The sequence below is a fragment of the Castor canadensis genome, chromosome 13 (genome assembly GCF_047511655.1).
Source record: "Castor canadensis chromosome 13, mCasCan1.hap1v2, whole genome shotgun sequence".
Lineage (NCBI taxonomy): Eukaryota > Metazoa > Chordata > Mammalia > Rodentia > Castoridae > Castor > Castor canadensis.
The window spans coordinates 28521853-28666031 of record NC_133398.1 but is presented as its reverse complement, the minus strand read 5'-3'; the positions used below and the strand labels follow the sequence as shown (position 1 = coordinate 28666031).

The 144179-nt window shown below is 38.9% G+C and overlaps 1 pseudogene; it reads right to left on the bottom strand.

Moving 5' to 3' along the window:
- Nucleotides 1–106120: 106120 nt before the first annotated feature.
- LOC109701788 (large ribosomal subunit protein eL42-like) lies at nt 106121–106493 on the bottom strand (annotated as a pseudogene).
- Between the last annotated feature and the right edge of the window lie 37686 nt (nt 106494–144179).

Genomic DNA, 144179 nt, shown 5'->3' with positions numbered 1-144179 from the left:
CCATATTTTTAGTAACCAATTGTGTTGTCACTGTCACACAACAGCATGGCTACAGTCTGGTCCTACAAAGCCCCACATAACTTTGTCCATGGTTGGATTTAAGTACACAAGGATCATGACCTCAGAACAGCTTCATCATTTCCTGTTCTCAGTCTCCCAAATTTGGAGCACTTTAGTTCCCATCAGAAGTTGCACACTAAGGACCTTCTGGCCACATTCAGCTCTTTGACACATGGTTTGAACTGAAGAATGTGAGTTTTTTTGTTTTGTTGTGTTGTGTTCATTTGGATTTTTTGGAGACAGAGTCTCAATATGTAGCCCAGGCTAGCCTTAAACTTGCAGTTCTCCTGCCCCAGCCTCCCAAATACTGGGGCTGCTAGGTGCACCACATCACCCAGTGAACGTGGCTATTTTATGCAAAAGAGTTGACAAGACTAGAAATGTCACATAAAATTACAAGGATTATTCTCACATAGTAACAAATGACTGGTGCTAACAAGTTGACCCTCCAATCAAACATGCACTTTCCACTGTCCTCTCTAGTTCCTGTTTTTCTTAAATACTCTGCCTTGCTCATGTGTCTGACCTCTGTGGGCTTCTGAGTTGGTAGGCCCTGGGCCTAGAAGTTCCTGGGGGGCTGGAGGCGCTGATGGAAGATGGGGTACAATAGCACATCCTACACTGAGAACATGTCTCTGATCATGTGAGTGTCCTTGACAGAGAATTAACATAAATCTTGATGTTGAACCTAGTTGAGAATCTTTTTTACGATATAACCAAATTTTCATTTCTGCATTGGTAATAAGACTCTCATCTTTCCTTAAAGATTGTACAGACCCTTGAGTTGCTATTATTGCTAGTTTGAACTTGATTTTTGTAGGTACACATTTATGATTGGACCTGAATGCAACTTGAGTCACAAAGCAATAAAAGTCATTACTACCTCTAACAAGAGCAACAGCACTTCCTCAGAAATCTCATCCTGCACCAATATCAACAGCCTCATAAAATTAGTAGGGAAAAGTCAAAGAGGTCAAAAACAACCCTCTCTTCTGAAAACTAAAAATGAGACCAAACCCATAAGAGCCCTAAGTTTGATCCAAGCTACTTTGTTTATTGAACTGAACCCTGGAAATAAACACAAGAAGCAAGATGAAAAACAGCACTCCACTAGGGGAGCACAATAAGACAAAGCTGGAGAGGCAATATATTAGGAAAACATATGGGCAGCTGGGGAGACAAAAGCATTCCTAAATGAATCTTCAGTGTGTGGGCAAGAGAGAGTTTTCAATGACCTAAGATTCAATGAGATAATGGCAATTATCTCTTCTGCAAGCAATTTGTCACCCTATATTTCTGAGAAATGACCAGTGTGTCATATAAAATATAATATAATATAAGCTAAATTTATGGTTTTGCGTTCTTCATTTTCTTAAACGCATGCAAAGGCAAACAGATGTGAGACTGAGATTTCAAGGAAACTGTAGAGTCAGAGTAATTTGATTCTAAAAACAGATAACTTGACAAGGACAAGAAGTCATATTTAAATCAACCATCAGTCTATCAGGACATAATTTCTAAATGTATTAATAGATAACCTTTTCATATCACCCTCCCAATCATCATATATATAAATTATAATGTATACTATATAAGCTACATTATTTGAATTTTAATATTATAAATACCTCAAGCTTATTTTTCTTCAGTCCAAGAACTTGTGCTTTTTTTTTCTTTTTTTGGTGGTACTGGGCTTGAACTCATGCTTGCTAAGCAGGCACTCTACCACTTGAGCCACTCTACTAGCCATTTTCTGCATTGGGTATTTTCCAGATAGGGACTCAAAAACTATGGCTCAGGTGGCTTTGAACCACAATCCTCCTGATCTCTACCTCTTACATAGCTAGGATTACAAGCATGAGCCACCAGTGCCCCACAAGCATTTGTGTTTTAAATATCAAAGGAAACTCCACATTTCAAAAATGTGGAGGTATTTATAATCCATACATATTAGAAGGTGAAAGATTAAACAGTGGAAATAATATCATTGGACTATACAGTCTCAAAAGTATGCAGTTAGATGTTCTCTTTTGTAGCATATTTTGGCAGGAAACTTTGCAGAAGGATACATGATACTTGAATAAATCTTTTTTGATGGGAAAATTTTAACATGGTATAAAACTCAAATCTTCAAACTTTGAATGGGTTTTTGTAAAAATGAGAACAAAATTTAAATACATACAAGTAATACATGTTCATAGTCACATCACATGTTTAGACTCTCACAAAAGTATAAAAATACAAGACTATAAAAAGGCACAAAGAAGAGAGTGAGACTCAACAGAAGGCCCCTTCCCAGAGATGACTTCTGTTAATAAGTCTGGTATACATTCTTTCAGAATTATTATCTATGAATAAATATATGCATATTTGGACATATCCTCATTTTAAAAACAAATTCATGCATTATAAGCTTTGGGTAAACTATTATTTTCACTAGATAATACAGCAGATATTTTTCCATGTAAACAAAACATACATTTTTAGCATTATTTTAATGGATATATAATATTTCATTGTACATATGTATCACAATATGAAAGTAAACATCTACAGATAAACATTTCATTTTTATCTCTATTTTAAAGTCATAAAATACAGCCATGATCATCTTTATACTATCTTTGCAAATGTGCTCAAAGATTTCTTAGAATATTTTTGAAAAATGGGATTGATAAGGAATTGAATAGACAAACTTTACATTTTTATACCTATAGCTAAGTTGTTCTCCATAAAAGTTGGCACACATGTGTACTCTGATGAATGAGGTATGAGAATGCTATGGTTTGCCTGGCGCCAAGGCTCATTCTATAATCCTAGCTACTTGGGAGGCTGAGATCAGGAGGATCATGGTTCAAGGCCAATCCCAGTAAATAGTGCACAAGACCCCATTTCCAAAATAACAAGAGCAGAATGGACTGGAGGTGTGGCTCAAGCTACAGAGTTCTTGCGTAGCAAGCACTGAGTTAAAACTCCAGTATGGAAAGAAGGAAGGAAGGGACAGACTGAAGATGGTGGGGAGAAACAAAGGGGATTATCATGGAGTAAAGTTCACTTCCTTTCTTTTGGTATACAGTTCTATGCATCTTAACACGTGTATGGGTTTGTGTTATTTCCACCAAAACCAGGATGCCAAACAGTTTCAACTCCCAGAAAACTCCTTTGTGCTAGCTTCCTTTATGATTGTACTCCCACACACCTGAAACCCTGCAAACCTGATGTATTCTCTGCCCTCATCATTTTGTCTTTTCACCAATGATATATAAATGGAATCACATAGTATGAAAACTTTGATGTCAATTTCTCCCACTCAACATTACGCTTTTGAGGTTTATTCACACTGTTGTATGTATGGATAGTTCTAGGTTTGTTTTTGTGTTCATTATATAAATGTACCACAGTTTATTCATTCATACATTGAAGGAAATTTTTTCCAAGTTTTTGGCAGTTATGGGTAGAGCTGCTATAAACATTCACATACAAACTTTGTGTGTGTGTGTATGTGTGTGTGTGTGTGTGTGTGCTAAAGTTTTTATTTTTCTAGTATAATTACTGGGTCATTTGGCAAGCACATGTTTAACTTTACAAGAAACTGCCTACATGTTTTCCAAGTGGTTGTACCATTTGTATTCTTACTAGCTCTGCTGAGAACTCCAACTGCTGCCCATCCTTCTGAGCACTTGACACATTCATTTTAGCCATTCTAGTAGATGTACAGATATGGGTATGTCTAGGTTTTCATCCATCTACCAATATTCTCCAGTCTTTAAACTATGTCCCATCTAATTTATTATTGTTTGGCTTTATATTTCCTTTGATTACTAGTAAGATTGAACATCTTTTCATTTGCTCTGACTTTTTAAAATCCAACATTTATCCTTTTGTTATTTATTTGTTGAAGCTGTTGTTAACCCAAGTGCATTAATTCTTCACTATTACATATGTTGCAAATAGTTTTCCCAAACTGTCATTTTTTTATTAATCTATAAATCTTTTCCTTGAGGGTTTCTGGCTTTGATGTTCACAGATTCCATCTACATGTCAAGATTATAGAAATATTCAACCAAATTCTTTGAGCACTTGCATAAATGATTAAACAGTTTATTACTAGCTGCCTTCACCCCAGCCCCAGGGAAGAGACTCAGAAATGAGGTGACCATTAGGATAGTCAGCTACACTCACTGAGAAGGAAAACTTTTTCAAATCATGATTCCTTCTCAGCCGGGATTATTTTATCCACCATGTCAAAATATTATGTAAAATGGTCTGCAGAGATGTAAAGTAAAAATGCCAAGATATATCATGGGCAGGGAGAGTGTGATGATGCTTTGTGGGAAGGCTGAAGAGAGACTGCTAAGAATTCCATTGCTTTCCCCAAAGAGGAAGACAATGGCCTTTCCAAAAAGCAAGAGTTAATTACTAGAGTTCCTGATTTAGGCACCCAAAGGACAGTTTTAGTGAATAAATGGTACTAAAGCTGACATAAGCAGTAGCTACCCCAAACGTGACCTTCAGCATAAAGTAGAGGAAGGGGCTCTGTGACTGGAATCAGTGGGGACAAAGCAGGGAAATAAACTATGAAAGAGCAAACAGCAAGGGAAAAAAGCACAGTAAAAAAAACACTGGTTTCAGGCACCAGTGGCCTACGCCTGTAATTCTAGCTGCTGAGGAGGCAAAGATCAGGAAGACTGTGTTGAAGTCCCGTCCCAGGCAAGTGGGTCGAGGAACCCTGTCTTGAAAATACCCAATATGAAGAAGGGCTGGTGGAGTGACTCAAGTGGTAGGTAGAGCACCTGTAACAAGTGTGAAGCCCTGACTTCAAACCCCAACACCACCAAAAAAGAGAGACAGAGAGAACAACACTGTGAGTGAGAAAGGTATCTGTAAGAATGTTCTACAAAACAAATGAAAACTTCTATTACAGAAGAGGAAGGAAAAAGAACTTGAAGGCCTTTACTATTAACCCAGGTATCACTGACTACTTCAGCAACTGTTTAGAGAGAGATTAGAGCTATACCTGTAGCAAGACAAAAATTGTAGTTAGCTGCAATTATAACTCTTTTGTAAAATCAATTAATGGGTTGTCTAAATGTTTTAAATAAATTATTCCCAAGTTTATCCCAGTTTTAACGATTCTAGATGCTCATTAGTTATGTCAAAATTCCAAACTCCTGTTATATGCAGAATAGGAATGACAAACATATCTTCTTACAGGTTCTACCTGCACACCTGCCTACCAGGTAGAATGGAAATGGGGGATTCCATGATGGACCCTGAAAATAGTGTTACCTTTGTATAAATTTTATCATCAGCATCATTGTCTTTAAAATGGTTGCTTAATTCAGGTTTTAGTATCATCATGATCAAATAGTGAAATATTTGTAAAGTGTCAAAAATTATGAAAACACACCAAAATAAGCAAAATGATTGGAAAAAAATGATCAGGTTAATTACAGCCCACAATACAGTTCTTTACATAAACTTGAAGACAGAATCTCTGCATGCCCATAATTGTCTGATGATAGAAACAACTACTTTAGGCATTTTTTAGTACACATTTGTGCTCTACACCATGCTAGATCGTGCACATGCTTTGAAGGAGCTCACAGCACAGAGAGAGAAAGAGCACAGAATTAGAATATTGCATGACACAATCTACCATGAAGGCCTGCTCCAAGTGTTAAGGAAGCACACATGAATAACTTGCCCAAAAGTTCTGAGAAAATTTCAAAAAGAAGCTGACAATTGAGCTGAGGATTTCCTCAAACGTAGAAGAGCTTTCCAGGAAGGACGTGAAAAGGCATACAAGTGCAGGAAGTTGAGCTGTTAAAACAAGGTGGGCAGGCATAGTCACTTTGCATGACTGAAGCTCCGGAAAGTTGCTCAGAGGGAAGTGGTGACAAAAGAGGTAGCAGGGCTGTCCAAGATCAGCTCAGGAAGAGCCCAGCCAAGGAGCCATGCCGGATGGCTTGAATTCACTGTATCTCCTCCATTTCTCTCTTAGCCTGAAATGTGCTTATAATTACAGAGGCCCTTGTCTTCTTTTGCCAAGTGAATGAAACATCCTTGCTCTAGAAGCAGTGAAGTGGTTAAGTATGAACACTCTGAAACCCAATCCCAGCCTTGACCTTTGAGTTGCTGAATGATCCTGAAAGGTTACTTACCATCTCTGTGCCTAGGATTTCTCATTTATAAATGAGGATAAGAATAGAACTTGGCCCATAGGTTTATAGTAAGGATATACAAAAGTACTTGGGATATAGCTGATGAGTAGTCAGCAGTCAGTAAATATTAGACCTTTGCTAGATAATATCAGAATATTCTGAAATTAATAATATGCTTTTAAAAGTTTCTTTTTCATCTTGTGCTTTCTCAGTGGCTCTCTAATTTGGCCACATACGATTTTCATTTTCTTTTTCTCAGTTCTGCCCACCCTCTGAGGACAACATCCTTCCTTAAAAATTATTTCTGAAACAGGGACACATGTTGCTGTTGTCGAGCTGGTCTTGTGTGATCTCCATCCATCCTGGCCACTAATTAGAAATGAGTGAGCAGTTCACAGCCAGTTCAACTGTGCACCTAAGCACACAGCCCGGGCAGTAGATCTTAGCCCAGGGCTCTCAGATGGTGACAGCCTGGGGTGGACTTTTGATTCTAGAAAACAGAACACCAGGATATTGCACCCCCACTGGAGGCATTCCATTTAACTTTCTGAAACAACAATCTGCCATCTCCGTGGGGAGTAAAAATAATAAAAATGTGTCAGTTATAAAGTCTGGGAGAGAAATCAGAGACCAGGCAGGGAATAAGTAGAGAGCAGCAAGAGCACTTTCAAGTTTCTTCCAAACTAACCACAAATGGGTGTGGTTAGTTGCCAATTTGGCAAACGGTTTCATGGTCAAATTAATGATTTAGAATGAATCCAACAAAGGTATGTTGGCTCAAGGACAATGAAATACCCATTAAAGAGATGTCTCTTGTGCATTATAGACAAAGTCCAAACGTTGACTATCATGCAAAAGCTAACACTTCTTCAATTTCACAGTGTCTGGTCATTTCATCCAGAAACATCATTTTTTTTTCTTTTATTCATATTTGCACACAATGTTTGGGTCATTTCTCCCCCCTTCCCCCTGCCTCCTCCCTTACCTACCTTGCCCCCTCCCTCTACCCCTCACCCCCTCGCTACCAGGCAGAAACTATTTTGCCCTTATCTCTGATTTTGTTGAAGAGAGAGTATAAGCAATAATGGGAAGGACCAAGGGTTTTTGCTAGTTGAGATAAGGATAGCTATACAGGGAGTTTACTCACATTGATTTCCTGTACATGTGTGTTACCTTCTAAATTAATTCTTCTCAAACTAACCTTTTCTCTAGTTCCTGGTCCCCTTCTTCTATTGGCCTCTGTCACTTTAAAGTTTCTGCATTTGTTCCTTTGCATTGAGGACATCAAATGCTATCTTGTTTTTTTTTGGGTTTCTTGCCTATCCTCATACCTCCCTTGTATGCTCTCACCTCATCATGTGATCAAAGTCCAATCCCCTTGTTGTGTTTGCCCTTGATCTAAAGTCCGCATATGAGGGAGAACATACGATTTTTAGTCTTCTGGGCCAGGCTAACTTCACTCAGAATGATGTTCTCCAATTCCATCCATTTACCTGCAAATGATAAGATTTCATTCTTCTTCATGGCTGAGTAAAATTCCATTGTGTATAAATACGACATTTTCTTGATCCATTCATCAGTAGTGGAGCATCTTGGCTGTTTCCATAACTTGGTTATTGTGAATAGTGCTGCAATAAACATGGGTGTGCAGGTGCCTTTGGAGTAACCTGTGTCGCATTCTTTCGGGTATATCCCCAGGAGTGAGATTGCTGGATCATATGGCAGATCTATGTTTAGATTTTTAAGAAGCCTCCAAATTTTTTTCCAGAAGAGACCACTCGTAGAGTGGGAGAAAATATTTGCCAGAAACATCATTTTTAAAAAGATGATCCTCCATGTCCCCACAAAATCTTCTGTAAAATTCCACGTTATTCATTGACAATATTGGAATTGATTTTGACAGTTATTTGTGTCACCCATTGCCCTGAGATTAATATACTCAGGAAACAAGAGAGAACAGAGATTACAGGCTCAGTTGTCTCCATTACCCAAGAGTCTCTTCAGTTCTCTGCAACCTGTATTATGGTTCACTATTCTCTTCTTGAAACACCCTTTACTTGGTTTCTAAGATGCCACATTTCCTGGTTTTCTAACTAATTTTACCATGCATTTTGAGGGCTTCTCTTCATCTTCTTCATGTTCTAAATACATGTGATCCTCAGGGTTTCTTCTTGGTTTTGTTTTTATTCTGTTCAACCAAATCTCTAACTCTCAAATCCTCTTTCAAAGCCCAGGTTTCCTATGTGAATTATCAATACGTATGTCCAAAAGACTGTTGGTATCAGTTGAATATCCCACAAACACTCCAAACTCAAAATAGGAGCTAATAGAATTCCATCATCCTATCATCGAATCTTCTTATATCCCATTTAAGAATGAATGATACTAACCAGGTACTCAAGACAGGAATCTTATTCTCCCCCTTAACTCCTTTCTCTCCTTCCCCCCAGTAGTTAATTACCAAGTCCAACCAATCTAACTCTTTAGATCTTCTAACTTTGTCATTTCTTTCTACCCCATCACCTTTACCTTAACCCACTTCATCATCATCTCTCATTTAGATTAGTCTAACAGGCTTTGAACCGCCACTTACCCCCATACCTCCTTTATACTAAATTCTCTACGTTTTTTATAAAAAGCAAATCTGATCTATTACTCCTTACTTAAAATAGTTCAATTACTCTTCCACGTCCTGTAGGGTAAAGTCCATACCTCTGTAGAGGTTTACAAGGCCTTTCATATCCCTCTCTCCAGGTTCATACCTTCTTATCTTCTCTCATGATCTGCATTTGACTCTACCAAATTAACCGTACTTCTGTAAACTGGCTAAGTTCTTTCTTACTTTCTTCCATGTGTACAACTCTTTTCACCATGCTGTTTCCATCCTCCTGCTAATCCCAACTCATCTCCCAAGAATTAGATTTCTTTTAGAAAACCTATCCTCACCCCCACCGTTGAATTAGATATTAATCCTGTGTCCTACCCAGACTCAGGATTATTTATCCTTTCTACATAGCACTTTCCCAATGGCACAATGATAGTTATCTATTTTAAAACATGTCTGCATATTGACACTTGTCCAATGTAAAGGTAGAATCTGATTCCCCTACCCTTGAATATGAGTGGGTAGCCACTCCCCTTGGAATAGAATGGAAAGTGGTGCTGTGTGACTTCTGAAAACAACTTCAGAGGAGACCACGAAACTTCTGATGATTTCTCTTGTGATACTCGTTCTTGGAACCCACTCATCATTCAGTGGAAAGACTACTGACAAGCCATATTTAGGTATTGTGTCCACAGCCCCAGCTAAGGTCTCAGCTGATAGTCAGCATCAACCTCCAGACAGGCTAGTGAGCAAACCTTCAGGTGACCGTTCACATCCTTTGTACTTCCCCAGAAGACATGGGGCAGATATGAGCTGGTGCTCTTAACTCTACCCAAATTAAAGATTTGTGAGCAGAATAAGTTATTATTTTTGTTTTCAGTCATAAGTTTGGATAGATTTTTACATAGCAATACTTACCAGGAGCACTTGTCTCTTTTCTCAATGTACTCTTGAAAGTAAGCACAATGGCTGGCTAACTACTGCATCTCCGGCACCTGTCATACAATAGATTCTCTGTGTGTATTAAATGAGTCTGAAAGAACTTAGTATAGTTCCAGATTTTGAAAAGCAAGTTCAGTTGGCTCACACTTGTAATCCTAGCTACTTGGGAGGCAAAAGTCAGGAGGATCAAGACTTTGAGGTTAGCCCAGGCAAATAGTTCATGAGCCCCTATCTCAAAATACCCAACACAAAAAAGGCTGGCAGAGTGGCTCAAGTGGTAGAACACTTGCCTAGCAAGCATGAATCCCTGAGTTCAAACCCCATTATTGTCAAAACAAAAAATCAAGTTCAGAGGAAGAATGAGCTTCACTGAAAGATAGAGGCCTTCTTGAGCTTTGGGGAAGGAATCTGAGGAAAACAGGTACTGATATGGGACATAAGTTCCATGTCTAACAGTGGGCTTTGCTTCCTGCACTATTTGATGTTCACTTGATCAAAGGTTTATCGTGGTGTCCTTAGCAGTTGCCCAGAACCAGTAAAACCACATCTTCCTTAAACTTGTAGATTTAGAACATACAGCTATGAGGAATAATTTGTAATATTCCCATTTTACAACTTACTCTAGGGACACCCTAAAAAACTGCACAAAATTTAAGAATTATAGATTGCAAATCAATTTTTTTCTTTCTTGAGTTAATTAATGACTATTGCCTGTAAACTCCCTTCCAAGAACACTACCCGTCACCTTCTGTGGTTCCTAAAATCTTAGCTTCCATTCTTTCCCATGGGCATAACATGGTTATCTGTGTATGTGAACAGGTAGCAGATTTAGAGTTTATCACTTTTGGTGTTAGAAAAAGTACACTCTCCAAGCACTAATTACTCATGCTGTCTTCATCTCACACCCATGAGCACCTTCTCTGGGGAGAATCACAATGTCTGGTTTTCAATCAGGCAAAGCCCAATCCAAATAGTCATGAATCTATTGGTTATTGAGTGCTTTGGGGGTATCTGTGCTTCTTGTCCATACCCAAAAATGGCTAGAAAAGGAATCCTGAAGTTTGAGGTTTGTCTGAAGGTCTGGGCAGAAAGAAGAAGAAATGTTGCTAATTAGAAGCTCTGGTAGAATGGTTCAAGTGGTAGAGCTCCTGCCTAGCAAGCATGAAGCCCTGAGTTCAAACCTCAGTGCTGACAAAAAACAAATGTTGCTAATTAGAATTCACAAGGATAGTTGTTCAGTGAGTCAGTACATTGCAGGAAAGGGAGATACCTATCCTTCCACTGAGAAATATCTTTGGCAGAATTCTGTCATTATTTATGACTCAGATTCCAGGACTCACTAAGGAGGAATAGAGACAGGATATTTGCAGATGGAAGAAACAACACTGCTTCATAGTCAAATGTTCAGCTCTTAAGTACCAATCAATATATAATTTGATTGTGATAGTAGTGTTAATGCTTTTTGTGAAGAGAGTTCCCATTTAGAGAAAAAAAGGTATATATATATATATAAAGGTATATATATATATATATATATATATATATATATACCTTTGTTGTGTATGTATGTATATATATACATACATACATACATACATACACAAACTACATAATGACTTTTCAGTCAATAAGAGGCACTATACATGAGATTATCAAAGAGCTGAAATTCTCCTATTGCCTACTATTGTCTTGTGCCATTGTAACATCATAGCACAAGACATTACTCGTGTGTTTGTGGTGATGCTGCCATAGAAAAACCTACTTCACTATCAGTGGTATGAAGGCATAAAACATATAGCATGAGCATGTGATAACCATATAATATATGACAAAGGTAGTAAATGACTGTTAGTGATTTGTGTGTTTACTATTCTACATTCTGTGCCATTGTTTTAGAGTTATTTCCTGTACTTATAAAAAAGTTTACTGTAAACCTGTAAGCCATGGTTTGTATGCTGTGCTCCACCTGTGACAGCAGTCTCCTGCATCTCATATTTACCTTCTCTTGATTGCCCCAGAGGTCATGATGATGATTGATTGTGTAAGAACACTCTATGACGTTCAACTTGAGAAATAAAAATGAATAAGGCAAAGTTCTTGCTCTCAGGAAGTTTGAAGAACATCTGAGGCGAGATCTTAGGATGATCTTAGAAGAAAGCACATAACATCTTTGCTTATTTGGTATTTCAGTAAACCACAGAATGTATAGATTTCATAATCTTTAACAGACGTATTGTAGGTACACAGAAAAAGTATTTCTTTAATCACATCAGGCAAATAATAGGATCTTTTGGCGTGGATATTATTATCCTGCACAGTACTGCTATTGTGGTTAAATGCTAAGCAAGAAGCAGTATACCTTCTTCAATGAATTCTCATAAGGATAAGGAAAAAAATAAAACAGAGAAGTGGAATTCCTTTGCTAGAAGTGTAAGTAAAGAAGGATTCCAGACACCTTCTAATTTGATCTGCCCCTTCACACACAGTAACCCCTAGGAAAGTTTTGCAAATGTCCTGGGGTTGCACATGGCACTATTTGGAATCTATATGCCAAAATTCTGTCTTCACTTCTCAGGCTTTCAGTGGACCAGCCTGCAATCACAAGGCACATTTGCCCTTCTAGGCTATAAGCTCCTTTTGTGCATAGTCTGGACTTATTCAACCTTCTATCTCCAATTCTGATCACAAGGATTGACCCAAAGAGTCAATGTGACAAGAATGGACATGGAGTGAATGAACAAATGTACCTGCAAACAAATAGATTTCCCAGGGAGAAGCTACTTTGAGAATAGTGGGAGCAGGAATTCACATGCTGATTGACTCTTCACTATCTCCTCTCTTGAAACATACATGGATGAAAATGCATATGTATGCAAGCATGTACACACACCCACACACACAAAACATACATCTTATCCTTATTCTGGGAAGAGCAATAGCTCTAGTATAGAAAGCCCTGCTAATCTCTCCCTGTCCTTGATATTTTCCTACAATGTTTACTTATTATTTAACTCCCAAGGAAACTGGCCTTATTCCATTCTCCCTTCTATTTTAGTTTTTTCTTCTTTTCCCCTGTGCTCAAAGTAGACAGTGGGTGCACATTGGTCCTTCCCCTATTCTTCATGTCATAGGATTCCTGGACGCTCATCAACTTGATCTGATGCCACTGGATCTGCTCCAGCTTGCTAAGTCTTTCCTAAAGTCAGACTCATGGTTTTGTAAACTGTACTTCTTGGGGTGTGACCATTAGAAAGTACGGTGAGATGTGTGTTTCCATCTGATAAGGATACTATTCTAGTATTCAGCAACTGTTTTACAGAGTGGACTTATAGGTGAAATTAAAATGTCCTGTATTCTTTTCATGAACTGACAAGAAGCCAATTCACCCTCATCTAATCATGTGCATTTTAAAAAATACAGGCTTACAATTTTACATTTGTCCTCACCAAAATCATTTACTTTGGTTGCTATATTTTTTTCTTCTTTAAAAAAATGTTGATCTTGATATACATTATACTTAATTATTTCAAAATGTTGTGCAAATACATGTACAGATTTTATTCACATTATGGATAAAACTGTGGTCCATCAACCACTTGTATAGCAACAAATCTGACACATTACCATTCAGCTGAACTTTCTCCATCTTGTCCCAAAGAAAGCAATTACTCTGACTGAAATCAAGATCCACTGATTTAAGAAATTTCCTTTTCCTCAGTGTCAATCCTATCATAAAAGGAAATAAGGTTAGTTCAGCATGGCTTACTGTTAGTAAACCCACACTGTTTTCTTTATTATGTGCTTACAAACCATCTGCTCATCATTGGATGCCAAAGATTGAACAACAAGTACCAGTTTTGTGAATTTACTTTATACTATTACACAAGTTAGATTTTTGCATACAAAACTGAATTTCTTTTTTTTTTTATTAATAATGCGTAACCACTTTGGGGTAACTTTTTAACTGCCATGCACTCACAAATAAAAATACATTTTTATGGCTTTCCAGGGTTCTGATTATATCACAACTTAACAATCGAGAAAATATGGAGATGTCACCCATAAGTGACCCCTGAGGTCACATTATATCCTTCACTGTGCTTAGTTGTGTTTCCCTTGGGCCTATCACTATTAACACTGGTGATAAGAGCAAGTGCAGAGCCCAAACTATTAGATGTACTCAGTGATTTTTACAAATGACTTAATAATTGGGAAGAAAAGAAATGTACCTGCTCTGGTTTGAATACATTCTCCAAAATCCATGTGCTGGAAACATAGGCCCCAGTGCAATAGTGTTGGGAGGGGGGATGCTCTTTAGAAATAATTAGGTCACAAGTGCTCTATCTTTATAGACCGATTAATGCCATTATCCAGGGAGTGAGCAGGCTCCTGATAAAAGGATAGGTTTAGCCTGGTTTCCTCCTTCTGTCTACATGCACTCACTTGCCATTCTTGTTCTTCTCCCATGTTAAGACACAGCACAAAGACCCTCACCAATTTGGGGTTCCCACCTTCCAGAACTGTGAAACAAATAAACCATTGTTGATCAATTACCCAGTCTATGGTATTCTGTCATAGTATCAGGAAATGAACTAAGACAGTCACATGTTAGAAAGAAAATAACTATACCAAGATTGCACCAGCCAAATGGTAACTATTCTAGTCTAGCATAGATGCAAATAAGCTCTACCAGGAAGATGGAGAAGGCCTGATAAGGCCTGTATTTCACCCCATTCTTACCAATGTGTACTGTACTCCATAGTTCATGGAATACAACAAAATAAGCCCAAACCCCTTAAAGAAAAAGCAAACAATAACATCCAAGGAAAATTAAGGTGAAATCCAGTTCTTGTACCAATCATTTTTATATTTAATGTGTTCCAGCTCTTGAAGACAAGAATGGAAAGAGTGATGGAGACAGATAAATCATGTTCCACCTGGAGCAGCTTCATGTAAACGGCAGTTGAGTTTGCATGTGTGTCCAAACTGTTTCATAAGCATTGTTTTTTTTCTTTTGTGTGCCTTGTGTTTCAGACATTTTAGGTTCCCTTATGTAGGTAGCTGACATTCCCCAGTGAGGGTCCTTAGAGTTTCTCTGATTTATATGTGCCCAACTGTACTTCCCATACACTTCTTGTCTACTGTCTTTTAGGAAAATCCTAGTTGAACCCTATGGAATGAGTTTTCCTCTTTGGTTCAGATTACATTTATAAAAACTGTTAGAAAACCACAGCAATGCCTCTCTCCTGGGCAGAATATCATAAAGTAATCTCAGCACCGTCAAACTCACTATTGTAGTCTCACAGGAAGCAACTGCAGTTACCCCTTAATGTCTTAAGCAATCAAGGGTAAATATCAACAAAAAGAAAAAACTCAAGTTTCTTCAATCAGGAAATATATTTTGAGAAGCATTAGGAAAATGCAAGGTATCTGACATAGTCAATTTTGTGCAGCTAGAATATTTAGGAATTGGAGCTGTGTTTTCTGTTTTTGCTTGCTGGCTTACTTTTGTTTTAAATTCCTTAACTAAAAAGTCACTGTGTTACTATTTGATACAACCTTTATGTTATTGTAAAAAAAAAAAAATGCAAAGCTAAGGGGTCAGAGAATAGAGGCTAAAGGTAAGAGGCAGGGTTAACCATAAAGGAGTGGGTGAGAGAATTGACCTGCATCTTCATTTGGGTAGTTAAGTAACTAACTCTCTGTGTTTCTCAAAGTCCATGAACCTTATACTAAAAGAGTGAATTTTTCTATAATACATTTTAAACTAAATAAACAAACACACAAAGTAAAATCATATGTTGCAACGTAGTGTGGGAGGAAGATTACCATATTGGAATTCAGGTGACCTAAGTGCTACTTCTGCCTGCTCCATTCCCTTCCTGGCACTGAAGGCAAAAGTTAACTTTGTTTTTATTCTTATTATTGAAATCTTTGTAAAATTACTTTAGGATATGTACCTGCCTTAGGAAGTAGAACATGCAGGGGGAAAATGTCAGCTGACCCCAGTCTTTCAATGTCTTTGAGACTTCAGTAGAATATTCCAAGACACAGAATTATCTGCCAGCCCAACAGTACAGCACTTCCCAGCTAAATACTCTCCCTTTTCTATCCTCCCCTGATGTTGCACCTCCCCAATTCATCATATTTTAATAGCTTTTACTAAAGCCTTAATGCATTTACTTGTTCATACATTTCATTATGAGCAAAGTTAGCAATTATGTTCTTAGATGCACTTAATGAGTTCAATAGTCAGCCTCTCGAGAGAGCAGCATCATATGGTTCTGTGATTGGATTCAGTAACGCAGAGATGTTTACAGTGAGTTGTCCTCCTGTACATATCCTTGCCAGTGCTCAGCACAGCTCCTGTGGAGTAGGTGTCTCCAGAAGTAAATTGAGAGAAGTCCTCCAACTGTAGCAGTCATACATTATCAATTATCACGTTTTGAAGTGCTCCTTGTTACAAAAAAAGTATTTCATATTATCCTTTTCCAGATTTGTTGATGATTTTTATCCTCAGCATTTGTATATGATTAGTACTAGAGTATTTTTACATCTCATTTCCAGTTCTTTTTCTCTTTCATTGTTGTTTTCTATCTTTAAAGTTGGTGTCCCAGGGGTGGAGATGTAGCTCAGTGGTAGAATGCTTACCTGGCATGCACAAGGCCCTGAGTTCAACATCCAGCTCCACCAAAAAAGAAAAAAACAAAACAACAAAAAAAACTTGCCTAGCAAGCATGAGGCCCTGAGTTCAAACTTCAGTACCATCAAAAAAAAAAAATCTCCTTTTAAAAGAAAAAGGGGAAAAAAAAAAAAAGAAAAGCAGAACAAAAAATAAATAAATAAATAAATAAAGTTGGTGTCCCTGACTATCTGATTGTTCTTTGTCTTACTATCTTTTCTTATGTGATTATAGTTATCAAGTGAAAACTTGGACCAGCAGAACAGTGTGGTGGCATGTCTAAGCATTTCAAATATATAGAGAGATTGAAGGACTTACCACATTTTGTTGGTTTTGGGTGATACCCAAGTTTCGGGGCTCCTGGCGGAGATTGTGGACATTACAAGATCAGGGGAAAGGGCTTCCAATCACAAGTTAGTTACCCTTGGCTCTTCCCCCATCTTCCTTCACCTTCTACTGATGTCATCTCTTGCCAACTCCCTCACTTTTCTGCCATACTTTCAATCCCCACTCTCCTTTTCCCCTGAAGACAATTTCTCTCTTTTTATCCTGGACCACAGATGCTGGCCTAAGGAGTTCAGTCATAGAAAATACTAAGAAATATTGGGTGGATGGAAAAGGAAGGAGGGAAGGAAGAAAAGAAAGAGAGGAGAGGGAAAGTGGAAAGAAGGAAAAGAAATAATGGAGTAGTTCTTTTTGGTATCACATGGATAGAGTACTTGCAAATCAGAAATGACTATGCTATGAAGCATTTAAATTCCCAGTTCTCTGGGTAGAAGAGTGAGCCCAAAGAAGTAAATTCTCCCTTACTCTGTTCCTCAAGGTTTCCACTATCCACTCAACTAGTAAGCATTTGATGATTAACAATACTTCATTTTCTGCCAACAACAGAAACGAATTCTCCCTTGGTCCTCTGGGAAGTTGATGAGGCACCAGGTGCCTTTTACTGACAGATCCGCCCTACCCCCATGCACGTGGCCCAGAGTGCAACCCTCATACATCTGGTTGCTTGAGTCATTGTGACCCTCAGGAACAGGTACCTGATTTCCTGTTCTTTCCATTAGAAAGTCCACCAGATCACTCCAAAGAGGACCATGTCCTTCTCCTTGCCTCCCTGGAGGCTGAAACCCTTGGAAATCATACTGACAAAGAAAGCAGTATCATGTTCTATAAGACAGAAACACAATGTTTTAAAAAGTCACTCATTTTTTTAGTAGAAACAAAACTCCATGGTGAACTATGTTGATCATAGTTTTATTAACCAAGATTTTTTTTCTTAGCTGCTACTATTTATTCCAAAGTGTGATACCAGTACTTTATCATGTTTATACAAGTGAATGTCTTTTGGCTTTACTTCTTATGGGAATAAGACCCATAAAATGAATTCAAGAGGGTATGTGGGCAGGTATTATTAGCTGCTGGTAGTGCCTTAGTGGCTTTGGTTGCTGGAGCTCTACATTATGGTCTTAACATGAACTATTGTTCCTTCTCTGGGTACAACTCAATTGGAACAGATTGTATCTGGCTTTGCCTCCTAGAAAACTTCAAGCTTTATCCAGTTGAAGTGGTGAAAAGTCAATTGCCCTTGGCAAAAGCTTAGTAGACTCTTATAAGGATAGAGAAACTCTTTCCTGCCGTATCTTTAGCCAGAGAGTGTAGTGGCATGGGAGGTATGCAGTGACATACCTAAGTGGCATACAGAGTGGCAGTCTGGGGCTGGAACAGTTCTGACAATCTGGAGATTATAAAGGGTGATTAATGATAGTTTAGCCAAAGACTTAGATAGACTAAAAAGCCCATACAACAGGTGCTACCGGCCCTGTGAGCCAACACAGTTTAATGTGATGAGTTCTGTTTCTACCCCAAAAAGGATGCTTTTTAAAAGTGTGTTTCTGTCCTAAAGCTTGTTATTGTATTTAGTTCATCAATTTGTAGACAGGTTATCTCTTTCTTGGACAGTATGCTTTTTAGGAGATTTCACACTCCAGGTAGATAAGAAAAAGGACCTTGTTCTCTTTTTAATTAGGCGCTCAGTATGATATTGTGGAATCTCGGTTGCCCAATTAATAAATTTGCTGATAAATGAAAAAGCATTCCAAGGTCATACATGTCAGTTAAGAATCTAGGAGGATGGCTTATATTCTCTCTTCAACAAAATCAGAGATAAGGGCAAAATAGTTTCTGCCTGGTGGCAAGGGGGCGGGGGGTTGGTAAGGGAGGAGGCAGAGGGAAGGGGGGAGAAATGACCCAAACATTGTATGCACATATGAATAAAAAAAAAGGTCACATAGCACTGGGAAAATAAAATAGCCAATAAAGTCACATACAGCTATATGTGGGTTGAGCTTTGCTTTTTGCTTCTGTAACCTGCTTGCAAGGGTATACAAGGTGAGACCCCTTTGTTCTCAGGGCTCAGCCTTTAGACACGAGTCTGACAGTCTGTGCCAGCACAATAAAATGTTGCTTCCTGCTAAAAAATAAAAAAATAAAAAAAAAGAATCTAGGAGGACCTGTGATTCCAGGTATAAAGTTGAAGACGGTAATGAGTCAATAAGTATTATGTGCATTTGTTATGACAAAAACCAAGTATATTGTCCAATAGCCAATTATGACAGTGACAGTGTGCTATAAAACATAAGAAACCAAAACTTAAAATTTTTCAGCAAAATTAGATTATTTTCACAACTATTATTATTATTATTTTGAGACAAGTGCTTACTATCAAACTGACCTAGAATTCCTGATCCACCTCCCTCAGGCTCCCTGGTGATGGGATTATAAATACATCACCACACCCAGCTTCAATTAAGTAACTTTAAGATAGCAAAATGTGTTCTCTGCAGGTTGATCTCTTGCTGATCGAATTCTTAAATAAATAAATTACAATAAGTAAAAGCATATTTTCTAAAACTGAAAAGCGATTTCAGGTGGTATAAAAGATGCTTATTCAAGAATTTGTGTCAACTGTCAACCCACTGGTATATGGAATGCCCAGAGAATAATCTGCTCGTTTTGATTGAAAGATTCCATTGAAGAGATGAGAATTGCTTAAAATTGCATCTTCTATCTGTATCTACTGCAGATCAGTAGTTGAGAGCCAGGCACTCAGCCTGCACCTGCCCTGCTATTAGAACAAGAATTCTTGGCCAGATTCAGGTCCCTTAGTGCCAGCTAACCATGTTATCTGTTCTAGTCCCACTAGGCTGCAGAGATGTGGAGACAGAAAACTGGGCAGAGGGCCATCAGCAAGATCCTACATGCCCCAGTGCTCAGTGCCAAGGATCACTGGACTAAATTATAAGGGAAATTCAGGAAGTTATTTAAACACGTAAATGTAGCTTCAGTTCCCCAAACAGCTCAGACTTTCTCTTTTTCCTTCTTTTTTAATGGACAATTTCAAGAAATCAAAAAGAATGTTACAAACATAATTGAAGCTTCCTTCAGTGTTTTTTCTTTCTTCTCCCTAAATGTGGTATTAATTAGTCCTAGTTTTTTTTATACTTTTCCAACAATCGAAAATATCTACAGTCAACAACTAGTGTGGTTTTGTATGTTTTCAATCTTATTTAAGTGGTATCATACTGGCATTGTGAATTTGTAACTTACTCTTCTTGTACAAATTGTTTTTGAAATGTTAACAATGTAATTTGTATTTATCCATTTTTATTGCTTTCTAGTATTCCACTGAATGAATGAATCAGTTATCAATTCTTCTCATGGGGGATATTTTCATTCTTTTCTCTCTTAGGCTGACATCATTGCTGCTGTGAAAATGTTTTTGCCAGGTCCCATTTTTGCATATGTACAAGAGATTCTCTGAAACATGTGCCCAGCATGTATTTGCTCCATAATATGGTATTTACAAACTGAGCTGATTTATATTAATATCACTGGTACAGGAGACTTTCTGTTGCTCATCATTCTTTTTCCCCTTTTATTTTTTTGCAGTGCTGGGGTTTGAACTCAGAGCCTCCACCTTGAGCCACTCCACCAGCCCTTTTCTGTGATGGGCTTTTTTGAGCTAGGGGCTCGTGAACTATTTGCCTGGCCTGGCTTCAAACCACAATCTTCCTGATCTCTGCCTCCTGAGTAGCTAGGATTACAGGCATACGCCACCAGCACCCAGCTATTGTTCAGCATTCTTGACAACACTTGATTTTATTGGCCTTTTTAATTTTCCAATCAGATACATGTGAAACAGTGTCTCTTTGTTGTTTTAATTAGTATTTCCCTGATCACCATTCAGGTCGAGCATGTTTTCAGTACCCATTAGCCATTCAATGTCTTCCTCTGGGAAAGCCAAGTCATAGCTGGCTCATCTTATATTGTATTATTACAGTGCATCTTTCACCTTTGTTTTACTGTTTTATAGTAGCTACATGTTCTGAATACTGATTCTTTGTCTCTCCTTGGACTGTAAATGCCTTTCCAGTCTGTGCCTTGTCTTTTCACTCCTGTTTTCTATTTTCTAACATACGGAAATTTTGTTTGAATGCTAGCGTGTTTGTAACATAGTCAGGTTCACCTATTTTTTTCTTCATTGTTTGAACTTTATGTGGCCTACTTAAGAAATGCTTCTCAGGCTTTGGATGTAGCTCAATGGTAGAGAATTTGCCGAGCATGTGTGAGGCCCTGGGTTTTATCTCCAGTACTTCAAAAACAAAACAAAACAATAAACCATTTGCTAGGGTATGGTGTTCATGCCTATAATCCCAGTACTCCAGGGGGTAAGGCAGAAGGACTGTGAATTCCAGAACAGCCTGGACTATATGTTGTGATATTGTCTCAAAACAAGAACAACAACAAAAAAACCCAACTTCACTAGAACAAATTCATAAAGACATATAGGAGAACAGCTAAAATTTTTAAGTTTTTCTTTTTATATTTATGTCTCTCATTCAAATAGAATTTATTAATTTTTGTATTGTATTTCTAAAGTGTTTAAGCAATTGTTCCATGCATTCTTAATTCAACAGTCTATCATCTCCCAAGAAACTATCAAATAGTAAGTTCCCACAAATGCATGGACCCATTCTATTCTCTATTTGCCTATTCCAGCAACAATGCTGCATTGTCTTAGCAATGTTATGACTTGATATCTAGTAGGGAAAACCCTTGCTATCTTGGAGGACACCCACTTTACTCTTGAGAAAGTATTTTATTCGTGAGCCACTGAGCTTCTACATAAATTTTAAAGTAAGCTTATTCACACACACACACACACACACACACACACACAAAACACCAGTACTGACAGTTGATTCAGGTTGCATGAAGATTTGAGAATTGATAACTTTATTAAAAAGATAGTCCTTTCATCTATGAACATAATGCCATCCATCCATTTATTTAAATTCTTTCTTAATGATTTTCAATGAAGTTTTATGTTTTCCTCCATTAAGACCTTCCATGTCTTACTTAAGATTTATTCTACATTATAAATGTTTTTTTGGTACTACTCTAAGTGCTACCTTTTGTCAGATTAATGTTTGTCATTTGCTGTTGGTGATAGCAATAAAATCGATTATTGAATTTTGTACTTATTTTCATCTGCCCTCTCCTAAAAGTGTTACAGATTGTCTTTAAGTTCTCTAAAAATTTTCTGCTACACAATAACATTTTTATCTTAGGCCTTTTTTATCTTGCTGTGCTGACTAGGACTTGATGAATTGTTTAATAGAAAAGTCAGTAGCCAGAAATTTGTTCCGTTCATGACTATAAAGAGAGCACTTGAGAATTTTGGAATGATCTGTTACTATGTATCACGAGTACTGCTTCCCCTAAATGTTTTAGAATGTATGGAGGGTTTGTTCCAGCACAATGGCGGCTCTAGTCATCTCTGAAATCACTATACATCAGCTTTTATTTCCATTTTCCAGCATGCCTATTGCTGGACTTCCCCACACAAAGAACAAATGAAAAATTATACATCTTATTAATTTTAGAAACAGCTGGTCAATTTCATATTATCCACAAATGCCACACTAAACAGTCTGGATGCACATATAGTCATAAAATTCAGCAGTATGAAGTAGAGAAGTTCAAAAACAAAGTGAAAACCCAACTCAAACTATTTTGCATTCAAGTTCTAAATTGATTCCCTTTGGGGTCCTTAAAATTTGTTTGAAAAAAAAAAAGAGTTCATTGTTAGTATGTGGAGATTGTTTATTAGTGGATGTAAGGCTGGAGACATGGCTCAAGTGATAAAAGAGTGTCAGCCTAGAAGCCCTGAGTTCAAACCCCAGGACAGCCAAGAAGAAGAAAGGAGAAGAAGTAATCAGGGTTAGGAACTGGGATGGGAAGAGAGCAGAGAAGTTCTTAAATGTTAGTGCCTCAAACCAATAAAATCTCAAGTCAATTCTTATCACAGTAATTACCCTGTTCAAGAAAACCACTGTAGTGAGAAGGACCAATGGCACCTTCTAGAATATGCCACCTAAAAACTATCTTTTCTTTTCTTTTTCTGCTTTTTTGCCTCCCTATAGCAAGAAGCAAAGAGTAGCAGTTTTAAAATCCATCCCACTACATCCTCTTCAAAGATTAGGTTAAAAATTTAATGCATTTTTAAAACTCTGAACCTTAATAAAGGATGTCAAATGTGCTGCACTTTAAACACCTTTCATGAAAGTTAGAAAATTAAAGTACAAAATTTATCAAATCAACAAGTTTTTACTTAATCAACATGAGTCACTGCAGTTTTCTTTATAGACTTCCCTATTATGTATCGTGTTGAGTCTTTAGAAAAAAGTGATACTAAACATCACCCACTGACACCTGCCAACAAGAAAAAAAATTAGTTGTTAGTAATTTTTCTGCAAACAAGAAAAAAATTACATGAGAGAGAAAACAATTCATTTTACAGATTTTTCAGGTTCTCTTCTGCTAAATCAACAATTCAGGAAGCAGGTTCCACGAGTTGTGGAACCTGAAAAGAGGCCTCTAAACGCGCTTAAATTCTGTTCCTTTGTACAGTGCAGGTGGCTTGCTCAAGTACAACTGGCAGGCAAAGGCCACTACTGCTACCCCGCCCGCCAGGACTGGCACGCACTGCGCGCTCTCGCCGCTTTAAGTGGCCGAGGCCTCGGGCCCGCCCACCGGAAGGCGGGGCGGCGCGGTGTCTACCGGGAGTTGTAGTTTCAGGCCCAAGGGCTTCTGATTAGTTTCCTCCTGCTGGCCATTGCCCCTCTTCAGCCAATGGACTCTGAAACTGCTGAGGATTGAGCATCAGCGCTCTAGGGTACAAACCGAGAGGTGTCTTCTGAATCTGCGGATTGGGATGCAGCTGATGATGTTTAGAAGAGTTAGAGGACCCGCAGGCGGCGCGCGTGCGCAGATGTCGGGCACGGGAATCGCTGCTCCGCCCGCGCCTCTCCTGCACAGGGGACAGTGTTTGAGATACTGTGACTTACTGGCCGTGGTTGTCACCGCGGGGAGGCGGGAGATAATGAGGGCTTTTATTCCTGCCCTATCTTGCCTGCCGGAACCCTCCACTTCCTATATTTTCCCAATTTGCAAAGTTGCAGCTTTCCCCACCCTCACCCCGGACTCTCCGTGGGAAGTCTTTCCCTGCTGTGTTGTGAAATCTGCTAGAGCTTCTCAGCCAAGGCCTTTTAGCCCGCCTGGAATTCAAGCTGCCCCCTTCTTGCCAAATCCAGGTCATGCGAGGCAGCAAAAGGTTTTGAGGCACAGGCACTACAAAGTAGGGGCCCTGCCAATTCTCTAAATCTATCATTTCCTTGCTCTCTTCTTCCCTGCAAAATATGGAACCAGCCGGGTTGATTAGATGATAGATAATGTGATTGATTGATCGATTGACTGGTAATATGTCCTTAGTTTGCAGAGAGCTTTCACAGCTTCCTTTGCTCTTGGAAATGGCATCATTATACAAAAACGAGTGGGAATGCATGACTGTAGTCAGTGACAGAACCCCGGGATTGAGAGCACAGGAGTTCTAACTCTGCTGCTTTTTCCACCACTTCACAGATGTCTCAGAAAGAACGCAAGAGGCGACCAGCTGCTCCTGGTGCTAGCTTCTTTTCTGAATGGTCCGCCTCACCACAGCCACCCTTGATTAGTGAGCAGTTGCCCTTCAGTGAGTGACCCCTTCTGCAAGCACAAAGGATTTTGCCTAGGAGAATGTGTAAGATTGAGCAAATACATTGTATTGTGCTCTGTAAAGATATTCATCAGATCTTAGCTTAGGGTGTAACCCTGCCTGAAGAAACTAGGTTATACTGTAAAGCACGTTTTTTTTTCCCAAAAAGGTAGGATCACACTTTGCTGTGTGCTTGCCTGCTTGTCTGCCTTTCTTGAGTGACTGCAGCACTGTTTTGTTCTCCCTTGTATGGGCAGTGCTAACATAAATGTCAAATAGGTATAAAAATGATGACATGCAAGAATTCTGTCTCTGCCTTTCAGGGTTGCAACCACTGTCTGTTGGGAGAGATAGAGGTGAAAGTACAGGTACAGGGTTATACAAAGCTTGGGAACAAGAAGCGCCTACCTGCCTGAAGAGGTCTCAGAAAACTGCATGGAGAAGTAGTATCTGCCATGAGGGAGTCTGCTAAGTTTTGGAATTGTGCCTCATTGCATTAACAGATAAGTTACTACACTAACTTATCTGAGAGGGAAAGGGGCTGATTATTTAACAGCTGTCCAGAATGGGCACACAAATACTTCCCTCTTTCAGGTGGTCATCTGCACAAGTTGCACTGTGCAGAGACACTGGCTTTCTTCAAACATCTGTGGAATGCTCTTTTTGGAAATGCCTTTTGAGCATACAACACATTCTTTTGAACCTCTTCAGCACTGGAACATCTCATTCCTTCAGGGATTTGATATTTGGGAACAGCCAAAAGTCATTTTGATGAAGGTTTGGAGGACAATGAAAATGATCATGCTGCAGAATTATTCCTTCTGAAGTGTGGGAGGTTTTTGTTAACCAAAGGCAGGAGCTCTCATCTTGAAGTGTGGAAGTTTTGAGTGTGCTTTCTTGAGGGGTCATTTCTTTAGTTTTTATTAGATTCCCCAAGGATTCCATGATTCAAAAAAAGAAGATTAATAATAATCACTTGTGAAATCATTTCTCCTGTGGCTTGTAGACTCGTTGCAGTGGAATGTGTCAGGAGAGCAGAGGGCAGTTCTGTAATTTGATGTGTGGTTTTAGTGGCTTCCAGAGCTCCCAAAGCCTGGTAGGGCCTTGCAAACTAGAGAATACAACTGGGAAAGTGGTATCTGTGCTTCTGTCTTGCTCTGTGACTGAAATTCCAACAGAGGAATTTCAGAAGTATTTTTGAAAAATCGCAGCATCCCTGGACTATGATCTGGGCAATGCACCCTTCCCAGATGACTCTATCAAATGGCAGTCTTAAGTTGGTTGAGTATTATTGCTAGTGAAATCAGCCTCCTAATATTGGAACTAGGAATCTGGAGACATTCAACAATCCAAATCCAAGAGGGCTTTAGAGGAAGAGGGAATATAAATGTAGAAGAAGGAGCCTGAGAAGGGGCAAGAGAGTCTTGCAGTATCTACCAGGCACGGGAACCACCATCTCAGGCAGGTAGCACTGGACGTGGGCAGGAAGGATTCTGCATTAGAGTAAAGGTTCTGGGGCTAGGGGTGTGACTCAATGGGAGAATGCTTGCTTAGCAAGCAGGAGCCTTGGGTTCAAAACACAGCAACACTAAAAAACAAAACAAAATAAAAAAACACCAACCCCTCCACCAAAAAGAAAAAAGAAGAAGAAGAAAGAAAACAGTGAAGTGGAGGATTCAATCTCCAAGATTAACCCAGGGCCAATTAGAGTAAACAGAATTCAGGCAAGAGAACTATTTATCTGGGACTGACACCCAGTCAGCAGGACTCCCATTCTAGGAACTAGGATACAGAGTGACTTGAGACTAGTCCAGAAACCATGTTATCAGCATTGGTCCCAGAGCCTTCATTAAAGACTGTGACTCCAGTCACTGGGCAGGAGACCCTGGAGCGATCTGAACCCAGGGAATAGCTGAGGAGCCAGCCAGTAAGAGTTACACCAACTGTAGGTTCATTCTTCCCTCCTTAAGGGTTAAACAATTTTTCTAGTGATAGACAACATTCATTACCATATATGTGCTGTTGCTAAACATGGTGAATTTTGAAAATTGCATTTAGCATGTGCTTTTGAAATGGGACAACTTAGGAAATATTGATCAGTGGTTACTGAGTTATAGTTAGATATGAGCAGTTAGTACTGATGTGCAATTGTGTGTAGGGAAACTGTAGATAATAGTTATATAGTGTATATTTCATAAAGCTAGAAGAAAGAATTATGGAAGTTTTCATTGTAAAGAAATGATAAATATTTGAGATAAATATATTTAGCCTGATTTAAACATTATGTGATCTATACATGTATGGGAACAGAATATACTACCTCATTAATATGTACAATTTTATGTTTTATGTATCAATTTGAAAAAAATGTAGATTATTTACATTTGTGTGTCTTCTACTTTTGTTTTACCTATATTCATCTGTCTGTCTACTTTCTTTATTGGATATTTTCCTGAAGATAAGACAAATGTCAATACATTTTTTTAGCCTTTTTCAATATGAGCCATTGTATTTTGGGCATAAAAGCATTCATGATATGATACAATATTTTTAAAAATCTGTGAAAAATAGAGTATACCACCAGACATTTCATGTCCAAATCTGCTGGAATGAACCTGTAATGAGTATTAAACGTTTCATTTTTCAGGGCTACTCAAATAAAATGCCTATCTGCCCTTTCTCTTCCTTTTCCTTTTCTTCCTTTCTGTTCCCTTCCCCCTTCCTAGTCTGTTGGGGAAGGAGAGAGAAAAAAAGTACAGAATGATGTTCTCAAATCTTAAGGAGCTTGCAAACTTGAGATAAAGATGTCCCACTTAAGGCAATAAATGACTAAGTGTTTAGTCAGGTGCTAGAAAATGAAAGTCCAAAAAGAAAAGGAGGTGAAGTCAATGGAGGTAGAGTGGGAAGGGTTAGTTTCATGGAAAGAAGGGAATTTCCACTCCTCTGAAAGACAAAAGCAAAGAGCTTCTCCCCACCGCAAGGGAAGAGGTGACAAGCCTGGCTGGCAAACTTGCCCGTCTTTTCTTTCTGTATCCTTTATGGTCCTCAGATTACTCAGTACTCTTTATGCTCCATGGTGAGCAATGGCCAAGCAGACTTTGTACAGTGAAATCCATAGTTTTGCAGGGTAATCAAACATTGAGAAGGGCTTTCAGAAAACCTGTTTGGCTACAGATCAAGCCACACTGTCCAGGTCAGCTTTATCTATAAGTGGAGCTGATATTTTGATCTTCTCCATTGGTCTGCCTCCTGGAATTGTTTCTCAGTTTCAAACTCAGAGAAAGCAGGGGTGTTACTTTTTGGCTTCCCCATCCCTCAACAAAGGACAGAAGGCCTTGATATAGGTCATTCTAGAAGGAGGCTCTGGGTTTCATGGTCACTACTAAATGAAAATCTCAGGTCTCTTTTTCATAGAATCTTTAAGCTATGTAGCAGCCCCTATTGACATGGAGGCCTTAAAAACAGTTGAGTCTCCTAACCTTAAAAAACTCTGAATATCCAAGACCCACCATTGAAAGGAGAAAAGGGTGGCTAGAGGACACATTTGGCATTCTAGTTTGTTCTGTGGGTACTCAGGTCCAGGCACTGAAGTTAGAGACACAAGAAAAGCTGCTTCTGAAACTGGAGTTTTCAACCCAAGGCCCAAACTCCTGGACTTCCACATGTCAGATCTAGTCACTTGCTCTTCTGTGCCAAATAGAGGGATATGATGAAGGGCAGAGAAGGAGATTTATTATACAGCCTGGGACATGCCATGGGAAGAGGCAAAGTAAGCATTCAACCCATCTTCAGCCATCTTTGGGGTACAGATGTGAGCTTTAGCTTTAAATGGGCAAAGACTTAGGACAAAGAACAAAAGCTGTGCATAGAAACAGTCCCAGTCACAGATGAGGCCTGGTTATCTCAGTCCTTATTCTTGGACAGTTCTGGAGAAGTTGTTACAGCTGTCAGCACTCGAAGGGAGCAATCTGATTCTCAAGACATGATTTCTCCTGCTTTAGGGAACAGCCCCATCATTACAGGTAATTATCCTCATTTGGAGGGGTGGCCTGTCCTGCAGTCAGTTCTGTCCTTCCTTGATTCCAAGGTGGCTTCAGGAGGGAATAGCTCAGAGCAAAAGACAACAGGTACAAGATGGAGATAGAAATGCCAAGTGTTCTTCCTGCTCTTAGTTAGTTCATGGGCCCAAGTAAGGAGTCAGTGCTTTTCAGCAAAAGCAGTTTAAGCACCTCTTAAATGTCCACAACTCCCGGATTGGATGTGTGTGGGCTTGCTGTTCCTGGCTCAAGCTGTTTTCTCTTTCTGGAAATCCTTCTTTTCATTATTTTCACAAACAAAATCCAAGAAGAGGGACAGACTCCCTGAAGAATGCTGTTTCTTCTTACTCAAATACCTTTGTCTTTTGTCTAACAAGGTCCTACACATCGCTTAAGACTCCCAGGCACTTGGTCCACTGAGGATCTTTCTCCAACATTCCTGCCACATCCTCTAGTGCTCAGTTGTTTACCTGTTCCTTGGAGTGTTCATGGCATCTCAGCATTCCATTCTTTCAGCTCAGGGCTTATAAACTCTCCACCATGTAGCCTCCGTCTTCCAGCACATCTCTACTCTTGCTTCTTATTCCAACCATGTTATATAACATCCTCAAATACTCTTCTTTCCACTTCTTAGAATGGTCTGGAAAGCTAATTTATCCTTAAACACTATTGTGTTACAGGATATTGTCTGTTGTCCCCATTTCAGAAGCCCCCCTGATTCCAGAAAGAATTCATTGTCCCTTCACCCTCCCCCTTGTGACTTCACTATTTTTTAACTTACCTATCATGGCACCTAACACACTATTTTAATTTTTTTGTTTGTACAAACTTTCTCTTCAACTTGACCATAGGTTCTTTTACTACAGGGACATTTTTTCTTTTCACCCTTGAGATTGAGAGCCCAGTAAGTGTTGATTTAATTAATTAATGATGTGGTTTGTTTACAAATGTGTCCCTCCCACTTCATTATTACATCTTTGAGATTAGGAATATTAACCCATTTATATCTTACTCCTAATAGATAGTGCAGTGTCTAGCATACAATAGAAACTAAATAAATATTTCTCACTGAAGGAATAAATGGATGAAAAAATAAAAGTCCTTTGTAATATCTGCAATCTAATAAATTCTTTCTCTCCTTTGAAAGCTCAAGCACCCGTCTTGTGTTTCTGCTGGGGCACTGTCTCTGACTTGTGCTTATCTTATTATTTAATTCCCCTACTTGAAAATTAGCTCTTTGAGGGCAAGAGTTGGTCTTCATTCCCTTAGCTTCATTGCCTTTATGTCCCACTGAGGGTCCCTCAAAGTGCTGGGCACAACTTTGAGTGAGTGCTGAAAGTTGAACTTTGCTGAAAAAGATGAAAGTATCCATCATTAAGAGCTCCTGTTCCAGTAATGACAGGTCCAAGTATGTGAGCTACGCATATTTAATCCCTTAACACACCACTTTGCCTCCCGTATGCTTAATGTTGCCAACTCCCAGAAGATAGGGAGGCAGAGTTGAAAAGATCATAATAAAGGCTACAAAATCTACCACAGGTGATGAGCCCAAGATACTCAAGAGCAGCAGAAAGAAGAAAATCAAATCATCCCAGAACTGAAAGAGCAGCTCAGCGAATCCTGCTTTAGGAATTGAAAAACATGTCTTTGTCCATAAAAGATCAAGGTAAATGGGTACATTTCAACTTGCAAATGTGATGGTCTTTCTGATTCGCCCTAAGCTAAATATAGAAGAGCAATCTATGTTTGCTTTTTGGCGTGGGCAATTATGCACTCCACTTCCTTCCTCTTTTTACTTTTTCTACCCCCTCCCCACCCCAACATTGGGCACATCTTTATGTGCTCAGTACTCATTCTTCTAAATGCTATTGATTCTCATTATTTTTCATAACACTTGTGACAACTCTGACATAGACTACTATCTTCACTTAAAATGTGACAAAACCACAGCTCAGATTCAAGAAGTTGTCTAATGCCCCACAGCCAGTGCCTGTTGGAATCATATTTGACCCAAGTCTTACAAGATGACTTAAATCCAAGCCTATTTTTTGTCGTTTAATTCCTACATTATAATGCCCACTACACAGATCAATAGTTCTCTCACACAGCAAATCAGCGGATTTGCTGATTATCCTTAGCAAAGGATAATATTAGAACAAGGTCTTCTATGTCAGGAAAAAGGGAGAGGATCAGCAATGGCTTACCAGGAAAAAGGTCATTTGAATTGAGCTCTGAAAGAAAAATGGGAGTTTGTGGACCAAGACAGAAACCTCATTTGGTCAGAAGTACAGCAAGTATAAAGGACTGGGGGATGGGAAGGAGGAGCCTAACACATTCAAGGAACTATAAGTATTTGTTTGAGTAAAAATCTTAGTTATTCTGTGTATTAGTCATCTTTCCATTACTGTAACAAAATACTGAGATAAATCAACTTAATAAGGGAAAAAGCTTTTTTTTTTTTTTGGCTTATAGTTTCAGAGGTTTCAGTTCATGCTCACTTGATCTTATTGCTTTGGGCTTGTTGAGCAAGCCTGTTTATTTCACAGCTGCCAGGAAGCAAAAGAGAAAAATGAAGAGGAAGGGCCAGGGTCCCAATATTCCCTTCAAGGGAATGTTCTTAGTGACCTAACTTACTTCCACCAACTCCCCTGAAGGCTGCACCACTTCCTAGTAATACCATGTGCCCTGTTGTTTCATTGAACTCAGATAGCTGTAGAAGTACAGTAAGATCTATTGGGGGACTGGAAAATTCAAAATAAGTATCCTCTTATTATACATTTTTAAAAAGGAATTATCATTTATCACTTATACAGGATATCTTTATAAATTATGTTATTATATCAGTCTTGAAGTCTGAGTCAATTTAAAAAGAAATGACTTCACTAGTCATTCCAAACACCCAAATTCTATTAAGATCTAAGGTAGATAGTGATCTATTATACTATTTTTCCTAATTTTCTATAAGTTCTAAATCCCCCATAATTAATTTCTTTTTAATTTTTAACAACATTTGTTTTTAGAGAAGCTTTAGATTTATAGAAAAATCAAGCAGCAAGTACAAAAAACTCTCATAAACCCCTTCCTCCACACATGCACAAGCTCCCTGTCTCTCAACACCCAGCACTATAATAGGTTTCTTTTTTAATCTGGTCTTTTAATTGGATATAGGTTACACATGCTTTATCTATTTAACAAATATATCTTATTTCACAATTTGCCTGGCAATTTACTAGGTCTTAGGGTTCTAATGGCAAGCAAAATAGACATGGTTCCTACCCTTGTGTTGTTTATAGTATAGTGATAGATCCAGCAAGAAATAATTTCACACACACCACACACACAAACTAGTTATGAACTGTGGGAGGAAAGTAGGAGTATGTAAAATAGGATTACTATCTTAGTGTAGGTGGTCAGGAAAGACTTTCCCAAGGAAAATCAATAAACTGAGATCTGAAGGGTTAATTGGGATTAACTAAATAAAGATGACAGGAGAAATAGTGTGTGCAAAGGCTTGGGGTAAGAAGGAGCCTAACATAGTTTAGGAGCTCCAAGACAGAAGACAAGGACAGAAAGATGATACTTAAGCATCAGGTGGAGGTTGGTGCCTGTGTATGTTGTAGGCTGAGTTGAAGTTGTTTTTCTTTGTCCACAGTGATGGGTCACAGTGGATGGATGGGTTTTACATAAGAGGTGACTTAAATAGATTTTGCTATAAAACAATTGCCCTGACTAAATAGTAAATACAAGATAAGAGTAGAATTGGGGAGACTTGTTAAGACAATATTGGAATAGACACAAAGAGGATGGTAGTGTAATAAAGTGAGGATAGTACAGAGGCAGAGAAATAAATGGATGCCATAAATACTTATGAGCAGGAATAACAAGATTTGATGTTTGCTTCAAAAGGAGGAGAGTGTTGAACTCTAGGCTTGCAAAATTGAATAGATTATGGTCCATGTACTGAGATAGAAGTAGGGGTGATGGAAGATCAGGAATTTACAAGGGCCTTATAGCTGTTTTTCTATTTCAAATAATAACTACCCTGTGCTAGGTACCATGCTAGGTAATTCACACTCAGTATCATAGAAGCTGTCTTCTCTGATACAACAGGGATTGGAAACAGGTAGATTCCCATACTACCAACTCAGTGAACTTCAAAAGATTGTAATTAGTGTCCTCTGTTAAAATTTCAAGTGCACATTGTTTATTACCAAACCCATTGACATATGAACACCTGAAGCTCTAAGTATAATTTCTAACTCCCCTCTCAATTTTTTTTTTATGACTTGCTTGGCAACTCCTACAGGGATTTTCTTCTCTCTATACTTTACCTACTCCATAGTAGCAGGTTTAACAGGTTTAGCTAGGCATCTTCCCTCTCCTTCTTCTTGGACAGTTTAAACGCCTCTTGATTAAGTCAGGTGGTCACTGGACAAATGTGCTCTCAAATTGATGGAAGTTCACCTTTTTTTGATCCATTACCCCAAATCCTCGATCTATTGACTAAGTCATTAGTATTCATCACAGCTTCATTGACCTTCCTAATTTGTTGCAATAATTTGTCCACTATTATAGGAATCAGTCCCCTAATTCTCACCCTTCACTTCAGAACCCTTATCAGAACAGATCATGACATTATTTCCATCCTCTCATTGTAGACTGATCCCTCTATTTTTCTGATCTTCTTTTGCTATTGTTTCTGTTTAATATAAATCAAGAGGAATCTGGGTTTTTTCATATATGATGCCCAATTTAATCCCACACCTCCCTCATTCCTTTCCCCAGGTGCGGCATATAGTAGTGATCTAAATATTTGTTGAATTGAATGAACGAATGAATGAATGAACTGTGTAGCCAGGAAAGCAAAGAGTGCCTAATTTATTGATTTTTTTAAAGAAAAATTTTTTTTAAAAGTTTGTATAAATGCATCTGTCTGTAAACTATTAGTAGTAATTTTAACTATAACAGTGTAATTAATTCTGCATAAACGACAATACTATTAAATCTGTTCTTGACATCCCAAAAGAATTTTAAATTAAAATAACATTATACCAAAACACTACATAAAAGTAACAATTAAAAATGAAAAATTAAAATTAAAATTGCTTATTATCTCACGGTGCCTCTGAAACAATAATCCAGTGTATATTGAGCACAGCTAAATGACTATTTTTGTAATAATTCACTGTCTGTTCTAGAGTTGCTTTGGACAGCATGTTTTAGACTACGTAGAACTGTATTATTGTATTGTGCATTTTGGTAGTACTTTGTATTGCAAAGTGCACAACAATCATATTCATTAGTGTTTCTATAAAACCACCCTCTGAGGTAGATCAGCACTGCTAAAGCCAAGCATAAAAGTGAGTGTGCACTTATAAGGAAAATGCTGATAGGATCCAAATGAAATGTCAATGAACAATATTGCACAATATTCAAAATGGTGTTTTCTCCAGATGCATTTCAGCAGAGCTATCAAAACTTCCTTCCAAATCATTTGAATTGCCAACTTAGAAATGAACCCTAATTTTCAAGGAAGTAAGTCATCATTATAGGAGATCTTACTCTCAACGTTAGGGTTTATGCTGCTCTTAAAAAGTTGCATACACAGAAGTCTAAGTTTATGAAAGCAATGTTTAAATCAGTATTTCATATATGATAATTTGCTTGCATTACCAACTAGGAAAAATTTCTAAAAGTCAGATTAAAGTAAAAGTTTAGACTTTCTTATGACAGAAAACCAGATTCACTGATTTAAGTGGATTTGGGATGGCCTCAAATTGCCCAGAATTGATCTTTAAGATCAAATTTTAGTCAGTCAAACCTTTTCACCTCTCATCACCTATAGACAGATGTGCACAGTCTAAGAACCTGTTCTAATGGAAGAGGGACCCCCAGTCCATAAAACTGAAAGAAAGACAGAGGCACACAGGAATAACCAAAATGAAATTCTTATCAGTTAGGGATTGCATTTCACTGCAAGGAACAGAAACCCAGCTACCAAGGCTTAATCAAATGTGGGCTTCGTTCTCCTATGGAGCTTCAGTGGTGGCACTTGGATTAATATGGAGGCTCCATGATGCCACCAACCACTCACATTCTCTTCCTGTGTTACAGGCTAAACTGTGTCCCCCTCTTCCAAATTCATGTTGAAGTCCCAACCCCTAGTACCTCTGAAGGTGACTTCCAAAGGTGATTGTATTTAGAGGTCTTTAAGAAGGTAATTAAGTTCAAATGAGGGTGATAGGGTAGGCCCTTAGAAAAAGAGGAAGGAAACTTGGGGTGGAGAGGTGAAAGCTCATGAAGAGGAAAAACCACGTAAGGACACAGCAAGAAGGCAGACATCTGTATGCCAAAAGAAGAGGCCTCTGAAGGAATCAAATCTATCAACATATTGATCTTGAACTTTTGGTCACCAGAACTGTGAGAAAATAAATTTCTGTGGTTTACTACCCACTCAGATGGTATTTGTTATTGGAGCCCTAGCAAAATATACCTTGTCTTTTGCTTCAACAGACTCCACATGTGCCCTCGGTTTCATGGTTCAGGATAGGTCTCTTTTTCCACCCTTGTTTCAGAGAAAATGAAGACAAATGTCACACAGGTTATCAGGAAAGGAACATATTTTTCAGTACACAGCAGAAGTCCATGTAGAGCTGAATTAGAGTCCCCCACACAACAGCACAGGAGATGGGGAATAGTGTGTTTCTTTTTCTTTTTTCCTTTTTTTAAATTAGGCATCTTGCCATCCCAAACAAAACTCAAATTCCAGTAATAAGGAAGAAGGGAAGAATGGATATTGTGTAGACAGCTAACAATATCTACTATATCAGTTGTTTTAAATGAGAGTTATGGAGATACATGAAGGTATGTTCCAAGAAATAATATGCCAGCTGGTGTCTAGAGCAATGACAAGAAGAAAAGCTGGAAAGGTAGTGGAGGTTGGTAGACGTAGTGTGGGCTGGCAGGGCTTCAGGTTCGTTGCTTCCATTTTCCTACTGATTGACTTTAGGAAATCCACTTCACAGCCATCACAGCCTCTATTTACTTCCCTGGAAAATAGGGATAATCAGACTTTACTGTGTTCTGTCTCAAAGTTGTTATAAGAGTTCCAGGTGGAATTAGATATAAAGTACCTTGTATAATAGTGATGACAGTGTAAACTTTATGTAGAATACATTTAAAGTTTTCCTAAACATGCACAAGGAGCTACATTTGAGAATATTCATTCCAGCATTATTCATAATTTCTAAAAATTTTTTTAAAATACTCAAATACCTCTCAGCAGAAGAATAGATAAGTTTTGGTTCTTTTACATAGTGTGAAATGCTTTATATTAAGTGAATAAAATTGACAAAGTTAGGCAGAAGGTGCTAAAGTATTTATTTATGATGCTGCTCATTTTGTTTTGCTCTAGGATTGAAATATTCCACAAATTAGGCAAAGAGGGAGGGGGAGGGAGAAGGATGAGCAGAGTGAGGAGGGGGAGGAGTGGGAGAAAGAAGAGGAGGGAAGAAGAAGAAGTAGAAGAAGAAGAAGAAGAAGAAGAAGAAGAAGAAGAAGAAGAAGAAGAAGAAGAAGGAGAAGTTGTTGAAGAAGAAGAAGAAGCATCTTTGTGCAGTGTTTTCTCAGTATTTGGTCTACAGACCACCCACATCAATCAACATCAATCAATGTTAAAATGAGGATTCCTGGGGCCCCTCCTAGGCCTGGGTCTAGAAACAAGGCTGTCAGGCAATTCCTAGAGGACTATTCACACAGGGTGTGGCAGAGAAAAGTTTAGGGGAAAGAGAAAATGATAAAACCTCTGGGCTAGAGAGATGACTCCTGAAGCTTGAGCTGAACTCACACCTTTCAGAGGTGAGGGTGGCACACATGAGCTATCGCCACTTAACACAGATATTGAAGGGAATCCATTCATGGGCAGCATCTATTAGTTAGGATTAAACTAGGAGAAATGGAGAACCTCAAAGATCAGTGGCTTAAACAATTAAGCCTTGTGTGTCCCCTTCCTGTGACATAAGTTTAGGGGTAGTCAAGTGCTACCTCCAGCAGTGACCCAAGGAAACGCAAGGGAATATTTGATACCTGCCTAGAAGAATTGATCTTCAGGGCTAAAACAATCAGCTACACAAAAGTTACATATGTCATCCTGTCTAGTTCTAAGAAAAAAAGACTGTAAAGGCTGCCAAAGCATACTACCAGGATCCAGCTCAAACCAGTGGAGTGATCAAGAGTTACCTTTGGGTTCTTAGCATGTCATTTTAATCTTGCTGTAATTGCAGATTCCCACTCTTCATAGGCTTTTCTTTGGTGGTTATGGGTAACTGCATGTGCAAGATGATTTTTGCTATATAATAAGGGAGATGTCAATCACAGGAGAGGGCATACCTGAGAGGAAATTCATACGAGAAGAAGGAGGGATTTAAACAAAGTCCCCTTACACAATACAAAGGCTGAAACTTGCAGAGGGCAGAGATTGGTCTCTCTGAGAGTGTAATCCTCCATGTCTTAATGAACATTGCTATTGCTTTACTGCATTTCTACCTTGCTTGAGCTCTTCTCTTGCCAGAGATTCAAAGATCGAGAGAGATCTCCAAAAAGAAGTTCCACAACACTATGATATAAATGTCCCCACCAAAACTCATGCTAAAATGTCATCCTCATTGTGGGGTACTATGAGTGTAGGAAGTCAATTGAAGTGTGGTATGGAGAGGTGAGACTATTGGGAGGTGACTGAGGTTAAATGAGGCTATCAGAGTGTGTCCAGTCACCAGTGAGACTAATTTTATAAGAGGAGAGACTTCAGCTAGGATGCTTAGTCTGTCCCTTCAGGTGATGCTCAGTGCTGCCTTAGGATTCTGTAGAGAGTCCCCACCAGTAAGAGAGACTTCTCTGGGTGCCGCCATCCAATCTTGCCCTCCCAGTCTTCTGAACCATAAGCCAAATAAACCTTTTTTTCTTTATAAGTTACTTAGTCTTTGGTATTCAGTTATAGCAACAGAAATCAGACTAAGACACCAGGCTTATATCACATTATTGTCACACCCGCCTTGTGATCTAAAATGACTATTCAGCATTAGCCATCATGACGTTATTGCAACCAAGAAGAAGGAGAGAAACAAAAGACTTATCTTCTCTGTATAAGGACACTTTCCAAAAGTTTCACAAGCCACTTTTGCTTACATCCGAAGTCACATGAATGTAGATAGCTAGGAGGAACATGGTTTGTCTTTATTCTAGAGCACCAGGTACCCAGCTAAAAGGGGTCCTATCATTATGGAGAAAGGGGTAGAATTAGGAGGCAGGTAGTAGCTTTGTCACACAGGCCAGGGGATTAAGAACCTATAAACACTCAGCTGAAAAGACCTGAGAACTGCTGTGAAGACACAGGATCAGAGTGGTGCCAGCCAGGGGATTTTGGGGGAGCACAGTTGCTAGATTCTTGGTTCTCAAAGTATGGCCCATGGGCAGGCAACATCATCATCACCTGGAAGCTGGTAGAAATGCCAAATCAGGCACAAACTCAGCCCTGTTAAACCAGAAGCCACATTTTTTATTGGTGGCGGTACTGGGGCTCAGAAGCTGCATTTTAACAAGAATCCCCAACATAGCCCAGAAGATTCTAGAGAAGAGAAAGGTTAAAAATTGATGAGGTTTGTAGCACAGACTGGAGGTGTGGGAGTGTTGATGGGAGAGTGTGGGCTGGGCACCTGTGTGTAGGTGAGCTCCCAGTGGAAGCAGGTGCAGAGGCAGGCCAGAGAGCTAAGTGTTCAGAAGAAATTGCCAGCAAAGAAGAACAAGGAATAGGAGGAAGGTACTGGAGACACTTGGAAAGAACATGACCTTGAAAACACACTTTAAAAGAGTGTCAGTGAAATATAGATTCAACTACCCTGTATTGTGGACCAAGCAGCCTTTAATTCTTGCAACACCCTGGAGTACTAGGAACTACGGTTCCTGTTTCGGTTAATGAAACTGAATTTCAGAATTGTCGACTTGTCAAGATCACATGCTAAATGCTGACATAGCTCATAACACTTTGTACAGATGCCTAGTTTCCAAAACACTATTCTATGCATTATCTAACTTAATCCTCACAATTATTCTATGAAGTAGACAGAAAGTAACTATTACTTTTAATCTTACATGTAAGGAATTCCAGGACTTTTGATTCTTAGTCCATTATCTTTTTATTCTTTCTCTCATTTTTGTTTCCTGACTTCCTGGCACATGATGATAATGAAGAAAGGAAAGGAGTATTGGGTCCACTAGACACAAATTTAGCTATGTTTTTGAGAGGCCAGTCCCAGGACAGGCATATAATAGACCCTCCAATGATAACTGATATTATTGTTATAATTTCAGCTATTGGTTTTATTCAAGAAAATAATAATTTACCAGAGTAAGGGAACAAATGTCAAATATGGAGTCGGAATTTGAAGAAATTATGTCAGAAGTGGGGAAGGAACTCCTCATGGACTTTAGAGTCAGGAAGCTTTCTCTATTCCCAGCTCTACAACTTAATAGAGTGGTGACACTCAGCAAAATGCTCAACGCCCTCTGGCTTCCATCTTCAAGGACAATATTATGACATTAAATGAGATGAAGTATGAGATGCTCACCCGATAAATGGTCAATAACTATAGGTGTTATCAAATCTGGTATAGATGGAAGAATGACTTGATAGAAGTCCAGCAGCAGGTTCAGGAATAAAAATAACCTACGTTAACTACCTTGAGTATTTATCAGTTTATAGACTGTATTGATATCAACTTTAAACATAAGAATAATAATTTCTCTTCCTCCAGCCCATAGTCTTTATACACTGATTACAATTAACTTGCCTTTTGATGATGTTACATTCATGACTGATGTTTCCAAGTTATGGACTATTAAATTCTTATATTTCTCATAAATGTATTTGATGACTCTAAACCTTGCAAATAAGTACAAAACAAATAGTCATCACTCTTTAATGTTTATGAAGTGAAAGAGATCAAAGGAAAAACTCCAATGAATTCTTACTGTCTCCTTTAGAATCTTTGACACAATTTGTGAAAGTGACAGATGATCTGCTTCCTAGGACCTTTTGTTCTACCCTCCAAAATCTATATTTTCCTTTAGTGTATTGATTTCTTGTTATAGAACAGGAATGGCTATTAAATATCTTTATTTGGGAGCTTGGGAGTACCAACTCGTGAAAGGAAAAATATTAGCACCTAAAGGAGAGATGAGGGGGTGAGGAGGGGGCCCAAGAGAAGGTAATCTATATCTGGAAAATGAGTTACAATTTGACAGAAGGACCGAGAGACTTGCCAGAGGAGGAAAAGAGAGAGCAAATGAGAAAAGCATCCAATCACGGGTAAACAAACCCTTTGATGGATGAGGAAGATGCTCTAATAGATGAGAAAGCACTTTCCCCGGTGGCCAGCTGGCTCCTCTCATCTCTCTTTTTGGCTTGTAACACAGTGGAAAGATTCAGGATAGCAAATTATGGAATATATGATAGTGAACAAGCTGGCAAAAGCTAATAACAAATTGAAATGTTCTTTTTTGTTTTGATGAAAGAACAATGATCTCTCTTTTGGGGTGGGGTTGGATTTTCACTGCCAAAATGTAGAAGGAAGTTGAGTGGACTGATGATGAATAATGTCCCAAACACCATTTTTCTCAGCAATGCAAATATTTCTATAATCTCAAAGTATATACTCACCTGTATTGTCTCAAATTATCTTATAAATAACCATGTGATGGGTGTCATTATCCTCATTTTGTACTTGAGAAAATTGGGGCTTAGAGAAGTTCACTTGCAACAGCATCCAAATGTTTTACCATACTACCTTTCACTGGTCCTTCCAGTAAATGTTAACCTACCACCACTGCTCCCAAAAAAGGGTGTGGCGGTACAAAACATTGCCATACTACAGGGACCATAATAGTTGCTAGTGAGAATGCAGATTTGTTTGTATTTGAGTCCTGGCTATACAATTTGCTAGCAGTGGCACCTTCTTTGGAAATCAGTATGGGCATCTTTAAAATAGGGTAATAATAGTACATAAAGCATGGTAATGAGAATTAAAGTGCTATGTATGTAAAGTGTTTAGAATAATTCCTGGTACACAGAAAAGCTATATAACAGTTAGATAAACTGAATTTTTAAAAATTGCCTACTTTTGGCTCAGTGACTCATGCCTGAAATCCCAGCTACTCAGGAGGTAGAGATTAGGAGGATTGTGGCTACAAGCCATCCTGGGCAAAAAGTTAGTGAGATCCATCTCAACAACAAAAGCTGGGCATTAGTGGTGCATGTCTGTAATCACAGTTATGTGGGAGGTGTAAGTAGGAGGATCTCCATCCAGGCCAGCCCCAGCCAAAAATATGAGACACTATCCAAAAAATGACTAAAGCAAAAAAAAAAGGCTAGGGGACTGGCTTGAGTGGCAGATTGCTTCCTAGCAAGTGTGAAGCCCTGAGTTCAAACCTCAGTACTGCCAAAAAATGCCTACTTTTAAAAGTACTGGAGGATGCAAGGTTCTGAAGATGTCAGCTAGAGTTATCCTGACTCTTCAGATTTGCATGGATTATAGAAAACCTAATAGCCTCCCCTAGTATTCTTTGAATTCCAAAAAGTGTCTTGTATTTCTTGGTTATTTCAGGCTCCCAACATCAGCTTTTTTAGAATTATTCTGTTTGGGGATTGTTTTGCTGATCACCATAGTGTATCACAGATGTTTAATTCAAATTACCCACATAAAACTTACCAAAACATTCATTCACATGTATACAGCCTTTACTGAACTTTTGGAGAAAAGGTGGGCAGTTGGGCTACAACCACCTAACATTGATTTAAAAATTCAGAATGAGTCATCCCTGTCATGTATAAGGACTTTGCTGGTGTCTGCATCTTAGGATCTGGCCTCCTGTTGGGTTCCTTAATCCTTTCCCTCACTTTCTTTCCTTACTGTCTCAGTCCATTTGAGATACTGTAACAAAACACACCTTAGCCTGATTAAGTTATAAACAATAGAAATTTATTGCTAACAGTTCTGGAGGCTGGGAAGTCCAAGATCAAGGCACATGCAGGTGTCTGATGAGAATTCTCTGCTTCCCAGATGGTGTTTTCTTCTATACATTCCTACATTGTAGAAGGGGTGAGTGAGTTTCCTCAGGTCAATTTATAAAGCCACTAATCTTTCTGAAGGGCAGAACCCTCATATTCTAATCCTCTTCCCAAAGCCTCCCCTTTTCATACTACTGCATTAAGGATAAGAATCTGGGGACACATTCAGGCCATAGCACCTATTATCTCTCCTCCTAAAGCTTTCACACTCAGATGGCCTGCGAGTCCAAATTCTTTTTATTCCATAATGCAAAATCTTAAATAAAAATCCTTTTAGGGAGATATCCCCAGCCTGGAATTGTTTTTAAGAGTTTAACTAAACTCTTAAAGGCCACCACTTTAGCCATATATAGACCTTGCTGAAAATTTAAAATGATACTTTTTAAGGACTTCAGTAAGTCATTGACCAAAGATTAAACACATTCTCCCTCTGTGTTTGTATGGGGGTAGGGCCCAGGGAGGGGAAGGTCATTAAATGTATATCATTTCAATTAGTTCTCACAACAATGTTCCAAGGTAGGTCTGATTCTTCCTATATTTTATAACTGGAAAACTGAGGCTCAGAGAAGTTAAGCAGTGTGTCCAAAGTCATCGAGTTGGGAAAGGACAGTCAAGGCCACAGACCACATCAGTCTGACTCCGAGCCCCTCACAGTTTTCATTACAGTACATTAACCCATAAGTTGCACTTGGCCTTGGTAATCAGAAGAGTCAGGAGTGGTGGCAGCAATTGTAGAAGTCAAATGCAGTTCCTCCCTGCACAGGCATGCTCCTAGCTGCCGTCTAATCAGAAGAGTCCATATTCATACGTAGTGAGACATGAGCCCGGCCTTCCGGGAGGGATGTGACCAGGAGAGAACCCCTTCCTCTTTATTCTCTACTCTGGATTTCTTGTCATGCAACCCAAAGTCTCTCTGACACCTTGAACCCAAATTTCACTGCCGATTTATCCTGGGTCTGCAGCCAACAGAAACCCCTAAAACAAAGGTCTTCCTTGAGCTCTGGGGTCAGTCCCAGGTGAATGTTTGCTTCACCACTTCCAGTGACAACCTGGACAATGTATCTCTCTTGTTTTCCTTGTTTGCACTAAAAAAAAAAAAAAAAAAAAAAGACAATGTTATTTACCTCATGAAACTGTTAGAAGAATTAAATGAATTAATGCATGTGATATACGAGCATTGTAAAGTTTGATGTTAGCTGTAATGATAATAATTATTATAAGTGCCTATCTTTTCTCTCACCTTCAGACAAATCTGATCTCTCCACCACCCCGTCCCCACAAATGGCTTGTCTATGTCCAGCCTTCACTTTTTTCTCATGTGACAATCTGCTCATGAGTTTTAAAACATCTATTCATATTAAAATGAATACATAAGACCCCTATCCCTACCAGTCACAAATTTTCTTTTCGTCATGAATAATACATCCACGCCAACTGACTGCATTTTACTCTGTGTTGAGGGCAATGACAGTAAAAAAATATAGGGAGTGTGTAGCCTCGAGTATGCTAATCTTTTGGGGAAGTAACTTACATACTTTAAACGTTAACGTCTTCAATTAGTTATGCAACCTTTCAAAGAAACCTAGAGTACCTCAAAGTATCCACTCATGAAACACACCCCAACTTTGGTGACGATTCTCCTTGGAAGCATTCTCAGCAGGCCCTGTGTGCAATGGAGGACACATGATAACGTTAGGGTTTGTTACCTAACTTTAATGCTGAGGGATTGGGGACCATTGGACTAACTCCCAAGTTTTCAGCTGAAGAAACTGATCCTGGAGAGACTGATCTGCCCAGTCTGTGGCAGAGCCTCGACCAACCCCGCGTTTCCTGCTTTCGCTCTTTCGGGGTTCCTGCTGGGCTTAATTCCAGAGGCAGGTAGACAGAAGGCCTGACCTGGACTCTAAACCGTCGTTGTGGCTGAGCCTCAAAACCTCTCATACCGTTAAAAGCGCTTCTGCGACTGCGGTTTCCCAGGCCGAGGACATGCCCCACCCCGCCCCCGGCATGCCCGACAGTAACCCCGAGTCTCCGCTGTCTTCAACGTAGCCATGGAGGAGCAGGAAAAAAACCAAAAAACGCGGAGTGCGCTCCTTCTCTCTCGAAACCCGCTCTCCGGGCGGACACAGGAACGTTAAGTTCGCGCCCACGTGACTTCTTCGTTGGCGTGGGCCCCCTTTCGGGGGGGAGGGGAAGAGGGCACGTGGGGAGACGGGACAGGCCACCAGCTGTGGGGGAAGGGGGAGTTGTGGAGACCACAGATAGGGAGGGGGAATTAAGAGGTACTAGGGTGTCAGAGGTAGGCTGACAGCTGAGGGGTCCTGGATTGTACCGCCGGGCTTGCAGTTGGGCCCAGGTCCGTCAGAACCCAGAAATTAGGGCACGTCCGCAAAGCCCACACCCTTCATTGCGGAGCGGAACCGAAACCTACAGAAAATAAACGCTCGGGACGCCCAGCTGTGGGAGACAGCCGGCGGCGCGCGTGCGCACGGGGCTCCGACTCTGACCTTGAGTTACCCCGCGCCGCGAGCCCGCGAACTAGGTGAAAGGTAACTAGCAGGCACTGCTCCGGCGGCCGCCCTGGCGCGCGTGCGCGGGCTGCTGGTTTTCCCCGAGTCTGCACTTCAGCCAACTGTGGGTGGGGCCTGGACCCAAGCGGAAGGCCGCCGGGTGCCAGCAGCATCTAGCAGATTTGGAGAACTCTTGTCACCCAATCCTCTCTCGCTGGGAAAATAAGGACCTGGAAAGGGGAGGGGGGAGGCGGGGGGGTAAGGAAACCACTTATTAAGCACCATTTGTGTACCTAGCATGGTGCTTGCTGGGCTTATCACTTATGTTCTTTGAAACAACTCTTTGAAAGAGATGTGATCTCTCATTTACAAAAGAAGAAACTGAGGCTCAGCGAGTTCATGTAACCTGCCCAAGGTCATCCAAGCAGGAAAGGACAGTTCTACTTAATGGTCCCTGATTCAAGGTGGGGTTTCACACTAAACTGACACATTTAGTGCATTTCCCAAGCACTCTCCTAGGCATTGCCCACCCATCCTTACCTGAAATCCATGAGGTGGGTGCTGTTATCATTTGGATCGTTAGCTTATTGAGCGCAAGGACGGGGTGCTGAACTTATAAACTGAAGGGACACATTTGTAACCCCATTACTCCCAAGGGAAGCTGATCTGTGTCTGGCAATGGGTGAAGTGATTGCTTGTTTGTGACTTTTCCCACAGGAGAGCTCTTTGTTTTGGTTCAGCAAACACCCTTAGCACCCAGTTTGGGGTGTGCACAGAGCTGGAAGACAGCATGGAGGCAGCTTATACTGCTTTAACAGTATATGAGACACATATTTCTCAGTTCTGGAGGCTGCAAGTCCAAGATCAAGGTGGTGGCTGATTGGTTTCTGCAATGTCTCCCTTCCTAACCCGCAAATGGTCATCTTCTTATATGGCAGTAGGGCAGGGGTGGGAGTTACTTTTTCTTGTGTCTCTTCTTTAAGTCCATGACAGTTGGAGACATCTGGGAGTTTTTATGCACGGTGACAGCTATTTATTCCCCCTCCCATTAGGGTTTCCTGTGAAGCTAGGAGTACTTCGCCAAAGGAGAGCAAGAACCCAATCACACTCTCCTCTCTTCTGTCTACTCCCTTGGTGCCCCAGCTATCCCTCAAAATCACAAAGATCAGGAAACAGAAGCAGCTCTCACTTTCTCACAGGGAGGCCTTAGAAACAGAGGCAATCACCCAAAAGAAAATGCAGGGGAAACAGAAAAAGCAGCAGAGAAGCAGGTCAGCCTCTTTCCACCCTCATCTCTTTCCAAGAATTCCCCTCCCTTGAGTGTCTCGTCAGGGAATTGGAATGTCACTGTCTTGTGCCCCACGACTCTGTTGCTGCTCAGGATGATTAAAACAAAGGCTGCAATTGGGCCGTCTTTGCCCTAAAGTAACCCTGTCTTACAGCCTCCCTGAGGTGACCAGGGAAGAACATGTGCTGCCTGAGGCTGTCAAGATGCCTCTGCCAGCTGACTGCCAGGTGGTGTTGGCAAAAAGAAGGCTGCTTGGGGACTTAAATCACTACCCTGTTGAGAGTCTTGTGTGCTGAGAGCCTTGGCCACACAGGGCCCTGTGCTAGACACTTGCATTTGAATTCCCACGTGATCCTCCACAGCCCTATGCAGCAAGTGGTGTGAGCCCCGTTTTCCAGAGGATAAAACCAAGGCTTTGGGGAAGTAGATGATTCCCAACATTACACAACTAGTAAAAGGCCTAGCTGAGACTCACCTCCTTTCATTGTTTTATGTTGCTCTATGCCCAACACCCCAGTGGGGTAAGTTGTTAAAGCTGGTTGGAAGAACTGTCCATAGGTTTTTCCCTTTGTTCCTTAATTGTCTAGGAAAATTTCAACAAAAAAAAATAATAAGTGAAATTCCATGCCTTACAGATGGTTAAATTATGTGTGACTTTATAGGGGAATGAAGGAAAAAGGTAGAGAATGAGATTGGATGAAGTTCTGGAATTGTGCCTGGCTTACAGTATAACTTTAAAAAAAACCCCAAATGATTGAATAGAGAGAGTAGTATCAAAATATAAGAATGGAAGAATTTTGATATGAGATGTAAATATGTTAGGAAAACCATTTCTCAGCCTTAAGCTCTCATATAAAGTTTATAGTCCTACTAGAATTTGAAATCCTTTTGAACTATGGGTGAAAGTCTTACTGGCCCCAAAAGATCATTGGTAAATATACAGAAAGTGGGCGGTACAAAGGCCTGAGCCACATTCCTTCCCGATGAATTGCTTCTGGTGAGGCTTCTAGTGTGATTTGTGCTGCTGGCTTCTGTCATTAGGCAAAGTCCTTTCATTCAATAGCTGGAAGTACTTTTTATGAGGCTCAGGGTAGAGTAGTACATAAAGTATGGTCCTTGCTCATGTTGTAGAGTCATGTAGTCTCTGATCAGAAGATTCCCAAATTCTTTGTGTCCCACATGAAAGCATCCAGACAGGACATGTGGATGGAGTAAGGGAGGTATTAGAGTTTACTAAAGATGGGGGGAAAGTTACAAATAGCCATGATGGATCAGGGATAAGGTTGAAGCAGAGAGAGAAGGTTCTTCCTGTTTCCAGGTGCTTTTAAAACGTGTGCTAACCTATGAGATGGGGGGAAAAACTGGGTAGTTCTTGATCATCAATAATCAATAATTGGGAAAGGGCATGGGTGGTCCCTGGGCTAGAGTGGTGGTTTGAGTTGTCCCCAGGCTAGGGTATGAATAATCTTCACATATTTACAATTAAAAAGAAGGTTCAGAGAAAGAGAAGACTGTTCAACCTGAAATGTTTTAATAGTCCTGAACTTTTCCTATCTTACCCTGCCTCACTCCCATTTGGCACAACAAAAGATTTGAAGTTAAGGTCCTGGGTTTGAGTCCCTGCTCTTCCTGGAGTCTGTGTTTCAGCATACTGTTTAACCTAAGTGGTCCTCAGTTTCCTCAAATATAAAATGAACCCAAAATTACTTCATGAGGTAATTTTAAGCATAGCTAGCCAAGTTAATAATATGTAGTGGGTAAAAAAGGAGAGATTGATAAGTAGACATGCTTTTAATTTCACTTAATTTCAAAAGCATGTGTTGTCCAGCAAAAAAGGAGTTCTGGACCTCAGAAGGATTCTAGCAGGGAGGATTCCCGGGAGGCATGGAGTATAGGATAGAGTTGTACTGCCTGGGAACAGTGGAGGAGCTCGGTGAATGCCTCTTGGGTCTTGAACCTGACTTTTGGGCCTGTTTACCTTTTTTCTACTGAGATATGGATACGTCCCTTGGCTCTGAAGACTGCAGGAAGAAGGAGCATACCAGAGCAGCTGAATCCAGTGGAAACTCCGTGGCCTCACCATGCTCACCGTGCCACCATCTTGCTCAAGTATGTCTGGATTCCCAGCAGCCAGCATTTACCAAGCCTCTGTTGGATGCCAGCCTTAAAAGTTCAGACTGTGCCTGATAGAAATGTAGAATTTAGAAAGATAGAATGATCTGAGGACTTAAGTGCACAGGGATCTAGACCACTGGAGAATGAGAAATTTCCAGTGCCTTTGGGTGGGACGCAAAAGATGGAGCTTTTTTCCCAGGACAAAACAAACAAGCAAACATGGGTTCATACCTTTTGCCAAACAAAAAGACAGAGTAGAATCCCACTTTGGTCACACTAAACATTTTCTTTGTTTATTCAGACTTTAGAGAACCAGAAAGAGAGAAAACACTCAGAGATGTCTCTGGATCATCTTGCAAGACCAGTGAAGGGTAAGACTTTACTGCCTAGGGTTTGACTTGTTTACCAGCTCTGTGGTCTTGGTTAATTACCTCCTCTTGTCTGTAAAATAAGGACTCTCATACTTCACTCAGTGAGGACTAGACAAAATGATGAAGTACATAAAGATGCCAGGGACATAATAAGCTCCAGAGAAATGGCAGCTTCTTCCTTCTCCTTCCCCACTCTGAGTGCCAGATCAGAAGTTAATGCTCAACTCAGCTGAGCTCATTCATTTGCATTTAGCCACACACACAGCCTTTTAAAAAATTATAGGACTAAGAAAGGTGTCAGACCTCCCAATTCCTCAGAAATATCTGCTTTTCTCTTTCTTATCCACAGAAAAACTTGTGCAAGTGTTGGCCCCTTGGGATAAAAACAACTCTGTTAATTAAGCATAACCCCATTCTGTCTGAAGACTGTAATTACCCTTCCATGTAGATGTCTTGCCTGGAGACTTTCCCTGCTCCCAGGGGTAACCTGTCAGAGTTCGGTCTCCTTAGGGTAGAGATGCAGAAGCCCCGGCATCTTAAAACCTGTCCACAGAGGATAACTCTGGTCCCCTGGGAGAGTTGTAAATAATTAGTGTGAGCTCTATTTCTTTTAAGTTTTGTGACAATTGCAAGGAAAACATAGAGGAAAGCTAAGCCTCTAAGGTATTTCCCAAATAACCCAAAATGCCGGTGTCAAGGAAGCATCCAAGTCTATCCCAATCTGCTCTGTCCCTCTTCACATTTGAATTCTCTGTAGTGAGTATACAGAAAAAAAATTTAATTCCTAAAGAGTTTTTCTTTTTTTCTCAATCTTTCCTAGGAAAGATTGTTGGGGCTACTATAAAAAGGAGACAATATGTTTGAATCCAAGTGAAACCTGAATTAATAGTTTTATGTTCCCTTGGATAAACAGGAGATGGTGTTGTAAGAACCCAGAAGGTAAGCCAATGATTAGGACCTCAGCCCCATTTCTGCCTTTGCAGCCTTTGCTAAATCATTTCCTTTCCCATCTCTGAAAGCTGAGAGATTTGGATTAAACAATCATTAGCTTCTCTTTTTAATTATCAATCACCTCTGATAGTGATTTGTAGTGATGCTACCTGTCTTCAAAGAAAGGAAAGTTTTAAACTAGAAGTCAGCAGGGTGCTGGTGGTTAACTCCTGCAATCCTAGCTACTTGGGAAGCTAAGATCTGGATGACTGAGATTTGCGGCCAGCCTGGGCAGTAAGTTTGCAAGACCCCATCTCAACCAATAGCTGGGTACAGTGACATTCACAGAAGGATCACAGTTACAGGCCAGTGAGACCCCATCTTGACAGAAAAGAGCTGGACATGGTGGTGCACCTGTCATCCCAGCTATGGAGGGAAGCCTAATGTAAGAGGATTGCAGTTCAGACCAGCCTGGGCAAAAAGTGAGACTCTTGTCTCCCAAAATAACAAGAACAAAAAGAGCTGGAGGCATGACTTAAGCAGTAGAGTGCCTGCCTAGCAAGTGCAAAGTCCTGAGTTCAAACCCCTGTACCTCCAAAAAATAAGTGAACAAAAAAAAAAGAAAAACCTAGAAGTTAATATTTCAGAAACTTCAATAACATATGTAAAACACTGAACTATACTGAAATTTGAACACAAACATTAATCATAACCAAATACCAAAATCTAATTCAGGAAAATATGAACTTGAAAACAATGAGAATATTATTTAGTTCTTTTGCCAATAGTTAAATTCATTTAACTTTTTTACTAAATTCACTTTATTTTTCTGTGTGTTGAATATATTTTTGAAAGGAAGCAAAAACATTTTATTTAAGTTGCTATTGTGCCAACTTTTATTAGTTAAGGAAAATGAAAAATTTCTTTGTATACCTTTCTTCACATGTTTGTATATTAGATAAGGAATGAGGACCTTTGAAGTTAATAGCTAGGAAGAACAATGAGTACATTCATGAATGAAATTTTTGACAAGAATGCAATTAGGAAATGTGGGATTGGCATAGTGGATGCTGTTATTGCTCTGCTCAGATTTTCTGTAAACCAGGCACCTGTTTATCCAGAAGATGCTTTGAGTATTCAATGCTAATGACTGACAATGGCTCCCTTTTCCAAAAATTACCCTCCAAGAATGGGAGCTGACTTCCTAAGGAGGTTATGGTCCCCGCACCCCTAGACTAAAACCAAAAGCTGACTGATATAAGGTTAAAATACTTGGCACTTCTCCTTAGAGTGGAAAAATGTGGCAGAGTGATTTATGCTTCAGTGCTGCCTTTGGTCAGGCTGTGACTAGACTTGAACTGAATCAACACCATTGCTTAACTCCTTGCCCTGCCCTATCCTGCTTCCCTTATTCTTTGCAGGATCCATTGGTAAGCACTTCTTCAATAAATGCACCCAAATCCCTGCTTCTAGGAAACTTGACCTAAGAAAAGAACATGTTATTGGGTTGCCAGTAATGAACACTATTTCATTCATTTATTCAATCAATCAGTCAGGATTTGCTGACTTACTTCCTTTGATTCAGACTCTGTTTCAGAGACTTTCCTACTGAGATTGCTTGCTATGTTGTGCTGTTGAACTGTGCTACTAGGCAGCTGTGAATATCTCTTTGCCCATGTGTCTCTAATTGCTCCCTTATTTCTTGATGTGAATTTATTTAGATGTGGTCAAAGAAAATTAATAATTTTAAAACATAATAATGTGTTATTATACTGTCTTCTCCACCATTTGTATCATTACAGTCCCACCAGCAATAGAAATGAGTATTAATTGGTCTTTCCAGTACTGAGTCCAGTAGTCTATTGGCAGTTTGGAGGTTTATTATTCTCAAATTTCCACTGCTCATTAGTTTCCCAGAATGTTCCTGAAGTGTAGAATTTGGTAATTGGTTGAGACAGGACTAGGGAACTGTCAAGACTGGTCTGAGGAGGTCACTTAGCACCTTGTGAGTCTGGTTGGGGGCCCAGAGTCTACAGTCAGAGCTCAGACCCAGGCCTTGCTGGCGTCATCCTGCAGCGTAGCCACTTCTCAACACTCTCTCCACTCCCCCCCCCCCCCCCCCCCCCGTACATTACTGAGCAGCAGTAAGTGTTGGCCCTGTCATTGTGGGTTTTTCACATTGGGGTAAGCTTATGGTTTGCTTTATTTCAGCAATGATTCCATAATGTAGAGTCAACTTTATTTCTGTGACAGAATTTATTTTCTAAGTCTTATAAGTATTTTAGTCTAATGTTTATAGACTTATCAAGGGTCTTAAGGGGTTACTTTTCCATTTCTCAGTTATTCTTGAAGGTATTTTCTAGAGGACGTTATATGCACCATGATATTTGATAATTCGGAATTTCTAAATTCTGGTCACATATTCCTCACAGATGTTAAAAGTTTTCTGTTATTCCAAATGAAATGGAATTCAATACTTGAATGCTTTCAGCATGCACAGAGAGTGTGTTAGTGCTTCGATGTTCCCCATTCTATATCTATTTCTACCCCATGTAACCCTTTTGGTGAGACTTCTAAGTAGCCTGATAGTTGCACAATCCTACAACCTGGTGCTGGTGCTAGCACATGTTCTGCCCCTCACTAGCTGACTTTCCTCAGGCAACTCTCCTCTCTAGGTTTCAAGTTCTTCATCTTTAAAAGAGAAGTTTATTCTCAAACAGCAATTCCCAACCTGGGATCCTAGAATGTCATTGGAATCCTATGAAGTAGTATGAGTACACACAAGCTAAAATATTTCTAATGTTTTAGAAACCCTAATGGAAATTTATGTTTATCTATATTAGGCTTGACAGGCTGATAAAAGGGGTTCTTTCGTTGTTTGGGCTGTGATAATTCAGGAATGCTTCACAATTCTATGAGATATGTATTGCTGTTAACCACTAATTGACAGATAGAAAACTGAGGTACAGTGAGTTAAAAAATTTGCTCCAGGGTGTGCAGCTACTTGGTAGTACAAAGAAGGCTCAAACTCAGGTAATCTGACTCAAAAGTCAATAGCCACAGTATCTACAGCTAATTCTTGTTGTTTTGTTTTGTTTTTTGTTTTGAAACAGGGTCTCACATACAGCTCAGGCTGGCCTCAAACTCCTGATTCTCCCACTTCAGCCTCCTTAATGGTGAGATTATAGGCATGTACTGGCCCTACTGCTAATTCTAATTCCCTAAAACTAATTGGAATTTCTGGTAGTAGTATGTCTCTAATGAAAATGAGAAAGTGAAATGTTAGTAATTAATAATTAACTGTGCTTTATTGGTAGGCAAAAGTCTTCCCAGATCCTCCAGGCTACAGAAAGAAAGAACTTTCACAGGTTATGAAGGAAAATATTTGACCAACACTGGGTCACCCAAATTCCCTCTGAATTCTAATGTTCTGTGAGACTGAGGAAGAAATATGGACATTTAGAAAAAAAAAACTCCATGAAACATTGTACAGAGTGGTGCATTTATATTTCAAGAGTAATCAAAACACTATTCCTTTGTTAAATGGTGCAAACAAGTTTAATTTTAAAAACCGATAATCAAATGAGATTCTATGGACTTGATTATTAAGAAATTTTAAAGTCAAATGCAAGGGGGCCTTAGAAATGCAATTTCATGGTTGATACTTAACACATTAATATTTTGCTGGAAAATAATCCCATAGAGCTCTTACATAACACCTATCAAAACATCTGAACTGCTTTATAAACATTCTCTTCATTCCTTGTAACAATCTGCATGTTTGGTGTAGATTTATCCTGATCACCAGGTTAAATATGGTTAATGTGGAGTATTTAATAGCAAGAAAAAATAAGGACAAGGGCTCTCTTATTTACCTCTCTATCAGCCATTTCTAGTAGAGTGCTGGCACATGGTAGAAGCACAGTAAACATTTGGTGAGTAGATGAAAAATTCCTAAGGAGCTAGTGGACCCTGGCAAAAATCACTATTCAGCAGCCCTGTGTCTATAAGGTAACTTAAATAAGGTACCGGCTGCCAGCGCAATTCATCTTAAATGACCACACGTGGTCCTTCAATTCAATTGCTGCTAAGATTTTTTTTTTTTAACTTCATGTCTATGGGAACCACAATCTTATTGTTTTCCAATTTCACTCCATCTTTTCATCAACTCTGCTGATCCTTGGCTGGCTCAGAGTTTGTATTGTATTTTGTACATCTATAATGACTTAGATTGTTATCCGGACATTCTTGGTGAAATAGGGAGGCCCAGATTTGAAGCTGTGTTATGAATTAATGCCTTTAAACTGTCTTTTATCTAGAGGTAGGTGAATGACTCCTAATAACCCCAACAGATTGGAACACTGGAACCGCCCCGCCCTCCCCATTGTGTAGTGGGGAAGTGGTTTGCTGAGCAGGCCTACACAAAAAAGGTCAAGATTGCATTGTACATTATATGGGTGAGTCATTTCTCTTGCTCCTTACTCAAGAATTTTATCTTAAACAAATGATGGAACACATGGGCCAGACACTGCTGGGCTTCTCAGATGAATAGGATACAGTTCCAGCAATCATATGACTGGATCTGCATGAGGCAGTGGGAGGATAAATTTAAAAGAAAAGAAAAAAATGCTTACAATTAACTATGATTCAAGGCAGAATGTGGTCAGAGCACTCAGATTTCCCACCAGAAGGGGAAAAAAATATTTCTCGTTAGAAGATCAAGAGTTGTCATGAGAGGGGTCATGTGGACTGGGATTCTCACTTTCTATAAGTATTTGCTGAGTTCAAATGCTTGCCAGATTCTGTGCCAGGCACTGGGGATCCAGACATGAAAGTAGCACATTTGTGTTCTGGGAAAAGCTCTTGGCCTAGCCAGAGAAGAAAAACATAAAAAGAAAATCTTAACCCACCCCAGCAAATACTCTTTTAGGTTAAAGAATAAAACGTCCCTGGAGCACAGAGGATAGAAGAACGAACTCTGCCTGGGGACCCTGTGAAGATTCCTCAAAAAAAGAAAAAAAAGGGTAAATCAGAGTTTGCAAGAGAACTCACATTTAATTACCCAGAGTGAAGTAGGCTCTGTGCCTGGGGTCTTACATGCATTGTCTCCTTGATTCTCACAATAACCCTGTGGAACGTGTATTATTTTTCCCGGTTTACAGATGGGAAACTGCAGCTCAGGGGTTCAATAACTGGAAAGTTGCCTAAAGTCATAAAGCTATAAAGGAAGAAGAAATGGGAATTGAACTCCAGGTTCTAGTGGCTACCCCCAGTAGCTGAAAAGGAAAGGGAAGAAAGATAGAAGAAAAAAAGAATTTGGAGACTAGGGGATATAGGCCCTTGCTAGAGCTCAGTCTTAGGACCTGGTTTCAATCTCCAGCAGAGAGAGAGAGAGAGAGAGAGAGAGAGAGAGAGAGAGAGACAAAGAGAGACAAAGAGAGACAGAGAGACAGAGAGAAGTAAGGGAGGGAGGGAAGGAAGAGGATTTGTTCTAACAGCTAGTCACAGATCAGGAATCAGAACAGCCAAGCTCAGTTTACAGAATAATAACAGTGCTATGATTTAGACATGGCTTTTGTGTCCCACCAAAATGTTCATGCTTTGGAGACTTGCTCCCCAAGTGGTCCAAATGAAAGGTGGTAGAACCTTTAAGAGGTGGGGTCTATTTTTTGTGCAACCCCTTGAATTCTCAGGAGAAGGTTGTAATAAAAGAAACAATCCTAGTCTCTTACTATCTCTCTGATCCTAGTTCAAAATATAATCACTTGCCTACTACCACACGCACTCCCACCATTGCTATCTGCACCATGAAGTGACACAGTCACGGGGCAGCCCTCACCAAACCTGTTATGACATTTGGTCTTTCAATGTCCAGAACTGTGAATTCTCAAATCTCTTTTCACATAAGTGTCTTGTGTCAAGTATTTCATTATGGTGATGAAAAGCTGATTAATACGCAACATAGAAAATTTTTCTAGCTTGTACATTGCCTTACATTACATGTAATATATATATATATGTGTATATACCATTATACATAATACATAAAGCATTGCACATACACTTTTAAAATGTTGCATATGTGCTATATATACCATTATATACCAATCTCCTTGAGATTGGAGGTTTGATTTTTTCCAAAATTTTATCATTAGAAGCAACTAACACCATTAAAGCAGAAAAGGTGGGGGGATAAGAAATAATGGGGATAAGGATGGTGGTTATATTAGATGTAGTGATAAACAAAGACCTCCCCCTGATGAGGTAGATGGGCATTTAAAGTAATTGGGTTTTACTGCAAGTGTGAAAGCAGCCAGAATATCTTAAAAATACAAATAAGAAAAAAATTTTAATAACTCCAAAAACTTAAATGGGGCCTAACTACTTGTAATATTTTGCTTTAAAAATATATGTGGTAAATTAATATGTTTTTAATGTTTTTCTAACTTGTAATCATACTATACAGTTGTTTGTATCCTACTTTTGTAACTTTTTATTTTAACATAATTTCAGGTGTTTCCTATAGAAAAATGATAAGCACAGTACAAAGAACTCTCATATAACCTTAACTCAATGCATTTTGCCTAATCTCTCATACCATTCTATTTACCTATCATATATACAGGTAAATATATATAGGCATGTTACTTTGAACTCCTCCATAGTAAATTGGAGACATCAATCTGTATTTCCTAAGAAATAGTCACAATCTATATTCAAATTTCACCAGTTGGGCTGGCCAAATGGCTGAAGTATAGAGTGCCTGCCTAGCAAGTGGAAGGCCCTGAGTCCAAACCCTAGTACCACCAAAAAAAAAAAAAAAAAAAACCCACCAAGTTTCACCAGTTGTCCCATCAATTGTTTTTTCTTGTTCTAAGATCAAATCTTAGGATCACTTGTTGCATTTGATTCTCACATCTTTTTAATCTCCTTTTATTTCAAATAGTTCCTTACCTGTGTTTTGTGTTTCTTGACCTTGACATTTTTTGAAGAGTACAGCCAGTTATTTTGTATCATGTCCCTTGATTTGCACTTGTCTGCTTGTGTTTAGGTTTTGCCTTTTTGGCAGGATACCACCAAAGTAATGTTGTATCCGTTTCAATATATCTCATCAGGAGAAAAAAAATGACATTTTAAGCTTCATTAATTTTAAATTTGTTAACTTTGATCTGTTGGTTATAGTGAAGTATTCTAGTTTTCTCAACTCTAATATCACTTTGATTTGTATGAGCAGATACTTTGAAACTATATAAATATCCTGTTCTTCATTTAATCTTTACCTGCTGGTTTTACATCCATTAATGATTTTCCATTTTCATCATTCTGTCAATACATATTAGTTGGCATCCTAATGAAAGAGCACTCCTCCTTTCTTATTTTTATTTATTACTTAATAATTCATTTATTGATATCAGTATGACCCCATAGATCTTAATTTTATTTAATAGCTTACAATCCATTACTATCATTATGTACTTTGATTTTTTGCATAAAATATCCCATATTTGAGCAGTGGGGCTCTCCAAGTTGTCTTCAGATTTCTTTCAGTATATGGTCCCTCTGTCTTTTAAGAAATTCCTTACTTTCCAGTCTAGGTTGATTTAGATTCATCTTGTGCTTGCCTGACTTACCTCCAGAATCAGCTATTTCCCTATAAACCTTGGTTTCTTTTATTGGAGAATGGGATTTAGAATCCCAGTTCCGGGTAATAGGTACAAAACCAAGGGAAAACCCAAATAAACCTTCTAGCTTCACTTTTTTTTTGGTTACTTTTTGTTGTTTAAAAAATCACTAATTTTGGAAGTCACTAATTTTTGAGCAATATATTATTGGTCTCCCACTAGCTTTGCTGTAGATGACACTTTGGACATGGGGGTTATGGTAATGGTTGCCTATGTTACTTCTTAGGCATGAATAAAAATGTGATCACATCTGTACTTATAGGTTGGCATTTACTGGACTTTATGTCTTATATGACCCTAACAGGTGACTTTTTGACTTGGGCTTTGGTTTTTTGTTTGTTTGCTTTTGTAGTACTGGGGCTTGAACTCAAGGCCTACACCTTTAGCCATTACATCAGCCCTTTTTTGTGTTGGGTTTTTACAAGATAGGGTCTCACAAACTATTTGCCCAGGCTGGCTTCGAGCCGTGATCCTCCTTTTTCTGCCTCCTGAGTAGCTAGGATTACAGGTGTGAGCCACTGGCGCCTGACTTGACTTGGGCTTTTAATAATGGTACCTGAAAGTGAGCCCATATTTATGACCACAGAATCCACAATGCTCAAATCCCCAAAGCTCTGAAAACTGAAAATTGTTTTATTTTTATTTGGCAGCAAGGTTTGCCATGAATGACAAAAAATTATTCATTGTCTTTATTTATCTCACTGGGAATGAATATGCGTACATTTCACTGCAGAAGCAGCAATGTGCTTGATTATGGGATGTTGTTCCAGAAGTCACCAGAACACTATATAATATATACTATATACTGGATATTTCCTTTTGAAAATCTAAATCTAATTTGGACCCAAGAGTTCAGATAAGGGATTTCAGAGTTGCAAATGAATTTATCCATTTACTGAATATACTGGGTTGAATAACCTCCTTTATTTGGAAATAAAGTCTGTGCAGATATAATTAGTTAAATTAAAATGAGGTCATATTGGATTAGAGTGATCCATGAATATGCAAAGACACACAGAAGAAAGCCATATGTGATGATGGAATCAGAAATTGGAGTGATGCAGCTGCAAGCCAAGGAACATCCACGTCTGCCAGCAGCCACCACATGCTAGGAAAAAGGTATTGCAGAAGGGAGGGGTCCCTTCAGTGCCTTCAGAAGGAACTAGCTGAAGGACACCTTGATTTCAGACTTCTGCACTCCTGAACTGTGAGTGGACAAATGTCTGGTGTTTTAAGCTACCTGGATTTATGGTAATTTGTTAGAATGGTCCTAGGAAAATAATCCCTTGGACCAGAACCAATTTAGTCATAGAAATAACAATAAGACTATCTTAAAGTCTTAAAAGTTTTATTAATTCAACAGAATAACTCAATTGGTGAAGGAATAATTGCAGAATTAAAGCTTACATAGAGATAATATGCCAAAGTATTAGAAGTTTACTAAAAGAACTCTTCCACATTGTTCATAAGTTATATACTCATGGTTTGTTGTGTGGATTTTTAGTGTACAGATGCTCTTCATTGATCAAACATATCATAAGTCAAAAATTCATTTCCTTAACTTTAATAATAAATGGAAAGTTTCCAAAGATTAGTAAATTTATTTGAGAATAACAGAGCATTGCAACAGGAATACATATGACACAGTAAACTATGAGCTTATCAAGGATGTTGAGGCAAGGAGATGTTTTTAAAAGGCAAAGTGAGGAGGATTGCATAAGTTGTTTTGAATTAATTGTCCTTGGCTACAAGTATCAATAACATTAGTGTCCTCAAGTTTGGACAGGCAGTTGGGCAAACATCTTTGCAGAAGTATTTTCTATGTAACTTTGTGATGGCCTTTGTGCAATGTTATTGTACTGGCAGTCTTTCGTGATAGTTCTTTTATCAGGCACATATATATGAGATCCCCTTTTTCATAACCTCCAAGCTTGCTTCTCTTTCTTTCTCTTCTTCCTTCCTTCCTTCCTTCCTTCCGCCACTTGGACAGCCCTGGAGACAGGTTCTTGTGAACTATTCTCCTGGGGCTGGCCTTGAACCGTGACACTTCTGATCTCAGCCTCCCAATTAGTTAGGATTACAGACATAAGACAGGAGTGTCCAGCTGCCTTATTTAGTTTTATTACAGCTTGATGTAAGTAACTCCATTTTGGAGTCTTAATGGACCTTAGTGGCTTCAAACATCATAAACCGGTTTTATCTTACAGCTCTAGTGGTCAGCAGTTTGGAATGGGCCTCAAAGCTGAAATCAAGCAGTCAAGAGGGCTTTCCTTTCTGGAGGGAAAGAGGGGAGAACCTGATTCTTTTGTCTTTTCTACCTTCTAGAGACTTCTTGGCTTGGGGTTCCTTCCTCTATCTCCAAAGCACATCACACCAACCTCTACTTCTGTTATCATGTCTATCAATCTACCTTTCACCTTCAGGCCACCCTCTAATAAAGACCCTTGAGATTTCTTTGGGATCCCCTTTGATAATCCAAGATAATCTTCTTAAATCAGCATCCTTAATATAGTCACATCTGAATGGTCCCTTTTGCCATGTAAGGCAACATTTGCAGGTATTGGGGATTGGTATGTGGACATCTCTGGAGGGTCATTATTCTGTCTACTACATGATAAAGTTAGAAATATCTCATGCCCTCTGCTAACTCACTTTGCCCCCACAAAATAAGCCCTTCCTCAGGGGCCCCTTATGCTCCTGGCAACCTCACCTTCAGTCAGTTTCTATCTCTCATCATCTCTAATTTATCAGAAATAGTCTGTTGAATACAGAAACAAAAACAGCATACCAATCAAATCTTTGCCAGTTTTATTAAAATTCTCTTCAAGTTTCCCTTGACTTCATATTTGATGGAATGGAGAAGGATCCTTGGCACTCTGAAACAACACATAATAACAACTTTTATTTGTCAAAACTTTCTAATTTACAACTGATGCTCACAAAAACCTAATTAAATACATAGGGCAAGAGTTTTATTCCTATTTTACAGCTAAGGGAACCGAAGTTCTGGAACATTAAGTCTCTTGGTCAAAGTTATATTGTTAGCAATCCATTCTTTTAAATCATAGACCGAAGAAAAAAAGGAGAAATCCTCCTGGAAGTGTCAAATTACAGAATTATAAAATATATAAATTTAGGCTAGAGATCTGGCTGAAGGAGTAGCATGTCTGCTTTGCAAGCATGAAGCCCTGAGTTCAAACCCAAGTCCCACCAAAACATAAAGCAAAATAAAAATATATAAATTATAAATTATGTATATTAATAATAAACTATAAGATAGACTTGTTAACATTTTACATGTAACACAGTTAGGGCAACCTTAAGGCAATTGAGAAAATGGAGAAATGTGACCTCAGGGGACTTTTGTATAACCTAATTTGTCCTTCCTCCTTCTAGACCCCTGATCTTCCTCTAGCCCTAGCATCTTGCCTTACTGAGACTCCTAGAATAACTCTGTCAAATAGTAATGTGTGAATCGCATATGTAATTTTAATTTTTCTAGTCCCAAATCTTAAAAAGTGACAAGAAAATGTAAATTCATTTTGATAATATATTTTATGTAACCTAATACATAAAAAATCAATTTGATGCATAATCAACATTAAAAATTGCTAACAAAATATTTCCATATTCAATTCATTCTGTCTTCATTCAAAATCCAGTGTATATTTTATTACTTATGGCACATGTCAATTTGAACTAGCTGCATTTCCAGTGTTCAATAGCCACATGTATCTAACACTACCATATTGGTTATTGCAAGTCAAGAACCCAAAATATCCCAGTTGTACCTCTTTCTCTATTTCTGTCTGAATTTACTCATCTTCCCAGTTAAAACTCTAGCTTCTTTTTTTTTTTGTCAGAAGACAACTATTGGTGGTTCTAACGAAAGTGTTTGTTCAATAAATGTGTGTGATTATAATCTCTTTTCATAAATGTATCTATGTTCTTGCCCACTTAGTTTCTCTCCCTTTCTTGGCGAGGCCAGCTCCCTGAACTTCGAGATGCAGGATCTGTACAATGGGTAGACATAAATAATAAGAAGCAGAGAAAATTTTAACAAGATATCTAGTTAAATTACACAGAAGCTGGAGTAGAGTGGAAAAGAGGACCCTGAAGACATTATGCTAAGCATAAGAAGCCAGTTTCAAAAGGACGAATATTACATGGTTCCATTTATATAAGGCATCAAAAGCAGTAAAACTCATAGAAGCAGAGAGAAGAAAGGCAGTTGTGGGGGCTTGGGGAGGGACTAATGGGGAGTTGCTATTCAGTATATGCAAAGTTTTGGTTATACAAGGTGAAAAACCGCAGAGATCTTCTGTACAATGTTGTGCTTTAAGTTACTAATAATACAGTATACCTGTAAATATTTAAGAGGGTAGATGTCATGTTACAAGTTTTTTTTTTGGTTGTTTGGGTTTTTTGTTTGTTGTTTTTGAGAGGGCTGGAGGTGTAGTTCAGTAGTAGAACACTTTTAGCATGGGCAAAGACCTGGGATCACCAGAACTATCAAAAAAAGAAGGAAGGAAGGAAGTAGGGGAAGAAGGGAAGAAGGAGGAGGAGGAGAAGAGTAGTAACTGAAAAGGTGGAGAAGGAGGAGGAAGAGATGCGGAATGGAGATGAGGATTAGGAAGAGAAGGAGCAGGAAGAAGGAGCAGCACTCCTAGGGCTAAAAGAGCAGGTTGGGAGCTTGGCAAGTGAGACTCTCCAGAGAGGTTTCAAGATATAAAAAAACTGGAAAGTGGAAAGAGTTTTGAGCTGTGCAATATGGGCTTGAAATTAGATTCCTTTCAATATTCAAGTCAATAGAGATTCAAATTAAAAACTGAGTTCATTTTGAACAACTTTGAAGGGACTGGACTCTTATTTCTTCTTTAAATGTGACTGTGAATAGAATGAGCTGCATGAATGTCAGGGATTTATTAAGCTGCACATACGTATTATCTAGAATTAGTATAGTGTACTGTGAGGGGAAAAAAAGTGCAGACTCTAAGTCAAGCAGTGTAGGTTATAAATGTCTCTGCCATTACTCGATCTGTGACTTTGGGAAAGTGTTTGGGACTCTGTCTTCAACTATAAGCTGGGGGTCATGGAACCTACCACATGAGGCTATTAGGACTACTTACTATAGTGATACTACATATATGTTAGATTCTGACACATAATTGCCATATAACAATCATGATTCATTTTAGAATGAATTCACATCAGGGAACCTATTAGTGTTGCAAGATTCCAAACTTCAGAGCTCATGCTGCTTAGGGAAATGGGCTATATTAAAAGTGCTTTCCAAATCTGGAAGAAAGAGATGGCTCAAATGCTCTAAATTCTACAATCTCAATCTAAAGTTCAAACACCTAAATTTTTTAAATTTAAAAGTTCCCAATGCAAATTAAAATTCCAATCAGTTACTATTTATTCACCCAATAGATTGACAAAGGATGGAAAAACTAGTAACCTATGATAGCCAAGAGTGTAGAAAAATACTATCTTTATAGACTGCGGAAGGCAGTGAAAAATAGCACAGCTTGAGTAAGGTAATTTGATAAAATCTATCAAAATTTTAAATGTTTATATCCTCTTAATAACAAGTTAATTTCTAGTAATTGATCTTATATATGTAGTACCACAAGTTGAAATGATATATGTATATGGATATTTGTTGCAGCATTATTTGTAATATCAAAAGCTCATAAACAACATAGATACCAGTCAAAATGAAACTGGCCAAGTAATATATGTCATGTCCAGACAATGAATTCTTGCAACATTTAATAAGAGAGAGGCAATTCTGTGTACAGAGATGGGAAGGTCTTCAAAATATATTAATCAAAGAAAATCAAGGTGCTGTGCACCTTGATTAAGTGACTATTTGTTGAGGAGCAGGCAATACCTATGTTTGTGTTTCAAAATGCATATGTAACCTCTTAAAAGATACAACAGAAATAGGAAAACTGGGAAGATGGGAAATGAGGGTAGAGTGTGGAGTACATATTGTAATTTTCACTCACTGTACTTTGTACCCTTTGTATGATTACCTATTCAAAAATTATAGGGTAATATTGTTTAAAAAGAAAACACAATGTAGAACAACATATAATTTGCAGTTAGAGGTCTAGATTCCAGCTGCTGTTTGTTCTCTGGATGATCTCAAGAAGTGACTTTTCCTTGCTGAGTCTCTGCTTCTTTTGGGAAATGGAGGTATGATGTAATAATGAGGGGAGGACAAGCAGTGGAAAACCCAGCTGCCCCCAGATCATGGCATTACTTGGACTGGAACCTATGTCTCATGTTTTGGGTTGTCAGAAAGGGAATCAAAAGTTTAAAAGCAACACAAAATATTGCATTAGTTTCATACTTTGGTAGATATTAAAATCAAATGGGGAGCTTTTTGAAAAATTCTGTCCCCCACCCATTCACATTAATGAGTCTGCCATATTACTGCTTCTTCAGGTGATCTGAACATCTATGCAGGTCTCAGACCACCAGTACAGTGGAAGGAGCCTTACACATCAGGGAACACAGGTTCATAAGCAGTTCTTGACCAAGTTGTGTGACCTTTGGCAAGTTAATTTATCTTTCTGGGCTTTAATACCCTCATCAGTGTAAGCAGCAGATTAAGTGCATATAGCCCATTACCTAATGTAATCTCTGAAAAGCCTTATGGTTAGAATGTCCTGGAATCCTCATTCCTGTCAGATAGCACCACCCATGAAGAAACTCTCCAGAACATTTAGAAGGGAGGCTACAGCACAGTGCACTGGTGATATAAATCAGAGTGCACACTAAGATTCAGGCCTAAGGGAAGTGCAGGGTACCTGGAGATGCTGCTTTGACAAACAGCAACAACTATGAGCACTTTCTGGTGCTTGATGGAGCTTGCATTTCAGTTCACCTGAACCTAATTGTGTCTAGAATTCTTAACAGCTGAGAAGTCTTAAATTCAATGGATCAATCTCCCCTAGTTTTTGTGGGGGGGGTGTGGGGGGGTGTGCACACACACTGTGGATTGAACCCAGGGCCCCCCCACATGCTAGGCAAATGCTCCACCATTTGAGCTATGCCCCAGCCTTTTTGTTTGTATTTAGTTTCTGAGACTGGGTCTCACCACTACTTTTGCCCAAGCTGGCCTCAAACTCATGATTCTCCTATTTCTGCCCACTAAGTAGCTAGGATTATAGTCTACACCACCACATCTGACTTCTCCTGCCTATTCTTGGTTAACGATCTAATTTTAAAAATTCTGGCTCTGAAACTGAATAGGTTGAGAATACTTTGCCATTGACTCATTTTTTCACTTAATATTTAATATTTTTTTCTTTTTGGTGGGACTGGGGTTTGAATTCAGGGTTTCACACTTGCAAAGCAGGCACTCTATCACTCGAGCCACACCTCCAACCCTAATATCTTACTGTGTATTGAGCCCTTACAATTTGCCAGCTACACGTGTTCATGCCCACAAGGTGTGAATTCTTCTGTACTCATCAAGAAGTAAGGTAATGCTCTCACAAGTATGTGACCCTGGGTTCTCTTTAGGGGAACCATTCTTTCGGGCTATTAAAAAACAACAACAAAAACATGGCGGGGGTTGCAGTGGGGAAGATTAAAGAGAAGCCTGCACATTCTGCAATTAAACCCAGGATTTCAAACAATGTCTTTGAACCGTCTTCCCACCTCTTAGGTCTTCTTCCCTTTGCATTTGGCCTGAGTATATGAGCACTCAACTTCTCCACATGGCTTCAAGCAGAGGTACTTACATCACCTATACAACTTGCACCTGTGAGGAACAATCTTCCTCTATCCCCAACAGCTCCTAGAAATAAAGCTCTGGATTGGTGAAGTGACTACCCTTGAACCAGTCATAGTGGCCAAGGAGATGGACTAATCTGATTGGCCAGGTTGAGCTAAGCCTCACTCAAACAATGTGGAAACTGGAACCATAGAACTGGATTCATTGGCTGAATGAAGAGGAGAAGATAAATGAAGAAGGGTCACTTTGATAAGGAGAAAGCAATCAGGCTGAATCCCCAGTTGGAGTCAGGGTTGGGTAGGAATTAAAAGGTAGCAGTCTGGGTCTGGAAATTAATCTCAGAGCTGAATGAAGAGATCATTGGGGTTCTAAAATAGTTTTCAGCACAGAATTTTAAATTCAGTAGTCTTCCTGAGCATCTGAAGTAGGGCCCAGAGCAAAGCTGTGGACTATTATGGATACTAAAGGGATGCTGGAGCATTGTTTCTCAAACTTGGCAAATACTATCTCCTCTTTTGCCTCAGAACCTGAATCCTGACCACTGTTTGCCATCACCTAAATCACTGATGACGTCTCAAAAATTTCTCAATTTAGAAGATCTGAAGGAAATGATAGTTCAGTCTGTAAAGTGGTTATTACTATGTAAGTGATTTGGGTAGCAGAGGGTAGGACAGTGGGATTTTCAGAGCAAAATGTATGCCCCAGGCTGCCCTGGCAAGGAATCTAAGAACATTGAGAGAAAAAGGGAAGATTAAAAAATTTTAAAGTCCCCTGGGTGGTTCTGCTACACCTACTTAAGAAGACATTACTCCCTCTCCCCATGCTACAATTGAGAATCAATATTATTCTAAATACAGAATATTAACCCTGAAGGTCATCCAGTGCACCATCACTGATCTACTCAATGTAATCAGCAACAAGGGGCCACTCACAGAAGCTCTTAAAACTCAGTACTTCAAAATGTCACATGGGGACTCTTGCAAACCTAGCGTTAATTTCCAGAGCATTATGCCTACACTCTCACCTAGTGAGTCCACCTCTGAGCATTAACTGTAAAAGAAATGGAAAAAAGCCATACAGAAAAGACTTTAAAGACAAACTTTTTATTTAAGCTATTAAGTATAATAATAAAAATGAAATAGACTAAATTTGCAGAAGAGAAATGATGAGAGCTGTTCTGTGTATATCAACTCATCTAACCCACTTAATTCTCACAACAAACCAGTGAAGTTGATATTTTAATTTTATATATTTATTGTTTTACAACTAGGAATTCAAGGCACATTGTAGCAAATATACATTGCAGTTTTATGCAGTGATTAAATGTAATAATTATGAGGAGTTTTTAATAACATAAAAATTATTTATTTTGGCGGTACTGGGATTTGAACTCAGGACCTTTTGCACTTGCTAGGCAGGTGCTCTACCACTTAAGCCACTCTACCAGCCCTTAATAACATAAAAATTATTAATAGCATATTAATTGGAAAAATATATAAATGACAAATCAGTTATTTTAAATGCATTAAAAATAACTTAAAACATATTAAAATGACACGAAAAGCAGTCTTAGGATGATGGATTACCTTTGTTCTCTGTCTATAATGAGCATGATTGATTTTTAATATTAGTAAAAATTAAATTGTTTAAAAGTTACCTTCACATACATTATAAGACATTACAGCAGATATCCCTGAGTGAATAGAATTGTGAGTTTGTTCTTTGTAGTTTTTTACTTTTCAGTAATAAAGATTCATTGCTTTTGAGAAAAGGAAAAATGATAAAAGAAATATAAAAGAAAAAAGAAATGCCACTTTGGATCATATAAATTTAATAATTCATTGAAAGCATTTTGATTTCTATCCCTACTCCATTGCAGCCCAGTTCTTTGCAACTTAAAATAATAAGCCATTATCAGGTTTTGCCTCATAGAAAGTCATCCCTTGCAGCATCATAAGCTACAAACAACAGGAAGTCACATTCACTGAGTTGTGCATTTGCAAAATGCATGAAGTCAGGAGTCAGTGTGAGCAATGTTCCTCTGAGAGAGAATAAAGCACACAACCCATCTGCAAGAATGCTTCACCAGTGCATCATAAATGTGGGCTGATGTAGCTGAGGACAAAAGAAATCTTTTGGTCATTTGAAAGAGAACAGTATTCAACTTTTAGAAGCCAACATAGAGGGCTCGAAAATTCCAGAAATAATTTTCCATAAGATATCCCCATTCCCAGACAGTGAGGTCTGATTTCTGTGACACAGGAAAGAGGGCAGTTCTTGGAATCACACAGTACTGTCATTTATACAACCAAAAACCAAATAGATGCAGAAGCAGAAAGAGAAAGAAAAGGGAAACAGGAGGAGGAGAAAAAGGAGGAGAAGAAAGAGGGTAGGAAGGGAGGGAGGAAGGGAGCTAGAGAGAGAGGAAATAAGAAAGGAAGGAAAGGAAGGGAGAGAGAGGGAAGGAGAGAGGAATGGAGGGGAGAGAGGGGAGGGAAGGGAGATCTTCTACTTCTTCCCTTCTCTATATGACCACCTTAACCCCAGCCAGGCATCTCTCACCCGGATTATTGACATGCCCACATTGCTTGTCTCGACACTTGCATCTTCTCTCTAATCCTTTCTTTACCAAAAAGCCAAAGTGATTATTTTAAACTATAAACAAGAGCATTTCTCCTGCTTGAAACTTTTGAAGAATGTCCCCCTCTATGGCAAATAAAAACATATATTCTTCTTCATAGTCTAGGAAATCCCTCAGGGTTAGAACTACCTTCTCCCCACCCTCACCTTGGCTACCTTGGCCTCACCAGCTTCCCAGCAGCTACATTGGAGTCCTATTAACTTCATGAGTATTGCAAGCTTTTTCCATCTTCAGAGTCTTCCAACAAGCTGTGTGCTATGCCTGGAATTCTGCCTTCTCTTCTCATGGTTTCAGCTGAATGTCAGCTCCTCCGAAAGACCTATCTGATCATTCCTTTCTAAGCAACTTCATCCTCCCAATCTCCCAACCCTACCCTTAACATTCACTAACATTGTACCTGATTATTTCCTATACAGCATAATTTATGACTGCATTTCTGTCCAGAGTATAAGTCTCACATCTGGCTTATTCACCATTTTATTATTTTCCAAGTGTTCAAAAAACCTCGCTGAATGAATGAATGAACTAAATTTCATTGCTTATTCCTTATGTGCCCTTGCATAAGTTACTTAACCTCTCTAGGACTCAGTTTCTTCACCTGTATATTAAGAATACTAGTTACCCATCTATGGATAAGGACTTATAAAATGTCTAGTCCAGGAGCTAGCATGCATTCCTGACACCATAGCTCTCATGATGAAGCACTTATGAACTGGACAGTTAAACTCCCATTCAGGACTTGTTAACTGATAGGCAGAGCTTGCTCTAATTGGTGATGTTGTCAAAAGCACACTGCCAGAACCATAATGGATGCTTGATAAATTTCTGATCAATGAACTAAGTACCAGTTAAAAACTATTCAACTCTAACCTTAAAAAAATCCACATGTACATACATTGTTTACAATTTTTAATTGAATAAAATTTAAATTTAAATTGGTAGGAGAGTAGATAAATAAGTCTGGCACGTCCATTCAGTGGGACTGCATCCCTACATAGATTAGTATATAAAGACTATTAGTTTGAAAGACTAATGAAGACTAGAGATGAAATTGCCAAGGCATATAGAAAAGAGAAACATTGACACTTCTTGTGATTTGTGAGTGTCCTCCAGAGATTTACATGCTAGAAGCTTGTTTGCCATGGTGGTGCTAAGGTAGTGAAATCTTCAAGAGGTGGATCCTAGTGAAGATATTGAGGACAGGTCATGGGGACCACTCTCAGAAGAGATTAATACTGGTGTCAAGGAGTGGATTAGTTCTCACAAGAAACACCTGAATGTATTCCAAAAGAATATAAATCAACAGCTGAATGAAATAAGGAAGAAGATACAAAATATGAAAGAGGTATTCAATAAAGATATAGCAATCCTGAAAAAATTAAAATTAACTTAGGAATTGAAAACTTCAATAAGTCAAACAAACACAATAGAAACCTTTAGCTAATACACTGGGATCAAGCTGAAGACAGAATATAAGGGCTTGAAGACAAGATACATAAATTAGAACATTCAGACAATGAAAATGAAAGAAAACATGAACAAAACATGCAGACCTCTGGGACATATTAAAAGACAAATTATGACTCATGGGCATAGAAGAAGAGGTACAAACTATGGGCATAAAAAATGTATTCAATAAAACAATTGTAAATTTCCCACAGTTTGGGAAAGAGATTATCAAGGTACTGTAGGCTTTAATATAGTCTCTTCCAAATAGATGAAACTAGAGAAGAACCTCTCCACAACATGTTAGCATTAAAACACATTATTCAGAAAAAAATGGAAGAATATTGAAAGCTGCAAGGGAAGTGCCAACTCACAAATACAACTCGTGAGAACAGATGGATTTACTGCTGAACTCTAACAACAATGCTCGTTAAAGCAGAAGGGAAGGAAGACTACCAAACTCATTCTATGAACAGATCACCTTGGTACCAAAACCAGATAAGGACACAACCAAAAAAAAAAAAAATAGCCAGGTACAGGCACTCACGCTGGTAATTTCAGTTACTTGGGAAGATTGCAGTTGGAGGCTGGCCCAGGCAAAGCACTAGTGAGAGCCCATCTCAACAAAAAAGCTGAACAAGATGCATAAATAGGAGGTTCACAGTTCAGGCCAGCCAGAGCAAAAAATGTGAGTCCATACTTGCAAAATAACTAAATCAAAAAGGGTTAGGGCCTAGCTCAAGTGGTAGAGGCTTGCCTAGGAAGTTGAAAGCCCTGAGTTCAAACCTCAGTACTACAAAAAAAATTATGGTCCAATTTCTTTGATAAACATAGACACATAAACTCTCAATAAAATATTTGAAAAATGAATTCAATAGCACATTGAAAATATACACCATGATCAAATTGGTTTCATTGTAAGAATGAAATGATGGTTCAATATACGTAAATCAATAAACATAATATAGCACATAAACAGACTAAAGGGAAAATATCACATGATCACCCCAATAGAAACAGAAAAGACCTTTGACAAAATTTACCATCACTTCATGATAAAAGCCCCCAAAGAAAGCAGGAATAGAAGGAACATCCCTCAACATAATAAAGGCTATATATGACAAACCTATAGCCAACATCATACTAAATGGGGAAAAAGTGAAAGCATTTCCTCTGAAATCAGGAATGAGACAAGGGTGTCCACTCTCTCTACTCTTATTCAATTTAGTGCCTGAATTCTTAAACAGAGCAATAAAGCAAGAAAAGGAAATAAAAAGGATACAATAAGAAAGGAAGAAGTCAAATGATCCCTAGCATAGCAGATATGATCCTATACTTAAAAACCTTAAAGACTCCACCAAAAAAACCTCTTAGATATGATAAACACTTTCAGCAAAGTAGCAGGATACAAAAATCAGTAGCTTTTCTATATACAGATAATGAACAGGGTAGGAAATCAGGAAAACAATTTCATTCATAATACTCAAAAAATGCTAGGAATAAACTTAACTAAGGAAGTGAAAAAACTGAAACTAGATCCATGTATATCACCCTATACCAAGATTAACTCAAAATGGATCAAGGATCTTAATATCAGACCACAAACTCTAAAGTTGATACAGGAAAGAATAGGAAATACTCTGGAATTAGTAGGTATAGGTAAGAACTTTCTCAATGAAACCCCAGCAGCACAGCAACTAAGAGATAGCATAGATAAATGGGACCTCATAAAGCTAAAAAGCTTCCGTTCATCAAAAGAAATGGTCTCTAAACTGAAGAGAACACCCACACAGTGGGAGAAAATATTTGCCAACTATACATCAGACAAAGGACTGATAACCAGAATATATAGGGAACTTAAAAAACTAAATTCTCCCAAAACTAATGAACCAATAAAGAAATGGGCAAGTGAACTAAACAGAACTTTCTCAAAAGAAGAAATTCAAATGGCCAAAAAACACATGAAAAAATGCTCACCATCTCTAGCAATAAAGGAAATGCAAATTAAAACCACGCTAAGATTCCACCTCACCCCTGTTAGAATAGCCATCATCAGCAACACCACCAACAACAGGTGTTGGTGAGGATGCGGGGGAAAAAGGAACCCTCTTACACTGTTGGTGGGAATGTAAACTAGTACAACCACTCTGGAAAAAAATTTGGAGGCTACTTAAAAAGCTAGACATCGATCTACCATTTGATCCAGCAATACCACTCTTGGGGATATACCCAAAAGACTGTTACTCCAGAGGCACCTGCACATCCATGTTTATTGTGGCACTATTCACAATAGCCAAGTTATGGAAACAGCCAAGATGTCCCAGCACTGACGAATGGATTAAGAAAATGTGGTATCTATACACAATGGAATTTTATGCAGCCATGAAGAAGAACGAAATGTTATCATTCGCTGGTAAATGGATGGAATTGGAGAACATTCTGAGTGAGGTTAGCCTGGCCCAAAAGACCAAAAATCGTATGTTCTCCCTCATATGTGGACATTAGATCAAGGGGATTGGACTATGAGCACATGATAAAAGTGAGAGCACACAAGGAAGGGGTGAAGATAGGTAAGACACCTAAAAAACTAGCTAGCATTTGTTGCCCTTAACGCAGAGAAACTAAAACAGAAACCTTAAAGCAACTGAGGCCAATAGGAAAAGGGGAACAGGTACTAGAGAAAAGGTGAGATCAAAAAGAATTAACCTAGAAGGTAACACCCACGCACAGGAAATCAATGTGAGTCAATGCCCTGTATAGCTATCCTTATCTCAACCAGCAAAAACCCTTGTTCCTTCCTATTATTGCTTATACTCTCTCTACAACAAAATTAGAAATAAGGGCAAAATAGTTTCTGCTGGGTATTGGGGGGGGAAGGGAGGGGGCGGAGTGGGTGGTAAGGGAGGGGGTGGGGGCAGGGGGGAGAAATGAACCAAGCCTTGTATGCACATATGAATAATAAAAGAAAAATGAAGAAAAAAAAAAGAATATGTGGTATCTATACACAATGGAATTTTATGCAGCCATGAAGAAGAACGAAATGTTATCATTCGCTGGTAAATGGATGGAATTGGAGAACATCATTCTGAGTGAGGTTAGCCTGGCCCAAAAGACCAAAAATCATACGTTCTCCCTCATATGTGGACATTAGATCAAAGGCAAACACAACAATGGGATTGGACTTTGAGCACATGATAAAAGCAAGAGCACACAAGGGAGGGGTGAGGATAGGCAAGACACCTAAAAAACTAGCTAACATTTGTTGCCCTTAATGCAGAGAAACTAAAACAGATACCTTAAAAGCAACTGAGGCCAATAGGAGAAGGGGACCAGGAACTAGAGAAAAGGTTAGATCAAAAAGAATTAACCTAGAAGGTAACACCCACGCACAGGAAATCAATGTGAGTCAATGCCCTGTATAGCTATCCTTATCTCAACCAGCAAAAACCCTTGTTCCTTCCTATTATTGCTTATACTCTCTCTACAACAAAATTAGAAATAAGGGCAAAATAGTTTCTGCTGGGTATTGGGGGGGGAAGGGAGGGGGCGGAGTGGGTGGTAAGGGAGGGGGTGGGGGCGGGGGGAGAAATGAACCAAGCCTTGTATGCACATATGAATAATAAAAGAAAAATGAAGAAAAAAAAAAGAATATGTGGTATCTATACACAATGGAATTTTATGCAGCCATGAAGAAGAACGAAATGTTATCATTCGCTGGTAAATGGATGGAATTGGAGAACATCATTCTGAGTGAGGTTAGCCTGGCCCAAAAGACCAAAAATCATACGTTCTCCCTCATATGTGGACATTAGATCAAAGGCAAACACAACAATGGGATTGGACTTTGAGCACATGATAAAAGCAAGAGCACACAAGGGAGGGGTGAGGATAGGCAAGACACCTAAAAAACTAGCTAACATTTGTTGCCCTTAATGCAGAGAAACTAAAACAGATACCTTAAAAGCAACTGAGGCCAATAGGAGAAGGGGACCAGGAACTAGAGAAAAGGTTAGATCAAAAAGAATTAACCTAGAAGGTAACACCCACGCACAGGAAATCAATGTGAGTCAATGCCCTGTATAGCTATCCTTATCTCAACCAGCAAAAACCCTTGTTCCTTCCTATTATTGCTTATACTCTCTCTACAACAAAATTAGAAATAAGGGCAAAATAGTTTCTGCTGGGTATTGAGGGGGTGGGGGGAGAGGGAGGGGGCAGAGTGGGTGGTAAGGGAGGGGTTGGGGGCAGGGGGGAGAAATGATCCAAGCCTTGTATGCACATATGAATAATACAATTTTTAAAAAAAGGAAGTGAAAGACTTCTATGATGAAAACCACAAAATATTGAAGAAATTGAAGAAGACACTAGAAGATGGAAAGACCTTTCATGTTTATAGATTGGCAGAATTAGTATTGTAAAAACTGGCTATACTACTAAAAGCAATCTACAAATTCAGCAAAATCCCCACCAATATTCCAATGTTATTCTTCACAGAAATAGAAAAAAATCAATCCAAAAATTCACATAGAAACATAGAAGACCCTGAATAGAAAAAGTAAGCTTGATCAAAAAGAGTAATACTGGAGGAATCACACACTGACTTCAAATTATACTATAGGGCTATAGTAACAAAGACAGCATGGTATTGGCACAAAAAAAAGACATGTAGATCGATGTTATAGAATGGAAGTCCCAGAAATAAACCTACACAGCTACAACCATCTGATTTTTTACACACGTTATCTTGGAGAAGAGACCATTTGTTGCCTCTTCAACAAATGGTGTTGGGAAAACTGCATATCCTCATGTAGAAGAGTGAAACTAGATACTGATCTCACTCTTTACAAAAATCAATTCAAAATGGGTTGAAGATCTAAATGGAAGACCTGAAACTTTGGAACTACTACAGGAAAACATAGGAAAAATATAGGTGCAAGCAATGACTTTCTGAATAACACTCCAATAGCTCAAGAAATACCAGCAAGAATTGATAAATGGGATTACATCAAATTAAAAATCATCTCTGCATCAAAGAAAATAATTGCTGGAATATAGAGGAAGCCTACAGAAGTATTTGTGTGTGGGGGGGGAGGAATCTTTGGACAAGAGATTAATATCCAGAATATGTAAAAACTAAAAATATAAATACCAAAAGAACAAATGATCCAATTAATAAATGGGCAAATGAATTGAAGAGACAGTTCTCAAAAGAAGTACAAATAGCTAATAAATACATGAAGAAAAGTTCAGAATCCGTAGTTACAAAGTAAAAGTAAGTCAAAATGACATTAAGATTTCATCCCACCCCAGTTAGAATGCTTATTATCAAGGACACAAGCATCAAATTCTGTGAGGATTTGGGAAGAAGAGGAGCCTTTATACAATTTTGGTAAGAATGCAAATTAGTCCAGCCACTATAGAAATCAGTAAGTTGTTCCTCTGTAAACAAAAATACTGTATGATCCTGCTATACCACTCCTGGGCATATATCCAGGGGAATCAAAGTCAGCATACAATAGAAATACTTGCACACCAGTGTTTATTATGGTACTATCGACAATAGTCATGTTATGGAATCAGCCTGGATGCCCATCAATGGATGAATGAATAAGGAAAATGTAAGACATGTATTCGACCATGAAGAAAAATGAAATCATCTAATTTGTAGGATAATAAATAGAACTGAGGATCATTATGTTAAAGGTAACAGGCCAGATTCATAAGGTAAATATCATATTTTCGCTCATATTCAGAAAAATGACTCAAATGCAAAAAGATGACCGTTTTAGTGGAGAGCAAGCAGGAAAGGGGAAGGGGAAAGGAGGAAAGGGTGATGTGGGGCAAATATAGTCAAAGTACATTGTTGGAATATACAAAGAATAATAAAATCCCCTAAAACTTTTTTTTAAAGGGGGGACAATGGGGATAAGAGAGAAATGATGGTGAATATGATCAATGTACATTATATGCATATATGGAAATATCACAATGAAACTCCCTTATATAATTGATATATGCTAACAAGAAAATGAAAACCAGGTGCCAGTGGCTCACACCTGTAAACCCAGCCACTTAAGAGGCAGAGATCAGGAGGATCATAGTTCAAAGCCAGCCTAGGCAAATAGTTCATACCTGTCTCAAAAAAATCCATCACAAACAAGGGCTGGTAGAGTGGCTCAAGAAGCAGGCCCTGAATTCAAACACCAGTAACAGAGAAAAAAAAAAGAGAGAGAAAGAAAGAAAATTAAAAACAAAACAGAATGAACTATAACCAGTAGAGCAACTTGGTATGGAGGGAAAGGATTTGAGTTAGGTTTGGGATATGTTAAGTTTGTAGTACATGTGGGAAAACCTGGTAGCTATTGGATATCTAGATTTAGGGATCAAGAGAGAGGTATGGACCAGAAAATAGGTTTGGGAATGATGGAAGGGACCAGAGTGCTGAAGAGAATGATATGGAGAGATCAGAACTCTCATGTATACATAGAAATTTGAACCTCAATATTCTCTCTCTCTCTCTCTCTCTCTCCCTCTCCCTTTCTCTCCCTCCTCCTTCCTCCCTACTTATCCTCCTCTCCTTTCCTTTGAGTACCAGCTCCTTAGATGCTCCAGTGCTCCTTAGATGCCAAGAGAGTCAAACTCTCCATGCTATAGAAAGTACCACAGTTGATTCTGCAGGGCCTCTATAAATTCCTCTTCTTGCTCTCGAACCAGTCATTATGAAGTCTTATAGAAGACTTACAGCTATTACTTCCACCTTTCCTCTTCATCTTTAGCACCCCAGTTTTCCAGTTGACAAAAAGTACTTACAAATATTGACACAAAAATGAGAACTGGGAGGATCAGTGTTACAAGACTAAAAATCGTAATTTATCCAGGAAAGCAAAACACACATTCTAAAAATTCTTGGACAGGGCAGCAAAACTGATGTTTAATGGTAATGTTAGATCAATGATGGCCCCACTACTCTGTCATCTCAGGTAAATTTTTTTTAAAAAATTGGCCTAATTTCACTCTTGGAGATTTTAACTTTGCTCTAAAAGTGAAATGGTTTAACCTTGTCAATGATGGCTTTCCATGAGATTTTATAGCTCATAAAAATAATATGACCTTACATTTAGAAGAAGGCATTTTATTTCAGTGAAATTCAAATTGCTTTAATAACTTACTCAGTTTTGTGTCTCAAAACTGTCTTCAATGACAAAAAGAAGGCATAGTAGTCATGTTTAATTTTGTTGGACATAGACAGAGTTATTAATTGGTAGTCTAAGGTTACATATCAAGACAGTATAAAATTAATATCTGAAAATTCAAACCAGATGCTGAACACCTAGTTCTGTACTTTGCCAACTAGACCTGACTACCTTTCACTCTCCTGGGGTTCTTATGCAACTGCCATCCCATTAAAGCAATTTTACAAGAGCCCCTTGATTAGAAAGAATGGGAAAAGATCTTTTAAGCATGTCAAAGTAAGAAAAGTCATCTAAACCACTTGTGATTAGGAAACCACTGTCCAGAGAAGTTAAGTGACTTGCCCAAAGTCATACAGATAAGAAGCAGAGATATATATTAACCCAGAACTTCTAATCATTTTGCAAAAATTGTGGCTCTTGCTATTTTATAAAAAATAATGATAATGCTTAATATTTACTAATATGTATTAAACTGTCAAACACTGTTCTAAGCATTTCCATGCATTAATTTATTTATTCCTATAATTATGCTTATTTTATCAATGAGTACACTGAGTGTTAGAGAGGATAAATAATTTGCTTAAAGCTACAAAGGAGCCAGAATTTGAATCCCAGTCTATATGATTAAGTCCAAGTTCTTTGTCACTATGCAATGCTACCCACAAAGTCACAGAATTTCAGGATCTGAAGGACTCTTACTGCTCATGCTTCTCAATTCCCTCAATGTCTTTGACACATAAAAATCCAGCCTTTTCTCAAATAACAAGTGACAGAAAAATACATGATATATGGAAATGTCACAACAACCCCCCTGTATAGCTACCACATATTAACAAAATTATTTTTTTAATGAAAGCAAACCAGTGGCAGATGGGAGGACATAAGGAAAGGGTGATGGAGGTCAAATATGATAGCTGTATTTTGTGATTCATGTATGAAAATAGAGCAATGAAACTTGTTGAAATTGTTCTAAGGTGGGGGATGAGGGAGAAAGATGGAGGGGGTGAATCTAATTAAGATATATTGTAAGTATATATGTAAATATCACAATACATCCCCTATGCAACTATTATATGCTAATAAAATTGTTTTTTAAAACTAGTGACAGAAAATTTAGTAAGACAACTCATCTTGTTTTAGGGAACCTGAAACTCACATCCCCGAGTCTTCTACTTGCTGCTATATGTTCTGGATAACAATGGAGCCTTGTCCCCAACATAGTCCCAAAGGACTATATGAAAAGCAGGGAGGAAAAGTTGGCAACTGAAAGGACAGTCAATTCCATTGATGTGGTCAATATGCAAACAGATGTAACCTGTCTAGTTTTATTTCTCCCCAGTTTCTGGAAGATAGTAACCTAACAATATTCAAACACATGCCAATGTGTAAGGATAACTCTGAAATTCTCAGGGCCCAGAAGTAAATATCAACCAGTTCACAAACTTAGCAGAAATGATTAAAAGACATATGGCAACTCTTGCTTCTGAGTGTCTGTCACAGTTTTCCAGTCACTTCCTGAGAAGAGGATGTAGTTACAGTCTTCAAAATCTCCAAAATTCACCAATTAATGGTGGGGTTTTTTTGTTTTGTTTTGTTTTGTTTTTGTGAAAGGTATTTGGCTTACTTTGAAAGTTAACTAAAATCTGCTGATGGGAATAAGAAAACTCTGATAGCTGATAAGCACAAGATCCAAACTAATCCCCCCACATTTTATTCTCCTCTTTTGTCTCAGCCTTTCTTTAGAGCCATCAGTGTGCCTACAATGGGTTAGCACAATGTTCTGAGTGTGTATAAGTGAGTAATAGTTCACAGCAGGACCAATAGTGCTAGGTTTGGGAATTAGTCTTTTTACAGGTTTGAGGGACTTTGAAAAGTTTTGTCTAGAATAGAGTAATTCCTAGTGTGTTAAAGCAAAGTGGAGCCTTAGTAGTAACAGAGTTTTTCTAAAACAGAGTTTTAGAAATTCTGGAGATGATTGTAAAACATTACAAATGTAATTAATGCAATAGAACTGTGTATGTATATATATGTATAACTTATTATATATACAATTTATTATTTATATATAAAACCACTAATTACAAATGAAATATATAAAAAAACCATTGTATTGTATACTTTAAATTGGTGAATTATACAGAACAAGAATTATATACTATTGGACTTTTATCACATGATGAGACGAGAGCACACAAGGGAGGTATGAGGATAGGCAAGAAATCAAAAAAAACCAAGATAACATTTGGTGTCCTCAATGCAAAGGAACTAATGCAGAAACTTTAAAGTGACAGAGGCCAATAGGAGAAGGGGACCAGGAACTAGAGAAAAGGTTAGTTCGAGAAAAATTAATTTAGAAGGTAACACACATGTACAGGAAAGCAATGTGAGTAAACTCCTTGTATAGCTATCTTTATCTCAACTAGCAAAAACCCTTGGTCCTTCCTATTATCGCTTATACTCTCTCTTCAACAAAATCAGAGATAAGGGCAAAATAGTTTCTGCCTGGTAGTGAGGGGGTGGGGGGGAAAGGGAGGGGGCAGGGGAAAGGGAGGAAACGGGGAAGGAGGGGGAAATGACCCAAACATTGTATGCACATATGAATAAAAGAAATTAAAAAAAGAATTATGTACTAATAAATCTACTTAAATATATATATATATATATATATATATATACATATACATATATATATATATGAAACCTTGAAAATTATTTAGTCCCAAAGCTTCATTTTATAATTGAGGAAATACAGGCCCATAGGGGAAAATGGACTCCACAAAGGTTGTACACATTTTTCCTATTAAAAAGTACTTCATTTTATTTTCATATTATATATACTTTAAGAAGAAAAATATTTCATTTCTTATTTTGCACAGAGACTTATAGAAATTCAATGCATCTTAATAACTCTTATTGAACAAAGTTATAAAATCTAACTTTATTAAAATTTTCTTGATGCTCAGACTGCTATAAGATGTCTTATCAGAAAACAGCTGAATAACTTCTTTTTAATAATGAGCTGTGTGAAGATTTTGAAGTCCAAGACCGAGGAGAGAAATCACACTTCCCTAGGAAGAAAGGAAAACATGCCCATCTACACCCTAACTTGTCCACTCCTTTTGGGGCCTTCACTAAGGAACCCTAAAGTCTTCAGCCTTCAGTCATTTGGCTGATAAAAATCACTAAACCCCAAATGGTGTTGAGTAACCAGGGGCAATCATACCTCATCAACAACCACATCTCTATTTCAGAGCTTATGGACCAAGTGAAGAGTTCAAATTTTCCTCAGTAATTCAGATTAAAAATAAACGTTGCTGTAAGATTAATAAAATGGAAAGTTTGGAGGGTTTTGTTTGTTTGTTTGTTTTGTTTGTTTTTTGTTTGGTTTGGTTTTTGGTACTAGAGATTGAACCTAGAGCCGTGAGCATAATAGGCAAGTGCTGTATCCTTGAGCTGCACCCAAACCCTAAGTTGGAAAGTTGAACTAAAATTCCTGAATTATTTGATTAGCCCCCAAACTCCCAAGAATGCTAGCTCAGTCTACTTAAGTGTAGATGTCAGTTGAGAGCGGCATCATTATTATTAAAAATTATGAAAGTGCCAATGTTTGGAAATCAGTTCTTAAAAAAATAGTTACAGTGTTACCTTCGTAAGTCTGAGTCACTCCATGACCCAGTCTCTCCTGGTAGCTGCATTCAATGATCCAATATAAATATGGCAGAATGAAAGTATACATTTCCACCCTCTTCTCAAACCCAAATAAATGACATTAAAGGAATAAAAAAGACTTGGAAAACCACAAGAATAAAGACAGTAGAATAAGATAAACAAAGGATGATGAAGAGGATCAAAACTCTAAAACATAAAAAATAAATAAAAAATTTTCCTTGGTGACTTAGAAAACTAGCGAAGTTTCAAACAAGTTTCTCAAGAGGGTATATAGATAACCTGTGAGATGATTTTTTTCCCCTCAGAAAGACTCAGGGCTTGGAAGTAGCTACCCATCAACAGGGGAGCTTGATGTCTGGGGTGCATCCATGGTAATGATAACAACATAACCCTTAGCGACTTTACCAGTAAATCCAGTAAGTTTTCTTGTTCCTAACCTTTTACACATGGCCCCGGTTTTTGTTTGTTTGTTTATTTGGTTTTTGGCATGTTTAGAATCGTCATTAGATCTAGTGATGCAAAGTTTCACAGTGTGTCTTCACTGGACCTCTTTTCATTCATTGTATTGGCTTGTTCTTCAGTTCTGGACATTTTTCTCCTGTTGCATCTTTCATATTTTCCTCCAATCCATTTTCTCTGTTTACTCATCCCGGATGTCAGACTTCCTATGCTGATTCCCAAATTTTCTTATCATTCTTCTATTTTCCACTTTTTTGTCTTTTTTCTACTCTTCTCTTAAAAAAATTTGTTTTCAATTTTATCTTTCATGTTTTTTTTATATTGAATTTCCAATTCCACTTAACACTAGGCCTAATGTTGCTATCTCTAGGAGATTTGGGCTCTTAGGAACTTGACCACATTTGCTTCCTATGCTACTAAATGAGGTTATTTTGTGTGCCTGGGGCACTGAATTCTCTTATACCAGCCTGCCTAGACTGCGTGTGCAAGTAATGGGATTCATAATCAGCACCTGTGTTCCTTGTGAGAATCTGAAACTTTGGTAATTATGGCTGATTATACAGCATCTTACTCCATTTTCTGTTGCTATAACAAAATACATCAGACTAGGTAACTCATAAACAATAGAGGTTTATTTGGCTCATGGTTCTGCAGGCTGGGAAGTTCAAGAGTAATCTGGTGAGGGCTTCTTGCTACAATGTAGCAGAGGGCATCACATGGCAAGTCAAAGCAAGTATGCTAGCTCAGATCTCTCTCTTTTTATAAGAAGAAGAGAGCCACTAACGTCATCATAGGAAGCCCACACTCATGACCCAATCTGATCTTATTTATCTCCCAAAGACTCACCTCCAAATATCTTTAACGTATAAATTGGGGGATTAAGTTGACAACACCTAAACTTTTGGAAAACACAGTCTCACCATAGCACACAGACAGAGAGTGCTTGAATGACCACTCTGAGACTTACGTGGGTTTACCTAAGCCAAAATCCTGCACATTTTCCCAAATTCACTGAGGGTCAAAGCATATTTGGTGTGACAACCTCCATTCTACCCAGACGGAATTGTTTGGAACCCTGTGTTGGACTCTTCCAAACTTTACCTATTATGGACTTCTTTGCCATCTTAAACAATAACCATAATCACAACTGTCTTTGAGTACTCAGTCCTTTGAGAGAATCACAGTCCTTTGAGAGTCATGGGAATACCCCCGGACTCAACTACCATGTTTTATTTTTTATTCTTTTCTGTGATTTCCTGTTTTCATCAAAATACATGTATAAAACCCTTAGGTACTTATAATCTTTGTTATCTTCACTGGTTGTACCTCTTTTTTAAAAAACAAAGAGCTTTCATTTAAGGCATGCAATCTATTTTCCTTGGAAATTTTAAATTCTAAACATTGTAGGTTTGGCTCCATATGTTGTCTTATTTTCCTTATATTTGGTTTTGATTTCTCTTTTTAATGTTGGAGTCTTCCTTAACATTTGTTGATGCTTGATTGTTTATTCATGGTTAATGATGGGGAACTGAAAAGCTAATAGAAGCTGTGTTTGCATAGGTAGGGCTTGCTGATGGTGAGTTTGACCATTGGGCAGGCTGGGTTTTTTTTCATAAAGAATGTCAGTATAGTTAACACTCTGAATTCATGCATTCTACATCCCAGGAATCAACCAGCAACTGAAGATTGAAAATATTTGGGAAAAAATTGGATCTTTACTGAATATCTTTCTTGTCATTATTCCCTCAACAAAACTGTACAATGCATAGCATTTATACTGTGTAGACATAATATGTGATCTAGACATAACTTAAATATGTGTTGAGCATTTGTAGATTTTAGTATCTGCTCCATGTATACTGTACCCTAAAAAAATAAGAACCCTTTTTCTTTTCTTTTCACAGTTTAAAAATTTTAATGGTATTATTACAACATATTCAGGTATATTCCATAGTCACACTTATATTCATATTTTTAATCATAAATGTCACTATTTTAACAACTGCAAAATATTCCATCAATTACACAAAGCGCAGTTAGCCTATTAATAAACAACTAGGTTTTTTTTTGCTTATGTCAATAAACATTTTAGGACAGTGTTGCATATGTTCAGTTGAACACTTACAAATATTTTTGATATATTTCCCAGAGTTTAAAATACACAAGAAGTTCATATTCCTTAACAGAGAATTTTTAATTGTTAGCATATTTATTTGAATTTAGAAATCAGGTTTAAAAATCTTTTGTGTATTGTTTATTTTATATTTTGTAATTGCTATCTATTATCTTCCCCTTGAAGTCATTTTGTATTCTATTCTATTTTGTGTCTTCCTTAGATTTTATGTCTTTATTCTTTTTTTTTTCCATTTTTCTTTTATTATTCATATGTGCATACAAGGCTTGGTTCATTTCTCCCCCCTGCCCCCACCCCCTCCCTTACCACCCACTCCGCCCCCTCCCTTTCCTCCCCCCTCAATACCCAGCAGAAACTATTTTGCACTTATTTCTAATTTTGTTGTAGAGAGAGTATAAGCAATAATAGGAAGGAACAAGGGTTTTTGCTGGTTGAGATAAGGATAGCTATACAGGGCATTGACTCACATTGATTTCCTGTGCGTGGGTATTACCTTCTAGGTTAATTCTTTTTGATCTAACCTTTTCTCTAGTACCTGTTCCCCTTTTCCTATTGGCCTCAGTTGCTTTAAGGTATCTGCTTTACTTTCTCTGCGTTAAGGGCAACAAACGCTAGCTAGTTTTTTAGGTGTCTTACCTATCCTCACCCCTCCCTTGTGTGCTCTCGCTTTTATCATGTGCTCATAGTCCAATCCCCTTGTTGTGTTTGCCCTTGATCTAATGTCCACATATGAGGGAGAACATACGATTTTTGGTTTTTTGAGCCAGGCTAACCTCACTCAGAATGATGTTCTCCAATTCCATCCATTTACCAGCGAATGATAACATTTCGTTCTTCTTCATGGCTGCATAAAATTCCATTGTGTATAGATACCACATTTTCTTAATCCATTCGTCAGTGCTGGGGCGTCTTGGCTGTTTCCATAACTTGGCTATTGTGAATAGTGCTGCAATAAACATGGGTGTGCAGGTGCCTCTGGAGTAACAGTCTTTTGGGTATATCCCCAAGAGTGGTATTGCTGGATCAAATGGTAGATCGATGTCCAGCTTTTTAAGTAGCCTCCAAATTTTTTTCCAGAGTGGTTGTACCAGTCTACGTTCCCACCAACAGTGTAAGAGGGTTCCTTTTTCCCCGCATCCTCGCCAACACCTGTTGGTGGTGGTGTGCTGATGATGGCTATTCTAACAGGGGTGAGGTGGAATCTTAGCGTGGTTTTAATTTGCATTTCCTTTATTGCTAGAGATGGTGAGCATTTTTTCATGTGTTTTCTGGCCACTTGAATTTCTTCTTTTGAGAAAGTTCTGTTTAGTTCACATGCCCATTTCTTTATTGGTTCATTAGTTTTGGGAGAATTTAGTTTTTTAAGTTCCCTATATATTCTGGTTATCAGTCCTTTGTCTGATGTATAGTTGGCAAATATTTTCTCCCACTCTGTGGGTGTTCTCTTCAGTTTAGAGACCATTTCTTTTGATGAACAGAAGCTTTTTAGTTTTATGAGGTCCCATTTATCTATGCCATCTCTTAGTTGCTGTGCTGCTGGGGTTTCATTGAGAAAGTTCTTACCTATACCTACTAACTCCAGAGTATTTCCTACTCTTTCTTGTATCAACTTAAGAGTTTGGGGTCTGATATTAAGATCCTTGATCCATTTTGAGTTAATCTTGGTATAGGGTGATATACATGGATCTAGTTTCAGTTTTTTGCAGACTGCTAACCAGTTTTCCCAGCAGTTTTTGTTGAAGAGGCTGCTATTTCTCCATCGTATATTTTTAGCTCCTTTGTCAAAGATAAGTTGCTTATAGTTGTGTGGCTTCATATCTGGATCCTCTATTCTGTTCCACTGGTCTTCATGTCTGTTTTTGTGCCAGTACCATGCTGTTTTTATTGTTATTGCTTTGTAATATAGTTTGAAGTCAGGTATTGTGATACCTCCTGCATTGTTCTTTTGACTGAGTATTGCCTTAGCTATTCGTGGCCTCTTGTGTTTCCATATAAATTTAACAGTAGATTTTTCAATCTCTTTAATGAATGTCATTGGAATTTTGATGGGAATTGCATTAAACATGTAGATTACTTTGAGGAGTAACGACATTTTTACTATGTTGATTCTACCAATCCATGAGCATGGGAGATCTCTCCACTTTCTATAGTCTTCCTCAATCTCTTTCTTCAGAAGTGTATAGTTTTCCTTGTAGTGGTCTTTCACATCTTTTGTTAGGTTTACACCTAGGTATTTGATTTTGTTTGAGGCTATTGTAAATGGAATTGTTTTCATACATTCTTTTTCCGTTTGCTCATTGTTAGTGTCTAGAAATGCTAATGATTTTTCTATGTTGATTTTATATCCTGCTACCTTGCTATAGCTATTGATGATGTCTAGAAGCTTCTGAGTAGAGTTTTTTGGGTCTTTAAGGTATAGGATCATGTCGTCTGCAAATTGGGATATTTTGACAGTTTCTTTACCTATTTGTATTCCTTTTATTCCTTCTTCTTGCCTAATTGCTCTGGCTAGGAATTCCAGTACTGTGTTGAATAGGAGTGGAGATAGTGGGCATCCTTGTCTGGTTCCTGATTTTAGAGGGAATGGTTTTAATTTTTCTCCGTTAACTGTAATGCTGGCTGTAGGTTTGTCATATATAGCTTTTATAATGTTGAGGAACTTTCCTTCTATTCCTAGTTTTCTTAGAGCTTTTATCATGAAATGATGTTGGATCTTATCAAAGGCTTTTTCTGCATCTATTGAGATGATCAAGTGGTTTTTGTCTTTGCTTCTGTTAATGTGGTTTATTATGTTTATTGATTTTCGTATGTTGAACCACCCCTGCATCCCTGGGATGAAGCCTACTAGGTCGTGGTGAATAATCTTTTTGATGTGTTGTTGAATTCGGTTTGCCATTATTTTGTTGAGGATATTTGCGTCAATGTTCATTAAGGAGATTGGCCTATAGTTCTCCTTTTTGGAGGTGTCTTTGCCTGGTTTTGGGATAAGTGTAATACTGGCTTCTTAAAAGGTGTTTGGCAGTTTTCCTTGCCTTTCTATTTCGTGGAACAGTTTAAGGAGGGTTGGTATCAGTTCTTCTTTAAAGGTCTGATAGAATTCAGCAGAGAATCCATCAGGTCCTGGACTTTTCTTTTTGGGGAGACTCTTGATTGCTGCTTCAATTTCATTTTGTGTTATAGATCTATTCAGGTGATTAATATCCTCTTGGTTCAGTTTTGGATGATCATATGTATCTAGAAATCTGTCCATTTCTTTTAGATTTTCAAATTTATTTGACTATAGGTTCTCAAAGTAGTCTCTGATGATTTCCTGGACTTCCATGGTGTTTGTTGTTATCTCCCCTTTTGCATTCCTGATTCTACTAATTTGGGTTTTTTCTCTCCTCATTTTAGTCAGGTTTGCCAGGGGTCTATTGATCTTGTTTATTTTTTCAAAGAACCAACTTTTTGTTTCATTAATTCTTTGTATGTTTTTTTTGGTTTCTATTTTGTTGATTTCAGCTCTTATTTTTATTATTTCTCTCCTTCTATTTGTCTTGGGATTTGCTTGTTCTTGTTTTTCTAGGAGTTTGAGATGTATCATTAGGTCATTGATTTGGGATCTTTCAATCTTTTTAATATATGCACTCATGGCTATAAACTTTCCTCTCAAGACTGCCTTAGCTGTGTCCCATAGGTTCTGGTAGGTTGTGTTGTCATTTTCATTGACATCTAGGAACTTTTTAATTTCCTCTTTTATTGCATCGATGATCCACTCTTCATTAAGTAATGAGTTATTTAGTTTCCAGCTGTTTGCATGTGTTTTGTCTTTACTTTTGTTGTTGAGTTCTACTTTTACTGCATTGTGGTCAGATAGTATGCATGGTATTATTTCTATTTTCTTATATTTGCTGAGGCTTGCTTTGTGCCCTAGGACATGATCTATTTTGGAGAAGGTTCCATGGGCTGCTGAGAAGAATGTATATTGTGTAGAGGTTGGATGAAATGTTCTGTAGACATCTACTAGGTCCACTTGATCTATTGCATATTTTAGATCTTGGATTTCTTTATTGAGTTTTTGTTTGGATGACCTATCTATTGATGATAATGGAGTGTTAAAGTCTCCCACAACCACTGTGTTGGCGTTTATATATGCTTTTAGGTCTTTCAGGGTATGTTTGATGAAATTGGGTGCATTGACATTGGGTGCGTACAGATTGATGATTATTATTTCCTTTTGGTCTATTTCCCCTTTTATTAGTATGGAATGTCCTTCTTTATCTCGTTTGATCAATGTAGGTTTGAAGTCTACTTTGTCAGAGATAAGTATTGCTACTCCTGCTTGTTTTCGGGGGCCATTGGCTTGGTAAATCTTCTTCCAGCCTTTCATCCTAAGCATATGCTTATTTCTGTCGGTGAGATGAGTCTCCTGTAAGCAACAAATTGTTGGATCTTCTTTTTTAATCCATTTTGTCAAACGGTGTCTTTTGATGGGTGAATTAAGTCCATTAACATTAAGTGTTAGTACTGATAGGTATGTGGTGATTCCTGCCATTTAGTTATCTTAGTTGTTTGAAGGTTTGATTGTGTGTACCTAACTTGATGTTACTCTCTACTGTCTTGCTTTTTCTTATCCTGTGGTTTGGTGCTGCCTGCCTTTTCATGGTTAAGTTGGGTGTCACTTTCTGTGTGCAGGATCCCTTGCAGAATCTTTTGTAATGGTGGCTTTGTGGTCACATATTGTTTTAGTTTCTGCTTATCATGGAAGACTTTTATTGCTCCATCTATTTTGAATGATAGCTTTGCTGGGTAGAGTATCCTGGGGTTGAAGTTATTTTCATTCAGTGCCCGGAAGATCTCACCCCACGCTCTTCTTGCTTTTAATGTTTCTGTTGAGAAGTCTGCTGTGATTTTGATGGGTTTACCTTTGTATGTTACTTGTTTTTTCTCTCTTGCAGCCTTCAATATTCTTTCCTTAGTTTCTGAACTTGTTGTTTTAATGATGATATGTCGTGGAGTAGTTCTATTTTGATCTGGTCTGTTTGGTGTCCTGGAGGCCTCTTGCATCTGTATGGGAATATCTTTCTCTAGATTTGGGAAATTTTCCGTTATTATTTTGTTGAATATATTACGCATTCCCTTCGCTTGCACCTCTTCTCCTTCTTCGATGCCCATGATTCTCAAGTTTGGTCTTTTGATGGAGTCGGTGAGTTCTTGCATTTTCTTTTCACAGGTCTTGAGTTGTTTAATTAGTAGTTCTTCAGTTTTTCCTTTAATTACCATTTCATCTTCAAGTTCTGAGATTCTGTCTTCTGTTTGTTCTATTCTGCTGGATTGGCCTTCCGTTTTGTTTTGCAGTTCTGTTTCGTTCTTTTTTCTGAGGTTTTCCATATCCTGGCTGTTTTCTTCTTTATTGTTGTCTATTTTTGTCCTGAGTTCATTTATCCATTTATTCATTGTGTTCTCTCTTTCATTTTGGTGTTTATACAGTGCTTCTATGGTTTCCTTTATTTCTTCTTTTGCTTTTTCAAATTCTCTATTTTTATTGTCTTGGAATTTCTTGAGTGTCTCCTGTACATTTTGGTTGACCCTATCCAGTATCATCTCTATAAAATTCTCATTGAGTACTTGTAGTATGTCTTCTTTTAAATTATTCTTGTAGGCTTCATTGGGTCCTTTGGCATAGTTTATCTTCATTTTGTTGGAGTCTGGCTCTGAGTTTCTGTTCTCTTCATTCCCCTCTGGTTCCTGTACTAATTTTTTGCTGTGGGGAAACTGGTTTCCTTGTTTTTTCTGTCTTCCTGTCATTGTCCTTGGTGTTGTTACTGTCCCTGTACTGTGTGTAATTAAGTATTTTCTAGCTTGTAATAATAACAATGGTAATATTGAGAATGGAAGAGTGAGCTGAGATGGAAAGCAAGAAGTTAAAGAAAAGGGGAAAACAAATATACAGACAAGAGGGAGAAAGCAGAACAAGGTATCAGACAAGAGAGTTTCAAAGGTATAAACAGGGAGTGTTAGTGTACTAATCGACAGTAAGCTGAACAGACAATAGAGTGACAGAGAGAGGATTGAAAATCAAAGATAAAAAAAATAAAAAATAAGTATATGAAAGTAATATCTATTTATAAAAATGAATTAAAATAAAATGGAAAATAGAAAATTAAAAAAAACAAAAAAAACAAAAAAACTTCCAAGTTTATATGCAATGCAATTTCAGTCTTAATAATTTGGATGTCCGTCTCAATCTCCAGTCCTGGAGTTGGTGCCTCAGATGTTGTTCTGTAGTTGTCTCATCAAAGGGGATGCATAAAGTAGAACAAAACTACACTCACACACACACAGAAGAAAAAGAAAAAAAGCCCCACCAAGTGTCCCCAGTTCAAATGCAATACAGTTTCAGTAAGTTTTTCAGCTTGCAGGTGTAATTCGGTTGTTCTCTCATCAAAGGTAGGGAGAAAAAGAAAAAAAAAGCGTCTGGAGGCAGTTCTGAGAGTGGTATCTGCAACTGTGGCTTGTCTGCCTGCTGCTCTCAGCCTGTAGCTGGAGGCGTTATTTATGCAGATCTCTGGGGTGAGCTTAGCACTCACCTGGTCCCACAGGCTTTGTTTGCTCAGAGTTCTCCTGTGCGGGGGAGGGGGGCCTCTGCTACAGGCTTTTCCCTTTCCAAGCACTGGGAAAGGCGACACTGCCCCGCGTTGTCAGGCCTGCGTGTTTATTTACAGTTCACGTGGGAAGTGGGTCTTCCCTCCTCTCACAAGCGTCCCGCTCCTGGTTGCTGGCGCGCCCCGCTCCCGCCAGAGCCTCTCCGCCCGCCCGGCTCGTTTATTTACAGTCCCGGGAAGGATTCCCTTCCCCCAATCTTCAGCGCTCAGGGCGCCCTACCCTCTTTCCAGTGTGTCTTAACTGTTCTTATTGCTTAGTACTCAGTTTCTCTTTTTTTCCCGGGTGGAGGTCAGTCTGTCCAGGGGGCTATGCTGCTCTGGCCCAGGCTTGTCTGTGGGGGAACCGCGGTACTGTGAAGCTCACCTGGTTCGCGTCTTCCCAAGCCGTATGGGCGCCGGCCACTGGCGGCCCGGGGGCCTCCTCGGTTCTCCGTTTAACGTGAAGTGGAGATTCTCTGCGCCGGCTGGAGATGTGGAGGAGTCAAAGTTATGCCTTTTCTCGGTGATTATGCCTGCAAAGTGTGTCTCCAGCGTCTCTCCAAGATTTCACTATAGGAGGGTCGCTTTCTGCTTCCTACCTCTAGCCGCCATCTTGGAATTCCTCTGTTCTCTGATTTTGTAAAGAAAAAAAAAGACATTCTTGTTTGTTTAAGATAGCCACATAACATTTCCTTGTTATGACATTTCCTTCTATATATGTATTATAACCCGAATTGGTTATCTCTATTTTTCTTCTTTCTAAGGTAGAAAGGACTAAGGTAGAAAGAAGAAGAGGACCATAATAAGTCCTTTTCTTACAGTGATTTCAACAGGCTTAAAAATTCTTTATTCGTTCTTATACTGAAAGTACATCAACCATATTCACCTTCTTAACTTCCTTCTTTTACCCTCCCTCTCTCATATGTGACTGTCCCTTAGTGTGACCTGTTTTTCATAATATTGCTATATTTGTATTAGGTCTATACTCCACATATGATAGAAAACATGTAGTTTTTGGCTTTCTGAACCTGGCTAACTTCACTTAAGATAATGTTCTCCAATTCCATCCATTTACCTGCAAATGACAAAAATCTTATTCTTCTTTGTGGGGAATAAAATTCCACTGAATATAAATACCACATTTTCTTAATCCATTCATCAGTAGTGGGGCATCTTGGCAGTTTCAATAGCTTAGCTGTTGTGAGAAATGCTACAATAAACATGGGTGTGCAGGTATATTTATTGTAACCTGATTTACATTCCTTTGAATGTACTAGGAGTGGAATTGCAGGATCATAAGACATTTCCGTTTTCAGTTATTTTTGAGGAACCTCCATTCTGTTTTCCATAGTGGGTGTACTAATTTACATTGCCATCAGTAGTGTATGTGGGTTCCTTTTCTCTACATCCTCACCAACATTTGTTGTTTGTGTTCTTGATGTTAGTCATTCTAACAGGAGTGAGGTGGGATCCTAACATGGTCTTGAGTGACATAAGAACCCTTTTTCTTATTTACACAAGTAACATAGAATCATAGTAGAAAATTGCACATAACACTCCCCATTTGAGTTTTACTCATCCATAGTAATAATGACATGTGGTCTGAAGGTAAATGGATACAACTGGAGGACATCAAGCTAAGTGAAGTAAGCCAGGTTCAGAAAGACAAAGACCACATGTTTTTTCTCATACGTGGAAGATAGATCCAAAAGATAGACATATACACAAAAATAAACATGGTCCTATACAAACTTATATATAGAATATGTTTGTAATAGTGGAACTACTCTATGGAACATGGGGGAAAAAGGAAAGGGAAAAAAATGATAGAGCATCAGTAATATCATGAAACAACATATGTGAAGGTAGTTGCTAAAATTATATCTCATTTGTATTTGCATTCTTTATAATGAATATGTTTCTGCAGGTTAATTAATCACTCATTTTTCCTTTTTCACTTGATTGTTCTGGCCCATTTTTCTGCTAGGATGGATCAATTTGCTTCATTTCCTTGTAACAGTTCTTTGTATACTAAATATTCTAACTTTTGGTCTGACGCATACATTGTGAATTTTCTCCAGTTTATCATTTAACTTTTTTATATGTCTATGGATCTTTTGGACATTTAGAAGATACAGACTTTTGCCAGTCAAATCTGTGTATATTTATGATTTCTGCCTGTGGGGATATTCTTTTAAAAGGCCTTCACTCTCCCCAGCTCTGCCAAAATGTTTACCAGTGTTTACTTTCAGTACTTTTATCCTTTTGTTTGCTCATATTTAGATCTTTAATCCATCTGAATTTATTTTGATATATGTTGTGTGTATTAAGTTTCCCCCAAGAAATAGACCTAAATAGGGTACATGTGGGGCAGGGAGAGAGAGAGATTTAAGGAATTGGCTTGTGCAATTTGGAGGCTGACTAACAAATGAAAACCAGACAGGCTGGAGACCCAGGGAAGAACTGATGCTATAGCTTGAGCCCAAAGACAGTTTGGAGGCAGATCTCAGGGCACTTCAGTCTTTTTTACTTTTAAGGCTTTCAATTGATTGACTGATCAAATGAGGCCCACCCACATTATAGAGGATAATCTGCTTTACTCAAAGTCTATTGATATAAATGTTAATCTCATCTGAAAAAAAAACCTTCCCAAAGACATCTTGACTGTTGTTTGACCAAATGTCCAGTGGCTTAGCCAAGGTGACACATAAAATAAGCCATCACAGTGTGAATTAGGGATTTAAGTTTATCTTTTCTCTACCCTCTTCCTGCAAGTGGGACTCATAAAGCTGATTCCCTTGTATTCTCTTCTGTTCTTCTGAGGAGGCTAAAAGCCAGTATTCAGCCAACTGCCTTCTCTCCTTAGCTCAATCTTTCCGTGTCTACTTCCTGCAGGTGTCTTTCATCTGAGTTTCCCAGGAACTCAGATGGCAAATGGCAAAGAGTCAATGAGATCTAGTCCCTAAAGGTTGAGAGCTTGACCACTAGCAGAGAAAAGCCATGCTTTATCTTGATTCTTGGGAGGATTTTCACATGTGACAGCTTCCCTTTATAGACCATGGAGACATGGCTACAAATGCATGAAATTTCTACTTATCTCCACACTCTACAAGCCTATTTACCCAGTGTTTCTGCAGAATCCAAGAGCTCTGGAACTTTCCAGCCAGGGCTTTGCTAGGACATGGAATCCACAATGAAGCCACAAAATTCTGCCCAAACATATGATATTATTATTATTAATAAGCATTAACCATTAAGTACTTTGAGAGCTTCACAAATGGGCCAGAGTGTTATATGATAAGGATTAAAAACACATAAGTATTTTGTACTTGCCTTATGATGAAAAAAGAAAACTTTATATGCCAGTATTAATAAATTCAGATGCCCCTTTAAAGACAATTAATTAAGTCTGGTTTTTCTTGACATTTGATGATTACACTGAAGATATCTTGGTCTGTCTACTCCAGGGCCCAATCTTTTGTAACCTGAGTCTGGCAGAATCTGCATGTGAGACCAGCCCTAGTCCTGAGGGTTAAGGGTCATCCCTGTATTTTGAACGGTAATGAATGCCAGCTCCCATCACATGGGGACAAGAATGGACTTGTAAGCATTTGTAGCAGGCCAAGCTGCCCATCTTTCAATCAGGCATCTCAGTCAAACTGCAACAAACACTGCCTGATCTAGCTACTGAGAACTGAATAATTGGCATGGACATAAATGCCTGCTGACTTGCATTTGGTGCCCCCATTTGAATTTTAATTCTTTCATTAGACCACAGAGCATCCATTTTAAAAGGTCAGGCTCCATGGTAATTCGACTCTTCTTACAGCACCAGGGAGGCCGGATTATTCTTTCGGCCTCCCTGATCTAATTGCAGTTAAGTAAGGTGGTATGTACTGGGGCAATTACAAGAAAAGGGATAAGAAGAGTAAGATTTGATTCCCTTTTCACAAAGTGCAAATAACAGCTCTAAAAATGCTTCTTGCCGTCCAAACAGCATGGATGTGTTTTCTTGGAGACTATAGGAGGGAAGCCTTGAAAATTAGGACTTTTGGTGTGTGGTTCCCAGTGAACGAAGGCACTAACAGCCCAAGGAGGCTCTGTAAGGTTATGGCAGTGTAGTTTGTGTGTGCAGGAGAGAGTTCTGCTGCTGTTTCAATGCATTTATAAGTCCTTATTGAGACAGCAGGTGACCAGAGGGGAAAGGACTTTTCAATGTGTGGAGAAAAAAATTCTTTAGGAAGCTGGATCAGGCTACATGGAAATGTAATTCTCAGCAGGCTGAGACTCAGTAACAAAGAGACAGAATAATGGTGTTTTATACAAGGCATTCATTTGTTCATTCATTTTTATTCATTTATTCTTTTACTGAGTGCCTCTGTTAAGTGGCAGGTTCTAGGTGGGATCTGGTCTCTATCCTTCATGAACTGAAATTGTTTATATGGGACGGTTGTGAGTGTAGAGCACACAGAACAGAGAAGTTAGACAAGAAAATGGGTTATTGGTATAGTGTGATAATTACTAAGATGACAGGAGGTACAAGTAACAACATTCAGATAGGGAAGAATTTATCAGGAATGGTGTAGGGAAAGAATAGAAAAGAAAGAAACACTTGACAGAGGACAGGAAGCTTTAGCTGAGTCTTAAACAATAAGGGGGAGTTTTTCAAGAAGACCAAGCAGTAGGCAGTAAAGAAAGAAGAGCATTCTGAGACAAGTAACTGTACAAGTAACAACATTCAGATAGGGAAGAATTTATCAGGAATGGTGTAGGGAAAGAATAGAAAAGAAAGAAACACTTGACAGAGGACAGGAAGCTTTAGCTGAGTCTTAAACAATAAGGGGGAGTTTTTCAAGAAGACCAAGCAGTAGGCAGTAAAGAAAGAAGAGCATTCTGAGACAAGTAACTGTACAACAGTAAGTAGGCATAAAACAGCATGGTGTATCATTATACGATAAGTTGATGTGGCTAAACATTGGGAGCATGGAGAAGAAGATGGCAAAAATGAGACCAGAGAGGTAGTCAGAGGCCACATCTACAGGGCCTTCAATAGACTTCTGAGGCAATGTGTCCAAAAAATTGTATCCTGGAATTTAGGCTCACTGGGCACAAACTGGGGCTACATACATCTGTTCTTTCCTCAATGTCTATGGATCAAGGAGCTCCCCAAGATCAGAGGTATGGTATATCCATTTCTTGACTAGTTAACATGCTGATAAGTGTGGGCAGGCCCAAGCCCAGGCCCAGGCCCAGGTATAAAGTTCTGTAGCAGTCACCTGGGATCTGCTTCAATGTCATTATCCACCTTCGCACTGATACCCATTGGTATCATATTGGTATCCAGCCTATCTTTCCATATTTTGCCATCAACAATGTAAAAATAGATGTCTTACTGTCATTGGGATATTCTTTGCTTGCTCCACATATCTGCTCAGTCTAATGGACTTAATCAAAAAAAGAAATTAGATTACTCTGGCATGACCTGTTTTACTAAGACGCTACTGGCTTAGAGGGATTGTTGCTGAATTTGTAAGCACTCATAGCCATTAGTGAAATAATCCTTTATGGGATTTTGCCTAGGACTGGTGCTAAGCTCATGAATCCATGAGCCTTGTCTTAGTCCTCCAATAGTATTCCTATTTTTCATGGGTCCCTCACATTATAACAGTAGTTCTGTGATCTCACTAGCAGATCTCCCAATAGCTTGTAGAGTAACTTTCTTAAGCCAAGAGACATGAACTCTTTTAAAACAACTCTTACTCCATTCCTCTCCACTCAGGAGCTTTTGATCCTTGTAGTCACTTTGTTTCAGTCTTTCTTTTGGTCAGAATATTCTCATCCTTGACACAGAAGAAATAGCAAAATTGGACTTGTCCATTTTTCTTTCTCATTCTTTCTTTTGTTCTGTCTCTTGAACAGTTGTTAAGTGTTCTTGGTGAATGTAAATCTTTTTCAAACCTTAACTTGCTAAATATTGTCTCAATATTTACCATTCCCCAACATCCAAAGTGCACAGGACAAGCACTTCCAAAGATACAGTTGATGTCCCAGAAACCACACATTTGAAGTTGGTCTGAGTCATACTGGGAATTTAATTCTTCGGGAATTTTCTTAGAGATAATACATCATGAGGAAATCTGTAGGGGCACAAGAGTCTTGCAAATCAACCTTGATCAGAGAGAGTCCTTGAACTCATTCACTTCCGCAAAATTTCATTTTGATATGTCTCTTTTGCATTACATGAGTTAAAAGATAGATTTGGGGTTGAGAAGACAAATTATTTGTATGGACCTTGGTCTCTTACTTTATAAAATGAAGAATTCTGTTGAAATAACTTATAAGGTTCTTTCCAGCTGGAAAGTTCTATAGCTGAAGAAAACTGAAGAGAAGAATTAAAATTCATGGACCAGACATTCTATTAGAATCATAATATATGTGGCCTCATTTAATGCAGTCAACAGTCTTATGAGCTGACCCCATTTGGAAGATTTGGAAGAAGTTAGTAGATATTACATACTTTATTCAAGGTCACAGACCTATTAATCATAAGGGGAAGAGTAGGAATTATTAATTCATGTACATTATTGACTCTCAAATGGGGGCAATTTGGTCCCACAGTAGACATTTGGCAATGTCAGGAGACATTTTTAGTTGTCACACCTGGAAGACTGCTACTGTTATCAACTAGGTATGAGCCAGGGATACTGCTAAATATCTTACAATGCACAGGGCAGCCCCCTACAACTAGAAATTATCTGATCCAAAATGTCAACACTGTTCAGTCTGATAGTAGACCTAAGAGATATGCAGATTTCTATCAAAGGATCCCACCAGTCACAAACAACAACAACAAAACCCCCATATATCCCCAAAAAGGAAGTGGCTGTTGCCTGTCTGAAAAATTTGGATGTGTTTCCTAATATGCTAACATTTATGGACAGAATACAGTATTTTCAAAAGATTTCCTCACAAATCTTTGAATAAAACTGATGGCTCTAGAAGATATGCCATGTTTATCCTAGGACTTCGCATATCCACTGACTTGCCACTCATAAGCCATGAGTGTGGGAGTCCTACCTTGAAAGCATGGCATTAGCTGATAAAGGGGTAAGGCTAAATCTATAGTAACTTGCCAGAACTGCACAGAAACAAAAGGTCAGGTCCAAAGATGACACAGCACTCAACACTAATTGAAAAATAATTTCTTCAGAAAATAAATCAGGTTGGTGGGGGCAGGGGGAAAAAAAAGAAAAGAAATCAGCCCAGCCCTGTACATCAGCCTCCTGATGTACAGCCCAGTGTTCTTTCCAGGCTCCTCTCAGCTTTGTGGCAGACCCTTCTCTGTTACATACCCAACAACCACTTTCAAACACCTACTTCCTTGAGAGAGTGCCTTGACTTTGTTCAGGTATTAGGCAGATGACAAAGTTTCAGGGAAGGCAGGACTTCCCCTTCTCCAGGAGGTGAATCATCCAAGCTAGTCATATTGATCTTATTCTAATTCATCAGTGGCCAGTTTCAGAGAGGATCTATAACATAGCAATGGCCTTGAGACCTGAAAACGTGAGAGCCTTTATGAAAAGGAGCCCCCTTTTGCTGCCCAACTTTCCACTGTGAAACTGGTTTTTAGAGGCTGTTATGCCTAAAGCTATCAAGGATCACCATTTTTTCATCCTGAGGTCAAAAATCCAACACACTGTGGACATGAAAAAGAAAGGTAGAAAAGCTTGGGCTTATGATAATATGGAGCTACTTTAACCAGACTTGGAACCTTTCATCTTCTTGATAAATGAAACCACAAACATCTATAAGATTTAAAGTACTTCTAATTGAGATTTTTATTATTTGTATTCAAACACATTCTAAACTGGTACAGCCTGGCTGCCACCTGGTAATGGAGTGACATCGAGGATATCTTTTTGCTCCATTTAATCTTTAAAATCAGTTTAGAAGTTACACATCTTCCCCAAATGAGAAACAATTCTTCACATGTCAGGGGCCTTAGAGCAAATTAAGTATGGGATATAAACTAGACTACATGAACTACAAGGTTGTACAAACAATGAGCTTCTCTAACACCAAGATGGTATTCCAACCTCTACTCGCTTTGCAACCTTGGGATACTTCAGCTTTCATTTTCTCGCTGATAAAATTGAGATAATTTGTACAATAAATGAAATGAAGTATGAAATGCTTAGCAGAGTGCCTTGCACTCGACCACATTGAACTTTCCAGAATCCAGTATTGTTTTGTGTTCACATGGCTTTTTTTAAACGTCTTTTTCCCAGAGTGTCTGCTCTATCTCCACCTAATGAAATCCTCCTCTTGTTGATGGACACTCAGAGTTTTAGTGTCCTATCCTCTGGGAAGCTTTCCACATCCCTCCAGAGAGAGTTTGAGGTTCCTCCCTCTATGCACTAGCATTTTGCATGTAAGTCTCCTGAAATACCTGTCTTCCTGTGAATTATGTTAAATTGGACTTGAAATCCCCATTACATGTCCTGTGGCAGTCCAAAGCTCTCCCTTGTATGTTTTCCAAGAGGCTCACAACATTCCTAGGGTCATTACATCTTATTTCCACACACCTGTGGTCTCCAAGTTGACCCAAGTGTACAACAAGACCACTTCCAAAAAGTCCCTCTTCCCACAGGCACAAATATATAAACCCATTCATGGAATGATTTGTGAGTATTTAAAATTTTACTGAAGGTTGAGAAACTTGGGAGAAAGGGAGTTAAAGTGGGTTGCCTCACTTAAGAATGAGTAGATAAACTCAATATTAAACATGTTGCCTTATAGATTTAAAATATCATTTGGCCAACACACCCCAGGAGACTCTCCACTGGCCCTTATCCCCACAGAGTCCTTCACAGCCTTCTGAGCTTCTCTCACCCCTTCCCTTTCTTTTTCTTCTCCTTATCTCCTACAGAACACTTTGCCTAGCATCTTTCACTGCCTTGGCTCCTGCTCTCTGGACTCATATTCTACCCATCTAGATTCTCAAGGCATGTCTACAAAAGTGCCATCCAGGAGTAAACTTATGTATGGTGCCAGTTGTTAGACCCATTTTTTTCTACTTCATTACTTTTGTGATGAGGGAATTATAATATTAGGGTAACACAGAGGAGCTCTGAGAAAGGACATCTGACCCAGTCTTGGAGGAGGTGCCAGAGGAAGGCTTTGCAGAGGTGATATCTGTAGGGGGGGAATAGGAGTTAGCAGAGCAAGAAAGATGGTACAACCATGGATCTTGGCAAATTTAGCATTTGATAGAGCATGCACGTGAGACACTAAAGCTAGAGGGTAAGAGGGGCCACTCCAAGAACACTTCCGTGCACAATATGGAGGCAATGGGATATGTTGAAAAGTAATACAAGTAGATTTGCACTGTTTTTCTTTCTAAAAATGCCAGCAAGGACTCCCTTAAAGATAGATAAACTAAAGGGAGAGAGCATGGTGGCAGCATGGCCACAGATTAGAGAGGTGAATCACAAGTCCAGAATGCTGACCTTGGAAATGGAGAGCAGGGCACTGATTAGGAAGCTATGCAGGACATAATCAAGTGACTGGTGCAGGGGGTGAGGAGTTAGGGCAAGTTGAGAAGATACAAGGATCACAGGGAGGGTTCCAGCATAAGGACTGCAACAGGATTCCAGTTGGGCAGCTGGTGAGTGGTATGGCCATCTGCTGGGAGGTGGAGCACAGGGAGAGCCACAGACAGGTTTGGGGGGCCAGAAGATCAATTCTCTTTAGTCCTGCTGTGCTGCCCACAAGGACTTGATGGGTACCCAGGCAGCAGGGCATTGGCTCCTCCCCCAACTTTTCAGTTGCAGGAGGGCCTGCCAGTTCCTGAGCTCTGCCCCAGCTGCAGCTGGGTGTCTATTGAGCATTTCCTCTCCTAGCTAATGGCTGGTGGCTTGTGGCCTCCCCACTGAGAGGAAGACTGAAGCAGCTGGAGTGCAGCCAGACACAGAGGCAGCTGAGCAGAGAAAAGAAGACACAGAAAGCACTGAGAGGAACGTCTGAGCTGCTTAAGGACTGTGTAACCCCCGGCAATTCCATCTCCCTCTCTGATTCTTAGATTCTCTATCTACAACTTGGTGATGAGGGAGAATACTTAACTTCAGACATGTGTATAGGACTTCATAATGAAGTTGGAAACGACTATCAAAGAGTAAAATTCTGTAAGGGGAGGAAAGGAATTAATATTTGTGGCTAGATGAACTGAGATTCTCCTCCTCCCCCCACTCCTATCAGAGAAGATCTTGGAGTCATGGACATAGTATTTAAGGAAGAGTCAGTCCAATGGGTTGACTCAGAGCCCCTTTATAGTGGAAAAAGCCCTGAAAAAAGAACGTACTGTACCACAACAATTTCAGGGTTAGTATTTCACAACACATAGGGAGGGTCAAAGTCATTTTAACTGGTGGAATTTCATATTATATCGGACTATGTGGCCTTCAAAAAAAAATAATTCTTGTACAGACATTTGCCTTAAGACTAATAAGGGGGAAAGAGGGTTCAGTAGTTACTAGCAGAGAGAACACAGCCTAATTCCAGTTCTTGCTTTCCCCTATTCTGCACCATGGGAAATTCTGCTCTCAGAGATGAGCAACATCTAATTCAGCCGGTATGTCAGAGAACAAGGATTCAAGGCCATGTCTATATGGATATGAAACCCAAGTCCTTCCTGCCACACCAGCAGAAAGCCAGCCCAGGCCCTCAGTTCCTTCTGAGTCTAGGGTACGTTTGGCTTCCTTTCCCCTAAAACTTCTTTCCTACTCACCCCCCACACACACTCATACTCACACATGCACACATGTACTTATGCACACAAGCGCAAGCACACCACTACCACCACACACAACACCCAAGTTCCAACCCAACACTTGAATGAAGCTTTTCCTCAGGAAATGTGACAATACTGAGCACCCTCACTGGCCCTGTGCGCACTGGCTCAGGAAAGCAAGGCCCGAGTTGCCCCTGCCAGAGGAGCTCCCAGAGTAGTGAGGAGGCATGTGACAGTGACCTGCTATCAAATTCATCTAGGCTGTAGGGTTCTGGGCCCCCTCCACAAAGACCCAGCCAGCTCCCTACTCTACCTTGGGGAAGCGGATACCTGTGGGAAGAGGGCATGTTACCAGGAATTCCTAGGATGTGAGAGGAGGGTATGTTAGAAGCACTGGGAAAAGGAGCAAAAAGTGACTCCCTAATACCTGCATTATCTCCCTTTCATCAGGGCCCTCAGGACTGCCTGGCTGCTTGTTGCCCTGAGTGCTGGTAGAGACTCAGGCCTTAGAGACAGACTGTGACTAGAGAAAGGCTAGAGGGTAACCTCTAGTAACCCAGCTGCACATGATTGTGGCCAGCTGCCAGCTGGCTTCCTCCCAAGGCCTCCCAGTTGGCATCAGCTTGAAAGTCAGACAAGCAGTGGCTCCTACACTGTCCCAAGGGAATGGTGAATCTAAAGCCTATACAGGACACTGGCTTCTCACACCCATCCAGATGACAAGCTGGGTCTAGGCAGGACTTCCTAAAGTCCTCTGGGTCTCAGAACAACTGGTGCGTCTAAACCAGAGAAAAGAGCCTGAAAAGCTTACTCAGCCATTGGCTGAAGTGGATGGAACAATAGTGCACAAAGCCTGTTTCCCATCCATTACATCATTCTGTCTGCCTCACAACCCAAGGAAGGATTCTGCTCACTTGTACCCTGGTCACACTGCTCAGCCTCTCTGCATATTAGTTATCATCTTTGTAAAATGGGCAGAAAGAAAGAGCACCTATGTCACTTTCTAGCTATGTGTCCTTGGATAATGTATTTAATTTAATTGTCCTTCAATTTTCTCATTCATCAAATGAGGTTAAAAATAGAACCAACCCCATGGGATAAGTAGGAAAATTAAGTAAGTTAATTCACTTAGAAGCACTCAGAACAATGGCTGGCTACATAGGAAGTTCTCAGTAAATGCTAGCAACTTACTATTTCTGCTATTTTTATTATTCATAGGATTTTTATGAAGGATTAACAAAATAATAGCAGCTGATATTTATTGCATATGGACCATGTTTCTGGTACTTGTCTCAGTCTTTTTTAGGAATTACCTCATGAATAATGTTGAGTACATTATAATTCACCCTCTCCTCCATTCTTCAGAGGAGGAAACAGCTCAGAGGTTTAATGGCTTTTCCAAGGCCACAAAGCTAGTAAGTATAGGTTACTTCTCCTTGAGTGCAAGTCTTCTGGGTAACAGATCTCCATGATGCTACAATCTTACCTTCTCCTCTACTTTCCTCAGTATTTGTTCATAGCTAAAACTGGCTTCTCTTCAAGGAATTCTCCAGGGACATATTTGTTCAGTTGCAATATGGCTACACTGCTCTGCACACAGAGTTTTCAGTCCCTACACTGGGGCCAAGCTTACTTCCTAATGGCTTTTCTCCTTCAGGATCCAGGAACCAGGCTCCAGCAGACATGAATGGATGTAAGGAAATGAGGTGAGGATATAAAGATCCCCAAGGACTAAAACCAACTGCAGTTCCAGCTCTGCCTTCTGCAAGAGTGTGATGGTCCTGGGATTGACAACTGATCCCAATTCCAGCTCTGTCCTTCTACCTGAATGTCTCTCTGCTGAGATTTTGTAACAGAGTCCTCCCAGTAAAGAGCCCCAAATCCTCCCTAAGTTGAGGAAACTCAGTCTATAGCTAGCAACAGCCAGCTGAGTGGTGCTTGCCTGCATGCTACATTTCAAGGGCAACATTTCACTGAAGACATGTCTTCTGGATTGTGGGCAAGTCACTTCCCCTCTCTAGGCCACAGTTTCCTCTTCTATAATGTTGAAATAATAAGACTCATCTAACAGGGTTGTTCTAAGGACTAAATGAGAGAACAGTGTCTAAGTACCTGACCTGGCACCAGTCACGTAAGCTGGAAAGCAGCTAGCACACTTATGCTCACTGACTGGCTAAAATCCCACAGCCAAGAGCAGTCAGGTAACTCACAGTAATGTGAGCATGAACACATAGGGTACAGAATATGGCAATGTGAGACCTAGACCCTCACTGAAGAATGAAAGTATTTGCAATGCAAATGGCTCCGATCCAGAGAAAGACATTTTTCTGTAGACCTTACAAAATACCACTTACCATAGAAGACAGAGAAGCAACGTGACAGAAGGCACAAGATAATAGCTTTGAGGGAGGTAAGAAAGGAGGTGACAAGCAATGGAGTTGTCCTTATATTTGATGCCCAAATATTCATGATGAAAGCTGGTCCTTGTCAAGAAACAGACACAGCTGAGGAAGACCCAGTGCAATATGCTAGTGCTGCTATGTACCTGCAAAACTTCTGCAAACTCACTGTTAAACATGGACATTATTAAAATTATCTATACTTAAATTAAGTGAATTTTATTAAAATCAGTGATAAACATTCAAAATCCATTACCTTCTTGTTATTTTACTATTAGCTATGCTTTTGAATTATTTACATACATTATATCTATATGATGGAAATATACCATGATGTGCTGCTCCACATCTCTTCCCAACTCCATGTTCAGTGATATCACATTTTAACTGAAATCATCCATAGTGTATTTCCACCACAGAAATGGGGGAAACCTACAATTCTGTGCCCTAGAGAGCCAGTTATTAAAATTTACTAGCACACCAATGTCAAAGAACCTACCCACTATTGCAACACCTCTAAAAGAACAGGATTTTATGAGATATTGAGTTGTGTTATGTTTAAGGCTTAAATTGTGTTTCCTCGGTTGATTAAATCTCTTACCACAACTTTGTAGTAAGAGTGCTTACAGAGCATTTCATGAAGGCTAATAAGACCAGGAGTATCTGCAAAGATTCAGACAATATGGAGGCTTCATGAAGTGTGCTGCTAGAGGGAAGTCATACAGGAAGAGTCTAAAAAAAGAACATGAACTTCAGAATGTTCCTACAAGCATTCAATTCACTTCCTTGCTATTTCATACTCATTACACTCAAGGCATTTGACCCAGGGAGAAGAAATCTTGCAGCATGATGGAAAGCTCACCTTCACTGTTACGTTGAAGTCTACACTGACTTTCTGATTTACATCATAACTCCCCAAGCACTCCTAATACCCTTCATTTTTATTAAGTAAAAGTCACTTGTCACTTTCTAACATGCTATATAATTTACTTACTGTCTTTTCCCTCTCTGGAGTGCAGGTCCACAAGGCCAAGGGGTTGGTTTCAGTACCTGGAGAAGTTCCTGCACAAAGTAGGCCATCAGTAAATATTTTTAAAATACTTATTTATAACATACTAGAAGAAAATCCCACTGAATCACATCTTAATTTCTGCTTTACCACTTAGGTTACAAGATAGTCCTGGGCAAGTCACTGAGCCTCTCTAATTCTCAGGTCCTCATATGTATAGGACACAATGTGGACAAAGCTATCTCTAAAATGGATAATGAAAAAAAAAGCTAAAAATTCAGCAAGTGTCTACTAGCCATGCCAATCAAGGCAAATCGACCATATCCATAGCCACTTCTACATGAAACTGTCTTCCTACAGCCTCCAGATATGGGAGCTATACTCTAAAGACTGTACAGCCATCTGAATTTCCTCAAAGTCCCAATTTCTCCCTCCTGCTATATATAATTGAAAACTATATGAGCATTTGACCCCAGGGCAAGCAGAAGTTTATGATATGGCCCTGAGAGAGACCTTCCTTGTAGAGAAGACTAGACCAATCCAATTTTGCACTAGGGAAAAAAAAACAGATAAAATCCAGAGCTCAGCAGAAGGTTGGAAGTCACAAGTTAGAGAAAAGTTGGAGAGGCCAAGGTTAGCAGTAAGTGAACCAAGTTAAATGTCAGAAAAAAAAGCATGACATAGAGAAAAGTAAGGAAAAGAAAGCCAGTTTTTAGTAAGAAAAGAAGTGGGCAGATATAGAGGAACATATTTAAGAGACAATTTGCATGACATTTCTTGGAGATCACTTTAGGGAAAATCCTTAAAGTCTCTTTCAGGTATCTTTGAAGGTGCTGGCCCTCCACCCCCTCTGTCATACAGATGGTTCCTATTTGTCTTCAGCTATTGGATTTCTACAAGATTATCTTCCTTTAGCGCACAAACTTTTCTTAGCTAGCTTTGATTAATTGTCTCTCCCTGACAAACAAAGGAGCCAAATTCAGAGACTGAGAGTAACCCACAGACAATGCTTGAGTGACTTGTGTCCTAGAAACTCCTGTTAATAGCTTGTGTGATTCTGTACTTGTTCATCTCATTGCTCAGAGTTGCAACAACCTGTTTCACAAAACTTCATTATAAGATCTTGACAAGAAATAATATGATTTGGAATAAAATAGGAGAAACAAGAACAAATGTTTCACTCCCACTCTGTGCTAAGAGTCAATCTTTGCTGCAACCTCATAAAGTAGGTATTGTGCTCCATTTTGAAAAACTGGGACTCTCAAGAAAGGAATTCTTATATTTTCTCCTTTCTCATTGAGAATTCTGAAATTCTACTGAAATCCTCTTCTTTAAGTCCTAGTTTTGATCTCAAATTCTAATATGGAATACAAAATATGGGTAATAATATCAGCAATACTCTTCTAACTTTTAGGAGCCCCAGGAGACTGAAAGCTATCAATGAAAGTGGCTTAATGAACCCCAAGAAAGCTTAGGAGGTCTCTGGGACCTTCAAGAGTATGGGACCTATAACCCAAGGCCCACTCAAGGCCTACCCTTGAGAGGGATGGTTTAATACTAAGACTGCAAGGCAACAGACAACATGACTAAATCTAACAGTGAGTTGTCATCCCATTCTGCATCAGGTGAGCAATTTCCCAGTAAGATGACTGCGATCTTCTAAAGTTTTGTCTGTTCACAAACCGCCAGTGGAAACAAAGATGGAACTTTGAGAACAAGTTAAATAAATCTGCATTGTCATCCTGGAGATGAAATGACTTGATTTTCAATGGTAACACGAACATCACTAAGTCCCATATCATTTTTCTTCTCTTTGCCTCACTCAGCTACCTAATAATGAATCTTTTGAAATCTCCACTTATGGAACCCCCTCTTTCTCAAATCTCTTCCTACTTCTGAACAGAGCCAGAGGCATTATCTGCAGCTGTTATGTACTCTTCCCTTGATCTTATAAGCTTAGTAACTAAGTCATAATCCCAGATCCAAGATTTGGTGTCTTAGTCTCAAAACCAAGGGGCTCCCAAGACCCCTGCCACCAGAGACCTACATGCCTTAGGAATGATAACGTAGGCTTTGAAGATAGATTCCAGATTTAGAGTTAAATTCCAGTTACACCATTTGACCTTGCACAGGGCCAGTATATCAGTTAGGACAAGATAGTCAACAAAGAAAAAATATAACAACTTAAAATAGGAAAGATTTATCTCTCAACCCAAGACATATCCAACATAGTTTAGTGGAAGGCAGTGCTCCAGAAAGTCATTCAATGACCCAGGCTGAGAAGGTTCTGTCTTATAATGTTACTATCACAACAAACAATCTTTGAGAATACTAAGATGGAAGTGTAAAGGTAAATTTTTAGTTTTTAAGCATTTCATCCCAGAAATGACATTTCTGTTTGTGGTCTGTTGATTAAAGCTAATCGCATGGCCTTGCCTACCTCAGGGGTCTAGGAATCATTGCTTTCTATTTTCCCAGAAAGTCAGGGAGAACTGGATATGGTTATTTATTTATTTATTTACATCTACTACAGCAGTGCACACAGTTTGTGATTCTGTGGAGTTACTTTTTTCCTTCAAGGTTCCAGCAGGTCCAATAAACTAAGGATCCATTAACTGAGGGGAAAGCCCTGTAATCTGTGTAATCACTCATTAGAACTGTTTCCCTTCTCCCTCACCCTCAGTGCCATCTACAATTCGGGATCACCAACCTGGTCTTACACCAAGGTCCTTCTTCCTTGTCAGTCTTGCCCTGTTGTCCTATTTTCTGGCCTCTACCTCCAAAGCCTGATCCTTACTCTGAGAAGCCTGCAGGACTGAGGCTTCATGTCTTGTCCAGCTCTTGCCAGTTCTTCATAAGAGCAGTTAATCAGCATTTTAAGCAGTAGAGTTATCTTGGATTCTCAAGCTGCTTAGAGACCAAAATGTCAAATATTCCACAGTCATAGTAAATTTACTGGTAAAGATACAGAACACTTAAGTTGCCTGATGGAAGTGATTGGATATGTAAAGGAGAATTACGTACCAAGATGCTTCCTGAAGCATTGTTTTTAATAGCAAAACTTTGGGAAGAACCTAAATGTCCAGCAAAGGGGAATGTTTATAAATGTGAATCATCTATAAGATTGATGTATTAGTTCTTCCTGTCATCAGGGGAAAAACAAAGGACAAAGCAGATTACTTGAAATGGAGTTTATTGGGAGCTTCCCTGACCCCGTAAGTCACAGTGAGGCTTGCCTCAATTTGTTTAACCTACAATTTTACTTTCCCAAGTGGATTTTATTTCCTCATTTTGGGGCCATTCTATAGCAGTATTTCATTCACAGCTGGATAGCTTTTTAAAAAAGTTGTGCTCATAATTTTATTTTCTTCATAAAAACAAAATAGATGGAGCTTAGAACTGGATTACTTCCCCTTTCTCTTCTTATCTCCTCCCAGTTCAAAATGCTTGCATCTCTTAATAGCCAGCATTCTCTTTGATCTTCAGTTGGGCTCAACACATTCCAGCCTCCGCACAATTTTCTTTGTAGCTTTAGCTTTTTTCTGGAAAATCGGCTTAGTCTGCCTACCATAGCCACTCAGCTTCCTGCCATTAACACCATTTTCTCTGGGCATGCAGAGAATTCTTGCCCTTCTAGTACTGTGTCACTTTGTGAGGTTGGTGCTTGCCACACTTTTTACGGGAAGTCTGGTGGGTTTTAAAAATTTTAATTATGATTACTGGAGGGCTATCAGCACCAAAAGAAGCTTTTGATAGTGCTTTGGTTCCCCAAGCCATTCTGCTATGATTAGAGAAGCAACTGGCTCTCCCCACAATTAGAGAGTTGTTTTGTCTCTAATGAATTCCCCTTCAGTTAGTCTAATTAAATGGAACATTATGTGGTCCTTAAAATGGCATTAACCAAAGTGTTTAAGGCCCAGGAAAATGTATAGGAAATAAGTTATAAAAAATTGATGCCAGGCACTGGTGGCTCAAGTCTGTAATCCTAGCTACTGGAGAGGCAGAGATTGGGAGGATCACAGTCCAAGGTCAGCCCTGAAAAATGGTTCTTGAGACTTCCATCTCCAAAATAACCAGAGCAAAATAGACTGGAGGTATAAATCGACAGTAGAGCACCTGCTTTGCAAGCATGAAACCCTGAGTTCAAACCCCAGTCCCACCAAAAAATTGAATCTATAGTCTGACACATGCTATATAACACAGATAAACCTTGAGACATGCTAAATAAAATAATACAGTCAAAATAAGGCAAACATGGTATGATTCCACTTATATGAGGGTCTTAGAGTAGTCAACTTTGTAGAGACAGAAAGCAGAATAGTGGCTGCCCAGAGCTGGAGTAATTAATGCTTAATGGACACAGAACCTCAGTTTTGCGAAATAAGAGATGGATGACAGTGATGTCTGCACAAAAACATGAATTTACTCAATACTACTAAATTCAACAGTTAACTGACTTTTATATGATGAGTTTGTTGTGCCTATTGACCACAATCTTAAAAATTGAACCTATTGTACCATCTCAAATGTGTGCTTGTGCATGCATGGGGTGGAGGAATCTAATGCTTTGCCTTTGGTAATGAAAGTAAGATGCTACAATCTTTCCCAAATATATTTCCATAAGCAAGTGCAGAAGTCAGGAAACTATAGCCCTCCTATAATTCCCATCTATTTCCACAAGTAAGCTTTTATTGGGACACATTCATGCCTGTTCATTTATGTATTGTCTGTGGCTACTTTTGTGCAACTTTGGCAGAGTAGAGTAATTGCAACAGAGACACTCTAGTCCACTCAAAAGCCTGAAATATTTACTATCTGACCCTTTATAGAAAAAGTTTGCTGGTCTGTGCTTCAGTGCATTGAAAGCACACACGGAGACTAGAAGGAGGATCAAAACTTTTCTGTAGATTCCAAATTCTGTATTTCAAACTACAGTCCATGGATATGGAGGTGGCAAAGATGGCATCCTTTCCCTGTTTAATTTTTCCTCAACTTTTCCACAGGCTCAAGGGTTTCTTTCTAGACTTGTATCATATCCCTTAGGGCTACTTTGGATCCTACAGGTATGGGAGAAAAAAGATCATGATGTCTATTTCTGGAGTTGCATTGCCTAGAGACCTTCCTCTATTACCTGGAACTTGGAATATACTTGAAAAAGGGGGATAGGGCATTATGCCACATTTGCAAACATAGGAATGGGTTTTTTTTTTTAAATCTGGAAAGTTATATACCTATATATTCATTATGATATCTTTGAATTGTAGGATCTTGTATAAATTTTAACTCTTCTCCATAAATATTTATTTTATGATTTGTTTTAATGAACATGCATTGTTTTTATAATAAGAAAATAAAGTTACTTTAATATTTTTAAACACTATTACTTTTTTTAAATGGCAGATTGAAACCAAGGGAGACTCACACAGGAGATATTTATTTTAGCAGGGTCAGAATGTGGGTAACCCTTATCCAGTCTAGGCTTGTTTTCTTAACTCAAGCTCTTCTCAGAAAGAGCTGAGATCTGGCAAGCCCAATATTTTCTTGGCCTACTAAGCCACATGACCCATAAATTTCATTTGCCCTGGCACTCCCTGCTCCCCTGGGAACTCCTGTGTCCTTTAGAACTTTAAAAGCAGCCTCTAAAGCTGCCACATATTTTTTTCTCCATTTGGTTTTAAGTTCTTTCTAAAGGCCATAGACATTGGTTCTGTAGAGGAGTAAGTCAAACCTGGATTAGACTCTGCTACTTAGCTGAACCAGGATGAGTAATTAAACCTGTGTTCTATAAAAGGGAGAGAATCTTCCTTTTGGAGAGAAAAAACTCTTTTCTGTACTGCCCACTTGCCTCCTTCCTTTTCCCAAAAAGACCAAATAATAATTGAACAGTACACAGTGACTTGGTCTTTTTGTGAGTGATAGTGATGATAGGGACTCTGGTTTTGAGGCTCACAGAGACTGGTGATCCTAGTAGTCTCCTGCTCTTTTTCCCTGGGGCAAGAGTGGTCAGAGCAGCAAGACCATGTCTCACAGGGAAAGAGGTGTAACCACCTGGAACTCATTCCTTTGATTTCCTGCCAAGTAACTGATCAGAGAGAGGTGACATCCTAAGGTTTGAATTTAGGGAAAGCAAAAAAGACTTTGAAAGCTTTGCCTTACCTGTATCACAGGGATCTGTACTAGGTTTTTGGCCTAAGTCTAGACATTTTCTTCATATCATAAAAATCAAGACATGCTTCTTACAAAATTTCAATGTCACTACTCCTTACAATACCTTCCTCACAGAGATATAGAGAAGACAATAAAACTAAAGGGATGAAGCAGCTAATAGAGAGCCAGGTGCATAATAGAGGCTTAATATCAGGGAACTTTTCATCTCCTCTTCCTTTTTGTCCTCTTCCTCCTTCTTTATTTCGATCTCAGTGACCCTTCCTCTAACCACCATAGGATTTATCACGCTGAATTTTAAATTACCTATGATTGCCTAAAAGGACCACACTATTGACCATTCAATTCCCAGAGCCAAGCACAGTACCTGATCTATAGTAGGCTTCTGTTTAATATTTAATGTATTGACAGAATAAATAAATGAAAAAAATAATAACTTCACACTAATTGATTTTCAAAACCTGTTTCTCCCATAGGATTTCCTAATTAATAGCAATCCAGTTGCTCAGGCCACAACATATACTCAGTCTTTCTGTAACAATTCGTATCCAATCCATTAGCAAATCCAGTTGGTTCGATTTACATCTAGCATTCAACTTCACCACCATCGGCTACCATATTAGCCAAAGCCAACATCTTCCCTGGAGTCTATTTTCAATACAAAAGCTAAAACAATTCTTTAAAAATATTGGTCAGGTAAGCGTACTTTCATGCACAAGACATTTCAATGGCTTCTCATTTTGCACAGAAGATAAACCAATGTCTTAACGGTGACAGCCAAGTGTCCTTTTATTTTCCCCTCCATCACCATTCTGACTTCATCTCCTACTTTTCCTGGACAAGCAAACCTTGCTCCAGCCATATCTGCCTCTGATTTATTGCTCAACCGTGCCATTTGCATTCTTAGCTCAATCCTCTGCAATGTGTTTCCTCAACTTAGAATGCTCTTCCCTACATATTAGCCTGTCTTTTCTTTTTTGGCCCCCTACCAGGCAGAATTGGATGGTAATTCACATGTCCTGATATCAGAGTCAGCTCAAATCCCTCATCTAAATACTCTCAAAAGGTCTGAAGGCTTAGAGCATAGCTCAGTGGTAAAGCACTTTCCTAGCATGAATGAGGCCCTGGGTTTGATCCCCAGCATGCAAAAGATCTGGATATTTGCCTTCCCCTCAATGCACAGAAACTCATAAATAGTCACATGGTCCCTTTAGAGTTCATAAGTGGAACATTTATCATATGTATTACAGTGGCTTTGAAGTACTCCTTATTCAATAGGTACCAGCTTAAATCTGGAAACTGGGTGAGAAAGAATTTCTCATTTGACATTTATAAGTTTTATGCTCACCAACTCTTGACTTTTCCCTTATTATGGAAATCAAACAATACTATATATAGGCACCGCTTATCTGTAAACCCTTGGTTTATTAGCTATATCCCTGCAGGTCAAGGCCCTGGGATGTATCTCCTGCCTTGCTGCCTGATAAGGTCATTACATCTGCCTTCCTCTATCATATATGTTCAGCTATCTGATCTCTGATATTCTAGAACCCCACCAGCCCAACTGATTCTAGGGATCCAAGTCCGTAGTAGCATCTTCCACTCTAACTTAGGCCATGGAGGACCCCTATCACTCGGCTTTTTGGTGATGATAATGGGCCCCTTATGGTGCCTTAGTGATAAGGGGGTCACCTGGGTTCTATCAGACAACACAGTCAGCTGGTAGGTCTTACATAAAAAATCCATTCTAACATGCCCATATTTGAACTTAGAACTCTGCCCCTTTCCTGAGAAGTTCCAGCTTCCACATTTCATTTATTACATCTTGTCTTCATTTAGGAGTCACCCCTATAGTATAGTAGGGCCAGCTTCAGGTGTCATTGTTAGGATATTAGCCACCAAGTCAAGAGATAGTGTGTTCATATCCAAATTCTCTCCCCCACCCTTGTATTCCACTTGCCCCTGATGCAACATTCCCTAAGACCCATGCCATACGTGTTGCCCTGGCTCCAGTGAGGCAGCTCCTGTGAATTTTTTGTATACACATTATTTCTTCTGGAGTAGGAACTGTAATTTTTCAGTCAAGTTCTAGTATGACTTGTCCCTAGTTATGGGCTGAGGACAATGAGGACAGGCAAGAGTATATCACACTGAATACAGGTATCATCTTTCAAGGGACCTACCAAAGGGAAGTTTTCTGCCAGGCTCCAGGCAAGAGGAGAGTGACTGGGTAAAGGGAATGACTCCTCCCTTCGAGGTTCAGAGGAATCTGAAGGTGCAAAATTCTTAGGCTTATACCACCCAATTGTTCCCATTCCAGATGTGTGTTCTTACTCCTTTCCTATTACCACTCTGACAGAATGAAATGTGAAGCTTCTCATTCTGTCTTCTTTGCAGTTCTGCTACCCTTAAATCCTGGGTCTGGTTGTCACTGTCTGCTCTGAAGTTTCAAGGGTTGAGGTTATCTTCAGAGCTGTATTCCATTCCTTTTGATTTTCATAAAATATCTTGATTGCTTGTTGGCTGATCAGTCTGTCATTTACCTTCTTCAAAGTTTTTTAGTTTTTTTTTAAGTAATAAAAGACATTCAACTCCACAATCCTTTTAATGGTAAGGCAAGGCACCTTACTATTCAGGTATCTTAGTTAGCTCATAACCCAATGCTTCATTCTCTATCAGCACCTCATCCTAATCTACCACCAGTGAATCTTAGCAACTGTGACCCAGCATGCCAGGGTTATCACTGCTGTACCTATCACTAGCAATGGAGTGATGGGCAAGTGAAACACTTCTGGATTTTGGCCTGAGAGTCAGTTTTCTAGGGCCACTCCTGGTATCAATTGTCATAGCCTGGGCTCTTCCTCCAAAGCACAGACTGTAATAAGAGCTCTCAGGGAGCAACTGTAAGCAACTGGAGGGAAAGAACTTGAGTAATAGAGTGCTTGCCTCGCAGGCACAAGGCCCTGAGTTCAAACTTCAGTATCTTGAAGGAAGGAAGGAAGGAAGGAAGGAAGAAAGAAAGGAAGGGAGAGAGGAGAAAAAGAAAAGCTTATGTGTTATCAAGTTGCTCACAACTTTGAGCAACCCAAGTTTGATCTTACCAGGACCTTCTGAGGAAGCATAAATATAGCAACACAGAATTATCCACCCAAGATAGGAGTGAAGACAGGAGGCATTTATCCATCAGCTCCATTCCTCACTTCAGAGTTGTTCTATAGAATGTTAAGTTATCACACCTCCTGCACATGTGTGACATATAAACTTCCAGAGGGAGGAAGAAGGACAGAAGGGGAGAAAGCAAGATAGGTTCAGTGCAGGTGAGGTTAGATGATGTCAGGTTGCATCTGCATAAAGCTGGCTGCCAAAATAATGGCATAAAAGGTGGGCTGGATCTACAAAATTTCTCTTTAAAGGGTTAGATAGTAAATGGTTTAAGTTTTGCAGGCTACATGTGGTCTCTGTCATATCTTCTACTTTGTTATTTGAAAATCCTTTAAAAATAGGAAAAAATGTTCTTAATTTCTGGCCTTACAAAGATAAGCCTCAGCCAGATGTGGCCAGTGGGCAGCACTTTGGATGGATGGGTGGGAGGCCTCTCCTGGCCAGGCCTCCCTGACCACCTTATTTGTGAGTTCATCTACCACTCACTGCTCCCAATCTCTCTGCTTGCTTCATTTCTTTCTTTTGCATGTATCATTTTGTAAAATCTTATAAAATTTATGTATTTATTTAGATTATTTTCTGGATTCTTTTTTAACAATTATTTTTGTCTTTATTGTTTACACTGTAGAGAATGTTATTTTTTCTCCTTTTATGTTATCCTTTTCACATTTACTTACATGTGTATACATTTTTGTGCCATCTCCCCCTTTACCTCTCTCCCCACACACACACACACATTTTCTGGATTCTTCAATAGAATGTCAGCTCTATACAGAAAGATTTTTCATCTGGTTGGTTCACTGCTATATCCCACTATTAGAGGAGTGAATGACCTATGGTAAACTCCCAATGTATGTTTGTTAAATGAGTGAAAACAATGCAATAACATGTTTATATTTGGCACTTTTTAAATGACAGAAGTCTTTGACAAATATTTTAATACCCATTTTTGTTTAATCTTCACATTACCTTTTCAGGTAGGCAAAACAGATGCTATTATCCTTATTTTGCAAAGAATAAAGGTTAACTAATGAGAATAACATTAGAATAGAGGAAAAATCAGGGACTTTGGAAGAACTAGACCTGCTTTTGGATTCTGCTTCTAACACTCTCATCTTATACAACTCTACAGAATGAGTTCATTATCAGTGAAATGGAGACACTAATGTTTGCTGCAAAGGCTGTGTGAGGATTAAATGAAATAACACACTGAGAAATGTAGTAGCTTCATTCAGCACAGAGGCTGTAAATCAACTGACTCTGGGCAGGGTGTGGGAAGGGGTTTGAGTAGAGTCCTTACCTCTGTATGTGACATTCCATGAGAAAATGGTGAAAAACACCAATCTGTAAATTCTAGCTCCATCCATAGGAAGAAAAGGCACAAACACCACTGTCTGAGGCATCATTTACACCATCTGCACCACTGCCCTCAGGCTGAGTTTTGTTTATTTGGTTCTATGTGCAAGTATGTTCAAAGGTACTCGTTTTAGGCAGGTGTTCAGCATGGTTGCAATATAAACTGCTTCTTGCTAGTTGGTTTGTCGTATTTATTAAATCTATCCAGACCCTGTAGACATTTTGAGTAATCTATACTGGCTTAGTGATAAGAGATTTTGGCAGCAGCCAGGTCTAGATATGAATCTTAACACCAACACTAATGCAATCATTCCAAGCCTCATATTATTCATGGGATACTTTCGCCTTCCTATGCCATGTGTTCCAAAGTGTAACACTTAAGTACCCAAATTTGTAAGGCTCCTAACCCAGGCCCCTTTCTGATTTTCCAAGGGGACTCAGTCTTCAGATGTGGATGAAATGAAGATCCATTTCTGTTGACTGTCAAGGCTATAGCATCATCTGTAATAGAAACCTCAACATTCCAGGAGAGATGCCCTCAATCCTTGTTGCTGCCACCACAGATGTTGAAATACTACCTGTGGCACTTAATCCTCAAAGACGGTCTCCCAATAATGCTTGGTTCTGGGTACTCACTCTATTTCCTAAAATCTAGGCAGGCCTAGACTAACTTTTGGAAAGTAAATGTGGCTGAAGTGATGTTGCATGTTTCGTAGAGGCTACATTATAAGAAATGATGCAGTTTCCTTCATGCTCCCTTGGGAAAAGGCAGCTTCCATGTTAGATTCCAACTACTCTATGCTGCTCAGAACACCATGCTACAAATGATTCCAAGGTTTCCATGTGAATATATTCTATGGAAGATAGTCAAGGACGATGCCAGGCTTTACTACTACTCAATAGCGATCACCAACTTGCTGGAGTGAGAATGAAGGATCCATTTGCACATTTCAACTCACTCCAGCCTTCAGATGACCCCACCTTCAATCACATCTGATTGCCACTGCATGATGGGCCACAAGCAAGAACTTTCCACTGAGCCCAGAACAATCCAAAAGATCAAAGAGAAGTAATAAAATTACTTTTATGTGAACTACCCAGTTTTAGGAAGGTTTGTTATGTAGCAATGGACAATGGGTACCACATGCCATCATTGCCTGACACATATGAAGCCACGTGGCTGGGATGAGCTTTTGCTTCCCATTGCTGCCAGTGTGGCTGGTGAAAATAACTTCCCAGACACTGTCAAAAGATAAGAGTGGGTGACTTCTCTCTGTATCATACTTGCTCCATGGCAACATTGTCTTGGATTTCCAATGTGACACTCTTTCAAACCACTACTGTAGCCACTTCCCCAGGACTTAATCCTACCACCAAGATGGCTGGATTTGGACAGGCTCTGGAGTCCTTTGCCAAACTGATGTACCATTCAGGATCACAATAGGAAATAAATAGTGTTTTCAAGTATAATAATGTGAGTTCTTAATAAAGGATATTTATAAGGAGTAGGCAAAAAGGACCCACAATGGATAGTGAAGTAACCTCAACCTAGCAAGTAGAATGTTACTATGTCCATGCCCATAAAGATGACAGGAATGAGCAGCTAATGGAACCTTATAGAGACATTCATATAGATAAGTCCACCTTAAGAGGCACTGATACCTAGACTGTACCAGATGACACTGCAGGGAATGAACTAGAGAAATAAATAATATCCCTCATGCCTCTTCCCCTAATCTCCTGCTGGAGCTTTTCATTTGCCAAAATCAAGAAGAAGGTAGAAGGCAAGGAAGTCTGTTGAGGAATTGTATTAGGCTATCTAGGTCAACCTCCTGAGGCTGAGGTGAGAGTGGTGAAGGGCAAATGGAAGGCATCTGACACATAGACCCAGAGTATCACCACATACCACCCTCAGCCCAGCAGGCCATCTCTTTCTCTCTGGATGGAGATTTTATCTTAGGAGTCTCAACGTTCTTCCCCCACCAAGCAGGTTCAACCCACCAGCTTTCAAGAGTGTTTCATTATTGGGCTGGCAGAGTGGCTCAAGTGGTAAGAGTACCTGCCAGCAAGCATGAGGCCCTGAGTTCAAACTCTAGTGCTGCCAAAAAAAAAAAAGACTTTTCATTCCTTAGATAGATTCTTTGTTCCCCCAAAGACCCCTGGGAAGTCTTCCTCTCCAGCAACTTTCAAACTTCAATTATTTATCTCTCCCCAAGACCCTCTCCAAAAAATTTGAAACACAACATTCCTGGAATGTTACTTAAGAAACTTCTGTGGTTATATAAAGTTTGGGGATAGAATCTGTAAACTTTTCTGTGAAGATATTTTCAAGTAAGTATTTATCATGTGTTAAAGGAGTGATACCAGAAATTCTGGAAATGATCTTTTTTAGTTTTAGGTAAGCCAGGCATTCTTATGGAATTATAAAACAAATCGATTATAACATAATTCTTTACAAATAATGTTCACTTTGAAGAAAGGTTTTTCTGATTGCTTTTCAAACATTCTGGTTCACTCATTGCCTTTCAAGAATACATATTTTGCTTAAAAAGAGGTTTTATAATCTTAGAACAGAGGCTGGGGAGATTGGAACTTCAAGAATAAGATCAAGAGAGAGGAGACCACTGCTGGAATTCCAGTGGCCCTAAACAACAGCAGAGCAAGGAGGCAAGACCATGATGGCATCAGAGAAATTCCAGAGTCAGGTAAGTGCCACCTCCTCTAGTGGTGTACGAGTGACACCTCAGTCAGCAGCCCTGATTCCAAGTCAGAACCACCTTCTTCCCAATTAAATGTCTTTTAACTCAAAAGAAAAGCCAATAAGCATAAATAATTTTGTTTCTAGAAATTTCTGTTGTCTGTTACTTTACTGGAAGTTGTTTTTTCTTCATGGATCCACTTTAGTGGCCACTGATGCTTTCCTGATGCAGTAGTGAATACCACTGTGAAACTATAGGAGTTGGTGCAGTGTCCCTTCCACCGCACAGAAGCCATTCCACTCTGAGACCCTCAAAAGCTGTTGTAGAGTGGAGAGAGATGGATCCCAGATCCTTTAGTCAAACCTCAGACAGCCAGACTTTGAAAGGACATGTATTAGTTCTTCTAAAGAGATGTGGCTCATTGTAGTGTGATGGCCTTTCTTCTGGCATTTCCTGACCAGGTTGAGTCACTTAATGTACGCAACTCTCTCTCCCCAGTGACCACAAGCCAGCTCCCTATCACGGCTCACCTCTTTCTCTCTCTTTGCCTAACTGGGACATCCTATCCATAGAGGTGGTGCAGCTTTTGTTTGATTCCATGTTTAGAAGCTTTCATTGATCCCCCATGCTTTTATTTTATAAGGAAGACAATGAAATACAATGAATAATTATAATTGTTATAAATGATAAGTACAGTGAACAGAGGAAACTTCTAGGAGAGCCACCAACTCTAAAGGACAGAAAAAGCTTCAAAAGACTTTAAGAGTCGTATTCGAAAAGTTATATGAGAAAGTGGGTTGGTGGGAGTGGGACTGGGGCAGTCTCTGTGTTGAGTGTGAGGAAGCAACAAAGAATATTCCAAGAAAAGAAAATGCATGTGTGAGGTCAAAGACAAGAAATCACAAGAATTTAAGAAATTGTCCTTTTTTCACAAAAATGGAGAACAGGAAGACAAAAAAGTTCTTTCTGGAAGGTTGGTACCAGTGTGTGTGGGGAGGTGGGATATAAGGAAAGAGTGTAGAATGTGGTGACAATACTATGTACACATGTATGTAAATGGAAAAATGAAGCATGTTGAAACTACTCCAGGAATGAGGGGAGGGGGGATAAAAGAGAATGATGGAGGGGGTGAATTCAACTATGATGCAGTGTAGGAACTTTTGTAAATGTCACAATGTACCTCCAGTACAACAAAAGCAACAATAAAAATAATAATAAAGAAATTGGAAAAGTTGAGCACGGGTAGGATATACCATCTAAGTGGGAAGTAGATTATTCCACCTATCTATTTGGATGTTCTCATATTTTTGCTTCTTCAACAAATACTTGTTAAGTTCTTCATATGTGACTATTTATAGATCACTAAAGGTCTTGTAAACTGGGTTTAGAAAGTTTGCCTTTGTCCTAACCACTGAACTGTTTGCACCAACACCAAGCCAGAGTCCTGGGAAAGCTGATATCAGTCACCAAGATGCCCTCAGGCTTTGCCTGCTGAATGCCTGGAAAGTTCTCACGCAGATAGGATCTGAAGGGAGTACAGAGAACATGAACCTTCTAGCCTCACACTATACTATGGTGAAGGAAACATTTACTAAAAATGAAGATCAAAAACAGCTGTGCTCCTCACATTACTCGGTCAAGGATTTCCCTGAGGACTTGGGACCTAGGGCAGGAATCCCTCTAGGATACCTCTTTGAGATGAGATTCCCAGGGGTATCCAGAGCAGTTCTTTTATTAGGAGAATAAACTTTTAGAATTGTTAAGACATTTTGATGAATCAACTCCTTTATTTATTTTAAAATGACCATCTCTATCCCTGAACACATGTGCTCTAAAATCTACTTTGTTTGATATTAATTTAGCCACTCTAGTTTTTCATAGTGATAAAATGGCATATCTTTCATCCTTTTACTTTTTACCAGTACTGGGGGTTGAATTCAGAAGTTTGCACTTGTAGGCAGGCACTTTATCAGTTGCACCACACTGTCAACCTCCTCACATATCCTTTTACTATAAAAATATTTATTTCTTCATATTTAAAGTGGGTTTCTTGGGCAGTTAGCTCAGTGACAGAGAGCTTGCCTACCATGTGTGAGGTCCTGGGTTTTATCCACTAAATAAAAATAAAATAGTTTCTTACAGGCAGTATATAGTTGGGATTGCTTTTTTATTCCATGAAAACAGTATTTTTAACAATGACTATAGAATCAGCAATGTAGATTTCTTAATTAGCATACATTAATACCACAGGGGGAGTTCATTGTGATAATTCCATAATGCATGCAGTGTGCTTTGAAAAGAATCACCCCTTTTTATAGCAAAAAGTTGGCAAGAGATAAGAAAGGTCAGCATGCATTGATAAATGTTTGAATTTACAATTGTAGACATAATGCTCTTAAATATATGAATTCCCTCAAAATATGTAATGTCAAAATTTACAGAATTGAAGAGAGAAATACACAGTTAAAGACTTTAATACTTTTATGTTCAATAATGAATAGAAAGACCAGACAGAGCTAGAGGGCTTGAATAACACTACAAGCCAGTTAAACCTAGAAAACATAGACAGAACACTCAAAAACGAGTTCAAGCTTTTAATTCGGGTGTTTAGACCATTTACACTGAATGTGATTATTTATATTGTTGGATTTTAGTCTACCCTCTTGTTAATGTTTTCTTTTTTTTATTGTTTTATTATTCATATGTGCATACAATGCTTGGGTCATTTCTCCCCCTTGCCCCCAACCCCTCCCTTACCACCCACTCTGACCCCTCCCTCTCCCCGCCACCCCCTCAATACCCAGCAGAAACTATTTTGCCCTTATCTCTAATTTTGTTGAAGATGGAGTATAAGCAGTAATAGGAAGGAACAAGGGTTTTTGCTAGTTGAGATAAGGATAGCTATACAGGGAGTTGACTCACATTAATTTCCTGTTCGTGTGTGTTACCTTCTAGGTTAATTCTTTTTGATCTAACCTTTTCTCTAGTTCCTGGTCCCCTTCTCCTATTGGCCTCAGTTGCTTTTAAGGTATCTGCTTTAGTTTCTCTGCATTAAGGGCAACAAATGCTAGCTAATTTTTTAGGTGTCTTACCTATCCTCACCCTCCCTTATGTGCTAAAGCTTTTATCATGTGCTCAAAGTCCAATCCCCTTGTTGTGTTTGCCCTTGATCTAATGTCCACATATGAGAGAGAACATACAATTTTTGGTCTTTTGGGCCAGGCTATCCTCACTCAGAATGATGTTCTCCAATTCCATCCATTTACCAGCGAATTATAACATTTTGTTCTTCTTCATGGCTGCATAAAATTCCATTGTGTATAGATAACACATTTTCTTAATCCATTCCTCAGTGATGGGGCATCTTGGCTGTTTCCATAACTTGGCTATTGTGAATAGTGCTGCAATAAACATGGGTGTGCAGGTGCCTCTGGAGTAACCTGTGTCACAGTCTTTTGGGTATATCCCCAAGAGTGGTATTGCTGGATCAAATGGTAGATCGATGTCCAGCTTTTTAAGTAGCCTCCAAATTTTTTTCCAGAGTGGTTGTACTAGTCTACATTCCCACTAGAAGTGTACAAGGGTTCCTTTTCCCCGCATCCTCGCCAACACCTGTTGTTGGTGGTGTTGCTGATGATGGCTATTCTAACAGGGGTGAGGTGGTATCTTAGTGTGGTTTTAATTTGTATTTCCTTTATTGCTAGAAATGGTGAGCATCTTTTCATGTGTTTTTTGGCCATTTGAATTTCTTCTTTTGAGAAAGTTCTGTTTAGTTCACTTGTCCATCTCTTTATCAGTTCATTAGTTTTGGGAGAATTTAGTTTTTTAAGTTCCCTATGTATTCTGGTTGTCGGTCCTTTGTCTGATGTGTAGCTGGCAAATATTTTCTCCCCTCTGTGGGTGTTCTCTTCAGTTTAGAGACCATTTCTTTTGATGAACAGAAGCTTTTTAGTTTTATGAGGTCCCATTTATCTATGCTATCTCTTAGTTGGTGTGCTGCTGGGCTTCCATTGAGAAAGTTCTTACCTATACCTACTAACTCCAGAGTATTGCCAGTTCTTTCCTGTATCAACTTTAGAGTTTGTGGTCTGATATTAAGATCCTTGATCCATTTTGAGTTAATCTTGGTATAGGGTGATATACATGGATCTAGTTTCAGTTTTTTGCAGACTGCTAACCAGTTTTCCCAGCAGTTTTTGTTGAAGAGGCTGTTATTTCTCCATTGTATATTTTTAGCACCTTTGCCAAAGACAAGTTGATTATAGTTGTGTGGCTTCATATCTGGGTCCTCTATTCTGTTCCACTGGTCTTCATGTCTGTTTTTGTGCCAGTACCATCCTGTTTTTATTGTTATTGCTTTGTAATATAGTTTGAAGTCAGGTATCGTGATACCTCCAGCATTGTTCTTTTGACTGAGTATTGCCTTGGGTATTCGTGGCCTCTTGTGTTTCCATATAAATTTCATGGAAGATTTTTCAATCTCTTTAATGAATGTCATTGGAATTTTGATGGGAATTGCATTAAACATGTAGATAACTTTTGGGAGTATTGACATTTTTACTATGTTGATTCTACCAATCCATGAGTATGGGCGATCTCTCCACTTTCTATAGTCTTCCTCAATCTCTTTCTTCAGAAGTTTACAATTTTCCTTGTAGAGGTCGTTCACATCTTTTGTTAGGTTTACACCTAGGTATTTGATTTTGTTTGAGGCTATTGTAAATGGAATTGTTTTCATACATTCTTTTCAGTTTGTTCATTGTTAGTGTCTAGAAATGCTAATGATTTTTCTATGTTGATTTTATATTCTGCTACCTTGCTGTAGCTATTGATGATGTCTAGAAGCTTCTGAGTTGAGTTTTTTGGGTCTTTAAGGTATAGGTTCATGTCATCTGCAAATTGGGATATTTTGACAGTTTCTTTCCCTATTTGTATTCCTTTTATTCCTTCTTCTTGCCTAATAGCTCTGGCTAGGAATTCCAGTACTATGTTGAATAGGAGTGGAGATAGTGGGCATCCTTGTCTGGTTCCTGATTTTAGAGGGAATAGTTTCAGTTTTTCTCCGTTAAGTATAATGCTGACTGTAGGTTTGTCATATATAGCTTTTATAATGTTGAGGTACCTTTCTTCTATTCCTAGTTTTCTTAGAGCTTTTATCATGAAATGATGTTGGATCTTATCAAAGGCTTTTTCTGCATCTATTGAGATGATCAAGTGGTTTTTGTCTTTGCTTCTGTTAATGTGGTTTATTATGTTTATTGATTTTCGTATGTTGAACCACCCCTGCATCCCTGGGATGAAGCCTACTTGGTCATGGTGAATAATCTTTTTGATGTGTTGTTGAATTCGGTTTGCCATTATTTTGTTGAGGATTTTTGCATCAGTGTTCATTAAGGAGATTGGCCTATAGTTCTCCTTTTTGGAGGTGTCTTTGCCTGGTTTTGGGATAAGTGTAATACTGGCTTCATAAAATGTGTTAGGCAGTTTTCCTTCCCTTTCTATTTCGTGGAACAGTTTAAGGAGGGTTGGTATCAGTTCTTCTTTAAAGGTCTGATAGAATTCAGCAGAGAATCCATCAGGTCCTGGACTTTTCTTTTTGGGGAGACTCTTGATTGCTGCTTCAATTTCATTTTGTGTTATAGGTCTATTCAGGTGATTAATATCCTCTTGGTTCAATTTTGGATGATCATAAGATTCTAGAAATTTGTTCCTTTCTTCAAGATTTTCAAATTTATTTGAATATAGGGTCTCAAAGTAGTCTCTGATGATTTCCTGGACTTCCATGGTGTTTGTTGTTATCTCCCCTTTTGCATTTCTGATTCTACTAATTTGGGTTTTTTCTCTCCTCATTTTAGTCAGGTTTGCCAGGAGTCTGTCGATCTTGTTTATTTTTTCAAAGAACCAACTTTTTGTTTCATTAATTTTTGTATAGTTTTTTTGGTTTCTATTTCGTTGATTTCAGCTCTTATTTTTATTATTTCTCTCCTTCTATTTGTTTTGGGATTTGCTTGTTCTTGTTTTTCTAGGAGTTTGAGATGTATCATTAGGTCATTGATTTGGGATCTTTCAATCTTTTTAATATATGCACTCATGGCTATAAACTTTTCTCTCAGGATTGCCTTTGCTGTGTCCCATAGGTTCCGGTAGATTGTGTTTTCATCTTCATTGACTTCCAGGAACCTTTTAATTTCCTCTTTTATTTCATCAATGATCCATTGTTCACTAAGTAATGAGTTATTTAGTTTCCAGCCGTTTGCATGTTTTTTGTCTTTACTTTTGTTGTTGAGTTCTACTTTTACTTCATTGTGATCAGATAGTATGCACAGTATAATTTCTATTTTCTTATATTTGCTGAGGCTTGCTTTGTGCTCTAGGATATGATCTATTTTGGAGAAGGTTCCATGGGCTGCTGAGAAGAATGTATATTGTGTAGAAGTTGGATGAAATGTTCTGTAGACATCAACTAGGTCCATTTGATCTATTGTATATTTTAGAGCTTGGATTTCTTTATTGATTTTTTTGTTTGGATGACCTATCTATTGATGATAATGGGGTGTTAAAGTCTCCCACAAACACTGTGTTGGCGTTAATATATGCTTTTAGGTCTTTCAGGGTATGTTTGATGAAATTGGGTACGTTGACATTGGGTGCATACAGGTTGATGATTATTATTTCCTTTTGGTCTATTTCCCCTTTTATTAGTATGGAATGTCCTTCTTTATCTTGTTTGATCAATGTAGGTTTGAAGTCTACTTTGTCAGAGATAAGTATTGCTACTCCTGCCTGTTTTCGGGGGCCATTGACTTGGTAAATCTTCTTCCACCCTTTCATCCTAAGCCTATGCTTATTTCTGTCGGTGAGATGGGTCTCCTGTAAGCAACAAATTGTTGGATCTTCCTTTTTAATCCATTTCGTCAAGCGGTGCCTTTTGATGGGTGAATTAAGTCCGTTAACATTAAGTGTTAGTTCTGATAGGTATGTGGTGATTGCTGTCATTTAGTTGTCTTAGTTGTTTGAAGGTTTGATTGTGTGTACCTAAATTGAGGTTACTCTCTACATTCTTGCTTTTTCTTTTCCTGTGGTTTGGTCCTGCCTGTCTTTTCATGGTTAAGTTGGGTTTCACTTTCTGTGTGCAGAATCCCTTGAAGAATCTTTTGTAGTGGTGGATTTGTGGTCACATATTGTTTTAGTTTCTGCTTATCATGGAAGACTTTTCTTGCTCCATCTATTTTGAATGATTTGTTATTTGTTTTCAATGTATCTTTTCAGTCCTTAGTTTACTTTTTCCTCTTTTTTCTGCCTGCATGTAGATACTTGATTTTTAAAAAATGATTCTTTCTATCTCTTATGTTGGCTTATTAGCTATAATTTTCCTGCATTATTTTAGTGGTTACCTTAGCATTTATTGTAGTACAGGTGTTAATGATGAATCCTTTCCGCCTTTGTATGTTTTTAAAAATCTTTGATACTTTTGTTTGAAAGATATTTTCACTGGGTATTGAAATCTTTTTGTTTTTGGAAGATATTTTCTCTTGGTATATTTTCTGTTTTTCTTTATTATTGTAAAAACACTGTTCCTCTGTTGAAGCTTGCACTGTTTCCTATGTTTGCTCTCATTTTATCTTTGATCCTATGTACATGCTGTAGTTGTTTTCTTACTGCTAGGATTTTCTCTTAGTCAGGAGTTTTAAGTAATTTTGATTATACTAAGCCTTGATATCGTTTTCTACATATTCATTGAGATTCTATACTTTTTTTTGTAATACTGGGGATTGAACCCAAAACCTTTCACATGCTAAGCAAGTGCTGTACCAAGTGATAAAGCCATGCCCCCAACACTTGTTAAGTCTTGTTAACATTGCCCTGGCTGGCCTTAAATTCATGATCCTCCTGCCTCTGCCTCCTGAACAGCTGGGATCATAGGTAGGTACCACCATGACCAGCTAAAGTGCTTGGTTTACAAATTTCTTCAAACTCGGAAGTTTTTTTTCAACACTTATTTCTTCTTATTATTCTTTTTTTTTTAATCAGGGTTGGGATTTAAACTCAGGGCCTAACACTTGCTAGACATTTTCTTTACCTCTTAACCAATGCCCCTAACCTTTTTTTTCTTCAATTATTTTCAAGTAGAGTGTCATGTTTTTGCTTAGGTTCAGCCTCAGACTATGAACCTCCTATCTGTAGCCTCCCATGAAGGTGGGATCACAAACATGTGCCACTATATCCAGCTTATTAATAAAGGTGAGATCTCTCTAACTTTCTGCCCAAGCTGGCCTTGAACTACAGTCCTCCAAATCTCTACCTCCTGAGTAGCTGAGGTTATAGTTGTGAGTCACTGTGGCCATTCAAATATTTTTTCTTCAGTTTTTATAGACTCAGTATGTTGAAGGCACTCCTCTTCTGGGGGGACTTCAATTATATGCATTTAAAGTCATTCCATAGCTCATCAATCCTACCTATTTGTTTATTTTGTAGCTTCTTTTCTTTCTGGGTTTTATTTTGGATATTTTTATTGCTTAGCTTCAAGTTCATTAACTTATTCTTGTAAAAGGTCTAAAATTCCATTCAATGTACTTTTTATCTCAGTCATATAGTTTTCCTCTCTAGAAATTCAATTTGGAATTTTAATTGTCTTCAATGTCTCTACTTAATGTAATCGATTTTTACATTAGCTTCTTAAACAATGGTAATGACTTTAAATTTCCTCTCCATTAATTATATCATCTGTGTCATTTCTGGGCTAGTTTTTTTTGTTTTTTAATAAACTTTATTGTATATATTAAGGCATACAACATGATAGTATAATATACATGTATTGTAAAATGATTACCATAGTGGAACAAATTAACATGTCCATCATCTCACATAAATCGTCATCCCCCCCACCCTGTGGCAAGAGCAGCATTCTGAATGCAATGCACAATTATTAACTGTGGTACTCACACTGTACATTAGATCTTCTGACTTGCTCTCACGACATTTGTGCTACTTTAAATGAGTTGAGCTGCATCTCATTTCCTCTTCTTCACCCTGACTCTGGTAACCACTGTTTTATTCTCTATCTCTATATACTTAACCTTTTTTTCTGTTTAGATTTCACATATAAAAAGATCATGCAATAGTTTTCCTTCTGTGTCTGGCTTATTCAACTTAGCACAATATCCTCCAGATCCATCCATGTTGTGACAAATGGCAGAATCTCCTTTGTTAAGGTTGAAGAGTATTCCATCTTATACCTATATGTACATATACATATAGACATGTATAGATATCACTGTTCCTTTATCCATTTGTCCATTTTCGGGCACTTAAGTTGTTCCCATATCTTGGCTGTTGTAAATAATGGTGCAATGAATATGGGAGTACAGATATCTTTATAGTGATTTCTTATGCCCAGAAGAGGGACTTCTGAGCCATATGGTAGTTCTAATTTTGCTCTCTGTAGGAATCTCTATGCTGTTTTTCATAAAGGCTGCACCAATCCACATTCCCACCAACAGTGTACAAGGAGGGTTCCCTTTTCTCTACTACCTTGCAAGCACTTGTCATTACTATCTTTTTGAAAATGGCCATCTTATCCAGCAATACCACTCTTGGGGATATACCCAAAGGAATGCGACACAGGTTACTCCAAAGGCACTTGCACACCCATGTTTATTGCAGCACTATATACAATAGCCAAGTTACGGAAACAGCCAAGATGCCACACTATCGATGAATGGATTAAGAAAATGTGGTATTTATACACAATGGGATACTACTCAGCCACGAAGAAGAATGGAATCTTATCATTTGCAGGTAAATGGATGGAGCTGGAGAACATCATCCTGAGCGAGGTTAGCCAGGCCCAGAAGACCAAAAATTGTATGTTCTCCCTTATATGCAGACTTTAGATCAAGGGCAAACACAACAATGGGATTGGACTTTGATCACATGATAAGATGAGAGCACACAAGGGAGGTATGAGGATAGGCAAGAAACCCAAAAAAAACGAGATAGCATTTGATGTCCTCAATGCAAAGGAACAAATGCAGAAACTTTAAAGTGACAGAGGCCAATAGGAGAAGGGGACAGGAACTAGAGAAAAGGTTAGTTTGAGAAGAACTAATTTAGAAGGTAACACACATGTACAGGAAAGCAATGCGAGTCAACTCCCTGTGTAGCTATCCTTATCTCAACTAGCAAAAACCCTTGGTCCTTCCTATTATTGCTTATACTCTCTCTTCAACAAAATTAGAGATAAGGGCAAAATAGTTTCTGTCTGGTAGCGAGGGGGTGAGGGGGAGAGGTAAGGGGTGGGGGAAAGGGAGGGGGTGGGGAGAAGGGGGGAGAAATGACCCAAATATTGTATGCACATATGAATAAAATACATTAAATAAATAAATAAATAAAATGGCCATCTTAACAGATGTGGGGTGTTATCGCCTAGTAGTTTTGATTTGCATTTCTCTAGTAAAAAGCATTGTAGGCCAGTGTTGATTGATTGATTTTTCTCCTCCTGGGTAATATTATCCTACTTCTTTGCATGTTTGGTAAGCTTTGATTGGATGTCACACATTTTAAATTTTACCTGTTAAATAATGGATATTTTGTAGTCATGTAAGTATTCTTGAGCTTTGCATTAGGATGACATTAAATTATTTGGAAACAGTTTGATCCTTCCAGGTTTTTCTTAGAAATCTGTTGAACTGGATTAGTTCAATGTCTGTTTCAGAGGTAATTTTCCCTATTACTGAGGCAAAACCATTCTGAGTATTTGAAGCCATGAATTATGATCATTTATACTCTAGCTGATAGGAACAAAAATTAGTAAAATCAGACAGTCTTGGTCAAAATCTTGGTTCTGCCATCGGTTAACCATATAATTTTTAACAAATCACTTAATATATTTGTGCCCTAGTTTCTTAGTCTATTTTGTTAGAGAGACCAAAACAACAACAACAACAAAAATGATGAAATCTCTTCTCAAGTAATGATGTAACAGTAAAGACCATTGATTTCTCTTCTTTATCAATGTCTTTCCTTCCCAATTACAAAGCTGTCAAGCTCAGTTGTGAAGAAGGCCTCCACTTTCTGAGAAATGTCATTCATTTGGGCCACTGCTGAAATAATTCTTCTACATAGTTAACCTCCTCTCCTACCGTATTCTACTGTTCCTTTCATTTGTTCATGCATAATGAATATCTTTACATTCCTCACACTAGGTTGATAGCTTGGAAGACTCAGAGGACAGTAAGACCTCATTCTACTGTGAGAGAGATTATACTTCAGAAAGTATGTCCAGTACTTTATCCATTCTGATCTCCCTCCCTCTGCAAGCTCTCAGGGTGATGAAACCAGGTTCTTGAGGCATCTTGACAGCACAGGACTAGAAGGTGGCCCCAGCTCAGAGCTGCCTGAGTAGTTAACTGCCATCAACCAAAGGGACATTAAATAGAGCCCATAAATGGTGATGGCAAGAAACATCACCCACATGCATGTTAATGGAACAGAAGCTCATAGGAATTAGAATGGGGAGCTGACAGCCTTCAGATATGGGGCCATGAGATAACCAGGGAAGCAACATCCAAAGCAAAGGCCCACGGCTTCAGGAGTATCATAGGATTCCAGGAACATCATGGAAATCTTCAAATCTGAAAGAGGGAAGCCAAGCTATTTGCCTCTTGTTCAGAATGGCCTGGACAGGCTGAGCCTTTAAGTACCCTGATGAATGAACCAGCTATTGGGAGCTGAGAGTGAAACAGAAACTCACACGCCACATCTCTATTCATGCTTTCCTGGAATCCTCTTCTCAAATTACCACCATCCATATCTTTCCCATATTTCTAAGCCAGCTCATATCCCTCTCTAACAGAAAGCCAATGGAGCATGATTTGCCTCTTCCAAACCTCCAATCATCCTGTCCTGTATCTCACACTTGACCTTTCATTTGCAGACATGACTTTGCCTGTCTGTGTTTTAAGCATCTGGGTACAGTGATTAACTTAATGGATTCCCATCCTATCTCTGCACAGAACTGCATAAAGTTGAAAAAGTCCTTTAGTCTCTCTTAGCCCATTTCTTCATCTATAAATAAGCATAACAAATCCTGCCCTGCCTATATTTCCCAGTTGTTCTGAAGTGCCACAAAGTCAAACTTATTAACGTACTTTATAAATGGTGACATGTCAGGTAAATGTAGCTACAGAGGAAGAACACGGAGGTGTAAATATGTTTAAGAAATTTCTTCACTGGATCTCTGAGCAGAATTAAAAGGAAGCTGCCCATGCCACTCCATCTCTACTTCTCTGTAAGCACAAAGCAAAGAGCATGGAGTCAAGCCAGCTCTACTCCTCATAAGCTTTTGACTTGGGCAAGTTACTGGGCTTTTATGCAGGCACTATTTCTTATCCATTTTTTATATCCCCAGGTTAATTATTGGCATCCAGTTTGAGGGGCAAATCAGTGTCTAAGGAAGCAGTGAGTCAAGTATCAGTTGCTGTCCTACCTGGCAGTGTCATGGGTATGTCACTTACTCTGTGATACTTTCTTGATCTGTATCTCAAGGCCTTGAGCTACATGAGCTGCTTTTAAATTCTGTTGTATAATACTTTCAAGTTCCTTTAATAAATCATTCTTAATGATCTATTTTATACTGGATAGAGTATAGGCTATTATTCCAATTTTAAAAATTATTTTAGCAAGTGCAAATAATATACTTACAAAAATCCTGCTTGACCTCTTACTAGCTTCATGGCCTTGGCAAAGCATTTAAACTCTTTGAGGCTTAGTTTCCTCCTTGGTAGCTATATGACAGAATTGTTGTGAGGATTAAGTATTTAAAGTATCTAACAGTTAAGAGTATATTATCAATGCCAAATGTGTGATAGCAAAGCTAAACAATAATTATAATTTAACTTAAAGGTAATTTTTAAACCAGATTTTTAAAGCTTGAAATCAAGACTTCATGGAGCAAGCATATCGAAATACAAGTCATCTGCATTTACATTATCAATACCAACACGCAATGGGGATCCACTCCTCTTTGCCTTGGTGTTACTCTTTCCTCTGGAATAGCTTTCCCCACTTCTGCACCTGATGAATTCTGGATAGAATGTCACTTCCGCCAGTGTATTCCCCACTCCCCTGGACAAATAGAAGCTTCCTAGCCCCACACACTTCTGTGACAATAGTCGTCATGTGTCTTTTCAAGCACCATATATTTATGGAGCTAGACCATGAATACTTCAAGGACAAAGATGAGCACAGAGCCTGGCACATAGTAGATACTCAATATATTTTTATTGTTTGATGAATGAATAAAAGCAACAAAAAATTCTGCTGCTTCTAGCTGAAACTTAGTAAATCTACTCATTATTTATAATAAGAAGAAAGGGTAAATTGGAGGCCTGGTATAACCCCACAGGCTCAGGTGCAATCTAAAAAGAACTAATCAGAGTTTTTGAAATTCAATTTCAGATAGGAATAGGAAAGAGTTTAGTGATGGTTATTCATTGCTTCATGACTAGAAAAAATCCTTCAATAGAGGCTCTCTGCACTGCTTTATTGAATGCATCAGAAATGCTTCCAAACTCTTGGGAATATCACAGATCCCTTTAGTCAAATGAAACACAAACGAACCCAGCATTTGGTACACTGTAACTGCTGCCTCAGACAGGCTTAAAGTTTCAACCAAGTCTGGTGGAAAACCATGCTTCAGCCATTTTTTTAAAGAAAATTATAACTCTTGTGCTTAATTATGGACATTTGAAAACTCAAGCTGAACCACACACATTTTTATTCTGGGACCTATTTCCCAATATGTGAGGAGTTCAAAAGTTCACATAGAGCAAGTTTATAGCCATCACTAATTACCATGGGGAGCTGGGGTACATTGCTTTAACTTTCTGGGTGTTAATTTTATTCATTGCAAAATGAAAGCATTGGAATAAATGGTTTTCAAAGTCTCTTCTGTGTCTCAGCAAAGTCATAGAAAAGGAGAAGTACAGGGTGACATTTAGAATAAGCAGAATTGGCATCTACTGATATAATATGCTTTCAGAGTCAAGACGAATAGCTTCCATCCAAAAATATCCCTGCCACAGTAGCTGGGGGCTAAATCCAGGTTAAGTAGAAAGCAGCAGAAGGCAGAGATGCTTTGGAACCAGGCAGCCCTTCCTCCAATCCCACTCTGACACCAGCTTTCTGTCAGTAAGCATATTACTTAATCTCTCTGAGTCTCGGTTTTCTCATCATAAAGCAGCCATGTCCAGTCCACACTCTACTACTTAGGGTATGGCAGTGTTGCCCAAGGTACAGCAGAGGTCTAAGATGGGCCACAATCCCCATCCTGTGAGGTCAGTGATTTAGGCAGCAAAGAATGAATTCAGATTGCCAGTCTCTGCTCAACAAGGGGCAGAATGAAAAGGGGCCAGCGGCCCTCTGAGTCCCTGGATGTATGGAGTCAAAGCCCAGCCTCATTGGAAAAGTGAACCCCTTCCCAGTGTTGGTCCAGCCAATGCTATAATTACAGTTAATCATCTCCAAATAATGCAGAGTTGATTATAATATTGTTTTAACTGTGGTTTGAAATTTTTCTGAACCTGCCATTTTCTTCTTCACTGCCAATACCCCCATCAAATTGAGAATGAATGGTTCTAAGAGTATGAGGAGATGATTTTTATGGTTTATTTTTATTTTGTTCAATGAATGACACAGAAATCCCTTCAAATACTTTTTAGTACCTGGGACAATACAGCCCAATTTTGGAGAAGCACTTTTAGAGTTGAGGAGTAGCTAATACAAGCAAAAGTCCTGGCCTGACCCACAGCATCTTTGGAAATGTGCCTGATGCAGAGAAAAAAATATACAAGATATATCAGCTCTCCCATATATGATTGCAGACAGAATAAAATGAGATAATTTCTTTAACTCATCTGATATGGTATCTGTTAGTGGATTAAATGGTAATGTACTTTGATCATATTCACCCCTCATCAGCTTTTCCTTTCCCTCTCTAAATTTCCAAACTCCCCTTGGAATATTTGGCTTTTCAAGATTGGTTTATCTCCCTCAACATGATGGTCACTAGTTCCATCCATTTTCCTGCAAACATAATTTCATTCTACTTTATGGCTGAATAATACTCCCTTTTATACCATAGTTTGTTTCTCCATTCATCAGTTGTTGGGCAATAGGCTGATTCAATACCTTGTTTATTGTGAAAAGTGCTATAATAAACAGGTGTGCAGTTATCTCTATGTTGACTTATATTCCCTCAGCTATATGACCAAGAGTGGTATAGCTTGCTCATAAGGTAGGTCTACTTTTAGCTTCTTGATGAACCTCCATACTGATTTCCATAGTGGCTCCACTAACATACATTTCCACCAACAGTGCATAGGTTCCTTTGCCCCCAACATCCTTGTCAGTATTCATTGCTGTTTGAGGATTTGGGGAATTTTGCTGTTGTTGTTGCTGTTGTTGTTCTTGTTCTATGGTAGCCACTTTGATTGTGGTGAGATGGAATCTCTGGGTCATTTTGGTTTGCATTTCCTTTGTGGCTAATAATGCTGAACATTTCTTTATGTTTTATTGCCCATTTCTATTTCTTCTTTTGAGAACTGTCTGTTCAAATCATTTGCCCATTTATTAATTGGTGCTTAACTTTTTGAGCTCTTTATATATTCTGGATATCAGTCCTTTCTCCAATGAATGGTTAGCAAAGATTTTCTCCAGTTCTGTGACTTGTCTCTTGGTTCTGGTGATTGTTTCCTTTGATGAGCAGAAGCTTTTTAATTTGATGCAATCCATTTGTCAATTCCTTATCTTCTTTTCTGGGTAATTCAGAAAGTCGTCAGGTATTTTCCTGTGGTAGTTTCAAAGTTTTAGGTCTTTTAAAGATAGTTTTATTGTATTTTTGATATAGTGTACATTAATAATATGAGGGGATCTCATTGTGATAATTCGACACAGTGTACTGTGAACAATTTCATCTCCTCCATTCCATCATTATGTTCCCATTCCCTACCTCTTTCATTTCCCCCTTTTCAAATAATGTTTGGTAGGTTTAATTATTCTCTCTCTCTCCGTGTGTGTGTGTGTGTGTGTGTGTGTGTGTGTGTGTGTGTGTGTGTGTGTGTGTGCAAAGTACTTTGGTGCTCTTCACTTTTTAGTCTTACACTTAAGATTTTTGATCCATTTTGAATAAATTTTTTAAGCAAAGTGAATGATACAATCTAGTTTTGGGCTTCTATATGTGGATATCCAGTGTTCTCAATACCACTTGTTGAATAGAGGCTCTCTTTTCTCCAACATGGGCCCCTGGGAATAAAGGATATAAGGTTTCAATGCTATGAAAATTACACAGTCATCTGGCAAGGTTTCTCAACCAACACAATTCCAGGACAAAAGGACAGGAAAATCATAGATGTCCTGTCAATTCACTTATAGAATTTTTCAGGTAGTGGTCCCAATTTTGCACCATTCTGGTGACTTTGGGTCAGTGGCCCTTTCTTACTTTCTCACTGTATTTTTCATCCTTTCATACCTTATGCTTTATTCCTTTTCTCCACACCAAAAAATTTTTTTTATTTATATGTGCATACAAGGCTTGGGTCATTTCTCCCCCTTGCCCCCAACCCCTACCTTACCACCCACTCCGCCCCTTCCCTCTCCCCCCTACCCCCTCAATAACCGGCAGAAACTATTTTGCCCTTATCTCTAATTTTGTTGTAGAGAGAGTATAAGCAATAATAGGAAGAAACAAGGGTTTTTGCTGGTTGAGATAAGGATAGCTATACAGGGAGTTGACTCACATTAATTTTCTGTGCATGTGTGTTACCTTCTAGGTTAATTCTTTTTGATCTAACCTTTTCTCTAGTTCCTGGTCCCCTTCTCCTATTGGCTTCAGTTGCTTTTAAGGTATCTGCTTTAGTTTCTCTGCGTTAAGGGCAAGAAATGCTAACTAATTTTTTAGGTGTCTTACCTATCCTCACCCCTCCCTTATGTGCTAAAGCTTTTATCATGTGCTCAAAGTCCAATCCCCTTGTTGTGTTTGCCCTTGATCTAATGTCCACATATGGGGGAGGACATACGATTTTTGGTCTTTTGGGCCAGGCTAACCTCACTCAGAATGATGTTCTCCAATTCCATCCATTTACCAGCAAATGATAACATTTTGTTCTTCTTCATGGCTGCATAGAATTCCATTGTGTATAGATACCACATTTTCTTGATCCATTCGTCAGTGATGGGGCATCTTGGCTGTTTCTATAACTTGGCACACCAAAAATTCTTAATGAATGAACTCAGAAACATCAGAAAGAACCTTTATAGGCAATTAAGAATTAAAGCAATAGATTGTAGTAAGTTATTTTTCTCTCAGGAAGCTATCACATGTCCCTTCTGTTCAGAGATTCTGTTACCCTGGCCACACATGGAACAAATGATCCTTATCTGGCCAATTCTCCCGGTAATACAATTAGAGGTACAACCTGAGGCACAAGCAAAAGCAATTAGAATCCTTCCTTGATCAGGACTGAAATAGAGACTTAGGAAGAAAGTACATTTTCCCCCTTTCTCTGGGTTTCCTCAGGTAGGACTACCAGTGGCCAGGTCCTTAGGGAGAAGTAGGAGAGAAGGACACCAGCATACAGAAGGGAGCAACACAAGCAGAGATGACGATGAGAGCAGGAGAAAGAATGTCCTGCTTGTGGGGAGGCCTCAATTCTAGTTCCAAAGTCTCCTTCAGTTGGTAAACTACTCCTCTCTGCTCCGTGAGCCAGTAAGCTATTCCCCTTTTGTGTGGAGGCTAGTTTAAACCGAGTTCCCATCACTAAGGAGTCCCAACTAATACACACCCATAACTCTGGGTGACTTGGTGGGGTAATTAGACAAAAGTTTAGGGGTGGTGTTATGTTTTAACTATAATATATGCCTGGGGTAAAAATTTAAACAGTACATGTCAGGATATTTGTTATTATACATCTTCCTCCTACCATCTCTAGAACTACTTTGCAGAGAAAAAAACTTGTTCACCATTTCTTCTGTATTCTCCTAGGAATTTTCTTGAATTGACTTTATAGCTCTCTAAGGGAATGAGGAGAGAATGAAGCTAGTAAAATATATTGTTTTCAGATCTAGCTCAGCAAAGCAGGAATATTATCAATACTACAACTATTTTTTCCTTTTTGAATTATTCTTGGCTCAAACATGCAGTTTTAAGATTGCCTTACTATAAACTGTTACTGTTTATATATTTTAAAGTAAAACCCCAATTGGGAATGGGAACTAACTAATGAGTTTTGTTTTGTTATCATGTAGGATTTTTACAACACTCTTTAGAACATTCAACATCTTGATACAATTAACAAACCACTAAAGTTCAAAGAAAGTTGGTTTGTTTTTTTAAGTCCTATAAACATAGAACAATTTATTTTTAACTTCATAACTATGGTTCCTGGTTTGAGATTTCACTTCTGCAAAATAGTCAGAGGTTAAAAATTCATTTGTCATTGTGGCTTCATTATTAAGCTTGAGGGGCAAAAGAGTTCACTGGAAAACTATATTTAAATGATACAGCTGATTTAAATGTATTTGGGAAATAGCTACACAATACATAATGATATAACTAAAATAGATGTTGGACACCATTGTAATATACTATATGACACTGAATTGTTCACTTGAAAATGGTTAATTTTATGTTACTGGAATATCACCTCAATAATTTTTTTTATTTTTTTTAATTTATTTTTTTATTATTCATATGTGCATACACTGCTTGGGTCATTTCTTCCCCCTGCCCCCACCCCCTCCCTTACCACCCACTCTGCCCCCTTCCTCTCCCCCCCAACCCCTCAATACCCAACAGAAACTATTTTGCCCTTATCTCTAATTTTGTTGAAGAGAGAGTATAAGCAGTAATACAAAGGAACAAGGGTTTTTGCTGATTGAGATAAGGATAGCTATACAGGGAGTTGACTCACATTAATTTCCTGTGCGTGTGTGTTACCTTCTAGGTTAATTCTTTTTGATCTAACCTTTTCTCTAGTTCCTGGTCCCCTTCTCCTATTGGCCTCAGTTGCTTTTAAGGTATCTGCTTTAGTTTCTCTGTGTTGAGGGCAACAAATGCTAGCTAATTTTTTAGGTGTCTTACCTATCCTCACCCCTCCCTTGTGTGCCCTCGCTTTTATCTTGTGATCAAAGTTCAATCCCCTTGTTGTGTTTGCTCTTGATCTAATGTCCGCATATGAGGGAGCACATATGATTTTTGGTCTTTTGGGCCAGGCTAACCTCACTCAGAATGATGTTCTCCAATTCCATCCATTTACCAGCGAATTATAACATTTCGTTCTTCTTCATGGCTGCATAGAATTCCATTGTGTATAGGTACCACATTTTCTTGATCCATTCACCAGTAGTGGGGCATCTTGGCTGTTTCCATAACTTGGCTATTGTGAATAGTGCTGCAATAAACATGGGTGTGCAGGTGCCTCTGGAGTAACCTGTGTCACAGTCTTTTGGGTATATCCCCAAGAGTGGTATTGCTGGATCAAATGGTAGATCAATGTTTAGCTTTTTAAGTAGACTCCAAACTTTTTTCCAGAGTGGTTGTTCTAGTTACATTCCCACCAACAGTGTAAGAGGGTTCCTTTTTCCCCGAATACTCGCCAACACCTGTTGTTCGTGGTGTTGCTGATGATGGCTATTCTAACAGGGGTGAGGTGGAATCTTAGCGTGGTTTTAATTTGCATTTCCTTTATTGCTAGAGATGGTGAGCATTTTTTTCATGTGTTTTTTGGCCATTTGGATTTCTTCTTTTGAGAAAGTTCTGTTTAGTTCACTTGCCCATTTCTTTATTGGTTCATTAGTTTTGGGAAAATTTAGTTTTTTAAGTTCCCTATATATTCTGGTTATCAGTCCTTCATCTGATGTGTAGCTGGCAAATATTTTCTCCCACTGTGTGGGTGTTCTCTTCAGTTTAGAGACCATTTCTTTTGATGAACAGAAGCTTTTTAGTTTTATGAGGTCCCATTTATCTATGCTATCTCTTAGTTGCTGTGCTGCTGGGGTTCCATTGAGAAAGTTCTTACCTATACCTACTAACTCCAGAGTATTTCCTAGTCTTTCCTGTATCAGCTTTAGACTTTGTAGTCTGATATTAAGATCCTTGATCCATTTTGAGTTAATATTGTTTAGGGTAATATACATGGATCTAGTTTCAGTTTTTTGCAGACTGCTAACCAGTTTTCCCAGCAGTTTTTGTTGAAGAGGCTGCTATTTCTCCATCATATATTTTTAGCGCCTTTGTCAAAGGCAAGTTGGTTATAGTTGTGTGGCTTCATATCTGGATCCTCTATTCTGTTCCACTGGTCTTCATGTCTGTTTTTGTGCCAGTACCATGCAGTTTTTATTGTTATTGCTTTGTAATATAGTTTGAGTTCAGGTATCGTGATACCTCCAGCATTGTTCTTTTGACTGATTATTGCCTTGGCTATTCGTGGCCTCTTGTGCTTCCATATAAATTTAACAGTAGATTTTTCAATCTCTTTAATGAATGTCATTGGAATTTTGATGGGAATTGCATTAAACATGTAGATTACTTTTGGGAGTATAGACGTATTTACTATGTTGATTGTACCAATCCATGAGCATGGGAGATCTCTCCACTTTCTCTAGTCTTCCTCAATCTCTTTCTTCAGAAGTTTATAGTTTCCCTTGTAGAGGTCTTTCACATCTTTTGTTAAGTTTACACCTAGGTATTTGATTTTTTTTTTTTGAGGCTATTGTAAATGGAATTGTTTTCATATATTCTTTTTCAGTTTGTTTATTAGTGTATAGAAATGCTAATGATTTTTCTATGTTGATTTTATATCCTGCTACCTTGCTGTAGCTATTGATGGTGTCTAGGAGCTTCTGAGTAGAGTTTTTTGGGTCTTTAAGGCATAGGATCATGACCTCGATAATTTTTTAAAGATGGTAGTTAAGAAAGTTCTACCTTTTACAAAACAAACCTCAATTAAAAGATTGTTTTAAGACATCATCTCTGACAAAAGCGAGAATTAATCTTTGTTTAGAACCTACTCTGGGAAAGACCTTGTGCTAAAAACTTTCCAATAAGTAGTAGTATGATAAGTAGCTTACTACAATATGTTAAAAGGTTATGGGAACTATGAGGAATGAAGTAAAATAAGGTAAAAAAAGGTTATGGGAACTATGAGGAATGAAGTAAAATAAGGTAAAAAAGAACTAAAAGAAACACTAATGCAAGAATATAAAATGACAGCTCTGGTTAGCCTCACTGAGAAGATAACACTTAAGGAAAAAATAAAATGGTAAGAAATAGTTGGTCAAGCTGATATCATATTCCTGGGTTAGGGGAAGGGAGAGATCTAGAAGAAGAGGGAGGAAGTTGGAACTGCTAATGCAAAGGCCCTGAAGCAAAGACACCTGACATGTTCAAGGAACAGCAGGGTCACCATGACTAGATAGAGTAGACAAAAGGAAAGTGATAAATGACATCGGAGGTGTTACTGAGGGCATGAAGCCCCTGGAGACCATGGTGGAAGTTTTGGCTGTTACTCTGAGTAAGCTGGGGAATCCTAGCAGACTTTAGGAGCCACAGCCAAAGTAGAAGACTGTGTTGGAAATAAACTGTAAAGCCAAAAGAGGAGTCGGTTAATGGTGGATGCAGAGCGACCTATTAGAAGGTTATTTCTGTATCCCAAGAGAAAGACAATGACAGCTACAACTAGAGAACTAGTAATGGAGATGGTAGAAAATTCTCAGATTCACAGTGTATTTTGAACACAGAGTGTACAGAATGTCTAGAGACTGGATCTGAGGTGTGAAAGAAAGGGAAGATTCATGGAGGAAGTTGAGATACTGGGCTTGAACAACCAGAAAGAGAGAGCTTTGAGTGAAGCAGATTTGAGAGGACAGGGAGTGGGAGGAGGAGATAAAGCAAGGACAATAAGAAGTTCAGTTTAGTGTTGGGCACCAGTGATTCACACCTGTAATCCCAGCTACTTGGGAGCTGAGATTGGGAAGATCTGGTTCAAGGCCAGCCTGAGCAAATAATTCAAGAGGCCCCCAGCTCCAAAATAACCAAAGCAAAATGGACTGGAAGTTGTAGCTCAAGCAGTAAGTGTGTGCCTGCTTTGCAAACATGAAGTCCTGAGTTCAAACCCCTATCCTACCAAAAAAAAAGGAAGAAGAGGAAGTTAGTTTGGGACAAGTGGATCTGAAATGTCTATTAGAAAACCAAGTGCATATAACTCATAGAATTGAGATGGCTCATAGAATTGAAGTGATTGTGAGCTATCCTTACAAGGCAATATTTAGTTATAGTGATATTTGTGAAACCCAATATTTTCTTTTTCCCTAGACTGGGGTCTTTTCACTGATCTGTTGACAAATCATGATTCCTCTATACTTAACTTTGTATTTCCTCACTTGCTTTTCTAGATGTGACTCTTAATTTGTTTCAATCAATGTGTATCACTCCTTTTTAAAAGATGGTACTGAAATTTGCTTCTATTTTAATAAAACTATATTTTTATATTTTCCAGCAATTAATGTTAAGAGAATCCACAAATAGTGATTGCCAAGGTGTATTTTCCCAGACTATAAAGGAAATCCAGCCAAGTGAAGTGTGACACCTCCCAAAAGGAACGTGGACAATTATGAGTGCAATATACTTGACAAATGTTGTACCACCTGCATCAGTTTCCTACAGCTTTCATAATAATCACAAATTTGGTGGCTTAGAACAACAGAAATTTATTCTTTCACAGTTCCAGAGACAAGAAGTCCAAAATCAAGGTCTTGGCAGGAGCATGCTCTCTCTGAACATCCTAGGAGATGGTCCTTTGTCCTTCTCCCCTGGATCACCATGTCTACACATGGCATTCTCCTTTCTGTATGTCTGTTTCCAAATTTCTATCACCTTACCAGTCATTAGCTTTGGGCCTCAACCTAATTCAGTAGAACCTCATCGTAACTTCACTATATATGCAAAGACCCTATTTCCAAGTAAGATCACATTCACAGGCACTGGAGTTTAAGACTTCAACATATCTCTTTACAGGAACACAATTAGACCTATAACAACAGTTATTCACTGAGAACATTTCCTGTGTCTGGCACACAAACAGGGGATACAAGAACAAAGAAGACAACACAGTCCTTGCTGTCAAAGAGCTTATGATCTTGAGTGAGAGACAGACTTGCAGTTCAATATGGTAAACAAGAAGAATTGAGTCACATGGGAATTTGGAGAAGAAAGACATAACCTGGCCTAGAAGTTCAGAGAATTGCTTTATGGAGTAAGTGGCATCAAAACTATGACCTGGGTGATAGAGTAAGAGGTGCAGGGAAGAGAATCCCAAGCAGAAAGACATTTGTTCAAGTCCAGATGTCAAAGTCATCATGCTGTCACCTGAGGACCACTGTAGTGTCTAAGTGATGATAGCAATCATGACAACAAATGAGGTGTGGATGGGTAATAAGGTACTTTTAAGTCATGCTAAAAATAGGAATCTGTCCTCTAGACCAGCATATCTCCAGTGTTATCTCTCAAGAGTGTTCCATAATTCTGAGGTCATTTATCCCTATAGTAGTAAAACACCATTGGCGATTATTTGTTTTTTACATAAATTAGCCCGGACTCTATGATACGCCCACAGATTACATCATTTTCCTTCACTTGTTTATTATGGTGGAGAAAAAGAGGGGTGAGTTACAGCCATCAGGCAGGACATTGTATGCCCATAATTTGTTCTGAATGTGAATGTCCTACTTCAGCTAGAAGCGATGGTATTGAGAAGGTGCAGATAATCAAAATACATTGCTTCTATGTATGAAGATAGCATAAGGAAATGCACTGAAAGCTGTTGCATAGTAAGGGAGCAGGGAGATAAAGAAGGAGTAAGTGATAGGGGGCTAATCTGATTAAAGTACAATATTTACATGTGTGGAATCCATGGCTTTAACAATCAATATACACTTAAAAAAAATGAAGGACAGGAAGGTAAAACAAATCCTGTCCAGGGTTGGAAACCACTGGAAGGGGGAAGGGTAAACTGAGAGTGTAAAGGAGGACAAATATGGTAGATGCACTTTGTATATATGTATGAAAACAGAATAATGAAACCTGTTGAAATTTTTTTAAGAAGGTTGAGAGGAGGGATAAAAGAGAACGATGGAAGGGTGAATCTAATTAAGATACATTGTAAGCATATATGTAAATGTCACAATGAAACCCTCCTGTACAACTAATATATAATAAAATGTAAAAAAGAAGGAGGAAGAGAATCACATATTTAAGCAATAGGACATTATTGAAAGGTATCTAATTGAGGAGTACCATGAACAGATCACTCAAGTTGGCTTTTGGCATGGATTGCAGAGAGTTAAGTTTAGAAAAGAAATGAAGGATTATGGTAACAAGCAAAATAAGAAATAATGGTGACCTAAACTAGAGTAATGACAATGAAAATGAACAGGGGTAAAAAGATTTTGAGGGTATTAAGGAGGTAATATTTGGAACATGACTGAATATGGGAAGAAAAACTGATAATGTTAAGAGAATAAATCAATAAAAATTCTACCAACCACTGGTTCTTCATTTATCCAATTAGGGTCAAGCTTTCTTCTACACAAACTTCTTAAAGAGTACGTTGAGATGAAATCACATGGATTTCTACCTTGGGCTTACACAAGACATGATAGGCATCTTCCAACCATGCAGAGCAGACAAAGGACAAAATAAATACTGGCCCTGCATGTAGACAGCCGAGTCTTTAGCAGCAGAAATAAGCCTAGCTGCAAAGACAAATATTACACTTGTAGCCAGATGAGTGAGGCACCATGGCCAAGGGACATAGCAAACCCAGGGGTGATTGAAGCAATTGGTTCAAGCAAAGGGTGTAGCACACTGGAGAGGAATCCAAGCATCCCATCTGCCTTTCCCAGTCATGCAGGAAGGCTAGCAGACACTCAGGTGGGAAATTGTTTGTAGACAAATTGTCCATGGTCAGCAAATAGACTGGTGTAAAAATCTAGATTCCTGCCCTAGGGAGAAGGGTTGGCAAGTGGCACATAGGGTCAGGGCCTGGTCCCAGGCTAAGTTCAGGATCAGTGTCAGTCCTAAACAGGGATTGTACCTTTGGACAGGAAAGCTACAGATCAGATAGATGCCAAACCTGTTAATTAGGCCAACAATGACCAAGGAAGAGGACAGAAGTCCCTGAGGAAATATGAGCATATTGCTAGACCACCAAATCCAAGTTCTAGTGGTGACTAGACACCAAGTCCCAGCAGTGGCATTGCTGCCTGAATTGATTTGGACTCAGAAACCTTGGAGAGTTGGGGGGGCGACTGAAAGTGAAGAGTAGGGGAGCAAATGGGCCACAGAAAAGCAGGGAAAATGAGGCAAGAGACCAATAGATTTGAATAAGTCTGTTTGACTACACTATATGCCTACCCTTTGATGGATGTTCTCATGGGAAAGAAGTGACCACCACCGAATTATCCACTTGGAAATCTAATGGGGTGATATTAAGAAAAAGCTTTTATAATTACATCAACATTTACTGAGCATCTACCATATTCATAGCTATACTTGGGGGCATATGAAGATGCCAAAAACATGATCTCTGCCTTCAAGTGTCCTACAGTAAGCAACCATGATATGATACTCACAAAAATAACTGTGTGAGAAGTCCTAGCCAAATGCTGTAGAGTGCAGTGAAAAATGAAGAATAGCAAGAACAAAAAGGGCTTGTATGTTTTTTTGAGAAGAGACCATGGCTATTTTTGTCTGACCAGCACAACTCTAACTATTGCTCTATCAGAAGTTTCAATTGCCTCTGGGTGGTCCCAGCTGCCTCTAATTCCACAGACGTAAAATCACAGGCTCTGTTACATTACCCACATTTCCCTCAACTAAGTCCTGGGTGCTGTGGTCTTAATAAGAAAGGGAGCCTAGGATTCTATATGGCAGAACCAAAAAACCCTAGCTCCAAATAAGTAGCCATACCACATTTTCTAACCTACCTGAACTTCAGTTTTACTCCTTATAAAATGAGAATGAAAACAGCACATGATTCAATGGACTATTTGAAGGATTAAGTGAAGTGACATATGTGAATGGGTTTTGTAAACATTAAAGAACTGGAAATACATTTATTATTTTAATGGTGCCCCAACTTGAGCCTAAGCTAAGTTTCTGCTATGCCTGATGAACTGGTATGTGGGGCTTCTGAGAGTCACTCCACAGGAAGAAGGGGACATGTTTTATTCACACGACAGGAAAAGAGTCAAAGACAGATGTGGCAGACCAGTCCCGCTGCTGGGAGTCAGAACCCAGCAGACAGAGGAGCTCCACGTGGAGCTGAAAGATCTACTTGTAAGAGGGCATTACCTCTGCCACTTTCAGACTATATGACAAACTAGGATGCAGACAGGTCAGTGACAGGGGTGCTCTTCCCAGCACAGGGATAACTCCAGAGCAATGATGCTATTTAGTCACCTGAAAAGTTTTTAGAGAGGAAGTATTTTGGTGCAAACACTACATAAGGTAACTGATGCCCTTCACCCTCCAGCTGCATGGGAACAAGAGATACTGCCAACATAGGGGAAAAGGGGGAAATCAGAGGATTATCTGTGTGTAGCTGTGCAGTGCTCCTGGAGATGAGATCTTAGGGGCAAGAGTCAGCAAAGCCCCCAACAGTGGTACTCACAGGTGGATGAGTCTTGGAGAAAGTCAAGTCCCATTATTATTAACATATAAGTTCATGTACTATTAGAGGCTGTTCCCACTTGCTTCAATTGCTTCATTTTTTTTTCAAGTATCCCAAGAAGGAGATATGTCACCACTAAGGCTAAAAAACCCTTCTCTTGACAAAGACCACCCAGAAGTGAGCCAAGGCATTGGAAAGAACTCAATGTGCGCTCTCAACAAATGCTGCTCGGATCAACTGCAGTGTCCAGTCTGTATCTCTCTTGGTGTTTTCCAAATGTAGGAGAGGAGAGAAGGGCAAGTGGAAGGAAGTGACATGGTTACTGCATGGGTGATAGAAAAGGAGGAGAAAAGAGCAATTGTATACCAACAAGTGAATGTGAACTATCCCTTTTAAGTGAAGATGGGAATAAAGGTGAGGTAGAGACAACGAAATGTCCCCAGTCCTCTAAAGACATGACAGGAGGTCTGATTTATGCTGGGGACTGAGAACTTTGGAGTTTTTCCTTTTTTCCCTGCAGCCCACTGTCATTAGGTCTAGAATTCTGGCCCAAGAATCATGAGAGGAGCATCAGACGTGCCCAGCATTGGATATGCCATACAGATGCCTGTATTCACTCAACATGGAGAAAGTAAATGACTTATCTGATGTCTGCCAAAACAGCTCTCTGGCACCATAATGCTCCCTGAGGTTGAACTGGCTATTGCCAGACAAGGTGGAGACTAGCAAACAACAGGGGTCTCCTTAGCAATTTGGAACTTCTGCACAAACACCAGCTCACAGGCCACCCCAACCTATCCAGCAGTGCCCTGTGCTCCTGCAGGATGCCTCAGCTCAGCTTCATCCAGCAAATCCTGCCTCTGACAGAGTCTGATGCCCATTTCCCCCGCCCACACCAGGTACCAACTATGGTTCTGAGTGAAAGAGACTTGGTCCCTCACTGCCACAGAAAAGATCAGTCTTAGGAGGGGTGAGGTAGGAGGGTAGTGGACCCACAAATGGGTGAGTGGCTGACTGGTGAGTGGGTTTGGGAAGAGTGGCTTTTCCTAGATATAGAATTATTTCCATGTAGTTTTAAATAGTACATAAGAGTTTAACAGGCCAGAAAGGGAGTGAAGAGGAATAGCTAATTTTGTTAGCACTTAGTGTGTCAGACGGCATATAAAGGGCATTTCAGGGAGAGAGAACAGTAGGACCGAAGTCTTAGAAATGAAGTGCTTGATATCTGTACCAGAGGCAAATTCTGTGGAGAGAATGTAGTGCACTGTGGGATTTGTTAAACAACAAGCCTAGACAGGTAAGTCAGAACTGAAAAGACTGTGAAATTAAAATATATATTGATGTCTAGCCAATGT